We start from the raw sequence: 121,896 nt of genomic DNA on the forward strand, positions 1-121,896 counted from the left end.
ATATTGTGTTATACCAGCCTGATGAAGGAATTAAGTTACGGTATTCTAAAAGCTCGCAATATGTCATCATTTTTTGTTAGCCATTAAAAAAGGTATCAACTACTGAGAACTCTCAATCTGTATATTAAAATAGGTGTTAGACTCATATTCACTATATAATATATATATATACCATATTACACTTACTGTTTTATTGAGCACATCTAAGTCTTGATCCAGTGTTAGAATGCGAATCATGACTGAATGAGATCATAAAGATGTTAATACAATAGATGAATACAATGCATTATAGAGCATGTAAATGTCTCTGTAGGTTATGTCAGTACTGGATAGTTATAAGAGAAGCAATTAAAATCTGCCACATAAATGATATAATTGTCTCTGAGGGTTATATTGGTACTGAGGTGTTATAAAACAATAGGATGATTTGTGCTGTGCTCCATTTTGGGCATCATCGCTAGCATACACTAAATGGGTGGAGATTGAGAAGCCTTGGCTTGCCTCTGTGCACCCTAATAATCTCTTGTGGTCCCATTCTCTCCCACCCCCACTCCAGGACCAATTCACTTTACTAGGGCCATTTGGGTCACTTGTTCACTGTTCCCTCTTGCATTCAGGAATTCCTCCATGATTTCATTCCTTTACAACCCACTCCTCCCGGAGGAAGTGTCCTCTTCCATGGTTCATCCCCGGTCTAGGGTGAGTCTATTCTATTCCTCTTAGCTAATATAGTTGATTCATGTACGCTGAATCACAGGCCCTCAGGCCCTTTCGGTGACGATGAACATCCCCCAGAATGAGTGGTTCCATTATCGCCAAATCACACACCTCACATCCACCCTGTTTGGTTCCCTGAAAGGTCCCCCCCTCCCCCTATAACATTTGCGAGATTATGTTAGGCAGGCACCTCCACGATGGGTGTCATAACCACTATTTACCAACTTCTTTTCCCTTATCTCACGGCTATACAGTCCTATGAAAAAGTTTGGGCACCCCTATTAATCTTAATCATTTTTAGTTCTAAAAATTTTGGTGTTTGCAACAGCCATTTCAGTTTGATATATCTAATAACTGATGGACACAGTAATATTTCAGGATTGAAATGAGGTTTATTGTACTAACAGAAAATGTGCAATATGCATTAAACCAAAATTTGACCAGTGCAAAAGTATGGGCACCCTTATCATTTTATTGATTTGAATACTCCTAACTACTTTTTACTGACTTACTGAAGCACAAAATTTGTTTTGTAAGCTCACTGAGCTTTGAACTTCATAGCCAGGAGTATCCAGTCTTGAGAAAAGGTATTTAAGGTGGCCAATTGCAAGTTGTTCTACTATTTGAATCTCCTCTGAAGAGTGGCATCATGGGCTACTCAAAACAACTCTCAAATGATCTGAAAACAAAGATTGTTCAACATAGTTGTTCAGGGGAAGGATACAAAAAGTTGTCTCAGAGATTTAACCTGTCAGTTTCCACTGTGAGGAACATAGTAAGGAAATGGAAGACCACAGGGACAGTTCTTGTTAAGCCCAGAAGTGGCAGGCCAAGAAAAATATCAGAAAGGCAGGGAAGAAGAATGGTGAGAAGAGTTAAGGACAATCCACAGACCACTTCCAAAGAGCTGCAGCATCATCTTGCTGCAGATGGTGTCACTGTGCATCAGTCAACAATACAGCGCACTTTGCACAAGGAGAAGCTGTATGGGAGAGTGATGAGAAAGAAGCCGTTTCTGCACGTACGCCACAAATAGAGTTGCCTGAGGGATGCAAAAGCACATTTGGAGAAGCCAACTTCATTTTGGAAACAAAGATTGAGTTGTTTGGTTATAAAAAAAAAGGCGTTATGCATGGCGTCCAAAAAGAAACAGCATTCCAAGAAAAACACTTGCTACCCACTGTAAAATTTGGTGGAGGTTCCATCATGCTTTGGGGCTGTGTGGCCAATGCCGGCACCGGGAATCTTGTTAAAGTTGAGGGTCGCATGGATTCCACTCAGTATCAGCAGATTCTTGAGAATAATGTTCAAGAATCAGTGACAAAGTTGAAGTTACGCCGGGGATGGAGATTTCAGCAATACAATGTCCAAACACCGCTCCAAATCGACTCAGGCATTCATGCAGAGGAACAATTACAATGTTCTGGAATGGCCATCCCAGTCCCAGACCTGAATATCATTGAACATCTGTGGGATGATTTGAAGCGGGCTGTCCATGCTCGGCGACCATCTAACTTAACTGAACTTGAATTGTTTGTCCAAAATCCCTTCATCCAGGATCCAGGAACTGATTAAAAGCTACAGGAAGCGACTAGAGGCTGTTATCTTTGCAAAAGGAGGATGTACTAAATATTAATGTCACTTTTCTGTTGAGGTGCCCATACTTTTGCACCGGTCAAATTTTGGTTTAATGCATATTGCGCATTTTCTGTTAGTACAATAAACCTCATTTCAATCCTGAAATATTACTGTGTCCATCAGTTATTAGATATATCAAAATGAAATGGCTGCTGCAAAAATATTTAGAACTAAAAATGATTAAGATTAAGAGGGGTGCCCAAACTTTTTCATAGGACTGTATATCTAGATGGGAGGAAGCCCTGGGGACTCCTTATTTCCCTTTCTCAATGGCAAATTATTTGGTCATATGCTGCTAAATCCTCATCCTGTGCCACATTCTGGAAGACGTAGTACAAACTTTTCATGCATTGGTACCATTTGCAAGCTCTGCTGAACTACCTGAATCCCACAATCCCCCTAGTATGCTGGAGATGTCTCTCTGCAGTGGGCATGCTCTGGCATATATTTTAGATCTGCCCTTTGATACATGACTTTTGCTGGATAGTCACAGAAAGACTATTTATACAACATGTCCCTCTTGACCCGCTGATATATTTACTTAATTTATCTCCTAGACAATTGGGCAAGAAGTCTGCCCAACTATTCATATATTGGCGGCCAAAGCTCCTATTGTTTTGAGGTGGAATTCCACCACTCCCCTAGCAGGTACTGACTTTCTTGGTAGGGTCAAAGATGTCTGCAACCTAGAGAGCTTAATAACCTCCCTGAACAACAACATTCCCGCTTTTGACACTATCTGGGCCCCGTGGGACACTTATTGTATACTGAATAACCTATGATATTTCTGCTCCCCTCTCCTATTTGTCTCCCCTTCCTATAGCTCTAGCTCTGCCTTCCCATTGTATTCCTCATGTGTCGGTCCTTAGTCTGATTAATTTCCTGCCGTTCTCCTATTATTGGTTGATCTGTTCGTATATTTAAATTTATTGGGAAATGCTCCTCAAACTCTTCCTCTTTTGTTTTTTTATTGTAAAAAAAATCAATAAATATTACAGTTAAAATAAGAAAAGAGGCTGATATCAGTCCCACATAAAGTAAGGTGTAAATGTACTTCCTATATATTCTCTATCTATAGCCCCCCCCCCCCCCCCACACACACACACCTATATTATATATAAGAGATCAGACAAATGTAGCATTCCTCTCCTATATCTGTACTGACCCTACACGCATTCTGATCCTATATATGTCATATATTTCTTTCCTATATACTATATTTACTATGTCCAAGGACATTTCTTTCCTTTTTTATATATACTGTAGCTCTTGCTCCTCACTTTTTTGTCCAGGTTTATATATGGCTTTGTCTGTTTGGATGAGGGTCCCAGTACTTTTCTTTCTCAAGGTCAGTTCTTTGGAGCTGAACTCAGTCTTGTTGCCTCCAACATCATGTCCATGGACAGCAATGGTGACTTTTTCTGTATCTTCTGAAGGTTCAGGAACCTGGGAGGGGGGTAACATAATCTTGTATTATTATTAGTATAAAACATCTGAGGAGGCTGATGCACCAGCTATATATACACTATATATAAGTCTAAACATGTCTATTTTACACCTGGAACATACAGTACAGACCAAAAGTTTGGACACACCTTCTCATTCAAGGAGTTTTCTGTATTTTCATGACTATGACAATTGTAGATTCACACTGAAGGCAACAAAACTATGAAGTAACACATGTGGATTAACAAAAAAGTGTGAAAGAACTGAAAATCTGTCTTATATTCTAGGTTCTTCCAAGTAGCCACCTACAGAAAACTCTTTGAATGAGAAGGTGTGTCCAAACTTTTGGTCTGTACTGTATACACTGTAGGCATATATACATATAAAGTTGATGTACTGTATACTTGTAGGGAATGTGTTATATAGTACTTTCTAAATTGAGGGCATAGTATTAGGGGGTTTGGCACCTGGAATGACTGGCAGTGCCAGGTGGGACTGTCCGGATGAACTGTATACAGATTTACACTTCCAGATGAGGTCTTCAGATCCACTGACATATGTGAATATCCCTGCAGGTCTGAGGAAGAGTGCAGACAGAATGTGTCTGTAGATGGGTAATACACATCACGAGGAACAAATAATCCAAAGCTTCTGCAATGACAAGAAAACAGACAATTACTTAACCCTCAACCGGAGCAACTAGAGACATAGGACACACAGCCCTGACTTCATCCATTTATTACATGTTCTCTGCACCATATTCCTCCATATGGTATCTGCACAGCACACAACCTACTATACAGTCTTTCTTATTTCTGCACCTTTTCCCCATTGTCTACACCATTTTATCTGTTTAGACAATCCTACTAATATTATAAATGTTAAAGTTTGGATGTCTGTGTGTTTGTTACTTGATCACGCAAAAACGGCTGAACAGATTTGGATGAAATTTGGCACATAGTCTGTTACCTCAATTAACACAAAGGCTACTTTTTATTCCAGTAAATGACATGGCTTCACGACTGTTATGAATATATGTCCATATACTATATTAAACTGCTCTTGCCAGCAGGACTCTCTCAGTTAATTGGAGTTTGCTGATAAAGCCAGGTCTTTTATCTCTCTATGTAAACACACAGATCACACTGAGTCCATTATGTACAATCATTTGCATATTATCTGATCTGCTTCAGTGCTGAGACACTGACATGGGGAAAACCCCTTTAATCCACATTGGCAGTTTGCCAATTTTAAACATGCCAAGAAAAATAAAATCTAATTTGTTGTACAATTCTAAAACGACGAGAGCTATAAAGGTAGCCAGAAGTCACAGACTTCTCCTCAAGTGGAGATGAGGAGGAATGAGTAAGCTAGGCATCGAGCAGTTCTTAGAGCAGCCGAAATGCCGGAGCTGGCGGGTCATCAAAGCCAACAACACACTCATTATATGGCGTCCCAGTGAGCTGCTGAAATGCCAGAACAATCACAGGCACGGTGTGAGGAACAAGTTCAGCAGCAGGCCAGCTTTAGAGCTGCCGAAAGGCCAGAGCAGGCAGATCATCAATGCCAACAACATGCTCATGGCCCCCCCAACAGGATACAGAACTCATTGGCAAGCCATGTGGACTCCCCAAACGGATGACATTTTTTTCTTCTCAACAATGTGTGGTTTTAAATACCACTAGAAAGCCAACAGTGTGTAAATTCAGCGCACTGTCAGCGTTCCGGTATGTACTGGAGCTATCATTGCTTTTAATTTTGGCACTGATATCTCCCGAGAAGGGTGGGCCTTACAGTCTAGCGTCATCACTGAGCTGTGAGGAATGCCGCACCCAACTGTACCCTAACATAGCCTTGTCCTGTCAGAGTGGGTGATCCTTACCGTCCAGCAATGGCACTGAGAGGAATATCCCCCAGTACAAATCTATGGAAGAGTACTGTCTGGAGGGAGGAGGAGAGCCTTCCATGCTGCTTCGCACTGTAAGGCCCGGCTTTTTTTTCATATTTGTCCAGTCTATATGCAGATCCAACTGACTTTCATAAACTATTATTTTGTGCTTTTGGTAGCTAGTCATTAAAATCATTAAAGCTTCTTACCAGTAGTACTAATATAAGGGATACATCATATGTGGAAGTCATTGATCTTTAGTTCAGTTACACCAGGGGTAATCTATTGCTCTTCTACCAAAACAAAAAATATCATCAATGAACATCCATAGGACCAGACTGGTCTGAAACTATCTCCCAAGGAACATGGATTAATATTCCTTTTCACCACCTTATCTTAGTTTGGGGTGAATCTGGTTCCCATGGTAGTACCCTATATTTGTGAATAGACGTCATTGTTATACACATTCATTTGTTCAATCTTCTTATAGTTCTCAAATCTATAATCTTGCTGTTTCAACATTTTCACCAGACACTATATAGAACATATATTCCCCAATTATTAGGAGAGCTATGAAGTCATTACGTTGATGCTGCTGTATGTACTTACGGAATTTTGTCAGGATGAGATAGAACCATTTCCACTGTGAGGAGCAGACATAGCAGCCACATCTTGGCACCCATTTCTGGGGAGAGATACATAAGCAAATATAACTGGCAGCTAACTTTTCACAGATAATGCACTTCACCCGTAAAGTCATTATGTCATTCCTGGCTCATTGTTGGATTATTTTTGGGTTCCTTATTTGGGTTGCTTGATATGATAGTTAGGAGTTACTTAGATTTTTTGAATAGACACACAGTTGATATTCATGGGATATGGTTCTGTTTAGTACATTGTAATGTTTTATAGGGTGTAGTACGTAAGGGGTTAATAAATGCACAAAACAATTTCTCTATTGGTTGCGTTGTACAATTCCTGGCCAATACAATCTATAAACTTCAATGTTTTCTTGGCTCTATGCCTGTACTGCCCATCCCACATAATCTTTAGACACTTCACAGTCTTTATTTTATCAGCTCACTGGATGGAACTATCCCTGTAAAATAAATGTCATCCATAATGCTCATGCCATACCATATCTTGATATTTTTGTTTTTCACAAGGTACAAATCCTTTATAAATACATTCAGCTCAATGTTTCCACATACCGTCTAAGATTTGCTAAATACACATCACGTCTACAGGGGAGGGTGGCAGTATGTGTTCAGTTCAGGAAAATCACGATGAAGACATGTAGTTGCTGACAGACTGAGGGCTCGTTCACATCTGCGCCCGGTCTCCGTTCTGCAGGTTTCTGTTTCCTGCACAAAAAAAGAGGCAGGAGACGGAAACCTGCAGGACTCCTTCTCACCCATTCATTTCAAACTTTTTTTGGTGGATAGGGAGTCAGTATAAGGCCTCATTCACATGTCATTGGTTTCCATGGACAGCAGATGGAATCATTGGGGCAAATTTCTTTTTACTGGTGTAGTTCTATGGTGTAGACAGAGACAAGAATTTGCCCCAATGTATCCATGAAAATCACATACAGCACAAAGATGTCATCTGTCTATAGTCTTTTTTTTTCAAAGACGATTGCTAGGGGACGCACTGAAATTTGTACCTGTGCAGTTATGTGACCCTGTACAGTGGGTAAGAGCAAAATGAACCTGTAATGGAATTGCTAGAGGAGCAATTCCCCAGTAGCTGTTGGTGAACCCTGGAGGAAGGGGCACAACAAGACAGTTAGCCCTAAGCTGAACCCACTGCTGCCCTTACCTGCTTGCCTTACTGACCTAGGCGGCAAAGGACAACTGGTCGACAAAGCCCTTCCTGTATAGGTGACAACACAGGATGAAGACAAGATAAACAACAACAAAGGGAGGTCATCTAGCCAAGGATCCAGTAAGAGTTGAGCAATGCCTCACAGTACAGAATCAAAATACAAGAGAATGGTCAAAAGGGAAGCTAGAGCTCAGTAATACAATAGTAGCAGACAGAGGAGCTAGCAGGAACAAAGTCTAAGGACAGAGTCTCAATAGCAAGCATGGCTGTGTGGGCTAATGGCTTGTATATAGGAAGCCAAAGACCCGCCCTAGGCTTGATTGGAAGACAGGCTGTCAATCACACAGGCCAGACTAGAATTAACCATTTGATGATCAGAGAGAAACAAGGTGCAGGAGACGGGTGTTGTGGAAATTCAACTACAGAGGAGAGGTAATAGAGTAGTATTCACACAGTGCAATGAGAAATTCTAAGCAAAGAATCAAAATGAGCCCGCCTCCTGCGCCGCAGCGTGCGTGTAGAGAGTGGCGCAGAGACCCGAACAGGCAGAGACGTTGCAGAACCTTCTTCTTTTTTTATATTGGACAAGAAAAATAGTGGAAATGGTAAATCTCACAGATAAAGGAAATGGAGAGGGAAAATTCTTGTAGATTATGTGCACATGGTGGAAAGTAGGCGAGAAATTGAAGAGGACTTCTGCTTCAAATTCATCTTCCATCTCTGTCCCACCACCTCTCTGCAGCAGCTTCCGTAGAAGAATTCACAGCAAGATTGAGTAGAAAGCTTATTTTTTCCAGCGTCTTCCTTTGATCACTGTCTCCCATTGAAAACAATAGGAGGCAGACTAACAATTTGATGCTGATTTCAGGTAGAATCCGCCTTAGGCTAAGGCCCCACTGTACGGTAACGCAGGTTTTTTTTGTTGCAGATTTTGCTGTGTTTTTTTGAGCCAAAGCCAAGAATGGCTATAAATGGAAAGGAAAATATATAGGAAGGTTTTATATTTCTACTTTCTGCTCAATCCACTCCTGGCTTTGGCTCCAAAAATGCAACAAAATCTGCAACAAAAAAAGCTGCGTCTTCGCAACGCGGGGCTTTAGCCATACAGTCAGTGTGAAATTCCACCATGTGAACATACCCTTAGAGGATGTCAATCTGCAACAAAGTTGCAAAAATCCATGCAGTCAGGAAACTGTAATTTTTTTCACCACACACCTTGCAATATTAGATCTGTCCCCTCAGATCAACACAGAGAGACAGCAAGGAAAGAACTAGCAAAATTGCTTATAGAAGAAACCGCCAATATGTGCTCACATATATAGCTGCAAAACTGCATCAAGAACATTTCTAGAACTTTCTAGCAGATTCTGTGTCTGAGTTTTGCACAAGTTCTCTGTTTGCTGTCAGCGAATAGAAATGTACTATTTATTTCCAGATGCCAAAGCCCTATCCTGACCTAACACTTCCAATAACTGAGGTTAAGATGGTATCCAGTCTAGAGTACAAATCTTTCTCCTGTTCTCATAGTTTGTTACAATGTATCATGTTGCAGTTCAGTTCCCATAAGAACTGGATACAATTGTAACAAACCCTCAACTAGTGATAGGACATTATAGGGTTCATGGCTAAAGCCTCACATTACGAAAAAGCAGCATTTTGCTGCGTTTTACAGTATCTGCAGTGGATGGGAATCTGACTAGTCCCATTCACACATTGCAGAAAAAATCTACAACAGAAAAACAGCATTTTAAAAAACGCTCACAGCCTGTTAATTTTACCGGTGGAAATGCTAGTGTTTTCCATATAGCTATAATAAAGGCAGAAAGTCAGTAGAGGAAAACTCCGAAATCGCAATGAAAAGTAGTGCGGAAAAAAAGTGATGCATTTCCCCCAGTTTTTCCCATTGCATTTTTTTTTTGCTGCGCTTCTCTACGTGGGGCTATGCTTAAATGGCTTTTCAAGCCCCAAAAGGATTTTTCATACTGATGACTTATCCACAGGATTGATCATCACTGTGTGATCTATGGGGGTTTCACACCCGACACAGCAGCCTCCAAGTGTCAGAAGCTACAGCAATGGACGCAGGGTGTGTACAGGCTTCAAGAAACAAGGCAGTGCTGTACTTGTCTGGAACCACCACAATACAGTGTACAGAGCTGCTGTGCTGCTCCTATGACTTGAATAGCAGATCCTGCACCCACTCCCCATCCACTGCTGTAACTTCCAGTGTCTGGAGACTGTCGGAGTAGTTGATGTCTGTGTCAGACCCCGACAGATCACATACTAATTAACTATCCTGTAGATAGGTCATCAATATAAAACATCCTTTTGGGGCCGGAAAACCTCTTTAAGCCTCTGCATGTAAACTATTCTCTTTTGTAAACAGCTAGCAGAGATCTTAAAAATGTTGAAGGAGTGAAACACAAATTACAGAGAATTAAAAACTTTGTTCTGAAGCCCTATGAAATCACAATGTGCACAGAAAAGACAACAACCAACACTATGTGAATGTCCAGAGAGTCATCATCAGCCAGCCCCATCTTCACCATGTCCTCCTCACCTTGTCCCATGCCACTGCACCTTCTCGTCTGCTACCTTCTTCCTTCTGCCCGGAGTTTTTATGATTTGCTGTTTGTCAGATCTGTGATGACGTATATATTCTCATCTTTACTCTCCACCACTTTTAATTACCTTCTTGGCCAAATTCATGTCCTCTAAGCCCTCAGATCAACTGTTACTTTGTGTCACACAAGGATTGTGAAGAAACTGGAACGTCTTCAAAAAAGCTTTAAAGAATATGCACCATTTCTCATAAGTCTGCCATAGGTCCAATATTATTATAATATTCAATAATATGTCATTACAGGGCTCAGAGCTGAGTTGTTCTAGTGAAGAGCTCCAAATCACATGCATAGAACTACATGATATAGTTTGTAGGCAGACAGTACCTGGTGCCGAGTGTATAGATAACCAGTTCACCAGAACAAGCTCTGTGTACAAACTGAGCATGTAAGGGATCCTAAGTAATTATAGCTAGGATTGAGCCAATCTTGAAATTACAGGATTGTTTTTAAAATCCAATTTCCGATCATTTTCCATTCGAACCTGATCCCGATGCAAGTCAATGGGATTTTTTTTAATTATAGAAGATCGGATTTTAAAAAATGATCCTATTCACTACACAGCATGGAGTCTAAAAATTGTTTAAATTTTTGGACTCCACGCTGTGTAGTGATTAAAAAAAAATCCTCCGGCTACTTAGCCCCCCTGGTGTCCGCTTACCTGCACAGATCCGCTGCCACTCCCGTTCTTCTCGGCCCGGTCCTCTCTCATTGACATGCCTTCAGAGCGCTGTGCACGCCCCCATCTCCCTAGGCTAGTCTGTAGCTTTGCTTTGTCTGCAAAAAAAAGGTCACATTTTATTGTGAAAAAAATTCAGATTTGTCCAACTATTTTTGACTTTTTATGCCTTATACATCAGAAAACTGATATCAAAGGCATAATAAATCTACCCCAGTGAATCCACATGCAGAATAATAAGTGCCGTTTTAACATTTTGGTGGGCCCAGTGCAAAAATCTCAAAAATTGACCCCCAAACTATTGCCTTACAGAGGACCTTTCATGTCCTCTGGCTCCCGCGGTTTTATATACTATTGGAAAGCTAAATGTGTGCTGAATTCAGTGCACTGTCAGCTTTGACGATATGTGCCCCGGTGCCAAAGAAATCGGTGCTGTTATTTTCGGCCCTGATATTCCTTCACCGACAGAAAAGCGGGCCTTAATGCTCAGCGTCATCACCCCTTCTGATGCCGAAAAAAAACGGCATCGATATTTCCTGCACCCAGGCGCACCTAAGGAAAACCGACAGTATGCTGAATTCAGTCAGCTTTCTAGTGGTATATACCGTAATACCGCAGTTGCCAGGGATTTGAAAGGTCCTTTCTAAGGCCGGCTTCACATGGCCGAGATTGTGCCAGACCGTTTACCAGACAGATTTAACAACTAGATTTCAGCTTCTGGCAAACAAGTCACATCCGAGACGCACCAAAATTACTAAAAGGCGTAAATACACGCCTATTAATATTTTGGCACATCTCACTGTAGTGCAGCTGATTGTTAAGACTAGCGAACTACATGACCCCAGCGTGATACCACTCTTTTCTAGTTTTTGTCCTGAAGATAAGTCATCAATGCAAATGTGATGGAATACCCATTTAATAATACATGTCAACAATATATACATGGCCACTATTGACAAGACCCGTGGCAAACACGGTAAGTTTGAAGAGAGCTAAGGCTACACAACAACTTTGGCTATGTCTCCCATTGTGCAACTGAAGATTGTTATGCCACCCTGTGACTTCTTCACACTCCTTCATGTAAGTGTATGGAGTCACATTGTGACATAGGAGATGTAGTGACTACAACTTCTACTAAAAAAAATAATCACCCGGCTATAAGTCACTGTCAGTTGCTACAGACTCTGTGTCACAATTTGTATGTTCTCCCCGTGTTTGTGTGGATTTCCTCCCATTCTAAAAAGACATACTGATAGGGAAAAAAATTACATTGTGATCCCTATATGGCGCTCGCAATCTACATAAAAAAAAAAAATCTTGAGAGATTTGCCCATTTCTAGTCGCAAGTGTGTCCCCTATTGCTACAGCATGGTGAGGCGTGTCATGTGATACTACTTTCTTGTACAGAAAACTGACATAGAAGATATAATAAATGTGCCCCACTGACTCCACAGCTGAATAGTGAGTGCAGCTGTGGAGTATAAAGTAGGCGTTATCTCCACTGTTCACGTAAATTAAGTCTATATGTAAATTAGAATCAGGGTTGAAAATGATTGATTTTATAACATTCAGTTCATTGAGCTTTAATAGAAAAACAATGCAAAGATCTAGAGACATTGCAGAATTAATGTGACCTAATATTTACAAGCTGATGATACTGACTGCAGCTCTGAACCATAAAGTAAATGAACCTGCATGTGCCGCACTGGGCAGCAGTTCAACAATAGTTATGCAATGCACTTTGTAAGACTGGAACATATCTTTGCTGGTGACCTTAGAATCACAGGTCTTGCATTCGTTGCATATTAAAGACCCTAAAGGTCTGTATTGGTGCTCCGTTCACAAGGTGGCTTTAGGGGAACTTTCTGTCTTCCATACTTCTGATCCCTTGGGGATGCAGTTATTAGGTCCTCAGTAGGGTTGATCGGATCGGAAAAGATCGGATCCCGATCAGCAATCGAGTATATTTCACGATCGTGATCGGGTTCCGATCCTGCCTAAAAATGATCGGGAATGGAATTCCGATCCTGTTCGCTCAGCTTACCTGCACTGAAGTGCTGCAGCTGCCGCTCCCCGTTCTTCTCACTCCTCGTCTTTCTCCTTCACATGCGTTCAGAGCGCCCTGCGCGCCCTCACCTACCTAGACTAGTGTTAGAGATGCTGGGAGAAGGCGGGGCTTCTGGCTTAGGAGAGTGTGGGCGGGTACTGGGAGGAGAAACGTGAGTGATGCACTCACATCTCCCTGCCCACACTCTGCTAAGCCACAACAAGGCCCGCCTACTCCCATCATCTCTAACACTAGCCTAGGGAGATGGGGGCGTGCACGGCGCTCTGAAGGCATATCAATGAGAGAGGATTGGACCGAGAAGAACGGGGAGCGGCAGCAGATCTGTGCAGGTAAGCGGACACCAGGTGGGCTAAGTAGCTGGGGGATTTTTTTTAATCACTACACAGCGTGGAGTCCAAAAATTGAAACAATTTTTGGACTACATGCTGTGTAGTGAATAGGATCGTTTTTAAAATCCGATCTTCAATAATTAAAAAAAAATCCCTTTGACTTGCATTAGGATCAGAATTGGGATCGGGATCGGGCTCGAATGGAAAATGATCGGAAATCGGATTTTAAAAACCATCCTGATATTTCAAGTTTCAACCCTAGTCCCCAGTGATCGGACACTTATCCCTTGACCACCTTTAGGCTGCGTTCACAAGGAGTAACACGCCGCTCATTCTGACATGTAAACATGTGTCAGAGTGAGCACAGTAAAACAGAATCCCATTGAAATCAATGGCTTCGATCTGATGTGCGCTACCCATTGAACTCAATGGGAGGCTTTTTTACCTATTGCTTTTCAATTTGCCTTTTCAAATACCTTAGCATCAACGTGATTTTACGGCCCTTTTTTGGATTTTTCATCTTGTTAACCTGTGGGAGATTGCTCCTTTGGCCCAGCAACATCCATTGCTGCAGTAGACAGGGAGTGCACGCAGTCTGTTCCTGTTCAAGTAATAGGATCAATGCTGCAATTCCCCGAAACCAGCACTATGGACAGAACAGATGATCTGTGCAGACTCCCATGAATCAGATACTGTGGATAGGTCATCACTATGAAAAAGTTAAACCCCTTTAACTTATGTCACTCATATCTGTACAGGTCCAGTCACAAGGACAAGTAAAGCTTGGTTCATCTGTACAGAGGACTTTTCTCTCAACCGGTTTCAGCATAAAAATATCGGAAACCTGCCGAACACAGGTAACCGCTGTTTTAGGAGACGGGCTCTCTATCATTCAGGTACCCAGGCTGACCTAAAGGATGGAGAGCCCTGTGCAAGTGTGAACCTAGTCTAAGAGAGGATTCATTGTGTATGCCCACAATATACCATTCTCACTGCTAACCTAGCCTGCAGATATGAGAATATGTTAATATTTAATATTTGGGGTGCTGCTCACTAGTCAGCACCTGTCAGGCTGTCACTTGTGCAGAAACTCACTAAAAGCCATGGATTTCCTCCGTCGCTGCCAAGATAAATGAGAATTCTTTACACAGGTATTAAGAGGGATCTTATCTACATAATAATGTCATGTAACAAACCAGGAAAACTGCAGATCTCATCCTGACATTCACCTCACTGTCACAAGACACTGGCACATAGGTAATGCTAAATAAGGAAAAAGAAAGGGTTTTAGCTTCCCGCCAGACTTTTAAGATTAACACATTCCATCCCAAGAAATTTAGATCCCATAATAGCAAAATTTGGAAACTAGCAAAGTGCTCACCAACCAGTGACGCTCTGGTTCTTGCAAAACTTTCCGCATGCACTGACAAGCAGAGGTGCCAACATTGTGTATTTCTCTATGAGTTCAAAAATATATTTATGATTATGTCATTTATATTGAAAAAGTCATAGGTTGAGGCATAGGGAGGTCCATGTAAACCTGGAGCTGGTCATGCCCATACAGCAACCCTTTGAGAAATTATTCATTTTAAAGGGGCTCTATCACTAGGAAAAGTCATTTTTAACTAATCACTAGAGATGAGCGAACACTAAAATGTTCGAGGTTCGAAATTCGATTCGAACAGCCGCTCAATGTTCGTGTGTTCGAACGGGTTTCGAACCCCATTATAGTCTATGGGGAACAGATACTCGTTAAGGAGGAAACCCAAATCCGTGTCTGGAGGGTCACCAAGTCCACTATGACACCCCAGGAAATGATGCCAACACCTCTGGAATGACACTGGGACAGCAGGGGAAGCATGTCTGGGGGCATCTAACACACCAAAGACCCTCTATTACCCCAACATCACAGCCTAACAACTACACACTTTACACACTCAATACCACCTCTCTGACAGTAGGAAAACACCTTGAAACATGTGTATTTGGCACTTGCAGTGAGGAGAGCTTGTCACCAGCAGTGAATTTGGCCCTTGTAGTAAGTTGAGGTTGGCACCAACATTTGTTTTGAAAATCAGGGTGGATTGAGCCTCTAACCAGCAGAGTTTGGGCAAATTCATGGTGGAGGGAGCCTCTAAACACCCCAGTTTGGGCAAATTCATGGTGGAGGGAGCCTCTAAAAACCCCAGTTTGGACCAATTCATGGTGGAGGGAGCCTCTAACCAGCCCAGTGTGGGCAAATTCATGGTGGAGGGAGCCTCTAAAAAACCCAGTTTGGACCAATTCATGGTGGAGGGAGCCTCTAACCAGCCCAGTTTGGGCAAATTCATGGTGGAGGGAGCCTCTAAAAAACCCAGTTTGGACCAATTCATGGTGGAGGGAGCCTCTAACCAGCCCAGTTTGGGCAAATTCATGGTGGAGGGAGCCTCTAAAAAACCCAGTTTGGACCAATTCATGGTGGAGGGAGCCTCTAACCAGCCCAGTTTGGGCAAATTCATGGTGGAGGGAGCCTCTAAACAGCCCAGTTTGGGCAAATTCATGGTGGAGGGAGCCTCTAAACAGCCCAGTTTGGGCAAATTCATGGTGGAGGGAGCCTCTAACCAGCCCAGTTTGGACCAATTAATGGTGGAGGGAGCCTCTAACCAGCCCAGTTTGGGCAAATTCATGGTGGAGGGAGCCTCTAAACAGCCCAGTTTGGACCAATTCATGGTGGAGGGAGCCTCTAAAAAACCCAGTTTGGACCAATTCATGTTGGAGGGAGCCTCTAAACAGCCCAGTTTGGGCAAATTCATGGTGGAGGGAGCCTCTAACCAGCCCAGTTTGGACCAATTCATGGTGGAGGGAGCCTCTAACCAGCCCAGTTTGGGCAAATTCATGGTGGAGGGAGCCTCTAAACAGCCCAGTTTGGACCAATTCATGGTGGAGGGAGCCTCTAAAAAACCCAGTTTGGACAAATTCATGGTGGAGGGAGCCTCTAAACAGCCCAGTTTGGGCAAATTCATGGTGGAGGGAGCCTCTAACCAGCCCAGTTTGGACCAATTCATGGTGGAGGGAGCCTCTAAACAGCCCAGTTTGGGCAAATTCATGGTGGAGGGAGCCTCTAAACAGCCCAGTTTGGACCAATTCATGGTGGAGGGAGCCTCTAAAAAACCCAGTTTGGACCAATTCATGGTGGAGGGAGCCTCTAAACAGCCCAGTTTGGGCAAATTCATGGTGGAGGGAGCCTCTAACCAACCCAGTTTGGACCAATTAATGGTGGAGGGAGCCTCTAAACAGCCAAGTTTGGACCAATTCATGGTGGAGGGAGCCTCTAAAAACCCCAGTTTGGACCAATTCATGGTGGAGGGAGCCTCTAACCAGCCCAGTTTGGGCAAATTCATGGTGGAGGGAGCCTCTAACCAGCCCAGTTTGGACCAATTAATGGTGGAGGGAGCCTCTAAACAGCCAAGTTTGGACCAATTCATGGTGGAGGGAGCCTCTAAAAACCCCAGTTTGGACCAATTCATGGTGGAGGGAGCCTCTAACCAGCCCAGTTTGGGCAAATTCATGGTGGAGGGAGCCTCTAAACAGCCCAGTTTGGGCACATTCATGGTGGAGGGAGCCTCTAACCAGCCCAGTTTGGACCAATTAATGGTGGAGGGAGCCGCTAAACAGCCCAGTTTGGACCAATTCATGGTGGAGGGAGCCTCTAAAAACCCCAGTTTGGACCAATTCATGGTGGAGGGAGCCTCTAAAAAACCCAGTTTGGACCGATTCATGGTGGAGGGAGCCTCTAACCAGCCCAGTTTGGACCAATTAATGGTGGAGGGAGCCTCTAAACAGCCAAGTTTGGACCAATTCATGGTGGAGGGAGCCTCTAAAAACCCCAGTTTGGACCAATTCATGGTGGAGGGAGCCTCTAACCAGCCCAGTTTGGGCAAATTCATGGTGGAGGGAGCCTCTAAACAGCCCAGTTTGGACCAATTCATGGTGGAGGGAGCCTCTAACCAGCCCAGTTTGGGCAAATTCATGGTGGAGGGAGCCTCTAAAAAACCCAGTTTGGACCAATTCATGGTGGAGGGAGCCTCTAACCAGCCCAGTTTGGGCAAATTCATGGTGGAGGGAGCCTCTAACCAGCCCAGTTTGGACCAATTAATGGTGGAGGGAGCCTCTAAACAGCCAAGTTTGGACCAATTCATGGTGGAGGGAGCCTCTAAAAACCCCAGTTTGGACCAATTCATGGTGGAGGGAGCCTCTAACCAGCCCAGTTTGGGCAAATTCATGGTGGAGGGAGCCTCTAAACAGCCCAGTTTGGGCACATTCATGGTGGAGGGAGCCTCTAACCAGCCCAGTTTGGACCAATTAATGGTGGAGGGAGCCGCTAAACAGCCCAGTTTGGACCAATTCATGGTGGAGGGAGCCTCTAAAAACCCCAGTTTGGACCAATTCATGGTGGAGGGAGCCTCTAAAAAACCCAGTTTGGACCAATTCATGGTGGAGGGAGCCTCTAACCAGCCCAGTTTTGACCAATTAATGGTGGAGGGAGCCTCTAAACAGCCAAGTTTGGACCAATTCATGGTGGAGGGAGCCTCTAAAAACCCCAGTTTGGACCAATTCATGGTGGAGGGAGCCTCTAACCAGCCCAGTTTGGGCAAATTCATGGTGGAGGGAGCCTCTAAACAGCCCAGTTTGGACCAATTCATGGTGGAGGGAGCCTCTAACCAGCCCAGTTTGGGCAAATTCATGGTGGAGGGAGCCTCTAAAAAACCCAGTTTGGACCAATTCATGGTGGAGGGAGCCTCTAACCAGCCCAGTTTGGGCAAATTCATGGTGGAGGGAGCCTCTAAACAGCCCAGTTTGGGCAAATTCATGGTGGAGGGAGCCTCTAAACAGCCCAGTTTGGGCAAATTCATGGTGGAGGGAGCCTCTAACCAGCCCAGTTTGGACCAATTAATGGTGGAGGGAGCCTCTAACCAGCCCAGTTTGGGCAAATTCATGGTGGAGGGAGCCTCTAAACAGCCCAGTTTGGACCAATTCATGGTGGAGGGAGCCTCTAAAAAACCCAGTTTGGACCAATTCATGGTGGAGGGAGCCTCTAAACAGCCCAGTTTGGGCAAATTCATGGTGGAGGGAGCCTCTAACCAGCCCAGTTTGGATCAATTCATGGTGGAGGGAGCCTCTAACCAGCCCAGTTTGGGCAAATTCATGGTGGAGGGAGCCTCTAAACAGCCCAGTTTGGACCAATTCATGGTGGAGGGAGCCTCTAAAAAACCCAGTTTGGACCAATTCATGGTGGAGGGAGCCTCTAAACAGCCCAGTTTGGGCAAATTCATGGTGGAGGGAGCCTCTAACCAGCCCAGTTTGGACCAATTCATGGTGGAGGGAGCCTCTAAACAGCCAAGTTTTGGGAAATTCATGGTGGAGGGAGCCTCTAACCAGCCAAGTTTGGACCAATTCATGGTGGAGGGAGCCTCTAAACAGCCCAGTTTGGGCAAATTCATGGTGGAGGGAGCCTCTAAAAAACCCAGTTTGGACCAATTCATGGTGGAGGGAGCCTCTAACCAGCCCAGTTTGGACCAATTAATGGTGGAGGGAGCCTCTAAACAGCCAAGTTTGGACCAATTCATGGTGGAGGGAGCCTCTAAAAACCCCAGTTTGGACCAATTCATGGTGGAGGGAGCCTCTAACCAGCCCAGTTTGGGCAAATTCATGGTGGAGGGAGCCTCTAAACAGCCCAGTTTGGGCAAATTCATGGTGGAGGGAGCCTCTAACCAGCCCAGTTTGGACCAATTAATGGTGGAGGGAGCCGCTAAACAGCCCAGTTTGGACCAATTCATGGTGGAGGGAGCCTCTAAAAACCCCAGTTTGGACCAATTCATGGTGGAGGGAGCCTCTAAAAAACCCAGTTTGGACCAATTCATGGTGGAGGGAGCCTCTAACCAGCCCAGTTTGGACCAATTAATGGTGGAGGGAGCCTCTAAACAGCCAAGTTTGGACCAATTCATGGTGGAGGGAGCCTCTAAAAACCCCAGTTTGGACCAATTCATGGTGGAGGGAGCCTCTAACCAGCCCAGTTTGGACCAATTAATGGTGGAGGGAGCCTCTAACCAGCCCAGTTTGGACCAATTAATGGTGGAGGGAGCCTCTAACCACCCCAGTTTGGACCAATTCATGGTGGAGGGAGCCTCTAAACAGCCAAGTTTGGACCAATTCATGGTGGAGGGAGCCTCTAAAAACCCCAGTTTGGACCAATTCATGGTGGAGGGAGCCTCTAACCAGCCCAGTTTGGGCAAATTCATGGTGGAGGGAGCCTCTAAACAGCCCAGTTTGGGCAAATTCATGGTGGAGGGAGCCTCTAACCAGCCCAGTTTGGACCAATTCATGGTGGAGGGAGCCGCTAAACAGCCCAGTTTGGGCAAATTCATGGTGGAGGGAGCCTCTAAACAGCCCAGTTTGGACCAATTCATGGTGGAGGGAGCCTCTAAAAAACCCAGTTTGGACCAATTCATGGTGGAGGGAGCCTCTAAACAGCCCAGTTTGGGCAAATTCATGGTGGAGGGAGCCTCTAACCAGCCCAGTTTGGACCAATTAATGGTGGAGGGAGCCTCTAAACAGCCAAGTTTTGGGAAATTCATGGTGGAGGGAGCCTCTAACCAGCCCAGTTTGGACCAATTAATGGTGGAGGGAGCCTCTAAACAGCCCAGTTTGGACCAATTCATGGTGGAGGGAGCCTCTAAACAGCCCAGTTTGGGCAAATTCATGGTGGAGGGAGCCTCTAAAAAACCCAGTTTGGACCAATTCATGGTGGAGGGAGCCTCTAACCAGCCCAGTTTGGGCAAATTCATGGTGGAGGGAGCCTCTAAACAGCCCAGTTTGGGCAAATTCATGGTGGAGGGAGCCTCTAACCAGCCCAGTTTGGACCAATTAATGGTGGAGGGAGCCGCTAAACAGCCCAGTTTGGGCAAATTCATGGTGGAGGGAGCCTCTAAACAGCCCAGTTTGGACCAATTCATGGTGGAGGGAGCCTCTAAAAAACCCAGTTTGGACCAATTCATGGTGGAGGGAGCCTCTAAACAGCCCAGTTTGGGCAAATTCATGGTGGAGGGAGCCTCTAACCAGCAGAGTTGTGGGAAAGCAGGGTGGAGGGAGCCTCTAACCGGCAGAGTTGGTGGAAATCAGGGTGGAGGGAGCCTCTAACCAGCAGAGTTGGGGGAAATCATGTTGGAGGGAGCCTAGTATTAGCAGAATTGTGCAACGCTTATGGTGGATGAGTATGAGGATGCGGAGGAATTGGAGAGGTTGAGTACAGACATGGAGTTTCATGTTGGGGTGCTTTACACAGGTGGGCACAAAAATGAAGGCTCTATCCAGTGGTGGTTCATTTTTATCAAAGTGAGCCGGTCGGCACTCTCAGCTGACAGACGGGTGCGCTTGTCAGTGATGATGCCACCGGCTGCACTGAACACCCTCTCAGATAGGACGCTGGCGGCAGGACAGGACAGCACCTCCAAGGCATATAGGGCAAGTTCAAGCCACAGGTCCAACTTCGACACCCAATACGTGTAGGGCGCAGAGGGGTCGGAGAGGACAGGGCTGTGGTCGGAAAGGTATTCCCGCAACATGCGCCTATACTTCTCACGCCTGGTGACACTAGGACCCTCCGTGGCGGCACTTTGGCGAGGGGGTGCCATCAAGGTGTCCCAGACCTTAGACAGTGTGCCCCTCGTTTGTGTGGACCGGTGAGAACTTGGTTGCCTACTGGAGGAACTGCCCTCCCTGCCGCCAACGTCACATGCTGGAAACATCTCCATCATATTCTGCACCAATTGCCTGTGGCAAGCATTGATGCGATTGGCCCTCCCCTCTACCGGAATAAAAGACGAGATGTTGTTTTTATACCGGGGGTCAAGGATAGCAAAGATCCAGTACTGGTTGTCCTCCATGATTTTGACAATACGCTTGTCGGTTGTAAAGCACCCCAACATGAACTCAGCCATGTCTGCCACAGTGTTAGTTGGCATGACTCCTCTGGCCCCACCGGAAAGTTCAATCTCCATTTCCTCCTCATCCTCCATGTCTACCCATCCGCGCTGCAACAATGGGACGATTCGAAGTTGCCCGGAAGCCTCCTGTATCACCATCACATCATCGGACAACTCTTCTTCCTCCTCCTCCTCCTCCTCCTCCATTAAACGCAGTGAAGCGGACAGATGTGTGGACCTACTCTCCAGCTGTGACGGATCGGATGCTATCCCTAACTCCTCTGTGTGATCTGAGTTATCCCTGATGTCAATCAGGGATTCTCTCAGAACACACAAGAGCGGGATTGTAAGGCTCACCATCGCATCCTCAGAGCTCACCCTCCTTGTGGACTCCTCAAAGACCCGTAGGATGTCACAAAGGTCTCTCATCCATGGCCACTCATGGATGTGAAACTGAGGCAGCTGACTTTGTGGCACCCTAGGGTTTTGTAGCTGGTATTCCATCAAAGGTCTCTGCTGCTCAACCACTCTATTCAACATCTGAAACGTTGAGTTCCAGCGTGTGGGGACGTCGCACAAAAGCCGGTGTTGTGGCACATGCAGGCGTTGCTGGAGAGATTTTAAGCTAGCAGCGGCTACTGTCGACTTGCGAAAGTGGGCGCACATGCGCCGCACTTTCACCAGTAGCTCTGGAACATTGGGGTAGCTCTTTAGGAAACGTTGCACCACTAGGTTGAAGACGTGGGCCAGGCATGGAACATGTTGGAGTCCGGCAAGCTCCAGAGCTGCTACCAGGTTCCGGCCGTTATCACAAACGACCATGCCTGGGCCCAGGTGCAGCGGCTCAAACCATATTGCCGTCTCATCGAGGAGGGCATCCCTCACCTCGGAGGCAGTGTGCTGTCTGTCCCCCAAGCTGATCAGCTTCAGCACAGCCTGCTGACGTCTACCAACGCCAGTGCTGCAACGTTTCCAACTCGTAGCTGGGGTCAATCTAACAGCGGAGGAGGAGGCGGTGGCGGAGGAGGAGGCGGTGGCGGAGGAGGAGGCGGTAGAGGAGGAGGAGGAGGGGGGTGTTCTTCTCGTGTCCCTGCCAGGAATGTTAGGCGGGGAGACTAGGTACACCGGGCCAGTTTGGGAAGCAGTCCCAGCCTCAACTACATTCACCCAGTGTGCCGTCAGTGAAATGTAGCGTCCCTGTCCGCATGCACTTGTCCACGCGTCGGTGGTCAAGTGGACCTTTGTGCAAAGCGCGGAACTAAGGGCCCGCCTGATGTTGAGTGACACGTGCTGGTGCAAGGCGGGGACGGCACACCGGGAGAAGTAGTGACGGCTAGGGACGGCATAGCGAGGTGCCGCAGTTGCCATCAGGTCCAGGAAGGCGGGAGTTTCAACAAGCCGGAACGCCAACATCTCCTGGGCCAGCAGTTTAGCGATGTTGGCGTTCAAGGCTTGCGCGTGTGGGTGGTTAGCAGTGTATTTCTGCCGCCGCTCCAATGTCTGAGAGATGGTGGGTTGTTGTAAAGAAACGCCTGATGGTGCCTTTGATGGTGCAGGAGAAGGAGATAAGACAGGACCAGGGGAGGATGAGGTAGAAGTCAACAAAGTGGCGGAGGCAGATGAAGTGGTGTCCTGGCTCGTCCTCTGGAGTGCATCGCCAGCACAGTCAGCAGTGGCAGTGGCAGAGGCAGAGGCAGTGGCAGAGGCAGTGGCAGTGGCGTGAACGGCAGGCGGCCTTTGTCCTGCCGTTGCTGCCTGCCACTGATTCCAGTGCTTGGATTCCAAATGACGGCGCATTGAAGTGATGGACAGGTTGCTCTTCTCAGAGCCCCTAATCAATTTCGAGAGGCAAATTGTGCAGACAACACTATATCTGTCCTCGGCGCATTCCTTGAAAAAACTCCACACCTTCGAGAAACGTGCCCTCGAGGTGGGAGTTTTTCGGGGCTGGGTACGAACTGGAACATCTTGGGAGATTCCGGGTGTGGCCTGGCTTCGCCTAAGCTGCTGACCTCTGCCTCTGCCTCTAGCTACCCTTTTTGGTGCTGCACCTGCCTCAACATCCACACTACTTTCCCCGCTTGACATCCCCCCTGTCCAGGTCGGGTCAGTGTCCTCATCATCCACCACTTCCTCTTCCAACTCCTGTCTCATCTCCTCCTCCCGCACAATGCGCCGGTCAACTGGATGCCCTGACGGCAACTGCGTCACATCATCGTCGATGAGGGTGGGTTGCTGGTCATCCACCACCAAATCGAACGGAGATGGAGGAGACTCTAGTGTTTGAGCATCTGGACACAGATGCTCCTCTGTTAGGTTCGTGGAATCGTGACGTGGAGAGGCAGGTTGAGGGACAATGAAAGGAGCGGAGAACAGCTCTGGGGAGCAGGGACAGTTTGGGTTATTGTTCTGTAAAGCTTCGGAATTTTGGGAGGAAGGAAGACAAGACTGTTGGGTAATAGGAGGAGAGGAGGCAGAGTCTGACTGGCTGCTGGACAATGTGCTGTAAGCGTTCTCTGACAGCCATTGCAAGACCTGTTCCTGGTTCTCGGGCCTACTAAGGTTTGTACCCTGCAGTTTAGTTAATGTGGCAAGCAACCCTGGCACTGTGGAGTGGCGCAATGCTTGCTGCCCCACAGGAGTAGGCACGGGACGCCCTGTGGCTTCACTGCTACCTTGCTCCCCAGAACCATTCCCCCGACCTCGCCCACGGCCTCGTCCACGTCCCTTTCCGGGAGCCTTGCGCATTTTGAATTCCTAGTTAGAAATTGGCACTGTATACCAGTAGTAAAAATTGTGGGTGCACGTAACCCCAATATATTCTTTGAATTCCCAGTCAGACACTGGCACTATATGGCAGTAGCAAGAAATGAGGGTATTTGTATTCCCAATATATTCTTTGAATTCCCAGTCAGACACTGGCACTATATGGCAGTAGCAAGAAATGAGGGTATTTGTATTCCCAATATATTCTTTGAATTCCCAGTCAGACAATGGCACTGTATACCAGTAGTAAAAATTGTGGGTGCACGTAACCCCAATATATTCTTTGAATTACCAGTCAGAAACTGGCACTATATGGCAGTAGCAAGAAATGAGGGTATTTATAACCCCAATATATTCTTTGAATTCCCAGTCAGACAATGGCACTGTATACCAGTAGTAAAAATTGTGGGTGCACGTAACCCCAATATATTCTTTGAATTCCCAGTCAGACACTGGCACTATATGGCAGTAGCAAGAAATGAGGGTATTTGTATTCCCAATATATTCTTTGAATTCCCAGTCAGACAATGGCACTGTATACCAGTAGTAAAAATTGTGGGTGCACGTAACCCCAATATATTCTTTGAATTCCCAGTCAGACACTGGCACTATATGGCAGTAGCAAGAAATGAGGGTATTTGTATTCCCAATATATTCTTTGAATTCCCAGTCAGACAATGGCACTGTATACCAGTAGTAAAAATTGTGGGTGCACGTAACCCCAATATATTCTTTGAATTACCAGTCAGACACTGGCACTATATGGCAGTAGCAAGAAATGAGGGTATTTGTATTCCCAATATATTCTTTGAATTCCCAGTCAGACACTGGCACTATATGGCAGTAGCAAGAAATGAGGGTATTTGTATTCCCAATATATTCTTTGAATTCCCAGTCAGACAATGGCACTGTATACCAGTAGTAAAAATTGTGGGTGCACGTAACCCCAATATATTCTTTGAATTACCAGTCAGAAACTGGCACTATATGGCAGTAGCAAGAAATGAGGGTATTTATAACCCCAATATATTCTTTGAATTCCCAGTCAGACAATGGCACTGTATACCAGTAGTAAAAATTGTGGGTGCACGTAACCCCAATATATTCTTTGAATTCCCAGTCAGACACTGGCACTATATGGCAGTAGCAAGAAATGAGGGTATTTGTATTCCCAATATATTTTTTGAATTCCCAGTCAGACAATGGCACTGTATACCAGTAGTAAAAATTGTGGGTGCACGTAACCCCAATATATTCTTTGAATTACCAGTCAGACACTGGCACTATATGGCAGTAGCAAGAAATGAGGGTATTTGTATTCCCAATATAATCTTTGAATTCCCAGTCAGACAATGGCACTGTATACCAGTAGTAAAAATTGTGGGTGCACGTAACCCCAATATATTCTTTGAATTCCCAGTCAGACACTGGCACTATATGGCAGTAGCAAGAAATGAGGGTATTTGTATTCCCAATATATTCTTTGAATTCCCAGTCAGACAATGGCACTGTATACCAGTAGTAAAAATTGTGGGTGCACGTAACCCCAATATATTCTTTGAATTCCCAGTCAGACACTGGCACTATATGGCAGTAGCAAGAAATGAGGGTATTTGTATTCCCAATATATTCTTTGAATTCCCAGTCAGACAATGGCACTGTATACCAGTAGTAAAAATTGTGGGTGCACGTAACCCCAATATATTCTTTGAATTCCCAGTCAGACACTGGCACTATATGGCAGTAGCAAGAAATGAGGGTATTTGTATTCCCAATATATTCTTTGAATTCCCAGTCAGACAATGGCACTGTATACCAGTAGTAAAAATTGTGGGTGCACGTAACCCCAATATATTCTTTGAATTACCAGTCAGACACTGGCACTATATGGCAGTAGCAAGAAATGAGGGTATTTGTATTCCCAATATATTCTTTGAATTCCCAGTCAGACACTGGCACTATATGGCAGTAGCAAGAAATGAGGGTATTTGTATTCCCAATATATTCTTTGAATTCCCAGTCAGACAATGGCACTGTATACCAGTAGTAAAAATTGTGGGTGCACGTAACCCCAATATATTCTTTGAATTACCAGTCAGAAACTGGCACTATATGGCAGTAGCAAGAAATGAGGGTATTTATAACCCCAATATATTCTTTGAATTCCCAGTCAGACAATGGCACTGTATACCAGTAGTAAAAATTGTGGGTGCACGTAACCCCAATATATTCTTTGAATTCCCAGTCAGACACTGGCACTATATGGCAGTAGCAAGAAATGAGGGTATTTGTATTCCCAATATATTCTTTGAATTCCCAGTCAGACAATGGCACTGTATACCAGTAGTAAAAATTGTGGGTGCACGTAACCCCAATATATTCTTTGAATTCCCAGTCAGACACTGGCACTATATGGCAGTAGCAAGAAATGAGGGTATTTGTATTCCCAATATATTCTTTGAATTCCCAGTCAGACAATGGCACTGTATACCAGTAGTAAAAATTGTGGGTGCACGTAACCCCAATATATTCTTTGAATTACCAGTCAGACACTGGCACTATATGGCAGTAGCAAGAAATGAGGGTATTTGTATTCCCAATATATTCTTTGAATTCCCAGTCAGACAATGGCACTGTATACCAGTAGTAAAAATTGTGAGTGCACGTAACCCCAATATATTCTTTGAATTACCAGTCAGAAACTGGCACTATATGGCAGTAGCAAGAAATGAGGGTATTTGTATTCCCAATATATTCTTTGAATTCCCAGTCAGACAATGGCACTGTATACCAGTAGTAAAAATTGTGGGTGCACGTAACCCCAATATATTCTTTGAATTACCAGTCAGAAACTGGCACTATATGGCAGTAGCAAGAAATGAGGGTATTTATAACCCCAATATATTCTTTGAATTCCCAGTCAGACAATGGCACTGTATACCAGTAGTAAAAATTGTGGGTGCACGTAACCACAATATATTCTTTGAATTACCAGTCAGAAACTGGCACTATATGGCAGTAGCAAGAAATGAGGGTATTTATAACCCCAATATATTCTTTGAATTCCCAGTCAGACAATGGCACTGTATACCAGTAGTAAAAATTGTGGGTGCACGTAACCCCAATATATTCTTTGAATTACCAGTCAGAAACTGGCACTATATGGCAGTAGCAAGAAATGAGGGTATTTGTATTCCCAATATATTCTTTGAATTCCCAGTCAGACACTGGCACTATATGGCAGTAGCAAGAAATGAGGGTATTTGTATTCCCAATATATTCTTTGAATTCCCAGTCAGACAATGGCACTGTATACCAGTAGTAAAAATTGTGGGTGCACGTAACCCCAATATATTCTTTGAATTACCAGTCAGACACTGGCACTATATGGCAGTAGCAAGAAATGAGGGTATTTGTATTCCCAATATATTCTTTGAATTCCCAGTCAGACAATGGCACTGTATACCAGTAGTAAAAATTGTGAGTGCACGTAACCCCAATATATTCTTTGAATTACCAGTCAGAAACTGGCACTATATGGCAGTAGCAAGAAATGAGGGTATTTGTATTCCCAATATATTCTTTGAATTCCCAGTCAGACAATGGCACTGTATACCAGTAGTAAAAATTGTGGGTGCACGTAACCCCAATATATTCTTTGAATTACCAGTCAGAAACTGGCACTATATGGCAGTAGCAAGAAATGAGGGTATTTATAACCCCAATATATTCTTTGAATTCCCAGTCAGACAATGGCACTGTATACCAGTAGTAAAAATTGTGGGTGCACGTAACCACAATATATTCTTTGAATTACCAGTCAGAAACTGGCACTATATGGCAGTAGCAAGAAATGAGGGTATTTATAACCCCAATATATTCTTTGAATTCCCAGTCAGACAATGGCACTGTATACCAGTAGTAAAAATTGTGGGTGCACGTAACCCCAATATATTCTTTGAATTACCAGTCAGAAACTGGCACTATATGGCAGTAGCAAGAAATGAGGGTATTTGTATTCCCAATATATTCTTTGAATTCCCAGTCAGACACTGGCACTATATGGCAGTAGCAAGAAATGAGGGTATTTGTATTCCCAATATATTCTTTGAATTCCCAGTCAGACAATGGCACTGTATACCAGTAGTAAAAATTGTGGGTGCACGTAACCCCAATATATTCTTTGAATTACCAGTCAGAAACTGGCACTATATGGCAGTAGCAAGAAATGAGGGTATTTATAACCCCAATATATTCTTTGAATTCCCAGTCAGACAATGGCACTGTATACCAGTAGTAAAAATTGTGGGTGCACGTAACCCCAATATATTCTTTGAATTCCCAGTCAGACACGGGCACTATATGGCAGTAGCAAGAAATGAGGGTATTTGTATTCCCAATATATTCTTTGAATTCCCAGTCAGACAATGGCACTGTATACCAGTAGTAAAATTTGTGGGTGCACGTAACCCCAATATATTCTTTGAATTCCCAGTCAGACAATGGCACTGTATACCAGTAGTAAAAATTGTGGGTGCACGTAACCCCAATATATTCTTTGAATTACCAGTCAGACACTGGCACTATATGGCAGTAGCAAGAAATGAGGGTATTTGTATTCCCAATATATTCTTTGAATTCCCAGTCAGACAATGGCACTGTATACCAGTAGTAAAAATTGTGGGTGCACGTAACCCCAATATATTCTTTGAATTCCCAGTCAGACACTGGCACTATATGGCAGTAGCAAGAAATGAGGGTATTTGTATTCCCAATATATTCTTTGAATTCCCAGTCAGACAATGGCACTGTATACCAGTAGTAAAAATTGTGGGTGCACGTAACCCCAATATATTCTTTGAATTCCCAGTCAGACACTGGCACTATATGGCAGTAGCAAGAAATGAGGGTATTTGTATTCCCAATATATTCTTTGAATTCCCAGTCAGACAATGGCACTGTATACCAGTAGTAAAAATTGTGGGTGCACGTAACCCCAATATATTCTTTGAATTACCAGTCAGACACTGGCACTATATGGCAGTAGCAAGAAATGAGGGTATTTGTATTCCCAATATATTCTTTGAATTCCCAGTCAGACAATGGCACTGTATACCAGTAGTAAAAATTGTGGGTGCACGTAACCCCAATATATTCTTTGAATTACCAGTCAGACACTGGCACTATATGGCAGTAGCAAGAAATGAGGGTATTTGTATTCCCAATATATTCTTTGAATTCCCAGTCAGACAATGGCACTGTATACCAGTAGTAAAAATTGTGGGTGCACGTAACCCCAATATATTCTTTGAATTCCCAGTCAGACACTGGCACTATATGGCAGTAGCAAGAAATGAGGGTATTTGTATTCCCAATATATTCTTTGAATTCCCAGTCAGACAATGGCACTGTATACCAGTAGTAAAAATTGTGGGTGCACGTAACCCCAATATATTCTTTGAATTCCCAGTCAGACACTGGCACTATATGGCAGTAGCAAGAAATGAGGGTATTTGTATTCCCAATATATTTTTTGAATTCCCAGTCAGACAATGGCACTGTATACCAGTAGTAAAAATTGTGGGTGCACGTAACCCCAATATATTCTTTGAATTCCCAGTCAGACACTGGCACTATATGGCAGTAGCAAGAAATGAGGGTATTTGTATTCCCAATATATTCTTTGAATTCCCAGTCAGACAATGGCACTGTATACCAGTAGTAAAAATTGTGGGTGCACGTAACCCCAATATATTCTTTGAATTACCAGTCAGACACTGGCACTATATGGCAGTAGCAAGAAATGAGGGTATTTGTATTCCCAATATATTCTTTGAATTCCCAGTCAGACAATGGCACTGTATACCAGTAGTAAAAATTGTGGGTGTATATAGCCCCAATTCTATTGCTAGGGGACTTGCAGGGTATTTCTGGGGTGAAGGTGGGGGGGCACACCGTTGGAACGGGTATCGGGGTATATATCGGGTATACGGGAATACACTGACAGTGTATTCCATTCAGGATCCTGGGAAAGCTGGGTTGCGGCGATTGAGCCCGTCAGTGCCACGTTACACTGACAAGCTTCTCCCTGGAATTTAGCTCTTACAAGAGCTGTTGGTTGTCTTCTCCTTCCTATCCTAGCCTGTCCCTGCCTACCCAGAATCTAAGCCCTAGCTAGCTGGACGGAAACCTCCGTCCTCGGTGAATTGCAAGCTCAGAATGACGCGAACCTGGGCGGCGCTGTTCTTTTAAATTAGAGGTCACATGTTTTCGGCAGCCAATGGGTTTTGCCTACTTTTCTCAACGTCACCGGTGTCGTAGTTCCTGTCCCACCTACCCTGCGCTGTTATTGGAGCAAAAAAGGCGCCAGGGAAGGTGGGAGGGGAATCGAGTAATGGCGCACTTTACCACGCGGTGTTCGATTCGATTCGAACATGCCGAACAGCCTAATATCCGATCGAACATGAGTTCGATAGAACACTGTTCGCTCATCTCTACTAATCACACCTTTGCATAGCCTTTAGAAAGTCTATTCCACACCTACCTATAGTATGTAGATTGCCTCAGTGGTTTCTGAATAAGTCCGTTTTTATTCATATGCTAAGAAAACATGAGTATGATACATGATTATACTGGAGTCAACAACCTTCTGGTTGTATCCAGTGGTGGGATACAGCCGATTGTACCTATGTCTGCTCATCCATTTGTTATAAATATAGCTGAACGAAGAATCAGAGAGAAGAGAATCCCTGACACCATTCTGAAACTGGTAGAGCAGGAAGTCATAGGCCTTATTAATCCTGCAGCCTACAAGCAGCAGGCAGCAAGAACTAAGTGTTACGGCACAACTTACCTCACTGCTCCCCAAACCCTCCCAATCCTTTCTGCTCCAGGTGCAAATGACATGTCACAGTAATGCACTCAGTGCACAGAAGAAGTATTGCTCGGGAGCAGTGAGGTAAGTACTGTACTAATACCTAACTCTGTTTGGGGACAGTGATGGAGGACATTGATAGGAGTCTGACAACTGTATAAGGACACTTATGGGGGGGTCATTTTAATGTATAAGAGCAGTAATGGGGGTCATTATACTGATTGGGGCAGTGATAGGTGACATTATATTGTATGGGGGGGTCATTCTACTCTATGGGTGGCAATTATACGATATAGAAGAGTGATGGGTGCCTGTAAGGGAATTGCTAGAGGAGCAATCCCCAAATATCTGCTGGAAAACCCTGGAGGAAGGGACACAACAAGACATTGAGCCCTAAGCTGAACCCAACGCTACCCCTGCCTGCTTGCGTCACTGCCCTCCCTAGGCGGCAGAGGACAACTGGTTGACAAAGCCCTTCCAGTATAGGTGACAACACAGAACACAGACAAAACAAACAACACAAAAGGGAGGTGAGCAAGCCAAGGGTCCAGTAACAGTTGAGCAACGCAGTACAGAAACAAAATCCAAGAGAATAGTCAATAGGGAAAGCCAGAGGTCTGTCATACAATAGTAGCAGACGGAGGAGCTAGCAGGGACAAGGTCTAAGGATAGAGTCTCAATAGCCAGCGAGTCTGTGTGAGTGGATGGCTTGTATATAGGAAGCCCAGGACCAGCCCTAGACTTGTTTGGATGACAGGATGACAATCACAAAGGCAAGGCTAGAATTAACCATTAGATGAACAGAGAGAAACAAGGTGCAGGAGACGGGTGTGGTGAAATTCCAATTACTGAGATAGAGCAGTGTTCACACAGTGCAACGAAAAACACTAAGCAACAAATCAAACTGGACATGCCTCCTGCGCTGCAGCGTGCGAGCGGAGGGTGGCGCAGAAACCCAAACAGGCAGAGGTGTTACAGTGCCGTTATAGTTTGTATGTGGACATTACTTGGGGCTATTATACTGAACAGGGGAAATGTTATAAGGAAAATGTTTGTTCTCGTACCGTGTTAGCCAGTGGGTAGGTAATATAAAAAAAACAAAAAACTTGATAGTCTTCAGTAGTTGATACCTTTTTAATGGCTAACTAATAATGATGACAGATTACAACGTTTCGGAACTCTAGGCTCCTTTCTCAAGTAAATTTAAAACCATTTCTGAAGGATGCATATTTATGTACAAAAGGACACATAGGGTTAGAATTCCAGGAGAAAGGGGGTAGAGGGTTGTTAGTAATTGGTAGAAACAATGTAAACACTTACAGGTCCTTATCAGTTCTCAGGTCAGTGATTTCTGTAAAATGACATAAAACCATGGGGAAATGTTGACAGTCAGTATATTATATGGGGGCAGAAAAAGGGTGCCATTATACTGCATTGAGGCCAGTAAACTTTGGAGGCATTAAATTGTAAGGGATAATAGGGGGTATATTAAAGGGATTATCCATCTTTCTAATAATGATGGCTGCTGCCTCCTCCCTGCCCCCAAAGAACCTATTGTTACCAATTTTGTATCTCACCTCTTATTATACCTCTAGGTATACATATGTGGTTTGCTGTATATATACATATATAACTTTGTCGATGCTGCTTTCAATAGCAAGTACAGCATCTATAGTAAGTTGTTTCAGAGTGGTTCCTTCCGTCACCCATTGGCAGCAGAGCTAGGGGGTTGTTAGTGGCATAAGTACCGCTGTAAAGGCTTCCACAGGGCCTGCAATCTTAAAGGGCCCAGTGGGCCACTGCTGGTTTTCTTATATTTGTTTTTTAACTAGGCCATTACCTGCTGGTATAATCCAAGAACCTGTATTGATAAAACAGTAGGGATCACTATAGGACATTATACTGTGTGCAGGGCCACTATGGGACATTATACTTTGTGCAGGGGCCACTATGGGACATTATACTGTACTGTGTGCAGGGGCTGCTGTGGGACATTATACTGTGTGCAGGGGCCGCTATGGGACATTATACTGTGTGCAGGGGGCACTATGGTACATTATACTGTGTGCAGGGGGCACTATGGGACATAATACTGTGTGCAGGGGCTACTATAGGACATTATACTTTGTGCACGGGCCACTATGGAACTATATACTGTGTGCAGGGGCTGCTATGGAACTATATACTGTGTGCAGGGGCTACTATGGGACATTATACTGTGTGCAGGGGCTACTATGGGACTTTATACTTAGGATGGGTTCACATTTCTAATGTGTAATGTCCTTTGCTCTCATTTGTCAAAGGATGAGAGCAACTGACATTAAACTGAGTTGTAGATGGAGCCCCCTCTGCCTGGTGTCCATCTGTATCCATCCCCATGTTATGGTATGAGTATGTCTAAAAAAAGTGACTTGTGGGGTACAGGAGCCAAACAAATCTGATACAAACTTTTTTTTTTTTTTTTTTTTACATTTACCTCATTGTAGACAGATGATAATCCATTTCTTGCATGTTTTGAACAGATCTGCTATATGGATATAAACCACATGAGGTCAATGGACCCTTCTTCAGGGAAAGTCGCTGAGAAAATTCCTAGTCTCATTAGCTTGCCTTTCTCGTCTCTGGGCTCTCCTGTTTTTGTGTTAGGGCCCCTTCACACTACTGATACGCTGCCTGATTCTGAACGTTAAAACACAGTCAGAGGGGCCACACGGTGGCTCAGTGGTTAGCACTACAGCCTTGCAGTGCTGGAGTCCTGGTGTTCGAATCCCGCCAAGGGCATAAAACCATCTGCAAGGAGTTTGTATGTTCTCCCTGTGTTTGCATGGATTTCCATCCCATATTCCAAAAAAGACATAATGATAGGGAAAAATGTACATTGTGAGCATTATGTGGGGCTCACAATCTACATTAAAAAAAAAAATAAATAAATTTTTTTTTAAAAAACACGGTCAGAATCAGTGCGTATAAAGCAGATCCCATTCATTTCAATGGGGAGCCGGCATACAAGCGCTCCCCATTGAAATGAATGGGCTGCTTTTTACTCTACGAGCACTCCCATTGAAGTGAATGGGAAGCGCTCACGTGTACGGCTCGGACTGAGACGAGCGCCGGGCCCGTTCACACGGCGAGCCGTACACGTGAGCGCTTCCCATTCACTTCAATGGGAGTGCTCGTAGAGTAAAAAGCAGCCCATTCATTTCAATGGGGAGCGCTCGTATGCCGGCTCCCCATTGAAATGAATGGGATCTGCTTTATACGCGCTGATTCTGAACGTGTTTTAACGGTCAGAATCAGGCAGCGTATCAGTAATATGAAGGGGCCCTTAGGGACAGATTCTGCAGAGTAGGGTTTCCAGCAGAGATATAAGTATGTTCAGGACAGTGTTGGTTAATGGTGTCTAATATCAGGGTAAGGATGCCTTCACATGGAGTTTACACTCCGTGTATTCTTTCTATTTTACACGTGTAAAAATACACATGTAAAATGTAGTTAGCCATTGAGTTCAATGGCTTTTTCGTATAACACGCGTCTTTTTGCGCACGCGTCTACGCGCACGCAAAAAGACACGCGTTATACAACAAAGACATTGAACTCAATGGCTAACTACATTTTACATGTGTATTTTTACACGTGTAAAATGGACAGAATACATGGAGTGTAAACTCCATGTGAAGGCACCCTAAAGCTTTAGAGATAGATCTAGGAAGATGTTCTTGGCTCCTTCTCCATCCTTCCACTTTGCATAGACCTTTATGGGTACACGTAATCTGATATATCAGCCAGCTGACTATCCACCCTGTAAGTAGAGAAAGAAGCATTTTTCTGTGACAATATACAGTGGCTTACAAAAGTTTGCACACCCCTGGTCAAAATGACTGTTATTATGAATAGTTAAGCAAGTTGAAGATAAAATAATCTTCAAAAAACGTAACATTAAAGATGACACATTCCCAATGTAGTTTTGGGGAAATACTGTATATATATATATATATATATATATATATATATATATATATATATATATATTTTCATATTTTACATTATCAAAATAACAAAAATGAAAAAGCAAAAACTTGAGCACTCTGTATGGCTAGTACCTAGTAGCATACCCTTCAGCAAGTATCACAACTTGTAAGCGCTTTTTGTAGCCAGCCAAGAATCTTTCAATTCTTGTTTGAGGTATTTTCCTCCATCTTCCCTGGAAAAGTCTTCCAGCTCCGTGAGATTCCTGGCTCATCTTGCAAGCTCTATTCAGCAAGCAGGTCAATGAAGACACATTCCATGATTTAGTAAAACATAATAATTTATTATCAGACAAACACCAGTCAGATCACGACCAATAAATTAAAACTTGACAAATATAAATCTATAAGAGAAAAGTGTCAGTGACAGTGACATTTTGCTGGTGGTAAAATATTCAGAATTACTGCTCAAAACCTAAAAAAATTTGCAGCACAAACTCCCTTTAGGCCTATAATATATTCCTATCATAACCGTCTAAGAAGTTAAGATTTATTCTACGATAGGCAAGGAAATCACAGTGGAACTGCCTTAGCTGACTCTGTCGCTGCCTGTGTCACAGAGGAGGGCACCGGTGAATTTCTTTCCCCCATTGGAATGATAGTGGGACATACATAAACTGATGCACGGTTATACATTTTCTATACAATGTCTCATTCATCTGTATAGCACAGTTACAGTACCGAGTTGCTATTGGTTTTTTCTATGGCAGTAGTCTATTAACCTGATTTCATTTTTTTTCAATGAAATTGCATCAACAAACTGACACCAATAATGTTCAACTATGTATCTTGTTCCTGCTATGTCACAAGGGAGCATAAGGAGATGGGACAGAATTCTGACATCACCACATCGCTCCATATATCTCAGCCTTCTTGACACCTATCAGAACCGTCTTCAATTGTAAACCCAAGAGAATAAAAGAATACTTTATACAATCTAGTGTTTGTGAGCTATCAGTATAGTGAAAGGCTTGTAAAATACACCTGCTGTTCTTCTTTTATATACAGTATACGCTGCGGTATTTTCACAAAGGTGACTAAAGGGGTATTCCCATCTCTTCCAAACATGGCCGACATGGAAATGTGCACAATATGGTGGTCAGGAGTTACAGAAATAGCCAAGCGTGGCTTTCCTATGCTGTTTCCATAACTCCTATTCACCTCTGTTATGGAAGCAGCATAAGACAGGTATAGGCAGGACTATTCAGATCTCAATTATGAAAGACTGACACGGGCATCGCCCTTTAATGACACCCAAACAACTATTGCTAGAATTAACATTTGGCACCTTCAGGCAAAAAATTATTTCTTTCAAAAAATATTCCACAAAAAGATGCAACTACTGGCAAGTAATACAATAAATTTTTAGATGTTTTTAAGATCCAGAGTGCAGAGAGTCCGGGACACTGTAAAAGAAGGAACTGTCTAGTTGACACTTGCAATTGTATGTGTTGGGGATTACAGCTTGTTTCCTTGGTCATGAAGCAAGCATGGACATCATCCATAGGTTCACATCTGTCCTCGGTGACCGTTCGGGGAATCCATTCCGCATTCTGCTTGAAAAATGCGGAAGCAAACTCCTGCAAGTAAGACTTTTCTCAAAGCATTTTTCATGCAGAAACCAGGCAGAAACTCAGCGGATAACTCCTTTTTAAGTGAATTGGGCTTCCGTTTTCTGTGAACCCAGTATTAAAAAATGCTTTATATTTCAGCGATGTAGCCATGTCAGCAGTTTTGAGGGGTCACCGTGCAGTATTTTGGGAAAAGTTATTGGGCTACCTGCAATATTACACTGTTAGAAGATACTTTTAGGCTGAGGCCCCGCGTTGCAAAAACGCAGCTTTTTTCTTGCACATTTTGCTGCATTTTTGAGCCAAATCCAGGAGTGTTTACAAAGGGAACATAAATTATAAAGGGAGTGCTAAAGGCCCGTACGGGCACAGAGGGGGTGGATTATGGTGCGTAATCCACGTCATAATCTGCCCACTCACAATGGTGGTCTATGGAGACCACCAAGCTTCTTTTTTCCGTGAGCGGCATGTTGTCGCTTACAGAAAAAAGAAGCAACATGACCTTTCTTGAGGCGGATTCCACCTCAGGAAGTGAATAGAAGTGAATGAGCGTTGCGGTTTTTGGCACGGTTTTTGGGAAAAACCACGACCGAAAAACGCGTTGCGGTTTTTTTATGGTCCATTCACTGTCTGGGAGGGAAAACCGCCTGGCCTTTTCTGCCTGCTCAAGGTCCAAAAACCGCTTCCTAATTAGGAAGCGTTTTTTTTCTAGACCAAATTACGCCACATGTAATCCATGTGTGAATTTAGCCTTATACTTCTCCTATATACTTAATCCACTCCTTATTTTGGCTCAGAAACTGCACAGCAAAATTTGCAACAAAAAAAAAAACAAAACACAGAATTTCTGCAATATGGGGCCTTAGCGTCAGGGTGATTTTTCCAATTAATAACAAAAATTAAAATTAATCATAGAAATTAAATTTCCCACTTCACATTTAAATGTTTTCCCGTCACAATAAATACACAGTATTTTAGATTCACATATTACATTTTTTTTAAATGTAAGTTATTGCCGCGTCCTGTTAGTTAAAATGTCAGTTCAGATTTTAGAAAGAAAGAGAGTTGGAAATAAGGCCGAGGTTGTGCAGATTTAGTATGGAATCTGCAATTATGCGCGCCGTCCTCTTCTGGTATCCCCCGGAGGTGACCATCAGAATTGGGATGGAACGGCTCCTGGCAATGCTGAACACAATTTCATCTCTCTTTATAATGCCCTAGTCATAAAAGCAACATAAGATTATTCTTTGTACATTACTAATACAATAGAACAATGTTTATGGGATACAGATTCTTTACTTAAGTTGTATCATATATATGTCTATATATATAATTTTACATTTACAATGACTAGTAGTTAAGACAACAAGTAACCTAAACTAGTTCTATATTTTATTTTATATTATGAGTGACCGAAAATTTATATTTTTTATTTTATTGCATATGACTGCATGGAAGGAGAACAATTCTCTCATTTAGTGCCACCAAACCATATTATTATTATTGTTTATTTATATGGTACCAATAATTCCATGATGCTTTACATTTAGGGGTTTACATAAAATACACAAAATATACAGGTAGATATAATACTAACAATGACCGACTGGCACAGTGGAGTAGAGGGCCCTGCCCGCAAGAGTAGAGATGAGCGAACACTGTTCGGAACAGCCGTTCCGAACAGCACGCTCACAGCATGCTCCCATAGAAGTGAATGGAAGCGGCCGGCACGCGGGGGGTTAAGCGGCCGGCCACCTGCAAAGTCTGCGTGCCAGGTGCTTCCATTCATTTCTATGGGAGCGTGCTGTTCGGATCAGCTGATCCGAACAGTGTTCGCTCATCTCTACGCAAGAGCTTAGTCTATATTTCATAAACATAGTTCTATGGACATTATTTTTGCTGTTGATAACTATGGTGGAAAATCCCCCATACTTAAGAACTCACCTTGGCTTATATGGGTTCTATATATGTGTATTACATTATTTGCTACTTACTTGAGGAGAAATTGAGAGTCCTCCGAGTGGATCTCCGTCCAGAATATCTGTCCCTGCATTGTAGATGATGACATCTGGAGTGATCTCATTCAGTGCCCCTTTTACATGAGTTTCTACTTTTTCCAAATATTCTTTGTCTTCTGTGCCCCAGTCGAGCTCTATTCTCCTCTTTATTGCACCTATATATCATATAAAGTACAATCCGAAATCCACATACAATTTTTTTTTTTTTTTTTTTACCAATGAAGACACATGTAAAGGAGTGAATTGTAAAAAACTCTGATTGAAAAAATGGGGCAGGTATATTTATATAGGTTGTAGCATAAGTAATGTGTAATAATAATGATAAGTAATAGCATGTTAAGTAATGTTTGAGGGTGCCTGGTCTCCGCTTTAGCCAATCTGGCGAGTTTCCCCTTCTCCCCCGAGAAAGTAGACAGGGGACGGAAATCCTGCGGTCAGTTTTCAAACCCATTTACTTGAATGGGTTTGCAAAGTGACCGCCCGTGTGCGTCTTCTGCCTGTCCACGGCGAAACTGTTTTTTTTTAGTCGGACACAAAGTCAGACATGCAAGACTTTGTGTCCTGTTAAAAAAAAAAACGGTTTCGCAGCAGACAGGCAGAAGACGCACACAGGTGATCACTTTGCAAACCTATTCAAGTGAAAGGCTTTGGAAGCTGACCACCGGGTTTCTGTCCCCTGTTCAGTTTCTTGGGGCAGAAGATGGAAACCCACCGGATTGCCTAAAGCAGAGACCAGGCATAGATGTGAACACGCCCTGAAATGTATTTTTAATGCCACATAGCTTGTGAAAAATGTCTCTAACATATAGAACATGTCTTGCCAAGAGTAAAAGATAGATATTTCTGTTTTTGATGTATGCCTTACCCAGCAAATGCATTGAGAATAGACTGGCAAAAGCAAATGGCCTATGTTCTTTACAGGATTTCTACAAGAGTGTTTCTCAGTCTGCTGGATTTTCTACATTTTTCCAAATTGGAACGAAATGGACAAGTGTATTTGCTCTTTAGTTGCATCGTGTATTTCTAGGTTTACTGTTGATGTATAACAAAAACTCAATATGCAGTATACAGTCATTTCTAAAACTAGGTTCACAACTCGCCGGATCTATGTTTGGAGTTTTCATCCCAGAACCCACTTTAAAAATGTGGAGAGGAAAGTCCACATTTCTCTGCATTTTTCCACATTTTTGGGGTGGAAAGCCGGCAGACCCCTTTATAGTCTACGGGGTTTTAAGCTTTTTAAGCAGGCTAGCTTAGCTTTCCATTTTTTGGGCCCCCAAGTGAACCTGAAGAATGGAAAGCCAAACGCTTGTGTAAACCTAGTGTAGGACACTGATATTAGAATAAGCTAATAAGAATAACATGGCTTTATTACACATCATTACACATGATAACATTAGAATAAAACCCATTCATAAAGCACTACAGACACTACCAAGTATAGTTAATAAAATGAATTTCACATACGCTTTGCAGCTGTGTCTCCAGGGTATATGTGCCGATTATACATGTCCATGATGTACACCCTTTTATCATCCATGAAATCTCTTTCGTGCCCATTGCCCTAATAAACAGAAAGCAAATATAGGGGATTATCAGACAAAACCATGTGGCCCCTCAACTTACAATGTTCTCAAAATACAATATTTTCTTTTCTGGACCATTGTGCCTGGAAACTAAGACTGAACATACAATGGTTTGCTGAAGATCCCACAAATCATCATGGTCATTTCACTGGTAACACCCTGTATTAGTGAAGTACATGCACTGACTGGCTGACTAGTAGCGCCTCCCTATAGTATAGTGCAGTACTACATGTTCTGTACTTCTCTTCTACTGTGCCAGGATGAGCTGCTCCTTAGGACACTAGGTGAAAGCGGCTCCATGTTATTTTTGCGCTCACTGTAAATACTTTTCAGGTCCCTAAAAAAAAGTTCATTTCTTTATCACCTACTATGTACAGTGCTAACTACTGCCCAGCTAAACACGGCATCTTAACAAAACTGATTGCTGCAATCATCCTGAATGTGTCCTCATGCGTCTTTACTTCCTTGATACACAGGAAGTTCCTGAAGATTCTTTCTCAGCCAATCACTGGTCATAGAATTGACCTGACAAAGCCACAAATTGGCTGCGCGGGAATCTCAAGGCATTTCCTGTGTGTAGAGAGATACCAGGAAATAAAGACCAGGTTCTTAGTGTAATGCAATCTTGTTAGAGACTCCACTCATTCTTACAAGGGGGTCCCCATAACATGTATGATATACAGATGCTCTTACAGGGATGAATGGATCAATAACAGCTGATCACTGGGGATAGAGAAACAAGAACCAGCAATGATCAGGCGGTCGTGTTGTTTTTATCAGCAGACTTGTCTTAGCAAGACTATTTTAGTTTATAAGAAATCTGAGGATATGAATTTAATATGTATTATTCAATACCTGGTGGGCATCCAGATCTATTATAGTTGCTTTGGCAACACCTTCAACACGTTCGAATAAGAACTAAAAAAAAAATATAAAAAGTGTATTAGTTATATTATATATTATATATATTGTCATCCATCCTGTTTTATAATATTATTTTCTTATAAACTATTAATTTAGTTATTATAGTAGTATTATATTCCATTAAACTATACCTTGATAGCTAATGTTATGTCAGCATATGCACAGAATCCTCCACCTTTGTCACTGGAACAATGATGGAAACCTCCACCTTATTTAAAAAACAAACAAAAACAAGCAAAAAAAAACCCACATGTACAGGACAATTAGTGTAAGTAAAAAATAAAAAAGAAACTTTCAATAGAAAAACTCATCAAAAAAAATTCATCATTGATCTTTGCAACCAAAGCTTCAGATCAGCCATAGCATAAGCCATCTTGCACAAGGCTGATCTATATTTGTACCTTAAACACTGTCTAGCAGGTCTGGAGCACACAGAAATGTTCAGGTTCTATTCACACTAGCATCATCCCTTAGGTTTGTAATAGAAGATACAATGAAGAATCTGTCAAATAAAGGCTCTAAATAGAGACTGACTGGCCCAACTGACTTACTATGGATTCAGCTGAGATTTCTATCATTGTGACCATTCAGAGTTTCAACATACTTTACCAAGAGAACTCCACAGGGGCCTATTCTTTAGAAATCAGCCTTTAAAATGGCATGATTTTTGTAGTACTTGAATCTTTTTAAACTTTTTTCCAACAAATTTCTAAAATACGACTAAAGAGTACATTTGCAGACCACTAGCAATCTGCCATAGGCTTAGGCTCCGTTCCCACGGAGTAACACACCGCTCATTCTGACATGTAAACACATGTCAGAGTGAGGCGCTTCAAAACAGATCCCATTGAGCTCAATGGGTGCCGGCTTACGCAATGTGATACGCGCATATCACATTGAAAGCAATAGGTAAAAAAGCCTCCCATGGAGTTCAATGTGTAGCATGCATAAGCTGTCACCCATTGAAGTCAATGGGATCTGTTTTGAAGCGCCTCACTCTGACACGTGTTTATGTGTCAGAATGAGCGGTGCGTTACTCCGTGGAAATGGAGCCTATGCCCCATATTGCGACGCACACAGCCAGAATCCCATTCATTTTGCAGGTAATGTAAAACACTAAATTTCTGCAATGTGGGGCTGTGGCCATAAAATGTAAGCGATAAACTCCAAATAAGATAATACTGAAGATAAATCAATGTGGATACAAATGATAAAGTTGATAAATGAGCTACAGTGACCTCTAGTGGCCCACAAAGGACTAACCCACTCCAAGAGGATGAATTATTTTCACGTGGTATGAATGACAAGATAACTTTATTCTGCTGAAAAATACTATTATCAAAACATCAAAATGAATGAGTTTGTTTTCAGTGTTATTCTACTTATACGTAATATAAACCATTTATTTTTGGAAATAACTTGCTTTCATGTCATTGCTTTTAAAGACCCATATCATTTCTATTGCTTATTATATAATTATATTTTTTTTACAAATTAAATAAAGTTGTCATTTTGCTGTTATAGTCACAGTGATACCAAATATGGTGTGTGCATGTATATATACAGTATATATATGTATTTTTTTAATGTAATTTAGAATATAAATAGAATATAAATATATGGGGGTTTTTTAAACATTTTTTAAGACGCTTTTTTTTTTTCAAAGGTACAGTAGAGGACTTAGGGGGCGTTCACACTAGCGTCGGTGTCCGACAGCTAGTGTCCGATGCTAATGTCCGTGCAAAATCTTGCGCGGACATTAGCATCGGACACTAGCTGTGTCCGTTACATTTTGCATTGATTTAATAGGACATTATGTGCGTTCTTTTACTGTCTGTGGGTGCCCTTAAGTATCCGTTCATAAAGATGTCAAAACCCTACATGTAGGGTTTTGCTGTCCACTTGAAAAATTGGACATCTTTGTGAACGGACACGGACTGTAAAAGAAAGCACATCATGTCCCATTAAATAAATGCAAAATGTAACGGACACAGCTAGTGTCCGATGCTAATGTCCGCGCAAGATTTTGTGTGGACATTAGCATCAGACACTAACTGCCGGACACCGACGCTAGTGTGAACGCTCCCTTACATGCAATTCTCAGATCACTAATATGATAGATTACAATATTTCTGTATGTTACTATAAAGCTAACATTTAGGTTCCAATAGGCATCCATACATGGCTTGGACATCACTGACAAGCTTCAGAAAGGGCTCCAGAAATCAGTAGTATGTTATAGAGCAGGAGGAGCTGAGTCGATTGAGATATCAAGGAGGCGGTCCTATTAGTTACAACTGTACATACAGAGAAAGACCAGAGATCTCAATGGATAAATGACAGGTTATACTAAATCTGTTCCTAAAAAATGATACATCAATCCACTCAGCTCCTCCTGCTCTATAACATGTTGCCTGCAGACTGCACTGCATTTTCCATGTGACAGATCCCCTTTAAGCACACTATCATATAAAACATGCCAGAAATATTAAATACTAATCTCCATTGTATATAGCAGGCAGTAAATAACTCTAGAACAGTCACTACACATCTAAACAAATGTCTACAAGCACCACCAGTCTTTGGTCTTAGATCTAAAGTCTTTGATGTTAGACATATAACTACAGGTTGTAATCCATGTAAATTTTGAAGCCATTTTATAAGACCTGGAAAAATCCATATCACCCTCTTAGAAGAGTGAGGCCTCTCTGCAGTGCTTGCTATTACTATTTGTGAGCCAGATAACTGGTAATACACATTATACTTGCCGACATTGATTGCCCATCCTCTTTCAATAGCCAGTTTTCCAGCCTAAAAAAAAAAGTCCATAAATACTTGTGGGTCTGTGGTTTACAGTGTAATATACAATGTTATAAACAAGCAACAGAGATTACATAATAGTCCGCTGATGCAACCGTCCTATTGTACAGTGGAGCTTGCATGTTCTCCAGTGTCTGTGTGGGTCTCTTCCCAATCCTCCAAAGATATCCTGATAGGGAGTTTAGATTGTGAGCCTTATTTGGGACAGTGAATCTGTAAAGCGCTGCGGTATATGTTAGAACTACAGTCCTATGAAAAAGTTTGGGCACCCCAATTAATCTTAATCATTTTTAGTTCTAAATATTTTGGTGTTTATAACAGCCATTTCAGTTTGATATATCTAATAACTGATGGACACAGTAATATTTCAGGATTGAAATGAGGTTTATTGTACTAACAGAAAATGTGCAATATGCATTAAACCAAAATTTGACCGGTGCAAAAGTATGGGCACCTCAACAGAAAAGTGACATTAATATTTAGTAGATCCTCCTTTTGCAAAGATAACAGCCTCTAGTCGCTTCCTGTAGCTTTTAATCAGTTCCTGGATCCTGGATAAAGGTATTTTGGACAAACAATTCAAGTTCAGTTAAGTTAGATGGTCGCCGAGCATGGACAGCCCGCTTCAAATCATCCCACAGATGTTCAATGATATTCAGGTCTGGGGACTGGGATGGCCATTCCAGAACATTGTAATTGTTCCTCTGCATGAATGCCTGAGGATTTGGAGCGGTGTTTTGGATCATTGTCTTGCTGAAATATCCATCCCCGGCGTAACTTCAACTTCGTCACTGATTCTTGAACATTATTCTCAAGAATCTGCTAATACTGAGTGGAATCCATGCGACTCTCAACTTTAACAAGATTCCCGATGCCGGCATTGGCCACACAGCCCCAAAGCATGATGGAACCTCCACCAAATTTTACAGTGGGTAGCATGTGTTTTTCTTGGAATGCTGTTTCTTTTTGGACGCCATGCATAACGCCTTTTTTTATAACCAAACAACTCAATTTTTGTTTCCAAAATGAAGCTGCCTTGTCCAAATGTGCTTTTTCATACCTCAGGCAACTCTATTTGTGGCGTACGTGCAGAAACGGCTTCTTTCTCATCACTCTCCCATACAGCTTCTATTTGTGCAAAGTGCGCTGTATAGTTGACCGATGCACAGTGACACCATCTGCAGCAAGATGATGCTGCAGCTCTTTGGAGGTGGTCTGTGGATTGTCCTTGACTGTTCTCACCATTCTTCTTCTCTGCCTTTCTGATATTTTTCTTGGCCTGCCACTTCTGGGCTTAACAAGAACTGTCCCTGTGGTCTTCCATTTCCTTACTATGTTCCTCACAGTGGAAACTGACAGGTTAAATCTCTGAGACAACTTTTTGTATCCTTCCCCTGAACAACTATGTTGAACAATCTTTGTTTTCAGATCATTTGAGAGTTGTTTTGAGTAGCCCATGATGCCACTCTTCAGAGGAGATTCAAATAGGAGAACAACTTGCAATTGGCCACCTTAAATACCTTTTCTTATGATTGGATACATCTGGCTATGAAGTTCAAAGCTCACTGAGGTTACAAAACCAATTGTGTGCTTCAGTAAGTCAGTAAAAAGTAGTTAGGGGAATTCAAATCAATAAAATGATAAGGGTGCCCATACTTTTGCACCGGTCAAATTTTGGTTTAATGCATATTGCACATTTTCTGTTAGTACAATAAACCTCATTTCAATCCTGAAATATTACTGTGTCCATCAGTTATTAGATATATCAAACTGAAATGGCTGTTGCAAACACCAAAATATTTAGAACAAAAAATGATTAAGATTAATAGGGGTGCCCAAACTTTTTCATAGGACTGTATATGACCACCACATGATTCCAAAACTACAGGGACTTTGTAGGCTCCTCTCTGTTGACTACTGACACTCCAAATGAAAGATGAGCAAGTATTTTAGAGATTATTTCTGGCCAAAAGACTCTGACAGTTCTAATTTCTAACCATAGAGAATAACTGGAATAGAGAACTACATTCACCTGGCTGCTGAACGGTAACTTGTATGTAACTTCTTGCTACATGCAAGCAATAAGGCATATGGATATACATTGTCTCCTTTATAAAAACAAACAAACAAAAAAAAACCTTTAATATTGCAATAGGGTTGATTATAGACGTGTACCCCGGGTAATAATTGATGGAGCTGCAGATGTGAGTTCATCCCTATCGTACACAATATCATTTAGTGTTGGCAATATAACAGGAAAATGGCCCAAACACTAGCTGTATAAATGAAGATAATACCAATTTAGGTGATCAATGTACTACAGTATATTCCTTCCTACATACCATTATGGTGCCTCCTGTCTGAGTCCTCAGTGGTTTCAGTACTCTCCTTTGAACTAGAAAGTTGGGAAGCAGGATGAGTGGTGGGATCTCCGTGATGGTGGCAACCACAAATGACCACTAGAAGACAAACATTACAGTGAGGAGGTAATAATGGTTTTTTTTTGTTTTTTTTTTAATCTAGTTATACAAGATAACCTTAACTTAACTAGGGAGAAGAAGACTAGAACAGAGCTCTGAACGTGATCCAAGCAATTGTAATATACTTTATTCCAAAGCAATTAAATGCCAATAACAAGTAAACCATCCATGCTCCACCCACATTTGCACAATTGGGGCTTGTGCCACACATTTGGCACAAGAAAGGGCCTTGAGCCAAAGTGCACCTCAATATCATCCCTCTATGCCAGAAAATTGGCATACAGGAAAACATAAATTCCCCAATTGTGTTTTACATTAGATATATACTACCTTTAGTTTATTTAAGTAGCGTCTAGTATGCACAACCAGTAAATCTTCTTCCATTGCTTCCTTTGCAGTTACAATAGTGTCATTTGTGATTAGCTTCTCATCTGAAATGAGAAAATGAAGACAACGGAATAATTGAATAAATAAAAAGATCTCCAATCAAAAAGCGTAAATAACATATATACTATATACAATATAGTCAGATTTTAAAGGGATTCTACCACTAAAACGCTGTTTTTTCTGCTTTAGACGTCGGAATAGCCTTTAGAAAGGCTATTCGTCTCTTACCTTTGAACGTAGTCTCCGCCGCGCCGTTCCTTAGAAATACAGTTTTTTACCGGTATGCTAATGAGTTCTCCGCAGCAATGAGGGCAGGCCCCAGCACTCAAACGGCGATGGGGGCGTCCCCACTGCTGCCTGAGACCCTCTCTCCAGCGATGCCTTCTTCTTCATCTGCATCCTCCCCTTCTCTGTCATCTTCCTTCTTTGTCAGCTCTGACGCCTGCGCAGTCTTGCCTTGCAGCCTTGAAAATATGGCTGCCAGCCGGCATACACATTCAGCTCCACCAGAGTCTCACTGGCAGAGCCGACTGCGCAGGCGTCAGAGCTGACGAAGAAGGAAGACGACAGAGAAGGGGAGGATGCAGGTAAAGAAGAAGGTGTCGCTGGAGAAAGGGTCTCCGGCAGCAGTGGGGACGTCCCCATCGCCATTTGAGCGCTGGGGCCCGCCCTCATTGCTGCGGAGAACTCATTAGCATACCGGTAAAAAACGGTATTTCTAAGGAACGGCGCGGCAGAGACCACGTCTAAAAGTAAGAGACGAATAGCCTTTCTAAAGGCTATTCCGACGTCTAAAGCAGAAGAAACAGCGTTTTAGTGGTAGTATCCCTTTAAGCTCAGTGGAGAGAAAATTGCCAGCGACTAACCAGCTGTCACGTACAATGGCATTGTAGTGGAGGAGATCTATACAAACCTTATGTGCATAAGTCATATTTCTAGGTACAAAATCACTCAACTCCAACTCTGGTGTAAACCTTTCAAAGTTGCATTATATACCCATCGCGCCTCAAAAAGTTGCAGTACCACAGGAGTTGTGCCAACCTTTAAGTGATAACAAAAGATGGCTCTTTTTTAGACTGTGCACATTGATCAAATATTAGCGACTGTTTGATGAATTTGTTGTAATTTGCGCAATTTTATTTTTAGATATTACATGAAGTGATATGTCAATTCATTTTTAGTCGCATTTGGTGAATGTAATAGCAAATAATACTAGACAGGCACAGGTTGATGAATATGACTAATAGATATAGAACAGATGAAATTATTAAGTGCAAATGGCGTCATTTTTTTAAAATGAAAAGATAAGATAAGATAATCCTTTAATAGTCCCACAGTGGGCAAATTTTAGCAAACCATTTTTTACAGGATTTTGATACTGATGACTTGTCCCGTCGCCATCACCGACCATAAGCAGTTGCAATGCTGAAAATACATACAAAAATTACCTCCCAACTTTCAAAGGACAGAAAGAGGGATGGAGGCTGGGGCCCCAAGTGGCACGGAACAAAACTCAGCATTTTACAGTCACTATATAGTGGATGAGATTCTAGAGAGTCCCATCCCTACAGTGCAGTAAAATATTCGCAGTGGACACACAGTGAATTCCAAAGCCGCTGTGTTTTTGGAAAACGCAGCATGTCAATTATACCAATGGAAATGCCTGCAGTTTCCCTATAGGTGTAACTGAAGAAAACAGTCTGCATCATGCATTAGGTGGTATAAACAGACTAGACAGTCTACAGATGTGCCAGATTTATCAGCCCGACCTTTACACTGTAACTATTAATTAACTTCCTAATTACATCATGGAAGGCGGATTTGCATATTCTTCCCATAGTTCCTTGCAAAGTGGAGTGCTAAAGGCTTAACAAATCTCCACACACCTATATGGTGGTTTCTCCCTAAGGAGTGACAATATCCCCCGAACCCTGTCTAAGCCTCTCACCTCTACCAGGTTATAGTCCTCTCTACATCGGGCTGATGAGATCCAACCAGATCGAAACAGCTGTCCTCGATTGAGAGACTATAACCTGGTAATAATCCCAGCGTCATTGCTAAACAAAGGCCTCTTGGAAGGTCGGGCATGAAGCTAAAGGGAGCAGCCATTATTGGGTTATTTCACTGGAATCCTGTCTTAAGACAGGCTTGCACATTCCAGTGAGCGCCCTCTATTGGTTTGCAACAATGAGGCAGCAACTGTCTTCCTAATTACATCATGGAAGGCGGATTTGCATATTCTTCCCACTGTAACTATTAGTAATTCTGGGCTAGTGCAATGTTGCAGCTGGCCAGTAGGGGATGCCTCATGCGGGTCTAGCACTTATCTCATATTAATAGGTCATCAGAATCAAAATTCTGGAACTCTCCTTTAATGCCATAACATATAAATTACCCCTGAGAAAGTTGATAATTTTTCCCCATTTGCCAGAATCAAAAGGATGAAGCTTCTCCAGTCCAATAAATGTGATGTTATAATCTGTAGAATACACAATGGGCCAGCGACTTATGGGGATATCTTCATAGAGTTTAGTTTCATGAGGCCTAGAAAAATACAGAAACATTTCATCATCACTAACATATATTATAAGATTGCTATTTTCTTTGACTTTATCCTGTTTTCCATAAGATGTAATATAATTACCTTTAATAGTTTTCTGGTATACAGTATTTGCACTGGACTAAATGGTCTTCAAGCTAACTAGATCACAGACCGCAAACACAGTGACAATTTTTGACAAGACTAGTAAAGGCGCAGCCTTCCAGTTGCAGAGACATGACTGTTCTGTCACAGTTATATATGGGATTACTACTGAACCCTATTCTCACCTCTACATGCTTTCAATTGCATAGGAGTTCTTTTTACTGCCAAAATCTGTACAAACCTGACAGTGGAAAAATATTGTGACATGTCCCACCTAAATCTGTATAATAAAGCTATTCGCAACGCTTTGGGGGAGAATATCACATTCTTATCAGGGTTGTGGAGTCGGAAAAGGAGCCAGTTTTAGGTGGGGTTGGAGGTAGAAAGAAGTTACTGACTCCAAAATAAATTATAATAATTATTATAAATTATAATATCAATATTGTATAATTATTTAGATACATAAGGCCTGGTTTACAATTGTGGTTTCAACCAGGTACTGCTGCAGACAGGGCGCATCTTTGGCACAGTGTGGCGCCTCTTGGAACTTCTAGGTTGGGCTAGAATTCTGCAACATACTTGATGTATGGTGTAAAATCTCATAAAAGGGGGGCTTCAAAAAATTATGGCACAAAGTAATTTAAGTAGTAAGTAAGTCAAACTTACTTTTACTCACTAAAAAGGTGGTATAAATGCAGCTTGGTCAGTCTAAAAATATGGCAGATTTATCATCGAAAATCAGTCACTGTGATAAATCTGGTGTATTTTCACACTGCCTGTCTAAGCTCACACGGGGGGAGGATTTTGGCACCGAGAGTGACGCGGGGAGCCGCGTGACTCTCGGGTCAAAACCACCTACCACGACTGTCGTGGCTTCCCCCTCCGGAGTCGGCTCAAATGAATGGGCCGACCCCAGAGGTTGCTGCTGCCAGGCGGACACTGCAGCTCAACGAGCCGCAGAATCCGCCTGAAGAAAGGGCAGCTTGCTTCTTTTTTCCACTAGCGGCATGTTGCCGCTAGCGGAAAAAAGAACGCTAGCAGTCTCCATAGACCACCATTGTGAGGGGGCGGATTATGACGTGGATTACGCGTCATAATCCACCCCCTCTGTGCCCGTGTGAACGGGCCTTAACATGGTAAAGTTCAACTAACATTACTATAACTTCCAGAAAGGACTGAGGGACATCAGTCACAGAACAGGGTCCAGGTTGGACCATGGAGATGGCGGCAGAAGACTGGGGTTATAAAGACCCTGAGAGACAATACGGGGAGGCATCATGAGGTATTGATGGCTTGGGAAATTGAGAGATGCTAACAGATTCCCTTTAAGGTACGTTGATACCAAAGCTGGTCTCCCTACTCATGACAGTCTCTATGTGTCAGACCATGGAGATATCACATTTCAGCAGTAGTGTTGAGCGAACCGTTCGTTTTCGACAAGTTCAGTTTGGGTACCCAAACTTAAACCCCATTAATATCAATGAGGACCCAAACTTGGTGACCCAAACATTTCTGTAAAATGGGGATAGTAAGGGGTAGAGGGCTGCAAAATGGGGAAAATAACAGGGCAAGTGCCCTGGAAAAACTGAGGTAGGGAAAGTACTTAAAATAATAACATAAAATTAAAAAATATAATAAATAAATAACTTAAAAACAAATAAAATAATAATCTTGAAACAGGTGGTACAGGTCCATGCGGAGGTGAAAGAGTTGGATGTGGCTGTATAAGCAGAAGAGGCAGAGGAGGAGGTAGCCAACACTTTAACCACTCACTCGGGCACTGGCACAGCCAAGTACTGTGGGATCCATGCCTGGTTTATCTTAATAATAATCGTAAGTATGACCAAGTTGGCTGTGGATAGGCGCATCCTCTTGTCGTGAAGACACCCCTGGCGATGCTGAACATACGTTCTGATAAGAAAGTTGTCATAGGGCAGGTCAGTACCTCCACGGCATAGAGGGCAAGCTCTGGCCACGTGTCCAATTTACCATCCCAGAAATTAAATGGGAAGAACCCATTGCTCAGAACCAGGAGACGTGTCAACAGGTATTCACACAGTTATTGTTACTGCGTTAGGACCATGCAGACCATGTAATGCCAAATTTAAAGGAAGCCTACCACCAACTGCAAACATAGTTTACTGCAACCAATGCTTTAGCATAATAATCATACCTCTGTTATGTATGCCATTCTTGTAGATTTGTAGAACAACAACTTTGAAATGAGGAAGTCGGTGCACTGGGGGCAGGCCTTCAGCTCCTTCAGCACTGCTTTTGTGGCTCAGAGATCTGCAGCCTGCACCTCCTTGTGTCAAAGGAGTTGATCTTCTCACTGCAATGACATCACTCATCCTACTTGAACAGCAAGAGCAGTGCTACCAGGCTTTAAGGTCCAACCCTATTGCACCTCAATTGTATAGCACATTTAGGCTAAGGCTCCACATAGCGGGCTGCAGTGAAAAAGTGCTTTGAAAAAAACGTGGTGGAAACACTTTTAACAGAAAGGAAACTGAGGAAAACCTTGCAGACTTTCTGCTATTTATATCTCAATTATAACAATAAAGAAAGTGCCAGTATTTCCATAGGTATAATTGACATGCTGCGATTTACAAAAATGCAACGGTTTTGGAAAATGCAGTATTTCCGCTGTGCATATTTTTCTGCAATGTGTGGATGGGATTCGCTAGAATGCCATCTGCTTTGTAGTGAAATACATAACAAAGGTATATTGTTTATCACTTTAATGTGCTGTGTAATGTGATGGTTGCATTAGAATATGGGGGGGGGGGCGGTAGAATCTTTCAAATGTTATGCAATACTACAAATACTGAGACTGCTGGGGAAGTAACTGGCCAGCAGAAGCTTACAACTACGAGATCAGCAGTTTGATGGAGGTTTCCAGAGACTGACACATGATCATCTGTAATAAAGGGTTTGTATGTCAGCCAGCACAAAATGACAGGATCTTGTAATCCGCATGGAATTAATAGATATGCTACTTGCTTATATAACTTGTTTCATAAAGTTTATATGCTAAAACCCCTTTACGCCGGGGCCCCACATGGTGTAAGCGCCGCAGGTAAAAACTCAGCATTTTAAAATCACTATATAGTAGATGGGATTCTAGAAAATTAGATCCCCTCTCTGCCAGAAAATACGCGCTGCGGACACATGCAGTTTTCAAAACCACCGAGGTTTTGGAAATCACAGTACGCCAATTTTACCTATGGGAACACCAGCAGTTTCCCTATAGGTATAATGGAAGTAGAAAGTCACTTTTTGTGATAAGTGCTGTGTGAAAAATCGAGATACGTTGCTTTTGTGATTTTTCCCGCAACGCTTTTTTGCTGCAGCCCACTACGTGGGACCTTTAGCCTTAAAGGGGCTCTATCAGCAAAATCATGCTGATAGAGCCCCACATATGCGTGCATAGCCTTTAAAAAGGCTATTCAGGCACTGTAAAAGTTAAATTAAACTATCCCCCTGTTTTAAAATAATAACTTAAAAAAGAATGTTCTCTACTTACGGAACGTGCACGCTGGGCGGGCATTCTGGGTGTGTCTTCATCTTCTTCCCCGCCTCTTCTTCCTCTGACGTCTTCGGGTCCCGTCCTCCTCCGGCGCTTGCTCGCGGACACTGATAAAAAAAAATAGCCCGGGCGCATGCGCAGTAGCCATAGTAGAAGCCGCGTGCTACTGCGCATGCGCCCGGGCTATTTTTTTTTTATCAGTGTCCGCGAGCAAGCGCCGGAGGAGGACGGGACCCGAAGACGTCAGAGGAAGAAGAGGCAGGGAAGAAGAAGACGGTGCACCCTGAATGCCCGCCCAGGGTGCACGTTCCGTAAGTAGAGAACATTCTTTTTTAAGTTATTATTTTAAAACGGGGGGATAGTTTAATTTAACTTTTACAGTGCCTGAATAGCCTTTTTAAAAGCTATGCACGCATATGTGGGGCTCTATCAGCATGATTTTGCTGATAGAGCCCCTTTAAGCAAGAACCAAACAATCTTTGCAACTATAAGGTACAGTCACATACGGCAGATAGAGGTTGTTTCCTCAAGCCATGTTCAGATAACTGCAGAAACTTCTGCAACTAATATGTTGATTGTGCGTATAGGCAGACTATAGTCCACTTTTTATACTGCCTGAATGCCTTTGTCTCTTTTATTGCCGCCTATAGACTATGATCTCTTTCCTCCTGTCTTGCAGATTGTGCTAACTCTGTATAGATAATAGGGGGGCAGGTATTCTCAATTTCTGGCCTCCTGCTTACCACATTCCCTACTACTTCCTATATGTCTAACAGGCCTAATTGTTTGTATTTATTGACTAGCTATCTCCTTGGATGCCTTCCTGTAAAGACATACAGCACACAATCTCCGCCTCCCTGTCTATAAGGAAAATGTTTGTTCTCGTATCGGGTTAGCCAGTGGGTAGGAAATATAAAAAAACAAGTTTTTTGTTTTCTTATATTTCCTGTCTATATGCAGATCATCCAGTAACCTAGTACTTTCTGTCTTTGCACAGTATACACAGATTCGCCAATCTGCAAACATCTGTCCTACATCACCCAGCAGCCTCCAGATCACACAGCACTGCCTACCTATTTATATCCATCAAGCTGGCTTTCCTCCCACCCTGCCTATATGCTGTGAAGCAACCTGCAAGCCCCTTCCTCCTCTCTGTCTATACACTGACAGGCCGCCTGCTTGCCCTCTATGTAATACATCTCCCCCCTCTCCGATTACTCACATGTTGTTTCCTTCCGTAGGGCTGGATCACTTCTCTAACACATGATGTCAGACAGAAGGCGGGCTTATGCACTTGTCATCGTGACATCATGAGGACCTGTTCTCATTGTACAGAAAGCTGAGCTGCAGGAATTGTGACATGAGGGCTGTGTGCGGTATATAGGACTGAGCATCCTGCTGCACTCAAGAGGTTGTCTCTAGTTGTACAGACTCCTAATTGTCCAACCTGCTTAGTTCTGGAATTTATTATAAATTCTCTCCCGTGTAGAGTCCAAGGAAGCGATAATGGTAGCCACGCTAATATGAACCCACCTTCCAAAACAGAATTCATCATGGTTTGGAGTTTTAGCCCAGGGATACACATACGTGAGACAAAAGTCCAGGCCACAAAACTCAGGACACGTCCTATTCCTGTCCAGTTTTGCAGCCGTGCTTCCGTGGCCCTCATTCATTGAATAAATGTGGCCCTTGAAGCAAGGCTGGTGCATGGGTGGCATGCAGATGTTCAATGATGGCCGGCGGCCCACACACGGGAATGTGCAAGGGGCTTTATAAATATATTTTTGCGTCTACTATATCAAAAGGGTGTGCAGTAGTTTCTCCATTATATATATACAGGCTAGCAACCCTACTACTGGCACCCTAGAATATTTACAAAGTGTGAAAAACCACTGATGTTATAAGTTTTCTGGTGTTAGTTATAATACACGTCGGACTCAGGTGGTCCTGCCCTGCTCACATTTGCAGAAAGAGGTGAGTAAGGCTGAGGCCCCAATGGTGCGGAAACGCAGCTATTTTTGTTGCAGCTTTTTGAGCCAAAGCCAAGCATGGCTGCAAAAGGATATGGGAAATATATCGGAAGTAATTCTATTTCTAACGTTTGCCCAATCCACTGCTCGCTTTGGCTCAAAAAAACAAACAAAAACAAAATCTACAACAAAAAAAAGCTGCATTTTCTCAACATGGGGCCTCAGCCTAAGGGCCCATTCACACGGAGTAAACGTGCGTGTATTTTGGCAAAATACACGTGTAAAAATAAGACTTCAATGACATTTTTTTACACGTGTAAAAAAAAAAAAAACCCACGTCAAAATACACATCAATATGCATGTGTAAATTGTCATTGAAGTCAAAGTGAGTATTATTTCTACACGTGTATTTTTTACATGTGTATTTTGCCAAAGTACTCGCGCGTTTACTCCGTGTGAACGGGCCCTAAGGTACAGAATAGGAGATGGCGCATATTATCACTCATCTACAGGAGAAAACTGGCGTAGATGGGATATTAAATTCTCTCCAATGTATGATGGTATTTATATGTAGTCATCCTTTGCAGTGCAAATCTGCAGCGTATTTACAATGAAGATATACACCATTAATCCTGTGATCATACAATGCAATGGATATGCAAAACTGCTGTGAAAAAAGGGACGTTTTTTGACAGCTGTTTAGTATCTATGGAGAACCTGTTGTCACATATCCCTCCTAAATTTAAGGTTATTAAGGGGACCATAAAAATGTAGCAAAAAAGGACAGGTCCTAAATTTTGATGGTCCGCCATTGACATGTATTGATTTTAATGCAGCCACAGCCATGAACATTGGTGATATGAATAGAGCTTATTCACACGACAGTGACCTCTGTGACGGCAGCGTTAAATTAAATTCAAGTGAACGGTGGCCTCTGGTTAGGTCATGTCCTATTTTTTTGTGTTTTCACAGATACATTGAAATGTATGGGGGAACCTGTAAAACAGCACGGTGGCTCAGTGTTTACCACTGCAGCTTTGAGTCCTGGGTTCAAATCCTGCCCAGGACAACATCTGCAAGGGTTTTTATGTTCTTCCCATGTTTGCATGGGTTTCCTCTGGTTTCCTCCTACACATCAGACATACTGATAGGGAATTTAGATTGTGAGCCCTATATGGGACAGTGACTGACAATGTCTGTAAAGTGCTGTGGAATATGATGGGGCTATACAAGTAAGCATAATAAATAAATAATAATAAACAGCCGCCCCTCAGGTGCTAGATGGCTGTGAAGTTTTTCTTGGCTGTTTTGCACCTCCTTGTGTGAATGTATCCTAAAGCTAAGGCCCTATATATTAAAATGCTAATATAAAATGCTGCAGAAAAATAAAATAAAGTGAAAACAAGTTTTTGCGGTATTTTTTTTCTTTCTGTATTAAATACAAAGGGAAAACGCAGATAAAGATAACTTTCTGCAGACTCAGCTTTACCCCCTCAGTTTGTGGATGAGATTAAACAACATCTCGTTTTGCTGGCGGCATTTTCTTTCCCACTGTAGTAAATACACTGCAACTTTTCTGCTGCACAAGATCTGCAGCCATTTGAGTCCCCGTGTGCACAGACCCCAAGAACCTCTATGCATGTATTTTACTAGTCTGTGTGCAGTATTGAGTCCCTGATGCGGAGCTGAGCTAGCTGTGCCCGATATAAAGATGACATCCTGTGCCACACACCGGCACCCTCCCCTGCCATGCCCTGCACGTGTCTAGGTGACAGCCCCATGTTGTGTACGGCACACCGCCCTCCCTCTCTTTACGGCTCTTTCTCCCAGATAACGGTGCGGGCTGAAGGAGGAGGGGTCGACGAAACACATGGCGGGAGCTGATAACAAGCCGGCCTCCTGAGACCCCGAGGGGACCTACAGACACCAGGGACGGAGTCCCTGCACACTGTAGCCTGCGGGCGGCGCTGTCTCCAGAAGAAGCGGCGAATCCTCGGCACAGAGCGGTGAAGTGGTTGCTGAGAGGCCAGCATGGGGTACAGGGACTGCTGGGTGCTCGGAGTCATTGCCCTGGCTCTCCTGCATGCTTCTCTATCGTCCAAACTGAATATCCCCAAAGTCCTCCTGCCCTTTACCCGGGGGACCAGGATAAACTTCACCCTGGAGGTGACTGAGGGCTGCTACAAGTGGTAAGTCCTGGAGCCTGTATCGCACACTTATACTGTAGCGCTGTGCTGGTGAATGAGGTGCATGGTGCTGCATGGTGCCGGGGTTATGTGCTGACTATGGCTGTGCCACCTAAGAATACAAGGTGTGCCGTCACATGACTATGTGGCAATGCTATTTTGTTGACATTTTGGATTTTCAGCACAGTTAGGTAGTAAGACTGGAGATACATGTAACCCTCAGCTCACACTAGCACTGGCGCTCCGTCATTTGGGTCTGGACGGTGACACCAGCATTGGTTATACAGGAGCCTGGCAGACCCCATTGACTATAGGGGCCACGCATAACTTTTTTTTTTTTTTTTTTCTATGTCAATTTTCAGCAGTGTCCAATCGTCTCCTCAGAGGTGAATTTAGGCTATGACCCTGTTGCAGTATGTAAATCTGACTTTTCCACACTTGCGCCATGCCCTCCGACCTTCGTATCCACTGTGGGACCCGATTGACGGGAGAGTCCAGTCACTAAAACAGCGGTTACCTGCGGACACTGGGTTTCCTAGAGTTTTATAGTGAAACCGGCAGAGGAAAAAGACACTTTTCTCTGATTTTTGGTGCAATCTGCGATGCTATCACTAACGGAGATGTGAATGAAGCTTTAGGGTCCAGTCACACAGTTTTTTTTTTTTTTTACTTTTTTTTTTTTTGAGCTGAATCCACTAGCGGAAAAAGGAACCCATTGAAGTGAATGGAAGGCTTTTTTTCCATGTGGATTCTGACGCAGATTCAGCATCAAAATTGGCGCCAAAAATCTCCATGTGAATGGACCCTTAATGTGACCGCTGTTGTAGCAGTTTTCCGACAGACCAGAATAGCAGACCGGGCACTAGCGTGATCCTAGTATTGCATGGCCAAAAATTGCAGATGTACCCTACCTATATCGCATTCAGTGAAAGTAAATGTGGTAACGTTGTCACTTATGATGGTCACAAGAAAGCCAAATTTGGTGGATCTTTACTGACCTACGAACTTGTGAGGCAAAATGTGACCACATTTACTTTTATTATTTGCCATAGAGACAGCATTACGCTGGGCTCCTTGGCCCATCTGTCACATCGTGTCATGTGTCACAGCATTGACAGTCGCAAGGGTATGTTCACACAGTAAATATGCTGCAGATTTTCTTTCATGGAGTTGCATGCAGGAGATCTGTGTATCTGCAAAGTGGATGAAATTACAAAATCGCATCCAGAATGTGGATAAATCATGAACCTATTGCTTTACAGCATATTGCAGGAGGTCATCATGGATTTAAAGTAGTTTTATTCCTGTAAAGAGGGGGGTGTAGCTTCCAGAAACCTGGCTTGCTTGCTATATACGAAAATCTGTTTCCTTAACTGGCTTAGTTTCACTTTGTGGTGTGAAATAAATGCAGTTTACATGGAGGATCTGGGCTATGGAGCGCCAGTCTTGATAATTTCCCCATGGTGACTTTTGACCACAGACTTGCATTCCTTGTCCCAGTGACGTTTCAGGTGACAATGACTTTGACACACTGCTGGTATGTGCTGTGATAGTCACCGTTTATTCCTTCTGCCGTATAAAAACACTTCCTCCTCAAGTCATACAATGTAATACCTGTTTTGTGCTAAAGTTTCTATGCAGTCTGGCAAAGTACGTCAGACTCCCAATTCTTTGCAACATTTGCTGCACTTGGTTATAGGTTTGATCTACTTGAACCTTGTGCTTTGTATTGTGCAACTTTTTTTTTTAATTGAAAAACTTGCACCACTTTTGTGGTTTTAGGGCAGGTTCACGCAAAGTTATTTATTTATTTTCTCTCTCAAAAAACAAGTGTCACACTCAATCTTGCCGTGGTTCTGTGGCTAATCCAGCCACCGATCCTGCGTTGTGGACAATTTGCTGATTAGCTCCAAGTGCCTCTGCACTTTCCACTGTCTGAATGCAGACATATAATGATGCAGTAAAGTCATCTGTAACTTTGACCAAAATTTCTTGAAATTCCATTATAAAATAGTGATGCAGATCTCTATGCACGTGTACAGGTTCTGCGGTATTAGGCATTCTAGTAAAGACACACTGGTGCTGTGGATTATAAAGGGGGGAGGGGGTCTGCTGTGGCACCTCTTTATGGGGTCGCTACAAAGTACTGTAAACTTTCTTAGTAAAAACTTCTATAGACGTCAGAGAACAACATGTCTGACTGGTCTTTTCCATTTTCCCTTGGGATAGGCAGGACACACCTATACATATTATATGATTGTCAGCTTTGATGTATATAATCCTCTTTAGGCTCTGTTCATATCTCTCAGAGCTTCTGCAATGGTTTTTAAGGGTTTTTATTATCCTTGGGATAAGTCAATATGAGATCAGGGGGGATCTGACACCTGCGATTCCCACGGATCAGATATTGATAACTGTTAAAAAAGGCATCAATAATTGAAAGGGGTTATCCTGTTTCTACTATTGATGGCCTATTAGATCTGCAGAGTGTGACACCCAGGACCCCTGAAGATTTGTTATATGGCTCACAGTAACGTTTACCTTCCAGGAGCAGCGCTGCTCACTCTCCTTACTATTCAGAGCGGCCCCATAGACTTCAGTGAGACAGCTCTGTAGTATCTAAAGTATCTGCTCCTTTCATATTAGCAATACTTTGATTCTTCCAAGTACGGTAATCCACCATTTCTAGCAGTCATCCAGTATTATGCCTCATGGTGAGCTTGTGCTCCTTTGTCTCCGTACAGACCTGCCCATAGTTAGCTTATTGTTTGGGAGTGGTGTTGGGTAAGTTAATAATTCATTAAGAGTTACTGGCGGGAAGTTACAATGTGAGAATGCAGCTTTAGGAGGAAGTAGGAGGGGGGTGAAGCAGTGATCTCCTTCTATACCGTAGCTAATATAAATCTTATGTGAAAGTGATCCAGGTGTTCACTCCATCTGGCGGTGTCCTCCTGTATATGCAAACACTGCAACCTTTCCAGCACAACAAAAATATACTGTCTGTAATATGCTGCATATAGTCTCTAGTCTAGCAGTGGAGGAAACGCACGCAAATGCGGAGAGAACATACAAGCTCCTTACAAATGTTGTCCTTGGCAAGATTCAGACCCAGGACTCCAGCACTGCAAGGCCACTGTGCTACCTATTTACTTTGTAAAACACTTAAAGTGAGTCTGTCAGCAGCTAAATTGGCATCAACCTAATGACAGTACATTGTAGAACAGCTTTTACAGTTTCTAAAGATGCCTATTCTGTGTTGCAACTCAATTTACATCAAAATCAGGATTTCATTTGCTGAAAAGGGCTTTAGGTGTGTTTCTTTGCTGTATATAACAGCCCTGTCACTCATACAGTGGGGTAGGAGCTAGGCCGCAGTCATTCATTCATGGCGTGTGGCAGGATGCATGGTATAACTGAGCCTGCAATCTGCTTGGCTCTGGTTATAGTTGACGTCATCCTTTTCATTTCTTCTTTGATTAAATTTGTCCGACTCTCATCTTCTACTTCTCAGTCTCCACACCGGATACAAGTATGACGTTTACTTCCTGTGTCCTTATTTGTTCTGCTTCAAGATATAAAATCTGATCTACTTTATTCTTTCTAACCCACATTAATGACTTTTTTTTTATGTACATTGTCTTTTAATTTTTGTTCAGACTTTTAACAATTTAATTTTGTTATTCAGTTTATCACTTTGTTTAATAAAACAAAATATAAAACATAAAATAACTTTTTGCACTTGTCACAAATCTATACAGGGCAATCGATACTCTTTCATATATTTTACCCTTTCAACCCGCCATAGAAAACAGAATTGTAACATGTAACTTAAATGATGAGACAGTCAGCAAGACATTGCCCTGTGTAAAGGGGGTGCTGTGCTGCTGACAAACGTAGAGTGAGGATAAATGAATTGTTTGCGCCATACATATTGCAGCAACAGTGTGTAGCATCCGTTCCCAGTCATTGCTGCAGGGTCGGCCAATGGAAAGGGGCCTAATGTGCCTGCAAATGCAAGCCTTTTCTAAGGTAGTCTGCCAACCCAGCCCTACAGATAGATGGGTTATGGTCACCTGAATCGTATGGTATCTTTTTTCTTTGTGAATTGGCGCCTCCGTTGTCAAGATATCGTTGAGTTTTTTTTGTTTAGCGCAACAGCAATGAGTCCATTTCGCCAAAGCTCATTTGCATGTGGGAAAAAAACGCCAAAATCTTGGCAACAAAGGCAGCGATTCTCGAAGGGAAAACTCTATAGGATTCTGGTGATCCTAATCTAGTTATCTGCTGGCTTGATACTAGGTTAGATACTAGGTTCTGGTGACAGACTCCCTTTAAAGCAAGATACTACAGGACTTGAAATTGATGCAAGGGTAAATGTTACTGATGTGGGGGGGGGGGACCCTTTAATTGCTGAATCTAGTCTCACAGAAGAGTCTCCTGTCCATTCCTCTGATTCATTGCATGACCAAACCAACAGAGGCAGAGCACTAATATAGCGGTAACTTAAAGAGTGTGACAGACCCTGATGGCTATAACGGGGTCCATCGGGTGTCTGTAATTTTCAAACTGAAGGCAACAGAAGAAAGTCATCCATGCAAGACTTTTTCTTCCATCGTTTTTTAGGCAGACATTGCAATAGCAACTCCGTCACGAATGGTCCTTATGCACTAATCCAGCATGTTGGCAGAGGAATTCTTTGAGACATAAATTAGTAATATTTGTGATGGTGTAGAGCAGGGGTCGGCAACTCCTGGCACGCATGCCAAGAGTGGCACACGATGCTTATTTCCCTGTCACGGCAGCCTGAGTCCTCGCTGAAATGAAACTGCTATTATTATATTGTGGGGTCACTTCAGACCTAGAGTATAATAAGCGGAGCCCCAGGGAAGGTGATCAAAGTGTAACTCAACTTCCTTGCGCTCCAGAGCCGCTCCATTCTCTTTGTTGCTTCTGCCTGATATAAGAGACCACTTAAAGGGCCTCGGGTCACAGCGGCATCATTACGCCAATGTGACCACTGAGACCCAATCAGTGGTCGCTAATTTTAGGCAGAAGCGCTGAAGAGAATGGAGCACAAGAAAGGTGAGTAATGTTGTTTTTATGTTTGTCTCTTGGCCCTCCGCTTATTATATTCTGCGGTCTGAAGAAGAAGTATAATAGCTAGTGAGTGGCACAAGTTGAAATTTTATTAAAGGTAGAATATTACACTGTGTGGATGGGCCAATATGGGACATTATTCTGTATGAAGGTGTGGTTTTTTTTTTTTTTTTTTTTTTCAAAATGCACCTTGTGACCGCAGTTTTACATCGAAGTAAAGTTACCAGTGGCTTAAGAATATAGCTGCATTCAGATACATAGTGTGTTTCCACCATAAGGATGCTGCCATAAGGTGCTCCTGCACACATACATTTACCACTATTTGGGGACCGCATATGGACTTTCATTGCTTCTAATGGAAAAGTACACCTTTGTCCCAGGAAATGGCAGTAAGTGCATGTGTCCTGGAGCATCTGGTGGCATCACTTCCATGTTATGGTTTGTGATATATGACTTTAGTATAGGGTTTGTCAGCCTTACAATTATTGTCCTGCACCCCGAGAATATTCTTCTCTTTATTGTATTTATCTATAGTTTATACTTTTTTTTTTTTTTTTTTTTTTTTTTAACAGTCTTCTGTATATAATGTCTTCATAATATTCTTTCATCAGGTCATCATCCAGGCCTGAAGTCGCCAGTATTGAACATGTCAACGTGGATGACCGGCAGTGTTCACAACGGGCAGTGGTGCAAGCACGTGCGAGCCACCCTACACGCCTCACCAGTATCATTTTTGCAGAAGACATATGTAAGTGTGTTTTATATTCTGTAGCGCCATTCACAGGGTCTAATAACTCAATTGCTGTCCTAACAGGGGAACAGCTTACATGGCTTCATCTAGTTTTGTTTTTTTGCCTTGTTTTAGTAAAACTTGGCATAAGTGTGGTATAATAAATCCATAATATCTTTGGTTTGGTGAGTTCTGTAGCTGACACTGACCTCTATTTCCAGCAGCCCACCATGTGTCTGCAGCTCAGGCTTTTCTTTCAAAAAACAATATTGCAGGTTGTTTGCGTAGAACCAGTTGCTGAAGGCAGGACACTGATGTGTATGTTCCCAAAATAGCATAGTGGCTAGAACTGCAGCATAGATCACTGTAACGGTTTCTATATAGGTTAATTTTCTGGTGTGTGTTTTTCCCTCCACTCCCACCAGTACTTATTTTCATTAATTGTTCAAGTTTATTAGACACCTATTGGTTATATACCTATAAAGCTAAATACTTTGTATTTAGTGGTGTAGGTAAGGTTACATGCGTACAACCATATGCAGTCTATGGGTCAGTAAAAACAGCACAGATTACACGGACTGATATCTGTGGTTTTCACTCACCCTTACATTGAAAATGAATTAACAGAGCTGCCAATACTGACAAGTATAGGACTTGCTCTGTAATTTTTGCAGCTCTTTAGTAGGGCCTGAACACACACCCACAAAAACTACGGCTGTGTATATTGGTACATACTTTTATCCACAATTGTGGATAAAAAGCACAGTGGTGTGATTGAGAGAAGCCTGGAAGGTGAAGCAACGCCCATAAAGCCCCTCTCAGCTAATGTGCATAAAAATAAAACACTGATTTTCATGAAAAGTGTGCTGCAATGTAGAATAAGGAAGACATCTTTGGAAAGAAGAAGCCTTTCCACAAGGTACTGCCATCAGTTTGATACTGATTTTCCTGCTGACAGACTCCCTTTAATGGCTGCCTTCAGGTTCTACAGGAGAACCACAAATAACCACGTGTATTTGAGTGACATTACATTAATTTTTTATTTTAATGTCTTAAAAGATACTGGGCAGCTGCTTCGATGTGATGCCATTGTTGACATAGTCCATGACATTCAGATTGTATCAACAACAAGAGAGCTGTACTTGGAGGACTCACCACTGAAGCTAAAAATACAAGCGTTAGACTCTGAAGGTAAAAGATTACACTCCTTTGTTTCCCTGTTTTTCTTAAAGGGTAACTGACTTTTCATGAAAAGTTAAATATGTCCAGGGTTGGCAGTCTATTCTATGTCCATATAAATCTTCATACAAGATACTATCAGGTTTTCTGCTGCTATTAATAACATTTATGGCTGATACACATTTTACATTTGTCTCTGAGGCTATCTGAAGTTAACTATACAATAGCAAACAAATAGCTGAGAAAAGCCCAAGTGAATATATTGTAATATAGGAGATCCAGGAACATTGAACTTTAAATACAGGGCAAATACACACTGTGAATAATATCCCACCTGTAACCACCCAAACAGTCAGAAGTACATCATTACTTATTAGATGAGGTTGGATGAGGACATCAGTCCCTCAAGTCCAACCTATAACCCTACAATCCCCTACAGTGTTGATCCAGGGGAAGGAAAAAAAAACAATGAGGCTCATGCCAATTGCCCCATTTCAGGGGAAAAAAAATTCCTTCCCAACTCCAAGTACATAGGAGACTTTTGTTGCACTGTAAGCTTTGAGATATGCATAATCCTCATTCCTTTGCACAGAGCAACAGTTTTTGTCCAGAATCACATGCTCTATGTAATGAGACTAAGTTGTCTGAAAAGTTAGTGAACCTTTAAATATGTGTAGGCATCAATAAGTGTCTGATATTTGGTGTCTTCCAGGTAATACATTCAGTACATTAGCTGGCATAGCCTTTGAATGGACAGTGGTGAAGGATACTGATGTGGATGGCTATTCTGATTCCCACAATTCATTGCGGTAAGAGAAATCTTTGTCAGGTATATAGTTTACTAAATAAGTTCCTAGCAGAAAGTCTGTTTCCTGTAATTTACCTCTAGAAGGCAAAGGGAATCAGTGACCAGTCAAAACGGTCCCTGGGATCTGCAGGCCATATAGGCTATAAATTTCAGTTTGGTGAGGGTCCAACACCCAGCACTAGCTCCAGTCTATGAAGAATGCATACACTGTGTAGGACCTTACTGCAGCTCAGCTCCCATTTATTTACAGGCCCCTCAGCTCCTGTTGTCTCCTAATCAGTGGGTAATGTGGTGCTGGACCCTGCCAAGCTAATATTGCTGTTCTTTCCTATGTCAGGCCATCAGTATTCAAATCCTGAAATCCTTTAAGTAGTGGTTAACCATCTACACATTTTTACTTTGCATTTTAACTTTTTTTTTTTTTTTTCATGTTTCTAGGATTCTCAAGTTTTTGGAATCTACCTATGTGCCTCCAGCCTACATATCCGAGATGGAGAAAGTTGCAAAACAGGGTGACACGATTTTGGTGTCTGGAGTCAAGACTGGAAGCTCCAAGCTCCGAGCAAAAATGTTGGAACCAGTGTATGAGGTATGTGACTGGAACAATTATGGTGCGTGATCTGTATATGAGTAGGCATGGTATAGGTTCACACAGCGGTTAAAGGGTTCGATCAGTCACTATCTGGTTGTAGGGGAACCAATGCCTCACACCAGTTAGTGGTTTCGAGCTGTTATGATTTGGAGGTGAAAAATTATATAGTACGAGTCTCAACAGCAATCCCAAACAGCTAATAGGACAGCAGCAGTCCCCACGATCAGATATTGGTGTTCATTATCAAAGGACATCCCTGATTACTGCTACTCTTTATCGTCTGCAATAACATCCTATTATTTTCTTGTGTTTTATCTGATTAAAAAAAAAAAAAATCATTTGTTTTGCCATGTTGCATTGCAGGATGTGAAACCCGCAGAGGTCCGACTCCTTATTCTAGAAAACATTCTCCTGTATCCTGCATCTGATATTTATCTGCTTGTTGGGTCCTCAATAAAATACAAAGTACAGAAGTTCAAACAGGGAAAGATCACAGGTAAGTTTTAGCCATTTTGGTTTTACTATTAGTCTATTTCAGAGGTCAGATGGGATGAGAGGTCTCATTGTGGAGACTTTGCCGTAAGGTGCACAAAGACTTACTAGACCATGTATGCCCTGCTTAGAGTCCTACGAAAAGAATATGCAAAAAAAAAGTCCGCCTTGACAGAAGGGGAGAACTTGCTTTAGTTTTCAAATAACTTTTCTCAGAACTCTTATCAGGACATGCATGCCTAATAAGTCTCTATACACCTTAAGGTGATGTCTCCATAATGGCCCTTAGTATCCTGTCTTTTCCACGTCTGTGACTTTTACAGTCCCTGCAAAGTGAATGGGGTTCTGGCAAATCCCATCCACACATCATGGAAAAATATGCGCAGCAGACACTGTGTGATGTCCAATGCGCTATCGCGTTACCAACTTGACTTTTCCTACGTAGCTTTTTTTTTTTTTTTTTTCTGCAACCTGTTCTTGACATACTCTCCAATCAGCTGGCTGAAGGGACCCTGCGTTTAACATGCACAACGCCATATTTTTGGCATCTGCCTAGACAAATGATTTGCCTTCAATGCTTAAATCTCAAGAATGGAGGATAGTCCGCCCTCTACTTTTAATAATTTTATTGCCTCAATGTACATTTACATGTGGATTAAACCCTTGGTTTGAGTCTGACCAAGTATTCCGGCTTCCTCCCACAAGACAGAACTAAACTGATATTCCTCTTAAAGCCGATTTACTGATCACTGCCCCTTGTGCGCCTGTACAGCAGCCATTAGCTCCCCTACTCCATAATGCTCCTTGGTTTTTTGAGTCCCTGTGATAAAAGCGCATTATAAATGTTTGTCATTGTTCTGATGTGTCTTCATGTTCATATGTTTTTGGGTTTTTTGTTTTTTTTCTCCTCCCTCCAGATTTAGCCATGCCATCTGAACAATACATTTTACAGCTGCAGAACCACATTCCTACCCATGGGGGTACTAAGAGCGAACCAGTAGCTAAGCTGGACCAGAGCACGTCCACGGTCACTGCCTTGCAGAAGGGTCAAACCAGCATTGTGCTGCTTCATAAAAATATCCTTGTGTGACGAATCTTTAACACATTTCATGTTCTAGCTTATTCTGTATAACTCGTGTCACTGGTGCTAGATGGAACAGGCCTATACAGCAAATAACATCCCATGAGCTCAGTAATAGATCAGCATTGTACTGTAGAGAGCTACGAACAGCCTGTGCACTGGGTCACTTTGTCTAACCACAAGTGGGAGCGTGCAATCCAGATCTTGAACAAACAGCTCAGTGTGAGTGTTGTCTGACCAGCTGTGCAAAAATCCTCTAAGTGTCTGTAAGAAAGTGGATAATTATAATGGCAGCGAGCCACCAACTGCAGGAACACACGTCACATAGTCTATCTCTGGTCTGCAAAATAAATCATTTGTGCTGGGGAAGTGTATAACCATATGTGCTTCCCTGTTATAACATTAGAGATAGAGGTAGAAAATACTTTTTCATTATTGCTGTTTTATTGTACTGTATTGTGTTAGTGCACTTTAGTAGTACTGCAGTGTATTGTGTTAGTGCACTTTAGTAGTACTGTAGTGTATTGTACTAGTGCACTTAGTAGTGCCCCATCATTACTGAGCTTACATGTGCTGTATTTCTTGATTTTACAAATTTCTTTTGCCCTTCATATATAGTATGATCATTGTAAATGGTAACGATTAAGAAACCATGGCACGTTCTTCTATAATCTTTAAATAGTATTTTTATACTTGAACTACATTCTATCAATAGATAAGCAAAGTAGGGTTTGTGGCTCAGGGAGCTATTCAGGTATACATTTACCAGTGCATTCCCTGCACTGAATAAGTGTCATTACCAATATATAAACAGAATGCAGCAAGGAAGGGGGGGCAGAAATCTCATTCCACTGCTGCCATTCCAACTTTTGGTGACATAACCGAGACTGCTCTGCTGTATGGACATGCAGTCAAAAAAGAGTGGTGTTATAAGAACAAGGGGGCTGAATACAGGGGCCGCATCAGGCTCTTTGCTGTGCTCTGAAAATGTCATCATCTGGCCTCTTACTAATGTATTAGAAATAATAAAGCATATCCAGTGCAGGGAATACACTGGTAAGTTTCATTTTCCCCTACATAACCCTTTTAAACACGAGAGCGGATTTTTGCAGGGCCGGTGACTGCAAGAGTATGATTGTATTGTTAGTAGTCAGTCATGCACAGAAAATTACCTGAAAGGTATTGCTGCCTGCTGGATGAGATCAGATAAGAAAGCATGTATGAAGAAGGAAGTAGACTACTCCGTATACTGTGTAGTGGCTCGGCAGCACTATTACAACTTCACTTCAGAAAGGAGCCATGTTTTCTAATACATTAAGGGTTTTTCTAGTATATAAGGGTTGTGCTACAATTAATATTGCATTTCCTGAGAAGAGAATACTCAACAATAACTTAAAAGGATAATTCTGTCTCCTGTGTATAGATTCTGGCTGTATATTTAGCGCCCCTGGCATTCTTTTGATTTCCTTTTAGAATGATCATCCTAGTGCGTCTAGGGCTGCCGCAGTGCCACATATCCAGTAGCTCACACTCCATAGATTCACTTGTATATTGATTCTTGTCACTCTATAAACATGGCGTCACTAGGATCAGTGACATTAAGAAATGTAATATTCTACTGTAGGGACACTTCTCTTAAATTCTGACCTTCTGTTAACGTAATTTCTCTTGCTATCGTGTTTTCCTTAATGATGTTACATATTCGTATGCAAGGTGCTTCAAGGCTGCCAAATGGTACCATCTATGTGGTTGAACCTGGTTATTTAGGTATGTATATTTTCTGTCACTTTTTTTTTTTTTTTTTTTGGGTATCTTGTAGGTTGATATAAACTTAAAACTGCGGTTGATGGTCAGTGGTGGTGCCATAGCTTGGGTCCTCTGTAAACTATGTGTTAAAGGGCGCCTGACCTAATGAATATGCAATTTATCAGGTTATAGAGCAGGAGGAGCTGAGCAGATTGATGTAATTTTGTGGGCAAAGATCTAGTATAACTTGTAATTTATTCATTAAAATTCCTTCTTATGGGATTAGTCATCCAGTGGGTGGATCTACTCAGTGATTGACAGCGCGATCTCTGTATGCGCACACATATACAGGGAAGGCTGTTGATCACTAGATGACTCTACCCACTGGACGACTAACCCCAAATAAATCGAAATTTAAATGAATAAAATAAAAGTTGGGCCCTTTCACCGAACACATTTGGGTCAAGAAATGTGGTCTGTTTGTCAGTCCTATTACTCCGACCGGCTATTTTTTTTATTTTATTTTTTTTATTTTTTTTTTTCATTTCCCTCTTATTCTTTATAGGTTTCACTGTGCAGCCTGGGGACCGGTGGGTTCTTGAAACTGGACGATATTATGAAGTAACTATTGATGTGTATGACAAGTCTAGTAACAAGGTCTACTTATCAGATGTAAGCATCTTATATTTTTTCCCCTTTATTTTAAATGCTTTAGAGCAACACATGTTTATAGATGGTTAACTGCAACAATAGCCATGGCAATGACCACATTGACACTTTTTCTCCGTTGTTATTGATTGCAGAATATACGTATCGAAGCGAAGATACCTAAAGAATATTTTGATGTTCTGGAATCCTCCCTTAATGGTTCTTACCATCGTGTAAAGGCCTTGAAGAGTGGCCAAACAGTCATTGATGCAGCTCTAACCTGTATGGTTGATGAGGTATGGTGTTGTTGTGGTGTGTGGTTTTCTGCTTGGTATTTTATTTTTCTTCTGCTTTGTTTTTATGTTAATTAAAATATATATATATATATATATATATATTATATATATTATATATATATTACACACACACACACACACACACACACACACACACACACACACACACACACTTACTTATCCTGGGGGAAAAAAACTTTTTTTTTCTTTATTTTGTAAAATGCATTTAACATATATTACAAATGTCTTCTGTTTCAGGATGGAGGTGTTCATGTGTTACCAAATCCAGTGAGGAATCAGCAAGAAGTAGAGATCTACACACCAATTACTCTGTCACCCAAAATCCTAACTTTTCCCTGGCAGCCAAAACCTGGAACCTATCAGTATACAATTCAGGTATTTCATATACTATATTAGTCATGCCTAAATATTTCAGTGCATTTTGAAACTGTATAAGAAAGATTATGGCTACGCAAACACAATGTATGTGTAATGTTACTTTTGTTTGGTTATTAACCCTTTCCCGACATCCGCCGTGCTAGTACGGCGCATGTCGGGTGTTTAACTATGGCAGCCACCCGGGAGTCGGGCGGCCGCCATAGCCGCTGGGTGTCTACTGTGTTACACAATAGACAGCCAGCGCTAATGCCTCCGATCGGTCCGGAGGCGCCATTTTGCCGGTGATCGCCGGCGCCTGGAGAAAGCTCCAGGGCCAATGTCACGTTTCCATGACAGCCGGGAGCCTTGTAAAGGCTCCCCGGCCAGTCTGCAGCCTGCAAAAGAAATGATGATTTTTTTGCAATGCATTAGCATTGTAATGCATTGCATTAGTGATCAGATCCCCTGGAGTTCAAGACCCCTAAGGGGTCTAATAAATGCAAAAAATATTTTTAAAAAGTATTAAAAATTCAAATCGCTCCCTTTCCCTAGAACACATATAAAAGTAGCTAAATACTGTGAAACACATGTTAGGAATCCCCGTGTCCGAAATCGCCCGCTCTACAAATCTTTAAAAATATTTTCCCTGTACGGTAAACGCCGTAGCAGGAAAAATAGTCAAAAGTGCCAAACCACCGTTTTTTTCACTGTTTTGATTCTGATAAAATTTAGAATAAAAAGTGATCAAAGCAATAAGTTTTCCCGAAAATTGTAGAACTAAAAAGTACACGTGGTCCCGCAAAAAAAGACGCCCTATGCATCCCTGTACACAGACATATAAAAAAGTTACAGATGTCAGAATATGGCAACTTTTAGAAAAAAAAAAAAATTTAACAGTTTGGATTTTTTTTTTTTTTTTTTTTTTTTTTTAAGGGGTTAAAATGTAAATAAAACCATATAAATTTGGTATCCCCGTAATCGTACCAAAACACAGAATACAGATGACATGTCATTTGGCTGCACAGTGAACGCCGTAAAACGGAAGCCTGTAATAAAGTCGCAGAAATGTTTTTTTTTTTTTTTTTTTTTTTTTTTTCCAGTTACCCAGTACATTGCATAGAATAATCAATGGTGGCAACATGAAGAAAAATTTGTCCTGCAAAGATTAAGACCTCATATGGCTCTGAGAGCGGAGAAATAAAAAAAAAAAAGTTATGGGGTTTAGAAGGAGGGGAGTCAAAAAAATGCCATCAGCGGGAAGGGGTTAAAGAGAAAGCGTGTCATATTCACATAGCCATTTATATTGATTCTATGTTATTCTTAGATCCTTTATATGTTAAGTCTTTTTTATTTCTTAGGTACAAGGTGGAAGTGGCAATTTCACATGGTCTTCATCTAGTAATGCTGTGGCCACTGTGACTGTTAAAGGTCTGATGACAACTGGTGATGACATTGGTGTAAGTGTCATACGAGCTCGAGATGTTCAAAATCTTCTTCATTATGGAGAAATGAAGGTAAGAAAAAGATTCAGAAAGTCAATAACAATGGGTTTACTACTCTAGTAATGTCTAATTTGCCATCTAGATATGGGTCTTTGTTCTTGGTCAAGAGATGGCCATCTTTTAAGAAAAACAAAACATGGTTTTGTATCGCAATCGTCTGTCACAACAGATCTATCCTGTATATGTGTGTATATCTACAATGTCTACCAATAGATATTTGGACACCCATGCAATCTGTGGTCGTGTTGTACGTCATGCCTTCCGCCGTTAAATATTGTGTAGGAAGCAGCATTGGCATTAGTTGCATGCAAGATGCCACGCAGTACAGCGTTGTCTGACTTCAAGAAAGGGGTAATTGTGGGGTACCACAGAAATGGTTGATCCTTAAGGGACATAACAAGCGAACTGAATTATCCAAAACCAACAGTGATTACGAAGTGGAAGGTGAACAGTGATTGATGGAATGTGCCTCGAGTCGGCAGACCCCCGAAACTGCAGCCGTCCAAAATTGGTGAAAGAACCTAACCTACAGAAAGAGCACTGTAAAGTTATTTCTTTACATGAGAATAACCTTCATAGAATTAGTAATGAAGTTACAGTACTTTACGTTAATAAGTAGGAATGCCAAAAACCTATGCCTGCAATATATCTTAACTCTAGAACATTCCTTCATGGAAGAAAATATCTTCTCAATAACACATGCTCTATATTTTGTGATTCTTCAGGTTCTTCTGTTTAATTTCTGAAAACTTTTTTTTAGGTATTTGTCATTGAACCCACTGGCATGGAATTCATACCATGCCCTGTAGAAGTCAGAGTAGGGGAGCATCTTAAGCTGCCTCTAAGGATATTTGGCCCCCTAAGTGGAGACGCCGAGGTGGTGACGCTGAGCGACTGTTCACAGTTTGATTTGGCTGTTGAAATGGAGACGTCTGGGATATTTAAGATACTTCCAGGTATGGAAATGTGTGGTGATATATTGTACTAAATCCTTATTTGTTTTTATTAGAACAGAGCCTGGATTATAACAGTATCTTTTTAACTGTACTTTTATCCGACCCATTATCGGTCATGTGTTCCCAAACTAATTACTAGTCTTATGTTAGGCTCACAGTAGAGCTGGCTTTCGGTTGTCCAGGCTTATTCTATAACTGTCTCTCTCCATATTGTGTTTGCTAGGAAAATTAAAGCCTGGCCTGGACTACTGTAGCGGTATTACAGTACAAGCTGAAACTCCAGGATACACCACCATATTTGTCAGCTACACACATGGTCATGTACATCTGAAGGCAAAAATAATCATAGCTTCCTACTTGCCTCTGAAGGTAAATACAATACATGCGTTGGAATTCTATCTTTCCTGAAATAAGTGAGTGAGGAATGACTTGGATAATTCTGGATAAAGAATACAAATAAGTCATTATTGATGATGAAAAGGAAAACCTGGTTTTGAAAGATAGCTCCCTATAGATTAGTGCCTGGTTTTCAGGAAACCTAGTGATATTATCCTGGATAAAAGTCAAACCAAAGTATCTTCTCCAGAAGGAAGGGAGACCCATGCACAGACAGCTGTTTCGGTGTTATTGCCCCTCAACATTGCAAAGTGGGGTAGTGGTTGGCTGTGTGAGAGGCCATAGATAAGGGTCTCAGATCATATCACTGGGTTTCGTAAAAATGGGCGTTCATCTATAGGAAGCTACCTTCTAATAATGTGACACTAGAGCGAGTTTTCCTTTTTCCATCAAAGTGTTGCTTATTCTTGTGTGCTGTATTATACCTGGTATTGAGCGCTACCCTCATTTAATGGAGTTTGCAGGCTATAGAAAGTGATATCAGCTTACTCGGTTATGCTTATGTGATTTTGGGAACTTTAAATGTGAATGGGAAAAGACATGAACACTTCACAGGGGCTGTAGCACTAGTCATCATTGAGAAACAGAGGTGGGATTGTCAAGTATCATACAATTATGGTATATGCCCTGGATTCGGCAGAAATCTCTAAAGTAGAAATCCCCCCCCCCCCCCCTTAAGCACTGTGGCCCTTTCACTTTTTCTTTTCAAGTTAGTCCTGTTCCCAGTACTGTTGTTAACCAGTAGTCCTCCAGTGCTGGACATATGTAGAAGGGAACTTTGTTTTCTATCTGTGTACATGCACACTACCATGTGCTTTGTCATTGTGTTAGCCATGGTTGTCACAGATGGCACACTGACTCATACATTGCTGCATACACACGTCCAGGTATTCTTTACAAACCCATGTATGTGGCAGTGATCCCAGGGCAAAACTCATGACCGGTCCTATACCTGTCTGTTTTGTGGCCAGCAGTGAATGGGCCCGTTAAGACATGGGTGGCACACATAGTTGTAAGATATACAGTCTGAATAGTGTAGTTACCGTAATTGTATTTTTTTCTTTTTTTCACTATTAGACTATTGACCCTCCATCTGTAGCACTGGTTACTTTAGGTTCATCTAAAGACATGCTATTTGAAGGGGGGCCCAAGCCTTGGATACTTGAACCTCTGAAATTCTTCAGGAATTTATCTACAGAAGATAAAGGCAGCACAGGTCTGTTTCTGCTTGATGCCCCATTATCTCGTAACCATTTCCAGCATTGGGCCAGGACTGTTTGCAGAGACCTTGGTGAACAGGTAATGATGATGAATTGCCTGCTGTATCTGAAATTTTTGTACATTCATATCTTCATACTGTCACTGAGCCCAAGGGTTGTGTCTGGTCAGGATGGATGTGTGTGGTTGTGTGGTTTTTTTTTTTTTTTTTTTTTTTAAGCCATATATTGTATTAGATCTAGTTGTGTAGGACCCCCAGACAGTTTTATTCTGTTATTGGAATCTCATTTGCAGCATGTATCTGCAGTCAAAAAATAACTATATACACTGGGCACTAATTTACATTGCATTTTATGGTATCCGTTTCATGTACGGTCAGACAATTCTGCCTGCATGCCCAATGCCTCCTAATTTACCATTGTATACAGTAGAATTGCAAATATAACCCATAGACTAACATTGTCAAAGTCAGACAAAACAGAAACTACGTACACAGCATGATGTGCTTTTTCTATCCAGCAGAAATATATTCCGGTCTGGCCATCTTTCAGGCACATGTGCTTGGAGTCTTAAACAGAGGAGGGGTTGGATCCCAGTCCCCTGTCCATTACAGAATTAAAACCTAAACTACATTGTATTATCGTTTTAAACGCAGTATCTCCGTTGATACAATGCAATATGGGTGCATGGCTGGACACTCCTGTTCTTCCTTCCAATATATTTCCCAGGAATCCCTGCACTGCTGACCAGAAAATACCCGTTGGGCAACCAGAGGGGACAAGATCCCAGTTCTCTTAGAGATGGCCAAAATCAGTGGTTTCCAACCCCCTCCCCCACCTACCCTGGTGAAACTAGCAGTAGGACACATGTGACCACTACTCCATTCACTTCTATGGGACTGAAAACCTCATAGAAGTGAATGGAGTTTTGGTCAATCACTATCGGGTCCTCCTTCTCCTGATCGCCAGGAAGTTTTCCAGCAGTCAGATACCCAGTGTTTGTAAATTTAGACCCTAATCCGCAGAAACAGGCACTTTTCCTGTTTTAATTTTTTTTCCTCCTTTGGCAGATAATTTCACTATCCGTTGGAAACCAGCCCACAGAGACCAATCCATTTCCAGCAGTCGAGAGCGTTAATGTGAAGCTAGCCTGTTCTCCTCCATCACGATTTACTGTCAATCCTGTCTACAAACATTCACATATGGATCTCATATGTCCCCTGATGCAGCAAGAGAAGCAAGTGGTATGTATTTTAGGATTATACACTATGTGGGACCCTAAAGCACATCTTTGTATCTCATGAAATAACCAAATGCTTAAGGAGTATATGAAGTTTATACCTGATATAGTGATGTTACTGCTTTTTATATCTGGAGAATATTTAACAGAATAGATTTTTTTTTTTTTTTCTTTTGGTCTGTGCTAATGTAGAAGACTTAGACAAAGCAGTAACTCGGATGATGTCAGAATTGTCTGTTGTGGCCAGAGGGTGTGTGTATTACTCTTGGCTCAGAACCCTTTTTATTCTGTGCCCTATTGCCATAAAGTGTTGATCTTCAAGAGAACAAAGATTTATTATTCCCTTGTGTAAACAGGCAGGTCCCTCCTTAGTGTTTATGCATACTTCTACCTTTTGGTAAACCTGCTGCGCTCTAGTCATAGTCGGAAGTCCATATGTCTTGGATTTACCTGTGGCAAGTCTGACATGTATTTACAAAAAGATCCGTGGCAGAAAGGCAGGGCACGCAGTTGGCTTCTGACAGAGATCTGCTAGTGGGTCCACACGAGGAGTGGTCCCATTCTAAACTGCGTGGGAATAAACTTTTGCCTGTGGAATAAAAAAAAAAAGCGCACGCATTCTTCTTAAATACCCACCTAAGACCTGGAGTCTGAGATTATTGTGGTCTGACAGTTAGCGCCTTAGGGCTAGTGCACACGTGAATAGGGTGTGGCGGAATTTGGTCCAGAAAAAAAAAAAAAAATGTCCAAAAAGCGGTTTTTGGACATTGAGGCGGTTTTTGGGAAAAACCGCTGCAAAAAACGGCAGGTTTTTTTTTTTAAAAAAAAAAAAAAAAAAAAACCACGACGCGGTTTTCTGCCTCTCATTCACTTGTATTGATTTCCTGAGGCGGAATCCGCCTCAAGAAAGGGCACACGGCTTTCTAGCAGTGTATTACACCACATGTACCCCAGGAGGTAAAAGGTCCTCTTTAAAATATATAATATAATGCATACATTTAAAAAAAAAAATCCTTTTTTTATGAGGCCCGCATTGCCATAACATTAGTCAAACTTAAAATGTTACGTGATGATTGACAAATGTTGCATATCTTATGTCTTGAGATATTGGTTCACTGTCATGACACCCTTTTACTGAACTTGAGATTGTGACCATTTATTCAACTTTTTGAAAGATTGCATATGATCAAACTGGTGTACAGAAAGCTAAACTAATGCAAAATGTTGTAATGTTTTTGTGCACATAAGCTCCGAAGGTCACAGAACTCAACTTGGTGACTCTTTAATTCCAGTTTTCCCCCTGTGTGACCCCAAAATGGTGCCATTGAAAAATAATCTTCATCCTGGAAAATAATAGCCTTTGTATAGCTAGTGGACCATACAAGGCAGTGAAGGCTTCAGACAGTAGAGATATAAAATGGAGAAAAAAAATTACCAAAACAAGAACAATCTTTAGTATGTTTTGATCTCATTTTGTTCTAGATTCCAGTTTCCAACTATCGTAACCAGTTGCTGCATTTGTCAGCCTATGATCACCAGGGGAGGAAATTTGACAACTTCACTTCTTTGGCCGTGGAGTGGGACTCTTCCAAGTTGCCGTTGGCTAGTTTTGATGCTTCCAAACCCATGGAATATATTCAGAAAGAAGACGGCAGTGGGCAGAGGAAGATGCATGGTAAAATAATAATTTGTGCTTTTACATGTAAAATGTCTCAATGCAACACCATGATATATAATGCACTGTTATTACTGTTATTGTTGTAGGTCTGAACACTGTTCATGTACATCACGTATCAGGGACAGCTGTTATTACTGCCAAAGCGAATAGTTACCAGGAATCTCAACTGAAAGCTGCCAACGTGAGAACACTGGTATGTGGTGGCGCATTTCTTGTTGTCTTGTTAGTGGTGGTATTAAGATCGATTTGTTGGGGCACTGCAGATGGGTTTTGTAGACTGATCTTGTACACGACCATGTTCCATCCAGGAGACACGGTCCATGTGCAGGCCTTATTTCCTGGGCTGAACTCACTCACATGAGTAGAATTTACTGCATCATAGTCTGTTATGAGGCAGCGGGCTCCAGAATGGATCTATCACTTTTGTACTAATATGTCAGTTTAGTACAATAGCTATTGGGCCATTCGTGACCTAACTGCATCGTATCCGATGATAATACAGTTATTTCTATGGACACAGCCGTGGTCAGTCCGGGAAGTACGGCCCCCACATGGACCATGTTACCCTAACAGAACACAGTCGTGTCTAGGGCCACTAAGTAAAGCCATATCATTCCAGCAGTTTTGGCTTAAAGTTACTCAACTAATATATGGTATAAACTTAGCCAAGTGTATAACCTGTCTAGCAAAATGCACCAGGTTATCATACAGCATGAGCTACTGTAATAAGTTTATCTCTTCTTTTGACTGCCCGTTCTAAATATTAAATGGAATTATTGACTTCTGTTAATAACATTGCATATTAAAAGGAGTCTGTCAGCAGAAACCTGCATATCAATCTGGTCACCTGAATGAAACCGTGTTTTCCCTTTGTGAATCATTGCTTCTATTGTAGAATTGTTGCTATTTTTGTCAATATGTAAAGAAGATCTTTGGAGCAATGAGGGTGTTGCTCTTGTTCCAAAGAGTTACGCATCAATGTCCTTCTTGCTCCAAAAAGCTTATTTGTACGTTGACAATGAAAATGGCAATACCTTATCTAGCCTATCTGCAGAGCGGAGTTCTGTTAACAGATTGCCTTTAAAGGTATCATGTCAGGTCGACTTGAGACACCTGTAGTTTGTTTTATTTTTGTGTGAAGCCAAGAGGGTACACCCAGGCTTCACTGCGTGAGTGCCATAGGTACAGGACATGCACACTGAAGCTGAGGTGTACTCCTCTGGCTTCAGTGAAGAACGGAGTCTGTGCAAGGAGTATAGCAGTTGCGTATAAGGTGTGTGGTGTTTTTTTTTTTTTTTTTTTTTTTTTTTTTTTTTTTTATATATATACTGCAGACACTTATGGCTTTACTACAGGCGATTTGGTACACTAAATCCCCGGTCCATAAAGGTCTGTGGATGGTTTAGTGTCCCAAATCGCCCAGACGGATTACCTTTTAAGTGTTCTCCAGATGTTAACAAGTCAAACACATGTTGAAGCTGCCCCATTGCTACCAATGGGGAAATTGGAAAGTACCACATATTGGGGATTATATATAACAGGAACACTGGAGTGTGATGGAAATTATTTTATGAGACATATGCTTCTCAATAAATTTTCCATCTTCCAGCAATGCACCAGAACTGCAAATCCTGTGGTAAATATAAACACTTGTAGACTTGTGCTGTAATTTGCACTAGTTTCTGGTATGAACTATTGAACTATAGCAAATCTGTTGTACAGACCCCCACCCACTTTGACAGCCTGCACAATGTACAGCACAATAATTACAAAGTCCCAATTTTGCACATAAACCTGTGAAAATGTCTCCTGGCCATCATACATTCCCTCAGTGTTTCCAGATAAATGATGCAATGATGACTGTGTCAGGGTCTGGGGTTGCTAGGTGGGGTGGCATAGACACACAAGTCCAGTTTCTTTAGTCCAAAACAAAGGTAGAGTTTATTTTCACTCAAAAAGGTAGTGCAGCAACAAAAGGAAACAATACAAAAATAAATCCCTGCCCGGCTAGGCTCTAACTAAACATAGAATAGGTTACCTCACCTAGTCTAACAGAAATCCAAAAGCCAGTAGAATCATTCAGGACACAGCTCCAAAAATATCACCTCTGTTGGCTCTCCAGCCAAGCTCTGCCAAAGTGTTGGTGCTGGAGCAACTTCTTAAGCCTCCTTGACGAGGAGACTCTGTGCAACTGAGTCGCTGCCGGAACATCCCCAAAGTGTGGACTGGAGGGGGGTGGAATGACAGGTCCTACTACCAATCCTACCTGTCATTCCTAAAAATCCAGCCCAGTAACTGGAACTTTGAAATAACCCTCAGCAGACAATAGTTATCTGCTGAGAAATGTTCCTTCTGGAGTTTTCTCATTTCACCCACCTTAGTAGTCTGGGTGAGATGTACACCCCCTCCATTACCTGACCAGCCATCGGCTTACAACTGGGAAGCTTGATAACAGTCCCTATGTAGAAACACCAGCATGACTGTTTTGTCTTTTGGACCATATACTTCTATGACTCTTCCTCCAAGTTTTTGGAATATGGTATATACAGTGTCTGATTTATCTGAGTGTTTGTTTTTTGTTTGTTCTATAATGGTCTTCATATGTAGTACTGTATCTTTTATTCTACTTCATATGCTCTTCTGTTACAGCTAAAGACACTCACACCAGTTGCCACCAGCCTAGAACTTCTTCTTGTGGAGGACGTGAGGGTAAACCCTGGATCGATTTCCATCTATAATCATCCAGATGTCACGGTGAGATTTTCTGTTCTTTATTATATAGGTTTTCTTCTATGACTGCTCATCCTGTGGACTACAGTAGAAAGAAGCACTGGAAACTGTGGGAGTTTTATCACCTGTGTGACTCCGGTTAGACGTATTTTTCACCTATCCACTAATTATGTCCATAGGCATGTAATTGCAATGATGTATGTGTCCTGCTGCATATTGGGCTCCGTGCATGGTCCCAAAGTTCAGGCCCAATCATCTTTACTTTTTATTTCCTTTCCTGTTGATAATCTGTGTTTGTGTTGGGATAAACTCTATAAGATGAACTGGAAAGGATGGGTTCACCTTACACCATCTTTAGGTTTCAAGATCCTTTACCTGTGATCAGTAATGATCATGTATGTATCTGAGCTTGCCGTAATTGTCTTACTAGCATAGGTTACAACACTCTGTCCTTTTTTAAGAGTTTTTTTTTTTTTTTTTTTTTTTCTTCTGTAAATATGAAGTCTGATAGGGCAGCTAAGTTTAGTGTTGATGGATGAGACTTCTTGTCTATTCTGATCTTGGTGCAGGCAGAAAGAGATTTGACAGCTCTACATAGTGCGATGAATGTCATGTCTCAGTAGCCGTCACTTTAGTTTAGTCATTGTCAATTACCTCAATTCTTAATGTATTCTAAAAACGTATGTCCTCTCTGAGGTTGTATGTAAATTTTAGGTTAAAGGGAGACTCGTTCTGAATAATAATAATGATGTTAGCTATAATAAATAGTAGCTACAACTTGAACTGCCAAAAAATGCTGAATTGTGCAAGACTTTCAGAAGCAGTTACAAAAGACCCCCATTCTTGTGATTATTTTGGGTCCCCTTGGTCACACCCCCACTGATCAGACACTTAGTGCTTACAGTTTCAACTTTTTCTACCCATTCTAGGTAGCCATACCTCTTTAGTTATTAGCAAATGAGTATTTTTCTTGATTCTCTCTCAAACGCATGCAAGCTTACTGAGCATGCTTGTGTTCTCAATGGAAAGAGGAGATAACCCACAGCCAGAGGTGTTGGCAAGGGCTTATCTCCCAAATTGGGTATGTTGAAATTAAAGAGAAGATGTACATGATTTCATAGCCTTTAGAAATATGGCATGTCAGTCTGCACGGAGTCCTGGATAGTGGACTATGTGGCCAGTACGATCTATTGCCAGTGCATTATTCAGCGTTGGCGGGTGATCATGGCATTTCCTTATTGATGTGATCTTTAATATTTTATTTAAAACTGTTTTTGACCATTATTCATACTTTCCATCTTTCCATTTCAGGCTGAATTTACAATCTTGGAGGGGTCAGGATACTTCTTCATTAATAGCAGTGTTTCCAATATTATTAACACCAGTTTTCAGGAATCAACAGGAGTTGTCACAGTGAGTATAGATGGATCTGATAACGCTTTTCTATCTTCTTCTTTTTTTTTTTTTTCTTAAAAAATTGGGCCAAGAAGCAAAAATATTACTTTGGAGCTTGCTTGTTTTGAGCAACGAGTTCGTTGTCATTTAATCATTTTAGCACTGTGTACCACTTTGTTGTCGTGGGCCTTTTCTGTTAGACAATATGGCCATTGCGCAACTGAGCTCTTCCTTAAGTTAAACTATTTAGAACCTTATTTGTGTTATTAAATCCACTAAATGTGTTTTCAGGGCAGAATTTTCACTTTGTGCGGGTAGGCTGTAATAGTCTTTTGATGGTAATAGATATGACTTTTTGACCTGTGTTTGCTTATGATTTAATGTCTCTTTTAGGTTTATCCTTTGCGTCCAGGAACACTATCAGTTATGGTTTACGATCTCTGTCTAGCTTTTCCAGCGCCTGCCACAGTTAGTGTTTTCGTGTCGGATATTTTCCAGGTGGATGTTAGGGTGGTTGACAAGGTAAGGTTTATTTATATTTATTATAGGGATTCTTAGCTATTGGATGAACTGTTATGAAAAAAAAAGGAAAAACCCGCAATATTACGTAAAACAATGTGGAGCCTCATACTATTACTATTGACCCGTTTTGTAGCTCTGCACGCTACAGCAACTGCAGCATAACCATTCAGAAAGCGAAGCAGGTAGGGTTGTGGTAACCACACTTACCCTAGCTGGTAGTCGCAAGCAGAACCTGCACACTGCCAATGCTGCAAAGGATTGTATGTAGCAGTGGTGGCAGAACGTATGTCATGTCAGTGGTACTAGGAAGGCTCTATCCTAAACTGTCAATCTTATTGATTAGCATCGGACCCAAATTAAGTCGCCCAGGGGAGCAGCTGAAAGGCAGGATGGGGTATCATTAATATAAATAACAAAGTTTCCTTAACCCATGCAGGTAGAAATTGGGAAGACTGTTAAAGCCTACGTGAGGGTCCTGGACTCTTCTCAAAAGCCATTTCCTGCTAGATATTTTCCCTACATGAATCTGGATCTTGGTTCATCCTCGCAGATTGTGTCAATCAAGTGAGTATGTTCTAGATGCTTCCATAGAGTCCTAGGAAAGCATATCTGTATTGACTGTGCAGCTTGGTTTGTGTTTTCAAATTATTTTTTTTTTTTTTTTTCACCTTTTAGACCCCTGAATGAGAGAGTGGATGAATTTACCGCAGTCTTTGCTGTCCGTGGTCTGGCCATAGGACAGACTAGTCTGACTGCATCCGCTGTTGACAAATCTGCCAGCAAAATAGACTCTTCACCTAAATCATTGGAGGTAAATAGTTTTGGGTAGACTTTGATGTTGGTCTTGCTTGTTGTAGTCAGGTGAGACGTTTGTATTATAGTATATCTCCTTGTTTGGTGCCCTGTAACAGTTTTAGTCAAAAGCAAAGAGGACTTTTCATGCCCTCTGGCACATATGGTTTTATACACCTCTAGAAAGCCAACAGTGCACTGAATTTGGGGCTTTCCCATTTTGTGCCCCAGGGCTGGAGATATTGGTACTGTTACTGACCTCTGCCCACTGTCAGAAGGGTGTTCCTGACAATCTAGGTGGGCTGTGAGGAACGCCCTCCTTGACAGTACTCGTCCATAGCCTTGTTCTGTCTGAGGGGGTGTTCCTTACCACCCAGCGATGATGCTAAGCTATAAAGATGGTCATAGACCATCCAGAATAGTAATATTGATTTGACAGGCCTGGGAGCCTACTGTAGCCTCCCAGCTGTCACAGAAACAGGTCAGCTCCTGTGACCTCATCGCGCAGGAGCTGGCCTGCAACTCTACAGGTATGGGGACAGTGGGGACCAGCTCTGGCGGATATTTTTAAACTTTGGGGGGGGGGGGGGGGGGATACTCTATACCCACGGTCAGAGAAGACTCTCATTATGGGCATTAGCTCCAGTGTCGTCTCTGTAATTGCACGGCGGATGCTGGGGAGTGTTTTAGCTGCTGAGGCCCGCAGCATCTCCACACTCCTGCCGCTGCAGGAAACCAGCGGTGGCAGGAGCATGGCGATGCTTGCACTTCCGTTCCTCCGCCCCCCTTATAGTCCTTATAGTCCACATTCGGAATATAAGACGCACCCCCGTTTTCCTCCCAAATTTGGGGGGAAAAGTCCAAAAAATACGGTATTCCAAAAAAAGTCTATAGATGATGCCGTGAAGGTTACTCTTTCGTATCCTGGTCTCCTTTTTTAATATATCAATCATTCTGTTTTGATAACTAGTATTTGTATTAAATGTAACCTTTTGTATTCTTATGTTGCAGGTATTCCCTCCATTCCGTCTTTTGCCTAGACGAATTATACTGCTTATCGGTGCTATGATGCAGGTGAATTTGTGTTATAGTGATAATCTTGAAAGATATGGACAACTCTACATGCTTTCCTATGTTTAACTTCTTTTGTTAAAACATATCTAAGCTTTCGAATAACTTTTGTTTTTGTTTGTTTTTTTGTTTTGTTGCGTGCTTTTGTGATCTGTATTGTAATATTTGTGTAATGTATTTTGTAATATACATGTAATTATTAACACATTTCTGACTCACTTCTGTGAAATCTTGTATTTTTCTTTTTTTTTTTTTTTTTTCTCTTCTCACTGTGTACAGGCTTGTCTATGTGAAGCAGGGAAAATAATATTGGAGGGGTCACTTCAAACAATTATATTGTATTATTTCCAGAGGTATCACTGATTGGAAACACACTTGGGGATTGGGTTATGTAGAGCTGCAAGTGCATACAAATAACCCGCTATCGACACTGTTTTTAACCAGTGATGTTTCTGGAATTAATACAAGTAGATGGAAAAGCAAGGGAAAGAATAGTAAAATGCAGGATTTCACAGAAAGAAGGTGAAAATTAATACAGTTTGTAAAAATAGAAATCCGCTTAAAAAGTGGTTACCCGCAGACCCCATTGACTATATGATGGATTTCCGCCCGGAAAATGTGGACAGAAAACTTTTGCATTTTTCAAGCGGATTAGGAGATGGAATCTCCAGAGGGAGTGCGAGCACAGGTGTGATTCCAGCCTCAGCCTGTAATGCTGTTTGTTTTTTTGTGTTTTTCTTGTTTTTGTTTTTTTTTCCTTTGGAACCTCTTACACATTGCTTCTATCTGAGCATATATCGAAATAATTTATCTGCTGTTATCTAGATCACGTCAGAAGGAGGTCCACAGCCTCAGTCCAACATCCTATTCTCCATCACTGATGGTAACGTTGCCTCTGTAAGCAGCAATGGATTGGTTAAAGGGGCCAAAATTGGAAATGTTACAGTGACTGGCGTCATTCAAGCAGTTGATACTGAATCTGGAAAAGTGGCAATAGTTTCTGAGGTAAATTTCTTTTGGAGAGATGATTATGTCTGATACAGTGAATGGTCAGATAATGGTACAGAGAAAGTGTCTACATTAAATGTGCATATCCCTATAGACTGTAACATGCTGAATTGATTTTTTTTTTTTCTGTTTACCTGCATTTTTCTCTTACTCTTTTCAGGACAAAGTAGAAGTTGAGGTAATTCAGCTGAAAGGTGTGCGGATTTATGCCCCCGTCACCAGAATGAAAAGTGGCACACAAGTGAGTTGAAATAATGTAGTGAATGGGCAAGCACAGGGACAATTGTATGCATTGCATGTGCAATTACATATGTGTGCTATCGAAACAAAGGAAAAAAAGTCTATTTTTTTATTTATTTTTTTTAGGCTGAGGCCTCGTGTTGTGGTGTTTTGTGTTGCTGTTGAGTGAAAGCCACGAGTGACAGGAATGGGAAATGTATAAGAAACTCATAACTCATCTGCTAAATCCACTCCTGGCTTTGGCTAAAAAAAAACAAACCCAAAAAACAAAAAAAACCTGCTGTAAAAACTGCCGCATGCCAAACAGAAAATTTTCCACCACGGGAGATCCACTGACTTCTGCATTGTTATAATGCTATCCATGCCTGCTATTTAATACTTTTCAAATGTTTCTACCTAAATATCCAGGCAGGATAACAAAAGCCTATTTGTTCCATGTGGATCTACCTCTTAGGGTCTGTTCACACAGAGTTTTTTTGCAGGCAGATTTTGTAGCAGAATCTCTGCCTCAAAATTCGCCTGAAAAAACGCCTTCCAAAAGGGTTGTGATCTATCTTCAGGTGGATTCTGCTTGGAAAAACACATTGACGTCAATGTTTTTGACGCGGCTTTTGCAAAAACTTCTAGTGGTGTTTTTTTTAAAGAGATTGTTCCAGGTCCATACACTTTGCTGGAGCAAAAAAAAAAAAAAAACGCAACAAAAAACTCATTATGTAAAAAGCCACGTCAAAAAATTGTTTCCTAATTCCTAAATAAGATTTTTTTTGTTTGCAAACAACTCCGTGTGAACATAGCCTTAGTGCAGTTTCACACACAATGACTACACTTCTGTTTAGTAATTTTTTAAAAATGCGGGAAAGAAAAATCCAGATATGAACTTACAAAATTAACACCACCTGGCAAAAATGATAGAATCACCAGTCCCTGAGGATGTTCCTTGAATTGTTAAATCTTGTAGGAAAAAAACAGATCACAGCCATGGAAAAAAAACTAAAGGCATTTCAAATGGCAACTTTGATTTATCGCTTCTGCCAGTTATCCATAGCAAATGATTGCTGAAATCTTGGAATAGATTTCAGTATCGCAGGACATGCTGTTCTTTTAAAGGTTACAGATAAAGTAAGGCAAAAAAAAAAAAATCTGTAAATTTGATGATGCTGTAATTGTACTGACCTGCAGAAAAAAATGATGTCATTATTATCTTACCAAGTGCTATAAAATTAAAACCCCAAAAAACAATTGTGTCCTCGATCCCCCATTTTGGGTATATGCTTAAGAAAATCAAAATCTACCAGCATTTACATATTTTTGTGCATGTATAGAATATAATTTGTGTATAGATTACATATTATTGTATTAATTATTCCATTTACGATTACAAAAGTATTCACCCATATTACAGATGTCATAGTACCGGATATAGTAGGAACGCTGTATGTAAATATTGTGGTTTTTGTTTTCCCTTTGCCACGACAGATGCCAGTTTATGTAATGGGAATCTCTAGTAGCCAAACCCCGTTCTCATTTGGTAATGCAGTTCCTGGTCTTACTTTTCACTGGTCTGTGATAAAGCGGGATTTTATAGAGGTGAAGAGCAGGCATGATGAGGTAAGGACAACTGTGCATATGTGGCGATACAGTACTGTGCAAGGGTCCCTAAGCAATTGGGTTTGCCAACTTTTAGACCTCTTCATGTATTTTATTTGATGAGATATATATATATATATATATATATATATATATATATATATATATAAAATTTTATACATCAGTAGGTCCAAGCAAGTACTTAAAGGGGTTGACCAGGATAAACTGTTAACCCCTTAACTAAACTCCCTCCTAACTTCTAATTTGCTTCAATTAAAAAAAAATAAAAAATGTATAGTTACCCATATCCCTGGAGCGGTCATGTGTCCACCCTAGGGACACTTTCTGAAAATCTGGTGGCGTTAAGTTTCACTGCATCCCCCTCCCCTATCTCCATCAATACTTGCGTGTCATCCTGTGTCCGGGGACGGCTCCTTCCTGTCATCTAGCAGTGGGCGGAATAGGTTAGCCAGGGAGATGTTGGGAGGGGCTAGTAATGGGCAGGATTGCTAGTTAGTAAGAGTAGGAGGGGCTAGACTTAGTGAGATGGAGGGTTTTGTATTGGAGTGAGAGGAGAAGGGGGGACTGAGTGAGAGGGAACTAATGCAGCAGCTGCACAGGAAGCTGCACAGCAGGAAGTTACTCCTGTAAACAAAAGAGAGAATGTCAGCAGCTGCCAGAGATACCCAGAAATCACCCCAAACACTGCTAAAGGTAGATGGGTGTACTTATTAACCCATCACTAACACTTTTATTTATAAAAAAAAAAAAAAAAAAAAAAAAGATGAAAAAAAATTCTGCCAGGAAAACCCCTTTATCTTATCTTAAAAAATAAAAAAAAACCCTGAAATTTCCCCAATGTGGGACTATTAAAGGATTATTTTATCTCTTATTTGCAGCATATATACTAAGGTAATTTGCACAATTTATTTCCCCTGTACTTATTGGAAATAATCTGGATAATCCTATTCCTAAAGAATAATAAAACCATTAAGAAGTTTCCATCAAATACATTGATCTGTAATGTTGTAGAACACTTCTTTATTCTTGCGATTTGGGTTTACCTTTTCAAGGGTCTTTATATTTCCTTTCCACTTCGGATACCTGTGACATGGAAATTATTCTAGAACATATTGTTTTTTTAGCTGACCAATGCTAGGTTCACACTGATTTTAAGCAGAATCTGCAGCAGAGTCTTCTTCAGAGACTCCCAACGCAGATGTGAACTGAGCCTAAGGCTGTATTGTCATGAATGTGACAATCTAGCAGACATCAGAAACTGACTCTGTTTTCTTCAGCCAGTTTGCTCCCATGTGGCATCCATTTTGAATCTAAAGATCCCTGAAAACTGCAAAACTCGGACCCTTGTATAGTGAGTCTGGAATTTACTGTCACAGATGGCTGAAAACTTACAGAAGTTAAAGAAGGGCCTGGATATAGAAAGTAAAAATATCACAGGTTAAGGGAACTAGTGTTTATGGGATAGAGTTAGGACTTTTTCCAAATGCCAGGTTTCCTCCCCACCCCCACGGAGGCAGTTGATGTCTTCATCATAGGCATGGGGTTTTCTTGCCTTCCTCTGGATTGACTTTGTAGGATTATACGTTGGTCTTGGATAACCTTGTGTCTTTATCCAACCTTATCAACTATATAAAAGAAAGAAGAGAGTCGGCACAATTTACTTTCTGATCTGTCATATTCGGCATGGAACTTCTAGATAAAGGAGCTACAACAGCTGTTTTTTTTTTGTTTTTTTTTGTTTTTTACTTGCTCAATTTAGGAAGCAAAATTACAGAAAGAAAATGTGAATTTGAAGCTGTTCATATTCTTTTAAGGGGATTCTACCATTAAAACTTTTTTTTTTTTTTTTTGTGGATAAGATGTCGGAATAGCCTTTAGAAAGACTATTTGTCGCTTACCTTTAGATGTGGTCTCCGCTGCGCCGTTCCTTACAAATACCGGTTTTTACCAGTATGAAAATGAGTTCTCTTGCAGCGATGGTGGAGGACTCCAGAGCACAAACAGTGATGAGGGTGTCCCCACCGCTGCCAGAGTATTGTCTCCAGTGCTGCCTCCTTCTTCGTCCGCAGCGTCTTCTTCAATGTCTTCTTCCAGCACAGGCTCGTAACTTCTAGGCATCGGGCCTTGAGCAGAGCACACTGTGCAGGTGCACAGGCCACGGGAAAATAGCCGCTAACAATACTGTGCAAGCGGCCATTTTATCGTGGCCTGCGCAGTCTGCTCTGCTCAAGGCCCGACGCCTAGAAGTTACGAGCCTGTGCTGGAAGAAGACATTGAAGAAGACGCTGCGGACGAAGAAGGAGGTGGTGCTGGAGACAATACTCTGGCAGCGGTGGGGACACCCTCATCGCTGTTTGAGCGCTGGGGCCTGCCCCCATCGCTGTGAGAGAACTCATTTGCATACCGGTAAAAAACTGTATTTCTAAGGAACGGCGCGGCGGAGACCACATCTAAAGGTAAGAGACAAATAGCCTTTCTAAAGGCTATTCCGACATCCACAAAAAAAAGGTTTTAATGGTAGAATCCCCTTAAAGTACAATAACACATACTTTCCACAGACTCTGTTAAAACTGTGCCCTTATCGTATTTTACTCAGATCAGTTCTTTAAATTTAAAGAGGTTTTTAGGACTTGTATATTGATAATATCAATATCTGAACTGTTGGTGTCCTCATTGGGAGCACCATTCATCTATTCAAAGTGACTTCATTTCTTGTACGAGTGTCACTTCTGTTTCACAGGCCGATGACATCTAATATGTACGGCCCTGTTCTTAGTAAGTAGTGAAGAGACTGCAACCCTCTCCTGAATGCTGCGACCTCTTCAAACAACAACAGATCAGTTGGACAGTCGGGTGTCTGGCTTCCATTAATCTGAGGATTGGCTGCCAATATCAGAATCCCTGAATTTCAAAATAGTGTTAGATTATAAATATTGGTGATTTTCATAGATTTATGGCCTAGAATATGTAAAATGATGTTACTATGCTGAGACTGAAGTTATAAAGCATATGGTATGAAGATTTGGGTGGTCGAGGAGCCAGCTCCCCAGCCTCCAGCCTTCTCAATCATCGTGTTGTTCTCTTCACTCCAGGCATGTAATATATTAAAAAGAGTCATTGTTCTGTTCTGACTTTCTCCTGCCAGGCATCTCTTAATCTTCCAGAACAATACAACTTTGCAATGAATGTTTATGCCAAAATGAAAGGAAAAACTGGGCTTCGAGTAACGGTACGAGTAACAGATGCTTCAGCTGATCAGTTCTTTGGCCAAGCTCAGGAATTGTCGGATGAGATTCAGATTCAGGTAATTGATTCGGAAACCCATTTATTATTCTGTGTCATCCTCCATTATGGATATAATGAATTGCATAATTGTGTACAGATTTATGAGTTGACTGGAGCTGCCCTTATCTTCCATATGTACAGCAGTGATTGACTTTGTCACTTTTAGTTACCTATCTGCCAGGATCGCAGGATATTCTTCTATACTCCTCCTGTATTTTTCTATAATTCTTCTAACAACAAGTTCCCTTTCTAGGTGTTCGAGCGTCTACATTTAATAAACCCAAATCTAAAAGCCGAGCAGATCCTTATGTCTCCAAATTCCAACTTGAGGCTGCAAACAAACAGGTAAATGTACTTGCCTTTTTAGCATCGTAAGTGTATAATAAACAATTTTTTCGATTAAAAACAAAATACATCGCTTAAAAAAAAAAATTGAAAGCTTTACAAATGAGGCTGTTGGGTATTGTTTACATCTGCCATTGGTAAACCCCCCCCCCCCACCTCTATCTTGGTTCCCTTTTATAAATGGTGGAACACTTAGTATGGCCTGCTGCCCTGTAATTCCTTGTAAATCAGCAGACACCATGTGGGTAACCATTTTAAGTCAGTTGATCCATCGGGTACTATCGGTATAAGTCACATCTTGTAACTGATCAATAACTGTTGTCAGTTTTGGATGAAAGAGCCCAAAAATGGAATTGACCGACACAAATATGAGCAGTGGCTTAGTTCTCTTTTAATATATATATTTTTTCCATTAAGATTTATTTTAACCGAAAAAGGTAAGGGTGGGCTGCAAAAACAAAAGAAACAGAAAAAAACAAACATGGATTCTAGCCAATTCATAACTACGGAAATGAAGGGTCCATGAATATTTTGCATAAAAACAACAATATATCCTCAGCAACTACTGGTTTAATCTACTACTTAAAGTTCTGTGCTAAATAACAACTCGGGGGTCAAGGTTTAGAGAAATCTATAACTTAATATAGGGGATATTTTATTTTGGGTGACCGCTGATATGGGCACCTTTTGTAACCCAATAGTCAGCCCGTCTTCCATCAAGATTTGCTGTTCCAGGAACCAGGTGGAATTTTTTTTATTTTTGTTTGGTTTGTTTGAGCCCTGGAATAGCTTTTGTGTTTTCTTTTGTTTAATATGGTTTGATTTCCGCATCTTGATTTACCGTAGTAAGATATTATTATGATTATTATTTATTATTATTATTATTATTATTATTATTATTATTATTATTATTATTATTATTATTATTATTATTATTATTATTATTATTTATTATTAAGTATTTTTTTTCTACAGGGACCAAGCAACTACTGTTAACTACCGGATACTGGATGGGCCAAACAAGAGACCTGTAGTACAGGTGGACAGTAATGGACTGCTGACATCGGGGTCTCTCACTGGAGTTTCTACAATAGAAATTAATTCTCGGGAACCCTTTGGAATCAACCAAACCATCATAGTGTCAGTTAAGGTAAATTTCCCAGCAGTCTATTGCTATTATTAATAATTACAGATGTGTCCTTTTTGCCTTCTCTTTTAGCTGGACATGTGCAGATATATTTGAGAGAACCAACTTTTCAAAACAACATGCTTTTGTGATCTTCTGCCTTGCCTGCATTTGGCCACCCAGTGGTTGTGTTGTGTCTTGCATTCGGTCTAGTGTTCTACTAGCTAGTCACAATATTGTACTGAATTGGTTTAATAAGAAATTGGAGTCCTTTCCAAACTTGAGATAAGGGTGGAATCCTCTGTATAATTAGCTTTTTTGTTATATTGGATACGAAACATTAGCTTTTCTCTTTAGTAGGCATATCTGTGATTTTAAGTCGAAAATCCTTCTATATGTCAGTGTTGGAAGCTTAATAAAAAGTGCATGGTGGTGCTTGTGTAGAACTGCTGAAAAGTGACATAAGTTATAGCTGAAATTTTATTAGTTTCTTGGCTGGCTGTAAAACCCATACTGAGACCATTATTTATGGCCGGGGCTGTAGCTTTGATTGATTTACCTAGCAACAATAGAGCTGGAGTAGAATCCTCTCTTTGTAGGGTTATTAAAAGCTCATATCAATGGGAGCCTGGATTAAAGATGTGTCATATTCGATGTCGGTTGCCCGTTTATTGTAGGACAAGGGCAAGGAGATCTGCTTGGGGAGGGTGGGAGCTGTTAAATCTGAAAGGCTTAGGTTTGTTTCTTCCAAAGAGAAGTTAAAGGGGTTTTTAAAAAGTGTCTGTTAGCACTATTAATGGGTTAATAAATGCACCCATATACCTTTTTACATTGTTTTAAGTGATTTCAGGACGTCTCTGGGAGCTCCTGGTGTCTTTCTTTTGTTTACTCCTTCAGCTTCCTGATAACTTCCTCACTAACCCCTCTCACCTTCCTCCTCTTTCCTCACCCCCCATACACCCCTTCCCTCTCTCTCTACCTATCCTGCCCTTCCCTACCTACTCAGCCCAATGCCCGACCCATATTATATGCTTACCTTCCACACGTCTTCCTGTGAGACGGCCCCACCTCCTCCTGTAATGATTCAGTCTGTGCCAATATTGAGGTCCTAGTATTTGATCCCCCAAGAAGTCTTCCTAATTAGACCTTATATTAAAGGGGCTCTATCATTGGGAAACGTCATTTTTAACTAATCACATCCTTGCATAGGCTTTAGAAAGGCTATTCCACACCTACCTTTAGTATGTAAATTGCCTCGGTGCTTTCTGTAGAAGACCGTTTTTATTCATATGCTAATGAGCTTCCAGCCAGCACAGGAAGTTCCCAGCAGCACTAGTCTGTCCTATTATCTCCTATGTGTGTGTGCAAACAGGAAGCTGAGTTGTCGTCAGCAGCAGCAGCCTGTGCTGTATACACTCATAGGACACAATAGCAAAGAGGATGCACGATGCACAACGTCCTGTACTGCATACAGTAGCCCAGTTTAATGGTGGCTATAAGAAGACAGACTTTTAACAGTTAAAAGGAGGTTGTCACATAATGGTAACCGATCACCTTCCCACAGCATAGGCAATAATTGTATGAGGGCAAGAAACCCTCAGGGCACCCATTCTCATGAGACACTAACACATAGTAGTTGCCCATGTTTTCTGCCAGTCACTTAGTCTTTAATGGACTGACAGTAATGGCAGGATCTGGTATTTTCTGCCAAGCAATGGAGTGGCAGTACATAGGTGTGACTGTCTCCCTATTCCACCCCTTTCTAATTATACTATGGATAGGTAATGGGTGTTAGTTATGGGCTTTTCTGGACTAATTATATTTATCTTTTATTATAATTAATATTATCGTTGCAAAAAGATCAGAAATACTCAGAGTGAATGAGTCCTAGATCATTTGGATAAAAGTTTCTACAATGAAATCCTTTTATCAGCTGATATAAACATATAGTTATAAGCCGGTCCATGGTTTGACAGCCTCCTCTCTCTGACTGTGCATGTAAAGATAGCTGTCAGTGACTGGCGGACCACCCACCGGACTCCTTGGCATAGAAAGAGCAGGGATTCCAACACCGGTTATACAGACTCTTTTCCCACTAAACTATATTCCAGTCTGCTCATCTCCTGCCCTACACCTATGTCTGCACGTAGAACAGAACAGGTTCCTTTAAGGAAATTATCTTTTTTTTTTTTTTCCATTTTCTGCCTTTTATCACACAGGTATCGCCAATTTCATATATGCGCATTGTGACTAGCCCAGCCATACACACTGGAAGCGGTCATTTGTTGTCTGCGATTCCTCTGGGAGCCACATTACGTTTCTCAGCCCGTTTCCATGACAACACCGGCGAGATGTTTCACGCACAGAATTCCATTCTCAACTTCGCAATTAACAGGTTTGAGTTGATTCCTTCGGTATTTCTTTGGATTAATAAAGCCATTAGTTCTGTGTGATGGTGGAAACCTGCGGTCATAGAACACAATGGTCATGTTTTATTTACTGGTCAATCCTTATTTCTCTAGTATTCAGACCATATCTAACCTTCACATCTGGCATAAATATATTAAAATGGTTAAAAGCGCTGTGAAATACATCTTGCCTTTCTGCAGTCCTTAGTGGATCTTTCACAAATATGTAAATGTTTTATGAGATTAGTAGTACATCTTTTAACCACATGATGGCAGTGTTGTGACATACATGCTTAGATTGAGTGGTTTACATGATGCTGTTGTATTAGTTGTGTATGTTCATTCATTATATTATATTAAATTCTTGCTTTCAGGGATGATTTTGTACAGATTGGAAAGGGACCCACAAATGACAGTTTTATCATGCGCACAGTCAATGCTGGTTTAACAATATTTAGGGTGTGGGATACTGAGAATCCTGGAATTTCCGATTATGTTCCTATCCCCGTGCAGCACAGCATTTACCCAGCTGTGAAGGAAGACGTTGTACTTGGTGATGTCTTATGTTTTACAAGCCCAATAACTAGTCAGGAAGGTAAGAAACTATTATTTAAGCCTCATTTTATTAGATTTCAGAGGAAAGTTCACCCATTTTAAATGTAAATATAAATTCTATTTATTTTGCACATATCTGTAATTGCAGTCTACTATATCCAGAAATGAATTAAAAGCCTAGATTCTAGACCAATGGTTTTCAACTTTTTTTTTAGACTTCTGTATAGCAATATAAATTACCACCAAAGATGAAAACCCAGGAGAACAATATTACCACCTCCAATGAGTCCAGCTCTTTACTGGCTGTTTCTCCACTGATTCCAGCACCCCTTATCTGCATGCAGGAGAAAATAAAAGGTGTGATTCTGATCTGACACTGCCTGCCTTTGATAGGAGCTCTGAATCACACCCGCTGCCTGACACTGCCCTTCTGACATTACAGAACCTAAATAGTACATCGGGCACCAAGACGAAGTTCACATCTGCGTTCAGGTCATTCCATTCCCCTCTCCACATGAAAAATGCAGAGAGAAACACGCTGCAAAGTGTGGGGTCCACAGGTGTCCTAAGGTAGCCACTTTTTTTTTTATGCAGACTAGATTTCCGTTCGGGGAGTCCCCAAATGGACTCCCCGACTGGAAACCCATGCGCAGATCTGAACACGGGCCTAACTGTGCTTATTACTCAGGAACATCAGAGGCTAGATAGAAAATGCCAACTGTGCTGGAATTCAGTGGAGTGGTGCCTATTAACAGAGTCTAAGAACTAGAATTGATGGAGGTGGTGAAAGATCTTCTTTAACACATTTTAGCAATAAAAAACAAACCTTGCACGAGCATATTAACTCATGGAAATAGGATCACACAGCCAAAAGCAGTCTCAAGAAAATGCACATAGTCTAAATGTGATCTGAGCACCTCACATTACTACATAAAGTTATGGACAAAAATGTGCAATAGTATCAAAATAATGTCCAGTAACTCTTTAAGGTATGTACACACGGCGGAAATCTTTTCCACCATGTGGCCTTTTTGGCGCGGATAGCTGCGACAGGATGCAATGCATTGGCATCCCGTTGCGGCATCCTACTCCTGATTAGGCCCGAATGGAAAAAAAAAATTAAAATATATTATACACACACACACACACACACACACACACACACACACACACACACTTGGCCAAAAGTATTGGCACTCCTGCAATTCTGTCAGATACTACTCATTTTCTTCCAGAAAATGATTGCAATCACAAATTCTTTGGTATTATCTTCATTTAATTTGTCTTCAATGGAAAACCACAAAAAGAATTGTCAAAAAGCCAAATTGGATATAATTCCACTGCAAACATAAAAAAAGGGGGTGGACAAAAGTATTGACACTGTTTGAAAAATGTGATGTGATGCTTCTGTAATTTGTGTAATTAACAGCACCTGTTACTTACCTGAGGCACCTAACAGGAGGTGGCAATAACTAAATCACACTTACAGCTAGTTGAAATGGATTAAAGTTGACTCAGCCTCTGACCTGTGTCCTTGTGTGTACCACATTGAGCATGGAGAAAAGAAAGAAGACCAAAGAACTGTCTGAGGACTTGAGAAGCAAAATTGTGAGGAAGCATGAGCAATCTCAAGGCTACAAGTCCATCTCCAAAGACCTGAATGTTCCTATGTTTACCGTGCGCAGTGTCATCAAGAAGTTTAAAGCCCATGGCACTGTGGCTAACCTCCCTAGATGTGGACGGAAAAGAAAAATTGACGAGAGATTTCAACGCAAGATTGTGCGGATGGTGGATAAAGAACCTTGACTAACATCCAAACAAGTTCAAGCTGCCCTGCAGTCTGAGGGTACAACAGTGTCAACCCGTACTATCCGTCGGCGTCTGAATGAAAAGGGACTGTATGGTAGGATACCCAGGAAGACCCCACTTCTTACCCAGAGACATAAAAAAACCAGGCTGGAGTTTGCCAAAACTTACCTGAGAAAGCCAAAAACATTTTGGAAGAATGTTCTCTGGTCAGATGAGACAAAAGTAGAGCTTTTTGGGAAAAGGCATCAACATAGAGTTTACAGGAAAAAAAAAAAGAGGCCTTCAAAGAAAAGAACACGGTCCCTACAGTCAAACATGGCGGAGGTTCCCTGATGTTTTGGGGTTGCTTTGCTGCCTCTGGCACTGGACTGCTTGACCGTGTGCATGGCATTATGAAGTCTGAAGACTACCAACACATTGTGCAGCATAATGTAGGGCCCAGTGTGAGAAAGCTGGGTCTCCCTCAGAGGTCATGGGTCTTCCAGCAGGACAATGACCCAAAACACACTTCAGGTCAGCACTAGAAAATGGTTTGAGAGAAAGCCCTGGAGACTTGTAAAGTGGCAGCAATGAGTCCAGCCCTGAATCCCATAGAACACCTGTGGAGAGATCTCTTGATGGCAGTTTGGAGAAGGCCCCCTTCACATCTCTGGGACCTGGAGCAGTTTGCCAAAGAAGAATGGTCTAAAATTCGAGCAGAGCCTTGTAAGAAACTCATTGATGGTTACCGGAAGCAATTGTTCGCAGTTATTTTGTCTAAGGGTTGTGCTACCAAGTATTAGGCTGAGGGTGCCAATACTTTTGACCGGCCCATTTTTGGAGTTTTGTGTAAAGTGATCAATGATTTGACTTTTTTTTTTTTTTTTTTTTTTTTTTTTTTTTTATACCAAAGAGTTTGTGCTTGTAATTATTTTCTGGAAGAAACTGAGTATTATCTGACAGAATTGCAGGGATATATATATATATATATATATATATATATATATATATATATATATATATATATATATATATATATATATATATATATTATACTGTATATGTAATTCCCCCCCCCCCCAACGGTCCATTCTTATCTTCTCCGAGCCCTATTTTATTTACTTATCTTGGACATTAGAAATCTGGAGATTAGGGATCCATAACTTCCCCTCATTATGGAGTATCTTACACTCCCGCAAAGTATTACAAGACCGGCTGCTTCACTATCAAAGTACTTTCAAGCTGTTGGGAAAGATGACAAACTATAGACTGCTTTTTGGGTTTATAGTACATCGTATTTTTTGTGGATTTCTAACTTTTCAGCTGAAATTGTGGAATAGATTTATCAAAACTAGCACAAGAGAAAAGTTCACCAACTCATTTCTCAGAGGTCCTGTGGAAGATGAATGCAAGAACTTCTCTACTTTCCTTTGCAGTATTTTTGATGAATCTTTCTCGATGTATTTTGCTGTGGCGATGACAGACTACAGGTCTTGACCAAAATCATAGATTGCCTGCAGGATGTAATAGTATTTGCTTTGCAATACCTACAGTTTAGCTGCACAAGCTCAGTCTGCTCATTGACTGTCACATCCTTATTTCCCATGTTGCCTTGTGTGCTTGAGTTTGTGCTCTTTATAGAACCTTCTCTTATAGGATGTGTGTTCACAGCTCTGAAACCACTAGGGACCTGTAAGCCCGGTCTGGTATTTCAATAGCTGTACAGAATAGTAAAGCCTCTGGTAGCACCGCACGTCTTCTAAAGATGATATGCTATCACTAGATGTCCAAAAATCTAGAGTGTATTGTCCCAAGATTGAATGAGCTATAAATCAGCTTTTCATCCTATATGACAGTTTTATGTATCACATGGGTGTATTCAGTCCATGAAATACGGACCATACGTTGGCTGTATTTCCTGGGCAATATATTGTCCCACTGCATGATCGTACTTTCATGACTCACAGTATTATAGATGACTGATACTGTGAGACCAGGTCCCCAGACAGTGTTCAGTCTAGGAAATCCGTATTTCCCAAAATGAATACACCTGTCTGAAAATACTCTATAATAGAGTGAGATATTACCCCCCTGTATACCACTGATAAGGCCAGTGCCACAGTTTTAGAAGAAAAGGTAAGGCCACTCATGGTACGTAGGTGGGGCATATGTTGAGTTTGTTTGCATGTTGGGCTATAGCTGTGCTGACTAATACAACAACTTTTTGTTCCCAGGTATGCCAGGGACATGGAGCACTTCCTCTAATTCAATTCTTCAGATTGATCCTAAGTCTGGCGCTGCTCTAGCACGAGATTCTGGACTTGTTATTGTGTATTATGAAATTCCTGGGTTGCTCAAGACCTATCGAGAGGTAAGGAACCCTTAGGGTGCATTCAGACTACGTAACGCCGGGCGTGTATGAGAGCCGTACACGCCGGCATTACGGCAGACTGCCGAACACTTCCCATTCACTTCAATGGGAGCGCTCGTAACAGCGGCGTTTACGAGCGCTCCCATTGAAGTGAATGGGAAGTGTTCGGCAGTCTGCCGTAATGCCGGCGTGTACGGCTCTCATACACGCCCGGCGTTACGTAGTCTGAATGCACCCTTATAATGAATCTTGACCTGTGTCCTGTGAAAACTCTCATCATCATATCACATTAGTAGCAAATAAAGATTAAACGTAAAACTAAACTCCAACTTCTATAACCTGGGGATTGGCAGTGGAAGAGATGGATGCCCCTTGATACTCCAGTTTGTTACTGTAGTTTTCATTCTACTGCACTAGGTGCCACAATTTGCTATCGAGGCTTTACGCCAATGGCTTCGTCAAGAGAATCCTTCCCTTGACCAAGCCGCTGAGCAAATGTGCACTGGGTTGTGTTCCCCTGCTATGGTCTGTATTGTGCCTCCCCCTGATCTCTGCTGCTTTGCTACAGTTTTTAATATTGATATACTGGTTCATTAAGACTTATTGATTTCTATATGATCTTTAATGGTGGAGTTAGTAGTGCTAGTATAATCTTATCCATGTATATTAATGAGGTATAGTCCTATATGTTTCATTCAGATGTGGCTTTATTTGGATGTTCATGTGTTTGTCTTTATTTATCTGTATGTTTTTATGAATTTACAATAAAGATGTACAAACTTTTTATGTCATTTTCCTGGGTGTGTTTGATATGTTGGTACTGTTATTATATATCACTTACATGATCTATTCTCGTGTAGCATTTGCAACTTTTTTGAGTAGTTTTGCACATTTTTGTAACTGCTGCATGTTATTCTAACGCATTAATTATATACCGACGATCAAGTGCAGGTCCAGGAGGAATAACTGGGGAACAGTACAACTCGGAGCTTTAATCCAAAATCCCCAGAATTGTCATTCTTTTGGGAATACATGTATTTACTAAAAAAGGACAAGAGAGCTGACAGATCCTTTTGTGAAGAACTGTTCCTAGTGGAATTACCTTTGCCTCCATCTCTGCCACTTACTGCTAAAAATAACCTCCTATGCAGGGTTCAGCAATATCTGCAAAATTCATGGAGGATTTTCTTGTAAGACTCGGATAAACTATTGTAGTCCTAGAAGGGGAATTTGTTCTGGATGAGATCTGTCAGTTCATTAAAGGGGCTCTTTTCTCGCTTAAATAAAATGTATTGCTGTCACTCTTCTAAGTATACTATGTAGGGCTGGGCAATTTAATCGTAAGCTAATTTGAGTCAGCTTAAAGCAAATTAATTAACTGATTTCAATTATTTTCCATCCATGTCACCCTTTCTTACACCGTCATAGTCTAAAGAATATGTCGCCATCTGTACGCTATCCAGTCAGCATTGCTGACTGTCATACAGGGGGGTCATACAGTTCTAGTTAATTAATCGTAATCAAGTTAAAATATGACCTAAATTAGAATCTCTATTATTCGCCCATCCCTAATACTCTGTTACTTGTTTAATGGTCTTACTGGGGTTAAGCACAAATGCAACCATAGCATGCCAGTTTGGTGATTGTGCGACTCAAAGGAACAACTAAAAATCTCCAAACGTATGCACATCACCTCTATGAGTTACTCTATCTTATGTCTTGGTCTTATGTTTCACCATATTTACTCCTCTGTTGCTGTATGGATTAGTATACAAGATAAGGCTCTCCTACGTTTAGCCCCGACTGTCCACATTCATGTGCTGGGGGGATAGCAGTGCAAACTCTCTTGACTATCCTTTACATCAGAGATGTGGAGTCAGAATTGGCTTCTAAATTAACCTGAGTAATTATTTTATTACACTCTGTTATTTATCATGAGCAGTTTGCTACATATTTACTTTTATAGGAATTTCATCCCTGGTTTTTCAATGAGTTGGATGATCTTTACTTCTTCTGACTGATCCTGGCTGTCAGCCATTTGTGAAGGAGTCTGAGCAGGAGTTAGTGTTGAAGTGTGGCTAAATAGGAGTTAGTAGTGTGCCCTACTGCGTATATGGGAAGGGGCTATAGTATCATGGACATTCTTCGTAGCAGGGAGAATACTGAAGTGGGACTGCAGAGTATGTGCCAGAATTCGGTACAGACAGTGACCTTGCCCAGTGGTGGAGCTGTCAATGAAGATTACGGGGTTCACTGTGGAGAGCTTGGCTTAGGACCTCCCTTGGGGCAATTACAGCCTCGTGTGCCTTTTAAGGGGGTATTCAATTAATTTTCCCCTATCCTGAGGATCACTCAGCATCCATGGTTTATGAGAATAGGGGTCCCGAGTTCCTCACTTAAATGGATTGGCAGGTTTCTCATGTTTGTTCAGTTCTGTAACGGTAGCCGAGTGTTGTTATTGGCTTCATTTTAGCAATGACATAGAGATGAGTGGAATGGCAGTGCACATGTGCAACCTACTGCTCAGTCATACATGTGATATAGGATCCCCCCACCTTCTTCTGATCCCTGCGGTTGGACCCCTGCCAATGACACGGTTATCTCCTATCCTGTAGTTTGAGTATAGAGTAGCCTATGGCTTCAGAATTATCGTACTGTCAAATCCATGATTCAGAGGAAAATGTAATGAAATGCAGATTGATGGTCCCTATGGTGCTTTTGTGGTCAGCGGTACAGACAAGCAGCAGGATGGTTATTTTTCATTCTAGTTATGCCGTGGTCACAGATCCAAGTAATCTTGTTTTATTTTAGTCTTCTGCTTTATTTTGATTTGCATTTATTTTCTGTGAAATGTAATTCCATTCACTGCAGGTAGACACGCTGCATGGGAAATATCACTATACATATGTAAATGCTGGCTATTTCAGTGCATGCTGTTTGTGTCATTACATGCCAAGAGATTTCTCTATCTAATATTCAAATAATTCTTTTTTTCTTTTGCCTATTTCAGGTGTTAATACATTCACCACAGAGAACACGGGTTGTGGATGCAAATGGAGAGAAAATCAATTTGCAGTCTGCAAATATTCATAAATTCCTTGTGGATATTGGGGAAAATGGCAACAATTTGAAAGGTAAATCTAACAAATGGTTCTTACAGTTTTCTGGATGAATGGCCTATCTTAGCAGGCAGCGCAAACAATATTACAAAATGTATTTTCTCCTTCAGAGTGTTGTCTTTATTTCCACCAATGCTATACCTCTGCCTGGATAGTCTGTGCATGTATACATACAAATAGATATATGTAATATCAAAATAAAAAAAAAAAATATATATATATATATATATATATATATATATATATATATATATGTTATACAGACAATTCAGTTCATGTGTGCTCTGTAGAGCATCAGATACTTCTATAATAGCATGTTGAGCCCTGTTTATCTTTTGGTGACAATGGCATTGTTTGAAGCCCTCTGTAGTCTCCTCAGAGTTTAGAAGGAAGACCTAGTTGTGTTTCAAGCTGGTAACCAGAGGTTATGGGGACTTTTAAGGGGGATGTTTATCCACTTCACTGTGCTTGTGCTGTTTGGTCTCTCGAGCACCCATCCAAACCATCTTTTTGTCCGCTTCAGCTGCCCTTTTCTTAAGAAGTGAGAAACCATTCATCTCTCTGTTCATATGAATGCCTCCTTTATGCAGTACAATGACCCCAGTGTGAGCTTAGCCCATGGCCGCAATTACACACAACAGTTTTACAAGCCACTGACAAATAACCAGCCAACAGCAGTTATTACTACTCCATAAGTAGAGATTTAGAAAATCATGCTAAACATACATAAGCCTCCATTTTATTATGGCAAAGCATTTTATCGGAAAGAGTGAATTGTAATGATAGATATTAGTAGAAATGGCTAATTTTAATAAATACTTTTACTGTACATATGAAAGACTTATGCTAAAAAATATAGGATCCAGTATCAGAATTTTTGTTCTAAGAAATAAAACCAGATACTGAGGATAAAAATGAGCTGTTGTATCCTGAAACCCCTTGAATTCTATATCTCTCTAAAGGACTGCTGCCCCTGTTGCAGAAATATTGATGCCATTAGTTTTGGCTATTGATATCTGTATCCCGTCAAGTGGTTACTCTTTATTGTCTACCACTCCCTTGACAGTACAAGAAAGCAAAAAAAAAAGTGTAGAGCGCTACCGTGGAAGGATGCAACACAAAAATTGAGTTTGAAAGCCGTATTTATTGAGGTTCCAGTAATGGCGTGGACAGGGCTACGCGTTTTGACGCCGATCGGCGTCAGACCACAGCTTTGTGCTGGTCTCCAGGCCCTTGGCTCAGCCTGTTTTCCCCAGTCACCGGTTTTATACAAAACTGTGTATAAAAATCCTTTGACATGAATGCACTGTATATAACGCTTCCTAATAGTTTTCACTGACTACTACATATGAACTGGCCTCTCCAGCTAGGCTGCAGTGGTAAACAGGCTGAAGGATGGTGTCATTCTGTGAGCTTTACAGCAATCCTCTAGTGAGATTGGATCATTGCTCTTTCCTGCCGTCTGTTCCCCAGTGATTACTATTACCTGCTAAATCTATGTAAGGAATTAAGTTACATTAATTAACCTGTTTTTAATAAAGTTGTCCAAGGCAGCTCGGCAACAATTGATTTTCATGTTGTTTTCCTCTATCCATTGATGGTCTTGGGTTATTTAATATTTGTACGTTAAAAATTTAGTTTTCTTTTTTTCTTTTCTCCCTTTTATTTCCAGGCGAATGTTCTTCTGCGCAGATTGAAGCCATACAAGACCTTCACCCAGGAAATCTCATCAATTGCCATCTGCATTTTAAAGATCAGAATCCAGATGTTCCACTTCCTGAAATATTTTCTGTTAAAACAGGATTTGATGTAGAGACAGGTACATTGATTCTGTATGCTGATATCTGTTTTATTTTGTATGGCAGTGGTTTTAGTTTTTGTCACCTGGACCAGTCCCTGTTTAGTGACCATCCTGTTGTAAGCAAGGTCACTGAACATGGTTGTATAACCTGTATCACATTACCTAAAATCAAAAACTCCCTCTTGTAGTTAACGTTTTCTAGATCGGCTGTGTGAAGCATTAGTGTTAGGCTTGGTTCACACATCATTATGCCATCCGCCTGTTTGAATTCAGTTTGAATGTAGGGATTTTCTGTCCGCTTGAAAAGTCTGACATCTTTACTTGCGGACAGTGAAGGAAGGGCACGGAGTGCAAATTAACGATCGCCATTTAAATAAATGACAAGTGTCACGGACACAGCTAGTGTCCGCTCCTAATGTCCGTGAGAGATTTTGAGCAGACACACACACTACCTGTCGGACACAGACGGTAGTGTGAACGCCCCCTTACTTTGAAACACATTCACATTAGGTATCCCTGTGTCTGAAAGTGCGCGGTCTACTGAATATAGGGTATCTGCATTGCTCCTATTCCATCGGGAAGGGGTACTGCAGATACCCTATATTCAGCCAGGCTGAGTTCCAACTGGGGGGGGGGACCCAGTCCTCAAGCTCAGGGAAGGGGCAGACAGGCAACCAAAACACCCCCTCCTCTTTCCCAGCATCTACTGCATCCAAAAATTCCAGCCATTTTAATTTTTAACATTTTCCAGTAGCTGCTGCATTTCCCCCTAGGCTTATACTTGAGTCAATAAGTTTTCCCAGTTTTGTTTGTGGTAAAATTAGGGGCCTCTGCTTATATTTGGGTCGGTTTATACTCAAGTATATACGGTATTATATACAACAAAAAAAGTTTGATTTTTGCAAAAGTACTTCATACACCGTAATGTTCTTTTGTTTCCAAAACATTTTGTTATATTTTCACTTTGTGCTATATATGTGCGTGATTTACACTAGAGACAAGTTTTCTCCTTCTTGCTTTTTCTTGGGATCTGGGTACATTTGAAGCCGTTCTCCACACCCTTGTTTAATTTGCTATTTTTCTCCTTTAATACATCTATGCAGATGAATGATGTGCTGTGTGTCACTTTATCTTGAGACAACTTGCTAATTCTTAGCTGTCAAGTCTGATGTGAGCTGCACAAGCAGGCTCCTCACCATTATCTTATGTGTACGATATCTAGGTCACTACACCTGTTCCCTCTCAAGACAGCAGCTTTCAGAGAGCCAGCTAAAACATCTCAGCATGGGGGACACGTCTCTGACTGTAACAGCTTCCATACTTGGGAATCACGTCTACAGGGAGCAGATCAGTGCGCTGGTGTCTGTTTATCCTGGATTTTATGCCAATCAGAAAGAAATTGTTCTCAGCAATCATTATACAACAGCCGACATAAAGATATTTGGAGCTGCAGAAGTTCTGAACAGTCTGGAGGTGAGCGTTCCAATGCTAATCGTCCTTCTGTGCGAGCATACATTTTAATGAAGTGGGAATCTATACAAGTGGTGTTGGTTTATTGATGCTGTATTATAGAAATTTGTCACAGTCCCCTTTATATCCCACAAGTCCCATCTGTGTCATGTCTTAAGAGTGCTGAAAGAACTTGTGCCAATGTATCTGTTTTTGTCAGGAGCAAATTAGTTCTTTGGAGGAGTGAGGGCATTGCCTTTGCGCCAACCAGGTAAGTGGTAACGCAGATTGACAATAATGGCAGAGGTGGCACCAATTCACAAGGTCAAAATACCATTAAAGGTTGTTGTCACTTGAATCAGTCTGCTGGTTTGGGCTCTGAAGACTCCCTATGATTCAAATGTTCACCAATCTTTTAACAACTTTGCATAATTCAATAGTATAATGTGTATGAGAAATTGCACCATTTCTGCACATTATAGAGTACAACTCATATACTGCATTTTAGCAGTTTTCCCACACTGTGGGATTTATCACTAAGTTTCAGTTCTCCCCGATGAATTCTCAAGACAACCGTGCCTGCTTCAACCTAAACAGGGGCAGTGGTGAACCTAGCCTCTCTGCTGCCTGTAATACTCACATGCAGTAATACTCACAGGAGACGTCTCCCCACATTTCCAGTCTCTTCCCTTTGGACCGCCATGACCACTTCTTTCAGCTGTGACTTGACTCTGTAAAGTTTGAAACATAGACATCTTTGACTCCTCAATTCTCCCACAGCGGCCCCTGCAGCCTATATTATGCCCCACAGTGGCACAATAGAGGTTGCAGCGGGGCTACTGTGGAGCATAATAGAGGTTACAGGGGCCACAGTGGAACCTTCAAGCTCTATTATGCCCCACAATTGCACACCCATGAACTATTATTATACTCAGGGGTCTTTTCAGACCCCCGAGTATAATAATCGGAGCCCCAGGGGAGATGAGGGAACATAATAAACACTGTTACTCACCTCTCCGGGACCCGATGTTAAAGAGGACCTTTCATGGGTTTGGGCAAAGGCAGTTCTATATACTGCTGGAAAGCTGACAGTGCGCTGAATTCAGCGCACTGTCGGCTTTCCCGATCTGTGCCCCGGGTGAAGAGCTATTGGTGCCGGTACCGTAACTCTTCACAGTCAGAAGGGCGTTCCTGACAGTTTGTCAGGAATGTCCTTCTTCCCAGCAGCGCCTATAGTGCTGTGTGAGCCCCCTCCCTCTGCTCAAAGTACTCGTCCATAGAAGAGCACTATCAGGAGGGGAGGGAGCGTTCCTCCCCGCTCACACAGCACAGCACTATAGGCGCTGCTGGGAAGAAGGACATTCCTGACAGACAGTCAGGAACGCCCTTCTGACTGTGAAGAGCTACGGTACCGGCACCAATAGCTCTTCACCCAGGGCACAGATCGGGAAAGCCGACAGTGCGCTGAATTCAGCGCACTGTCAGCTTTCCAGCAGTATATAGAACTGCCTTTGCCCAAACCCATGAAAGGTCCTCTTTAATGCTGGCATGCTTCGGGCCTATATGGTAATGCCCAGACATCACGTGGTCTGGGATATTACCATATAGGCCCAAAGCCTGCCCTAGCAGTACCATACAGGCCAAAGCCTGTGTTAGCAGTAACAGGCTATTACTACTAGCACAGGCTTCGGGCCTATATGGTACTGCTAGGGCAGGCTTTGGGCCTATATGGTAATATTCCAGACCACGTGACGTCTGGGCATTACCATATAGGCCCAAAGCCTGCTAGGAGTAACATCTGATCCCGGAGAGGTAAGTAACATTGTTTATTATGTTCCCTCACCTCCCCTGGGTCTTCGATTATTATACTCGGAGGTCTGAAAAGACCCCCGAATATAATAATAGTGGTAGTGGGATCGCGGCCTGCCCGGGCCTACTCACTGCCGGCCTCCGCGGCCTATAGTACAAGCGGAAGCGGGGGCGGCAGTGAGCAGGTCTGGGGAGGTAGGTAAATAGGCCGCTACCTGCTGGAGATACTCCAGCAGGTAGCGGCCTATTATAAAACAAAAAAAGAAGTTTTATACTCGCCGATCTTGTTGTTGTTCCCGCCGCCTCCGCGATCCTCTTCTCCTGCAGGCTGACGTCTGCGTAGGTGGCGTCACTAGGCCGCGGACGCATGCTGATATGTCCTCAGACTTCTAGGTATCAGCGAGCGTCATCACGTAATGACGCCGCCCACGCTGATACCTAGACGTCTGAGTACGTATCAGCGTGCATAGGCGGACTAGTGATGCCGCCTACGCAGACGTCTGAACCAGCGCAGAGCGAAGCAGCTCTCCTGCGCTGGTTCGAAGTTAAAAAAAAAAAAAAAAAAAAAAAAAAAAGTCGCCCGTTCGCCGCCGCCCGAAGCGACCGCCTCAGGTCGCCTCATTAGAGGTGCGGCCTTGAACAGGGGTTATCTTTTCATTGACGTTCTGGTATCAGAAACCTCCCATAATGACCACTGTTCACCAGGGTTTTCTAAAACCAGATTCATGACCATCAACTGATCACTAGGCTAATTTCTGAATGGGTGCAGTGGTTCTTCTCCCCCCCCCGCCCAGGGAAATATAGTATTGCCTTGTGTCTTTTGCATTGAGGGGTCAGCAGTCTAATGCATGGATATGCCTGGGCTGGTAAGAGTTGCAGCACAAAAAAGTGGATCAGTGTTATTCAGACTAGACTTTACATTTCATAAAAGACCTCATGCTTTAATATATCTCTGCCTCTATAATCTCTTCCATAGGTTGCGACCGGATCCCCTATGGTGACTGTCTATCGAAAAGAAAAGTCCACAGGAGTACCCAGCTTTGTGACCTATGAAGTCAGCCTTACTGATGTTCACACTTTACATCAGGGACCATTGTCTACATTACTTTTTGTTTCTAGTTACACGTCCGACCAATCCATAGAAGTTCCCATCAGACTGATGGCAGCGACAGGCCCAGTTAATGGTAAGAGTAGTTTTTTATTATTTCTCTGCAAAATGGCAAAGATTTCTGGCCTTCCTGGATAGATTGTGGGCATGAAACTGAAAATGTCCTATAAACGTGACGCTGAAATGGTGAAATTTCAAGCACGACTACAGTAAACCAGTATTGCCTGTTCTACGCCAGCTATCCTATGGGATCCAGGTAGTTAAGATATGAGGAGCTGGTTGGTTGACATTTGTATCAACTTGCTCTTAGGCTTTCCTTTGACCCTTTCCTGAAATCCGCTGTACTAATATACCAAATTTCGGGTGTATGAATTGACTGGCCACCATAGCTGTCACGTATCAACTATATTAAACAGTGGAGACCTGGCAGCAATGCCCACAATAAGAACCGCTATGATGGTGAGCATTAACCGTTAAGTTGCCTCCCTCAAATGCGACCAAGGCATCTTTTTGCCTGCAGTGCATGTAATCCATTGTCTTGACAGTTGAGGCTGAATGAAGCCTCTCGGGCCCATCTTCAATACAGTTCTATACAGCCTGTAATAGAACTCTATGTACTTTACAATACATTAGCATTAGCTTTATATAGTGCTAAATATAGCAGTAAACCCTAAAAGTTCAGATTCCCCCCCCCTACCGCTACCCTTTCCTAGATCAGATCTAATAATAAAGTAAAACAAATACACTTTAAGGATCCTTGTGTTGCAGATTACAAAATTATAAAAAAAAAAAATGTTTTTCCATATGGTGGTCTGAAAACTTGAATAAAAAGCAATCAAAACATCAGGCATTCCCCAAAATGGTATAAAAAGTACATCTGGGTCTGCAAAAAGACTCACCATTGCCAAACAATTATAGCTGTCTGCGTCAGCAGAGTTGTGCTCTCTGCTGGAAGGCTGAGTGTAAAAAAATGACTGAGGTGGGAAAGGGTTAAACTTTAATCATTTTTGTCAGCAAAAATAGCATTGTTATTGCAATCACAAATTCTGAAACACAGTAAACTCCATTGTAGCCAGTAGGGTCCCTTTGATCTGCTTGAGAAAGCTCTCAGTCACAGCAGACATGTTCTAGACTGAAGCCGTGACACAAGTGTAAACAGAGCCACTGTTGTCCCCCTCCTTACATGTGACGTCTTGTAAAACTGAAGTAGTAAAAAAATTCCTCAATGCTTTTCCGTCTGGTAAAAATAATGGCCACTTGCAGTGCTTATAGGAGTTGTCTGGAATAAAAATCTCTACACTAATCTAAACACCTTCCCCCTGCCTACTAAATAACACAAGTGATCAAAAATCTATATTTACCCATATCCCTGGGGTAGTCATGTGACCGGCCCAGGGACATATGCTCATCATATGCTGGTTATCTGGTGAAATGGAATGTCATTACTACTCTTCTTCCCCCCCCCCCCCCCCATCCACTCATTCATACTTGCCTATCTTCCTTCCAGGCTTCTTCCTGCGGGACAGCACCTCCCTCTTTTCTAGTTCTTGCGCTGCTCTGTGCTCTGCAGCCAATAATAAACCTCTACTGTGCAGCTCTGCGCAGTAGAAGTGGATCGTTGGCTACAGAGCAATGCTGGGACAAAAGCGCACATCTGTAAAATCAGAAAAGTAGTAGAAGCTGTCCGACTGGAGGGAAGATAGGTAAGTATATAATGAGGTTGGGGGGTTGGACTAAGTAGGGAGGGTTAGTAGAGGGTGGGATAGCTAGAGAGACAGGGGTGTATGGGAGAGAGGAAGGGGGTAGTGAGGTGAAGAGGGAGCTTTAGTGGTAGTTACAAAGCAAGAAGCTGAACCCTGTAAACAAATGCAGAAGACAGCAGGAGCTCCCAGAAATCCCTCAAAACACTGATAAATGTATATGGGTGCATTTATTAACCCATTAATAGCACTAACAGACCTTTTAAAAAAAAAAAAAGTCCAGAAAACTTTAATCCCATCTGTATTTGAGGGAATGTTAAGGTATATATTTCAGCATTACAGATATTAATATCCCTGTAAAACCTGCTATATATATATATATATATATATATATATATATATATATATATATGTGTATATATATATATATATATATATATATATGTGTGTGTGTTACTTAGGTTTATTTGTCTTGCAGTGCCTTATACTGGAGAACATGGCTTCTACAAGACCTTCATGGACTCTTATCCAGTGTTCTTCTTCACCTTGTTTGCTGTCATAGCTGGGGCTGCCATTGCTGTTATAGGTAAATACACATTCCATAATGCAAGAATATTTCAATTTGATAATTTCACAATTTTATCATATAACTTTTTTCTCCTATAATTTATTCATTTATTTGCATTATTATTATTGTAGTTCTTTCACCAAAAGAGACTGTTAATCACCCGGCGTTTATCCCAAGATCTCCTCCTCAGTCTGCACAAAGACACAGTATGTATTAATACCATTGTATGAACTTCTACTCTTTGCACAAGTGTACACTGGATTTGTTACAACATTTTTGAGTAGTTTCCGCTTCTGCTCAGAAAATCTGCTGCAGACTTCTTCTAATGAATCCGTCGCATGATCTTGTAGGGTGTTTTACTCCCCCCCCGACATTCTGAGCAAAGGAGCGCCCCATTTAAAAACAATGTGAACATACCCAAAGTCTTCTGCTTCTACAGTGGTGGATTTTATACTTATTAGAAACCGTGCATGCTAGAATGGGGCCCTTTTAATGACCCCCATAAAAAGATGTGCCTTGATCATCAAGGGTTACAGAGAACCTTCCACCACTTCCAACAAGTGCAGGTCTTTGTATCATTTAATAGGTATCTCTCAACTGAGTCTAGCCCCCACCATTCCCAAGGAATACAAGCTGTTAGTTTTTGTGTCTGATGTGCTGTTTAGGCTCTGTACTGTCAGGAGGGAGGTGTCAGGCAGGAACAGACAAGGGGTGTAATTCTGAGATCTGTCACTGGCTGTGTCTGAAGCTCTGAATCACACCCCCTGCCTGACAGTGTCCTGATATTACAGAGCTTACATAGCACATCAGCCTCCAAAACTAACCACGCTTGTTGCTTAGGCATGGTGGGGGTTAAAGGGAAAATTCCAGCTGCGCTGACCTCAGTGGAGTGGCACTTATTAACAGATACTGAGAACTAGAATTGGTGGAGGTGGTGAAAGGTCCTCTTTAAATATGAAACCTCTTAAAACTGAACCTTTCTAAATCGTAAATGGAGAAAACTTTGTAAAACTTACATAATTTTTGCCGTCTTTTAGATTTTACACCTCCATCACCAGCGACTTATACCAATCGTCAAAGTCCAAAATGGGCAAACAACTCTATGCAGCTGTGGAGTCCAGACTATGCCTCCAACTAAAGAAACCCCGGACTTACCAAAGAGCAGATCTGTCATTTGGGTGCCTTCTGTAGTGCATGTGTCATGTAATGCAGCAAAAGGTTGACGTTTTATGTGTTTTTGTTGTGTTTGATGATGGGTTTATGCATACAGGGCCACTGTACTCTCCCTGATACATGTGGATACCACTGTTCTTCTTGGGTTAGTACCAAACTCAAACTCAGTGGGTAGCAAAGCCAGTAACAAACCTTCAGATGGCAGCAATTTTTAATGCTGTCCACTTGATTTCATTTTTGGAGTTTAATGATACTTGTTTGTATTAACCCTTTGATTGTATGGTATATTTTTATGAGGATTGGGTGGAATTGTTTATTTTATGCGTCTTTTACTGCAATTTTAGTTCTTTGATGTTTTTATTCATATTTTTTTTGTCGGTTGACTATATGACCACTCAGAGCGACTTTGCCTTCAGGTAGAACGTAGATTGCTTTGTGCGTTGCAGCTCTTTCTGTTAAACTCAGGAATATTTTGCACTGATTAGTAATTGTAGCCTTGCAATGTGAGCCTGACCAATTGGAAATGCATAGCTGTGAATCAGTCCTGTGTGCACGACCGTCTTTATCCACAGAAATGACAAGCCTTTTGAGGCCACAAGCTGGCAGCCCTGTACTTGTACGGCTCGCTTCTGACTGCCCCACTAAGCATTGTCTTTCAGTGCTAATGTACGAGCGGTTTCATGGTTAGCTATTTAGTACTCTGAGCTTGAGGCATGTTACTGATAGCGAGAAACCACTATCACCGGGAACATTTAGTATCGCTGCATGTGAGTAGACTGACCGGTGCTCCCCTATATACTATTGTAATTGATTTGATATCCTGTCCTTTTGCTTTGCTTGGTTTAGCAGGTCATTATTAAACAAGAGTTTGTTCAGGGATTTTTTTTTTTTTTTTTTTCATGGACCGCCCTTAGGATGGTGGCGGGTCCACAGGCAGCCACCACATAGATCAGTTGTGCAGAGCCCTCTCAGACACCTGTACTATATATAACATTAGGCCGGAAGCAATTAGCTCCTTGCCCTGTATAGTTACTGAGGTGCAGTACTGGTGCCCGGCCACTATACAGGGCAAGGTCCCAACTGGGACTGTGGGAAGAGGCTCTGTACAATTTGTCCGAGGGCCAAAAGGTGGCCCCCCACATAGGTTAACTGTACAGAGCCACTTCTGTGGGGTTGGAACCAGTTGGCTCCTTACCCTGTATAGTGGCCAGGCACCAGGACTGCACCTCAGTCACTATACAGGGCAAGGAGCTAATGGCTTTTGAGTATAGTACAGGCTTCTGAGGCTGCCCCCACAAAGCTGATCCTGTGGACCTGCCACCATCCTAAGGATAGGCCATAAATAGTCCATGTGGGGGCCAGCTTCGGTTCTCGCATCATTTATGTCCTATGATAAGGATGGGCCATAACAAATCTGGAAATCTTTTTAACACTGAGAATAGCAGTAGCCCACCGTTACCTGTGCACACTGAGTCGTATAACCTGAATGGAAGGAGGGATCACTTAGGGCTAGTTCACACGGGCACAGTGGAGGTGGATGATGGTGTGGAATCCACATCATAATCCGCCCCCTCACAATAATGGTCTATGGAGACTGCTAGCGTTCTCTTTTTCTGCGAGCGGCATGTTGCAGCTCGCGGAAAAAAGAAGCGAGCTGCCCTTTCTTCAGGCAGATTCAGCGGCTGCATCAGCTGCGGCGTCCGCCTCGCGACAGCACCCTCTGGAGTCAGCCTATTCATTTGAGCGTACTCCGAAGGGGAAGCCGCGACAGTCGTGGCAGGCGTATTTTGGCCCAAGAGTGACATGGCTCCCCACGTCACTCTGTGCCAAAATCCAACCTTCTGTTCCCTGTGTGAACGGGTCCTTACTCTTATTGTGTAATGCAGCTGCCTTATATAGCATATCCACACTCTTTTTAAAGACCCACTCTCAAGAACATGATGAAGTGGGTTATAATTCACATCTAAGTAGTGGACTCTTAAAGGGTTTTTGGGAGGGAATTACAGCTGATAATTGTCTTTGGGACAGGTCAGACATCTGGCACACCAGCCAATCCCTTAATTGAAGGGGTCGGGGTGCTTTGGCAAGTGCTGTGGCCTATTTGTTTTTTACCAAGCACAGCGCCATTGATCTTGTAAGTGGCTGTACTTGGTACAGCAACTTCTGAATGTTACTGAGCTGCATGCAGTATCGGACACAGCCGCTTCTCAATGTACTGTGCTATGCCTGGTGATGAAGATCATAGCACAAAAAGCCGAAGGATATGTCATCAGTTTTAATGTCCCGGAAAATGGCTTGAAAGAAGAATTCCGGCAGGGAAATGGTGTCTTCTAGAAAATGCCAGCTGTAGTGGAGCTTTAGCCTTAAAGAGATATTTCAGTCATTACACGTTACTACCTATAATGTGGATATAACTGTCTGATCAGCAGTATGAGACTGCTGGACCCCCACTGGTCACAATGACGAAGCCTTGAATAATGGAGTGGCAGGTCAAGTCTGCACAGTTATGCTCCATTCATTGCTATGGGACTGCCAAAGAGAACTTGTGTGTTTTTGGCTGTCCCTTAGAATTGAATGAAGCACATGTGCAATCTACAACTCTGTTCATTGTTTTATTACACATAGCCCTCGTTCTTGTATTTGGTGGGGATCTTGGCATCCATACCTAGGTGAGCAGTTGTCTCCTTTCCTTTGAATAGGGGTTAATATGTAATAACCAGAATATCTTTCTAAAGGGGGTTTCCTCACAAATGCTTATCCTGTCTAATTGCTGGGGGTCTAACTACCGTTCATATGAACGGAGGTCCCAGAGTCCACTGTGTAAATGAAGTGGCAGTACTTATTGTCTAATTCACTTCTATGGGACTAGTAGAGTTTGGTCAGTCCCGTAAAAGTGAATGGAGTGATGGCAATACATATTTACTAATGCTCCATTCACACAGGGGACTTGTGTTCACTGAATCTTCAAGGATTGTGCCCTTTGCAATCGGACATTTATCCCCTATTCTGTTTGTAGGGAATAAGCATTGTTCGTGCGAAAAACCCCTTTAGGCTGCGGCCCCACGTTGCGGAAATGCAGCTTTTTTTTTTTTTTTATTTTTTTTTTTTTTATTGCAGATTTTGTTGCATTTTCTTGAGCCAAAGCCAATAATGTCTACAAAAGGAATGGGAAATATATAGGAAGTTCTTATACTTCTACCTTTTATTCAATCCTCTCTTGGCTTTGGCTCAAAAAAATGCAACAAAATCTGCAATAAAAAAAGCTGTGTTTCTGCAATGTGGGGCTTTAGCCTTAAAGAAGACCTTTTCACCAACTCATTGCATCCTTCAACACGTGTGGTGTGGTACCACTGATTACAATTCTGCTGGAATTTCTTTCCATAGCCCACACCATACACAAGTCACCACCTCTGTTAGTTTCAACACAAAGATACACTGTACTGTCAGGTGGGTGGTCCTGGGCCAAAGCCGACATAGGGACCTCCCACCTGACAGAAATGATTGATTGGGAATGGCGAGGGCTAGAGGAAAAAAAAAAAAACTCCAGTTGTGTCCTATTGAAGGATGCCAAGAGGGAATTGGTGAATGTGTACATAACAGTCCTAGTTATACTGTATATTAGCTACATTCCAGTATCTACACCTGTATACCTCACCCTATACCTATAATGTATACATCCTCTGCCTCTATAACTTGTTCATCTCCCTGTTTAATGGCTTTTTTTTTTTAACCATTTATTGACCATTCATATTGGATAATTCAGGTGACAAATTGTGAGGTCTCAGGAAATAAGTGGGACCCCTGTGACTTGCTTACCTCTATGGAACCTTGAATATGAAGAAAGGTTTTCCAATACGGACAACCCCTTTAAATGTGAATGCCTATACAAAGATTCCATTGTACATTATATATACATCTACTGACATTCAGCACGTCCATATGTCATGTTTCCTGCCCTGTAATACTGTGTTTAGGGATTATGGATAGCTTCCATTTGATGATTTTTGTGTTTTAGGTGACAATGCAGATTCCTGTAAGAGATGCCGGTTTCATTTTAATGCATACTTCCTGTACTAGTATTGATTTAAACGGCACAAGGATATCGCGTGTTAAAACAGCTTAAATAATTCAGTCTGCCAGGTTTCACGATGCTAAAAATTTCATGGCCTATCCCTGTTGTGTGTAATAGGCGGGATACAATGTGAAAAATGTGAAAATTTTTTTTTTTTTTTTTTTTTTTTAATCTTTATCACAGTCAAGTGCTAAAGTATGAAGCTTGTTCTCAGGAGCCAGTGAAGGGTTCTCTATGCAAATACCTCAAGGTTTTTTCTTTTCCCTCCTAAGGATGAACCACATTGAATGTACACAATAATCTCTATTCTTTGTATACTATATGAGCTCATGTTCATCATTTTTGTTTTACTCGCTATTATTGTGACTGCCATTTGTGCCTTATTTTTACCTTGTCGGCTGCATTGCAAATTTCCTTTGTACAATAAACAGTTTCTTAGTACTTTCTGTTTGCTGACTTCTTGAACTTTTTCTCAAGTGTTTACTTCAATCCTTGTGATGACGGTGATCAGAAAAATGAATGAAGGCAAGGTTATTCGCATAGCTATGGTACAGTATATTCGTGTTCACAGTTCTCTTGTATAGTAAGGTATCCCAAAGACTCCTTATGCATTGGCATCCTCACAACATAGTTGATGGTGCAGGGCAGCTGTTCTTCATAGCAACACATTGGAAGAGAACCTCAGCTCTTTCCATTCAGAGAATAATGTGCTGTAAATGGTGCCAGGGAGGAGAGAACCTCTTATGGCTGCCCTGCCCTATTACCTAAATTTCTTTGGCTAAGGGAGTCCATTTGGTTTTGGGTCTGTACTTGTAAGTATTTACGGGCATTATTGATGGGGAAATTCTAGAACGTTTAGCAAGCAATATTACTACAGCAAAAACAATAATTCATGTATCTGAAAATTACATGCGCAAAAAGAGAGTATAAACTATAGTCAGCCATTATGTCAGTCAGTCACAACCCAGTTTAACACATTTACGTTATATCTGTCTAGCAGATCCGTTTAACAGATGCAAAAACCAGATGGCCTCCCTTTTACATAGTCAATGATTAAAAAAAAAAAAAAAAAAAAGTTTGGTCCATTTTATTTTTTTGTCACCATGTAGTATACGTTTTTACACATTGACTTTGTGCAAAGGGCTGGCCATTTCGATTTTTGCATCTGTTAAATGGTATTTGTCTAAAGACTGGTGCTTTCACCAAATTTTCCGCAAAACCGACGCACCCTCTGCCCAGCAGTGTACCTGAAAGTATAGTTCCGGGATTTGCTGCAATCTTTTTCTCCCCATTTTCTTTCCAGCAAGGAAATGTTTCCAAAAACTATTTGTGCAAAAGTTTTCATACAGGAAACTGGCATACAAGACATGATAAATGTCCCTCATAAACGGGGTCGGAGTGGCCCACTGGGGAACCAGTGAATTCCCCGGTGGGCCACGAGCCTATTAGTTCTTATTTTGCAAATGCATTGGTCAGGGGCCCAATGGGTATATTCGGGCCCCTGACTTCCCAAATGGGCCCCTGTAGCAATTACGGCAGTCAAAAACATTAGCAGACGCAGGGTCTTCTGTTCCCTGCTGTGTACATTGCCAGCGGGAGCCTGTGCTTCCCCTCCCCCTTCTCCACACAGATCGGAGTATGCAGGGGGAAGTCAGCCAGCTGCTGCGATGTAGCCAAATATAAGTGGATTATTTTATTTTTTTTTTTTTTTTTTTAGGTATATGTATATTTAATGTGTATATCCGTTTACAGTGTCTGATGGACTGTATGTTTGTAGAGCGGGGTGTATATATTGTATATGAATGTATGTGTGTAAATATATGGTATATGTATAAGGCCTGGTTCACATCTGTGTTCAGTATTCTGTCTGGGGAGACCACTTGGGGACTACTTTTTAATGCGTTCAGTATTCCGTTTGGGGGGCCCACAAGAGAACTCCCTGAATGGAATGCCAAACGCAGATGTGAACTGGGCCTAAGTATATCCAGCATATGTGTCCTTCTATGTTTTGTTTTGTAAACGTGTACCATTGTGCATACTAGAATTGTATTTTATAGTGTGATGCTCAGTATATTGAGATGTTAAAGGGTTTGTCCAGGAATTACTGTTCTCTGCAAGGAGGTCGGGGAAGGTGAAAAATAAGGGATGGGGGGGGACCGTACTCTCCTGTCCCCAGTCTCTCCCACGGTCGTCTGGTCCAGTGTCTCCTGGGTCTTGTCTTGGCAGATGTCATTGCCTCACATGACTGCTGAGACCAATCAGCAGCCTAAGGAAAGGACACGTGACTAATGTGAGTGATATCGCAGCTCCTTTCCTTAGGCTGCTGAGGCGGAAGATTGGCCTGAGCGGTTGTGTGGTGAGGACTGCAACTGGAAGAAACCCCTGGTCGCTGCTGGACCAGTCAGGGGTAGGAGGATCAGGGACAAGTGAATGTGGGTTTGTGTTCTCCTTCCCCTGCCTCCTTGTAGAAACCTGTAATTCCTGGACAACCCCTTTAAGGATTAGGCCTAACACAGCGAAACTCAGCTAAAAAACACTGGAGAGAAAAAGCTGTCAAAAAAAATATATATATTTTTTCCACAGCGTTTTTCATTGAGCTTTTGATGCATTTTCTCTGCAGTTTCTTCTCCTATTAAATATATGTGGTATTGCTCGTGACTCCGCAGCTAAAATGAACAATCTGTGGATGAGATTAAATGATATTTTATTCACTTTATTGACGCATTTCTGCAGCCAACATAATCACTGTGTCTCATGTTATGGAAAAGCAGCTTTTATTTGTTGCACATTTTGCTGCTGTTTTTTGAGCCAATGTCAGGGGTGAATTGAGCAGCATGGAGAAGTGTAAGAGCTTACTATATATGTCCCATTTCTTTTGTATCCATTCTTGGCTTTGGCTCTAAAAACTGCAACAAAATCTGCAACAAAAAAATTGCTTTTCTAAACTTTATCTAAAACCGGCCCTGCTTGTAGGCCCTCCCCCTGTAGCCTGGAAACAAATCTAATTGCAGCTTGTTGCTGTTAGCGTCACTGACGCTGTGCGCGGCGGCGGGATTCAGCAGAGGAGCTCAGACCAGTGGTGTGGAAGGTAAGTGCAACTTAAACACACCCAAAACAACTTTTTCACCTATTTTGCCCCCAAAATCTTTCAACTGCACTGACCCCCTCTGAGAACTACAACCCCCAGCAGCTCTAGATGTTCTGTAGCTGTTGGGAGTTGTAGTCCCCACCCCAGCTAATATCCTACTGTATTATTATGATGGTGTCTGCTTTAGGGCTCCAGCATAACAATATCTAAGTCACAGAAACCGCTGAGTACTTTTCTGTCTGCCACTTTCAGTTTGAAAATGGTGGACACCCAGTAGACCTCATTATAGTCAATGAGGGTCTGTCGGTGTCCATGTGTAATCGCCAGCACCGTCACTGCCTCTCAGCACATATTGAAGTCAATGGGAGCTGAGCTGCAGTGAAGGTGCTGGGTGACTAAACAGTGGATTAAGCTTTCTGCTTTCAGACCAGTATGGTGTACAAAACGGGCGCCGGAAGTGGTTCTGTACAGCTGATGGGGCCGTGTATCAATCCCCTAGCGATCAGGTATTTATGGCGTATCCTCAGCCTGAACAACCCCTTTAATATGCCCCACACAATTTAGTGTAGCCTAAATTTGCATCTCCTGAGTTTTTTTGCAAACTGAAAAAAATCTGCTTCAGGAATTTTTTGACATGGTTTTGCTCCAGCACACTGTATGGACCTGGAAATTTCTCTTTAAAAAACAAACACTAGCGGTTTTTGCAAAAACCATGCCAAAAAGAACACAAAAATTTTGCAACACAAGGCACACAAAAAAAGCAACTGCTTCAAAAGTATGACTATTCGAAAAATAGAAATGTGATAGATAGATGTACATTGTTACATACTGCTACAAAACTGTACAGAAAAGAATACCCGGCGCCCATAATATGATTCTCAAAGGGAGCCCAATGATCAACAGTTGCAACTTTTACCTGGACACCAACCTGACAGGGTGGTGGAAAACAGAATAGCTACAGGATAAAGACCTGGAAAATACAGAGCCCTACTGGAGAATAGGATTAACAGAATGAACTTGAATAAAATATTAATTGTATTTGGTTCCAATGACTATAAAAAGGCTATGTGTTTCGCCACCGGTCTGGTGTCTTCGTCAGACATAGACAAAAACAGAAATACAAAATGCTGATACTAAAGGGTTAATTCCTTCCCATTTCAAATTTGCTTACAGTTTCCATTACATTGTAATGATTCCATTTAATGTACCATATAAATCCTCTGGGGACCTGAATTCAGCTGCCGAAATCTGCACAGAATCCACAGCAAAACCTATGTTGTATATTGTACAAATCCAAATGTGTATTTATCGGCAGGTATTACTGTCTTGCTGTGGATTTTAAAGGGGTGAAAATCTGTATAAATCGATGTGGGTATGATCTGGAAATATGTACAAATCTTCCCATTATAATCTTTCTCTGTTTATACGCCACTGTTGCTTTAAGCGTACATGTATTGATGTGACATAGGGCAGATCTATACATCAAGCGAATACAGCTGACTGCTTTTCCATCAAATGTATTTTCTGTAAATCTCTATGGAAATATTACAAACTGTATTGAAGCTCTGCAGTAAGGTAAGTTAGGACTATATGTGCCCAGCAGATGGCAGTGTAATAACACAACTAGCCTAAGTGAGTAAAAGCGTAAACACGTCATTGACTTGCAGGCAGGATTATCTTTATTCACACATTTATGGTCTGCAGTTGTAAATTGGCTTTTTTCATTTATGACCTAAATTCCGCAAGTTCCCTTAAACAGACCATTCTACATCATGTTTTGGTGAATTCCCACAGGGACCCCTTTTGATCACCCCAATGGGGTTACAATGTACTACCTTCTGAATGGAGCAATAGTCATGCAAGGCTCGCTGTTGGTCCTGTGGGATTGCCAGAGGTCTTCAGCAGTCCAATAGGAATGAATGGAGCACCTGCATGACTGTCTTTCAATTTAGACTCGGGTACACTGTTTCCTGGGGGTGGGGCAATGGTTGGACCCCTGCAATCTGAGATTCAGACCAGGCAGTCAGAAGATGTGCTAAATCTTCTATTGGGTGATAATCTGGTGAATTTTTTAGAAATTTTTATCTAACATTACACCACCTATTGGCATATTATATACTATATTGGCATATTTTAGCCTATGCACCATTAACAGACAGGATACAAAAAGTGTCTTAAACACTTAATAAATCAGTCAGGAGTCTGCTGCATTTAGCTTAGTAAATCTTCCCTGTGTGAATCAGTGTGACACGTCTTCCATTAAAGTTATCTGTAGCTGTTCAGAAAGCTGTCAGCTTTATAACACTGTACTCAAGAGCTATATTGTAGTTATGGATTGTCCCATCTAAGCTGGACTAGAGGTTTATACCATGAAAGGGAGTGCTATGATATATTACAGCTTATCGATTCCTAAAGTGAAGACAGCCATGACCGAAAATAACGGCGCCTGTCAGCAACTGAAGAACGCTATTAGGGCTCACCCATACAGGGTAGACTCTATATAGGTGTTCAGGGAGATTTTCCATTTAAATAAAAGTTATTCCCCTATCCATAGGGCTTAAACGTAACAGCCAAAACATCAAATGTAACATCTAGTAAAAAAACAAAACACCACTTTGTCCCTATCTGGGTTAGGGTTTCAGTTTGGGGAGTCCGCTTGGACACCCCCCCCCCCTCCCCTCCCCCGAATAGAAACCTATACACATGAAAAATTGGCTACTTGGGAGACTCGCATATACCATAGACTATAATGGGGTCCATGTGGTTTCCGCACGAAACATGTAGAGAGAAAAGTCCTGCAAGCAGCACTCTTCTCTCCACGTTTCATGCAAAAACCTAATGGACCCCATTATAGTCTATGGGGTCTGGGGTTTCCTTAAGGTAACAGTTTTTTAATGTGTGCAGGTTTCCGTTCGGGGGGGGGACACACTAACACAAATGTGAGCTGGGCCTTGGATGACCATAGATATTTTCTTCAGTGGATTGGCCCAGAGTAAGAATATAGTTCTTCGCTATCAGTCCTATAGACTGGAGCTGGTCACACCGGACCGTCGGGATTGGACATGTCTGACGTATTCTGTGGAAGGAAGGAGGAGGAACCAAGTGAGTGAGAAGCAGAGAGATGCACATAGGTGTGTTTCTGTAACTAATAGTAAGTACTTTATTCACATTAATACTTTTCAGTATTGCTGTATAATGTCATCCATGCTGCTTGTAAATAAAAGAGCGAAAGGCTAAGTTCACACGTGAATTACATGTGGCAAAATTTGGTTCGGAAAAAAAACTCTTCCTAATTTAGTTTTTGGACCTTGAGGCGTTTTTTTGGTAAAAACAGCTTCAGAAAACGCCAGGCAGTTTTTCCCTGCTGGGCAGTAAATGGAACTTTCATGAATGAACCTCCCATTCACTTCTATTGCCTTCCTGAATCTGCCTCAAGAAAGGTCATGTCGCTTCTTTTTGGCACTAGCGGTCTCCATAGACCACCATTGTGAGGGGGCAGATTATGACGTGGATTCTGCACCATAATCCGCCCCCCCTGTGCCAGTGTGAACTGGCCCTAAGGCTTTATTCACACCCAAGTTTTTCTGGTTCCTACTGACTGCACACAGACGCTTTATGGTATGACTGTTTTGTGTCAGCGTTCTGTTTGTTTTCCATAAACGTGAAAAATCAATCAACTATTTTCAGAAAAAAGTGCTATACTTTATTGACTGTGATCAATTATTCACTGACCCAAATATTTTAATGGGCTCCAAAACAGACCAAAATAGAGCTC

The 121,896-nt window shown here is 41.9% G+C and overlaps 3 protein-coding genes across 3 annotated transcripts in view; 1 reads left to right on the plus strand and 2 right to left on the minus strand.

Annotated features, from left to right (window-relative positions):
* The window catches only part of LOC142217834 (uncharacterized), a 123,968-nt gene extending 117,578 nt beyond the window's left edge, over window positions 1–6,390 (minus strand). The window contains exons 1-4 of the mRNA XM_075286154.1: window positions 6,299–6,390; window positions 4,269–4,452; window positions 3,636–3,801; window positions 187–239 (exon numbers count right to left, since the gene is read on the minus strand). Coding sequence (XP_075142255.1) covers window positions 187–239; window positions 3,636–3,801; window positions 4,269–4,452; window positions 6,299–6,390 — 495 coding nt within the window. The remainder of the gene's footprint in view (window positions 1–186; window positions 240–3,635; window positions 3,802–4,268; window positions 4,453–6,298) is intronic.
* Window positions 6,391–36,618: 30,228 nt separating this feature from the next.
* Window positions 36,619–53,958, minus strand: HDAC11 (histone deacetylase 11). The gene is made up of 10 exons (XM_075286956.1): window positions 53,872–53,958; window positions 49,021–49,169; window positions 46,569–46,669; window positions 46,101–46,217; window positions 43,707–43,749; window positions 41,070–41,146; window positions 40,870–40,932; window positions 39,896–39,992; window positions 38,405–38,583; window positions 36,619–37,627 (listed from the first exon to the last, which is right to left on the minus strand). Exons 1-10 carry the CDS (start codon window positions 53,883–53,885, stop codon window positions 37,460–37,462), a joined length of 1,008 nt encoding a protein of 335 aa, XP_075143057.1. The 5' UTR covers window positions 53,886–53,958; the 3' UTR covers window positions 36,619–37,459.
* Window positions 53,959–56,704: 2,746 nt separating this feature from the next.
* On the plus strand, window positions 56,705–111,254 carry NUP210 (nucleoporin 210). Its single transcript, XM_075286953.1, has 40 exons — window positions 56,705–56,957; window positions 62,663–62,799; window positions 63,841–63,972; window positions 64,673–64,769; window positions 65,207–65,357; window positions 65,724–65,856; window positions 66,770–66,928; window positions 68,632–68,700; window positions 69,245–69,351; window positions 69,483–69,623; window positions 69,882–70,019; window positions 71,360–71,515; window positions 72,264–72,459; window positions 72,683–72,828; window positions 73,933–74,154; window positions 75,143–75,316; window positions 76,795–76,987; window positions 77,077–77,183; window positions 79,640–79,744; window positions 81,032–81,133; window positions 81,509–81,637; window positions 82,074–82,201; window positions 82,313–82,448; window positions 83,441–83,503; window positions 84,326–84,505; window positions 84,669–84,749; window positions 86,225–86,356; window positions 89,502–89,660; window positions 89,895–89,986; window positions 90,962–91,136; window positions 93,332–93,507; window positions 93,895–94,115; window positions 98,098–98,234; window positions 101,245–101,368; window positions 103,026–103,172; window positions 104,377–104,627; window positions 107,389–107,596; window positions 109,699–109,806; window positions 109,920–109,994; window positions 110,826–111,254. Exons 1-40 carry the CDS (start codon window positions 56,800–56,802, stop codon window positions 110,924–110,926), a joined length of 5,646 nt encoding a protein of 1,881 aa, XP_075143054.1. The 5' UTR covers window positions 56,705–56,799; the 3' UTR covers window positions 110,927–111,254.
* The last annotated feature ends 10,642 nt before the right edge of the window (window positions 111,255–121,896 follow it).

The sequence above is a fragment of the Leptodactylus fuscus genome, chromosome 9 (genome assembly GCF_031893055.1).
Source record: "Leptodactylus fuscus isolate aLepFus1 chromosome 9, aLepFus1.hap2, whole genome shotgun sequence".
Classification (NCBI taxonomy): domain Eukaryota; kingdom Metazoa; phylum Chordata; class Amphibia; order Anura; family Leptodactylidae; genus Leptodactylus; species Leptodactylus fuscus.

Coding starts and splice junctions, on each gene's coding strand:
- HDAC11 (XM_075286956.1), bottom strand. Junction 38,584..39,895: donor TGGAGACACAGCTGCAAAGC/GTATGTGAAATT, acceptor TATGATATATAG/GTGCAATAAAGAGGAGAATA. Junction 37,628..38,404: donor GACTCTCAATTTCTCCTCAA/GTAAGTAGCAAA, acceptor TTTTATGACTAG/GGCATTATAAAGAGAGATGA.
- NUP210 (XM_075286953.1), top strand. CDS start 56,800: ATGGGGTACAGGGACTGCTGGGTGCTCGGAGTCATTGCCCTGGCTCTC. Junction 71,516..72,263: donor TTCATTATGGAGAAATGAAG/GTAAGAAAAAGA, acceptor ACTTTTTTTTAG/GTATTTGTCATTGAACCCAC. Junction 72,460..72,682: donor GATATTTAAGATACTTCCAG/GTATGGAAATGT, acceptor TGTGTTTGCTAG/GAAAATTAAAGCCTGGCCTG.